Here is a 108461-nt window from a genome sequence, read left to right as displayed (position 1 = left end):
AGTCCGGCCTATCAAAATATATGAGAGTTTGGATGAAAACAAGATTGCTTCAGTGCAAACATTATATTGAGCAGATTAGTTGGAGTATGTAGAATACTCAGTAGTCTTTTGGGGGTCAACGCTCCCAGCATGCAATGCAGTCTTGAGGAAATGATTACTTTGCTACAGGGCAGTCATGGACATATCCGCTAGTTGGACTTAAAACCATTATAGAGTCATGAAATGGTCTGGTGTTCTAGGGCCAAGAGTTGACTCAATGGGGGGAAGCCCATTTTTGGAGTAAAAGTGGTGTTAAACTGGAGCAAAATACTCTCCTCCATATTCACAAACAGCAATCCGCCTAAATTCCGACTCATCCGCCACCTCTAGTTTAGCGAAAGACGGACAGTTTACCGACACTTTTATGAATTTGTCTTTCAAACCATATAAAAATAATGCAGAAAACGACATTTTAAACAACATTTTCTCTCGAAATTTTAAAAATGGAGTAAAGTTCATTATAACTCTTCCACACATGTCAGATCAATTCTGATATAATCTGCTTTTGTTTGGTTCAGCCAATATTCATTTCACACCTCCCCATTGAGGAATTATTAATAGGGATTAGCATTTTATACTGAGGGCACATGTTTCTGTCTGATAGGTGTAAAAGTATTAACAAAACAAGTAAAACGCTGATTAAAAAAAATAAGTGTATTTCATACAATTTGATATGTAAAAGGTTTTTTAACTCACACTTGCATTATTTTACTTTTAACTTAATGAATGAGGCAATATTAGCAATTTGAGTGAATATATTATCTAAAGGAACAAGGAAGTGTAAAGTCAGGATGCACCAAATCCACTATTTTGGATTCGTCCGAACCCCCGAATACTTCTTGAAAGATTCAGCCAAATTCCGAACTGAATCCGAATCCTAATTTGCATATGTAAATTAGGGGTGGAGAGGGGAAAACATTTTTTCATAAAAAGTTATGCGATTTCCCTCCCCGCCCCTAATTTGCTTATGCAAATTAGGATTCGGTTCGGCCAGGCAGAAGGATTCGGCCAAATCCGAATCCTGCTGAAAAAGGCAGAATCCTGGCCGAATCCCGAACCGAATCCTGGATTCGGTGCATCCCTAGTGTAAAGCCTTCCAGGCAATTTTTTAGTTTTAGCAGCAATTAGACACTTGACCTAAACTAATGTAACATGAATCTGGGCTATCCACACATACACTTTCCAGTTACATTTGGACTCACACTTCATGGTAGCTGTTCCTTGTTGTTGCAAATGCTGCCCCCTCGTTTATGGATGTCAAATTCCACTTGTGTTTGTCAATGTCATTAATCTGTATAATTATGCCTCTACTATTGCACAATGCCCAATACTCTTTGCTCACAGCCCGAACGGACAGAAAACCTGAACGGCATCATATTCTGCACAACCACCGTTCTATTGTCACCTGTGTTGGGGCTGGAAGGCAAAATGATCGGAGATGCAGGAACTAAAGATGAACTGTTTCCTGTTTATCACCCGCAGATGCACATGTGGGGAATAAAGACATTTTAGGGAGGCTTAAGTTACACTGCACGATGGTGGAGAGCTCAACCCAATCCAAAGAATAACACTTATTGAAAGTGCAGGGTGCTTACCCAGAAGACCCTTCCCTTGCATTAGGGTCGGTAGAGTATCAAGGCTTGATAAAGGGCCCGGAGGGGTCCGAAACGTTGCCCTTTTGTGATGTATATGGGCTTAATAAACCACACTCTAACAAAAAGGTGTGCATCCGGATTTTTTTGCAATTTCAGGGAGACTTGGCCTCCCCAGTCCCCAGTCACTCCTCGCAAACTCCCCCTTGACATTTTTCTAACCTGGATAAACTGATATTGATGGTAAAAAAATATATTGGTGGGGACCATCCACTCACATACCAAAAATCCTAGAAAAAGGTTTTTTTTTCTTATTTTATACCCTACCCCTTCATTTTTATTTCCATTTTCTTGCCACTATTGCTATATTTCCATATCCCTATCTCCTAATACCCCAACCCTATCTCTCCCCACTTCCATTCTAACCTCTCCCTGTACACCCCTCTTTATTTCACTCCCTATTCTCTCTCTCCCATCCTTCTTACTTAATATCCCCCAGTCTTCTCAACAATTTGCCGGCAATGGGCATTTCTGTAAATATCTGTCCTCTATCACCAGCCTCCACTTTCCCAGCAGATCCCAGCCATCTCTCCCCCAATGTTCCGATCCCACGTGTATTTATCCCTGTGCCTCGTCTCTGCTAATATCTGTGATATCTGAGCTACAAATGCAGAAACCCAGGGACACACACGCTTAGAAAGCAAATAATCACATAGATGAAAGACTTTCAGTTCATATCCCTCAGTTGCTGTGAATTGCTGCATTGATTTTTACGATATTTCAAAGAGTGGCCCATTAATTTTTAAACCAGTCGGCTGTCAGAACATAAAGAAACCTGCGTGATGAAATCAATAAGACACAATATATTGATCAGGTATCCTAGTTTCCATCTAGTCTCCCCAGGCAACCTGACTGCCAACACTATTCTATCTGTGTGATGTTTCTGCCTCACCCAAATGTCAGACGGATACTAATGAACTGCCTTCCATGTCCTATGTCTTATGGATTCATCACTTCAGTATGTCACGTCAGGTTTGATTTAATAAAAGTGGCAAATGAGTGGGGATTTTGTCATCATTATTTACAGTTCAGTTTTCTAGCCCCTCTATATTTGGGAGCACTATCATTCCCACCGTTCTACTTCTGTATCTCACAACAGTATGTCCTCTACTAACTGACCATAAGGGCAATGGAGCTTCAAAAAAGGTGCATTTCTATTGTCCACCCTTTCCATAAATACAACCCCTAAGTTCAGCTTAACAACAACAATCCAGAACACACTGCGCATGTGCAGTGCCACTGACACTGAAAAGATGCCTTACAATATCCAAGATGGCAGTGGACAACTTTCAAAGTCTAGGTCATAGCTGTTGAACCTCTGGGCTGGTAAATAGTAAGCATTTCTAGCCAGATTCCTTTAAGTATTGAGTTCTCCTTTATTAGCCACATAGTTAGAAGCAAAAGGGCCCACTGACACCTGGGCCCACCGGGAGTTTTCCTGGTTTAGGGGTGGGCCAGTCCGACACTGAACAATCCCTTCCCTATGCTGCAGGCTTTGAGAAAAGGAGCAGTTCATTATCAGGCCCAGATTTATGGAAAGGCCACCTAGGCCCGGGCCTAGGGTGGCAGGATTTTAGGGGGGCGGCATGCTGCCCAACCCCACCCACATTGGTTCAATAACACTGGGGATGCGCTGGAGATATTTTTTTAAATTTCCTGTGCACCAATCCCCATTGCTCCAGTCCAGGTGATGAAAATTTGCACGAATAATTAGGGAAGGTGGACAGGGGCGATGAACGGCAGTGGGCCTAGGGGTGCCCACTATGTAAATCCGGCCCTTCTCATTATACGTAGGGATTATCTATGAACTGGTCATTTCTTTTACTACTTACCAGGTCCGGACTGAGAATTAAAATATGCCCTGGCATTTAAGGTACACAGAGGCCCAAACAGCCCCCACCAGCCCACTAAATACTGACTTTCTATGGCACCTTATAGAAGCCCCTCTGGCATTTGCCAAAACCCACAGATTGCCAGTCCGGGACTGCTACTTACTCTTCTGCAAATAGTGACAGTCGGCAGAACCAGGAAGTTCTATAGGACATTAGAAAGTGAAAGCAGTTTCCTTGTTCAGTGCAAGAAATAACAAAAAAACAGATATATCTCCATTAAAGCAATAGGCAAAAATATGTTATGGGGTTATTCTCAACACTATTATATTGGAGGACATTGCAACTGTCTGAACTTTTAAGTTTAAGGGTCGGTATTTAGGGGAACTTGCCATGGGCTCTATAAATATCTCCTTGTGCCCCTGTCTTAAGGTATTATTATCCTTCATTTATACAGTGCCACCATATTCTGCAGAGCCAGGCCAAAAATAGGCATCCAAAGAAAATAGGGTTTGCCACCTCTTTGGTTTTGACCCAAACAGTTGGTTTTTCTAAGGTCTGATCGGGTCTCAACTTTCTGTTCAGTTTTCATCCTTGTGAAAACCGAACAATAATCTGGCCAATAATTAAAAAACATTTAAATGATAAAAGATACTCACCTTAACATGGTTTAGTTATTATCAATTACAGTTTTTATAAATTAGTATTTCTGTATTTCAGAGCTTTCTTGATAACTAGTGATGGGCGAATTTATTCGCCAGGCGCGAATTCGCGGCGAATTTGCGCGATTCGCCGCCAGCGAATAAATTCGCGAAACTCCCGCGAAAATTCGCGGAAAAAATTCAAAAACGCGCCGTTTCGCGAATTTCGCGCGAAATTCGCAAATTTTTCGGCGAAGCGAAACGGCGCAAATTCGCCCATCACTATTGATAACCGGTTTCTGTATAATAGATCCCATACCTGTAATTAGAGGTTTGGGCAGAATATAGATAGAGATAGGGTTGCCACCCCTGTGCTTTTGAACTGGACATCTCAGTTTTTCAAGGAGCTGTCTGTTCACAACTTTCTGTCCGGTTTCAAACATTCAGAAAACGGAACATAATGCAAACCATTTGCATCTAAGTGATGCACTAACCCCGCCCTGGCATCATAACTACACTGACATCATTGTGCCTTCCTCTGATGTCATCATGCCCACCCCAACATCACTGCCCCACCTCCAACACTATTTGCCCCTCCCCCTTTGTTTGGTTTTAGCTGCTGTCAAAGGTGGCAACCCTACTTCTTGGCCTGGCACCCTGCTAAAACCCATCTATACACTCAATTAAAACTCAGCCATTTGGTCTGCACAACAAAACCCCCTGGACCCTGGCACCAATTAGCGTTTAAGCCCCCCCAACAGTGCACCCCCTGCTCCTATTCACTAACTTGCTCCTGCTCCAATTGCTCCCCCGACCAACTGCATTCAAGGTGTATCAAATGTGCTTTACCTGCCTACCCCAAGTTCTGGCCTTGATGTTTGCACAGCATTTGAGTTTTGTCTTGAATATTAAGGGAAATTTAGGTTGTGCCAAATGGGACTCATATGATGCTTTGTATTCTCAATAAGTTCCCAAATTGCTACTATCAGTTGCACAGCCAATAATAGCCATTTTCTTTTTCTTGTTCCTATACCCAAGGTGGCTGCCATCTTGATTATGGAGCTACCGTCTTGCTCACTTAGTAGGCCTAGCAATGACTTGAACTTCCATGATTCATCACCATTATTGTGCTTTTGGGGCAAAAATAGCTCCATGTTAAAAATGGCAGGGAGCAATGCACACCAGGTTAGGATTCATGTATGGGGCTATTAATCCACTTTATTGGCAGCAAGGAAGGACAAGGTATAAGGAATAAGTAAGCCGCACATTTATTTCAGCTTTCTTTGTCCTTTAAAAGTTTCTTTAAGTGACCTGTAGGTTCTCCTATGGATGCCAATAAGATAAAGCCCGATGGACATGTTTCACTAGAGACCCAGGAGGGTGATGGTGGTTGGATCCCTGGGGAACTTTGATCCAGAGGGAACAAAGCAGCTGAAATATTGTGGGATGCACAGTTCTTCTAACACAGTCAGATGTTTACTTTCTACTGCTGTGCTATACCACAGCCACAATCCCTTCCCAGAGACCCATGTCCCCGTTGCTACTATAGGCACCATCTCTCCCTACTATACCTTCTATCCCACAGTCACACTCCCTTCCCAGAGACTATTATCCCACTGCTACTATAGACACCATCTCTCCCTACTATACCTGTTATCCCACAGTCACACTCCCTTCCCAGAGACTATTATCCACTGCTACTATAGGCACCATCTCTCCCTACTATACCTGCTATCCCACAGTCACACTCCCTTCCCAGAGACTATTATCCACTGCTACTATAGGCACCATCTCTCCCTACTATACCTGCTATCCCACAGTCACACTCCCTTCCCAGAGACTATTATCCACTGTTACTATAGGCACCATCTCTCCCTACTATACCTGCTATCCCACAGTCACACTCCCTTCCCAGAGACTATTATCCACTGTTACTATAGGCACCATCTCTCCCTACTATATCTGCAATCCCACAGTCACACTCCCTTCCCAGAGACTATTATCCACTGTTACTATACACACTATCTCTCCCCTACTATACCTGTTATCCCACAGTCACACTCCCTTCCCAGCGACTATTATCCACTGTTACTATAGACACCATCTCTCCCTACTATACTTGCTATCCCACAGTCACACTCCCTTCCCAGAGACTATTATCCACTGTTACTATAGGCACCATCTCTCCCTACTATACCTGCTATCCCACAGTCACACTCCCTTCCCAGAGACTATTGTCCCACTGTTACTATAGGCACCATCTCTCCCTACTATACCTGCTATCCCACAGTCACAGTCCCTTCCCAGAGACTATTATCCACTGTTACTATAGGCACCATCTCTCCCTACTATACCTGCTATCCCACAGTCACACTCCCTTCCCAGATACTATTATCCCACTGTTACTATAGACACCATCTCTCCCTACTATACCTGCTATCCCACAGTCACACTCCCTTCCCAGAGACTATTATCCCACTGTTACTATAGGCACCATCTCTCCCTACTATACCTGCTATCCCACAGCCACACTCCCTTCCCAGAGACTATTATCCCACTGTTACTATAGGCACCATCTCTCCCTACTATACCTGCTATCCCACAGTCACATTCCCTTCCCAGAGACTATTATCCACTGTTACTATAGGCACCATCTCTCCCTACTATACCTGCTATCCCACAGTCACACTCCCTTCCCAGAGACTATTATCCCACTGTTACTATAGACACCATCTCTCCCTACTATACCTGCTATCCCACAGTCACATTCCCTTCCCAGAGACTATTATCCACTGTTACTATAGGCACCATCTCTCCCTACTATACCTGCTATCCCACAGTCACATTCCCTTCCCAGAGACTATTATCCACTGTTACTATAGGCACCATCTCTCCCTACTATTCCTGCTATCCCACAGTCACACTCCCTTCCCAGAGACTATTATCCACTGTTACTATAGACACCATCTCTCCCTACTATACCTGCTATCCCACAGTCACATTCCCTTCCCAGAGACTATTATCCACTGTTACTATAGGCACCATCTCTCCCTACTATACCTGCTATCCCACAGTCACACTCCCTTCCAAGAGACTATTATCCACTGTTACTATTGGCACAATCTCTCCCTACTATACCTGCTATCCCACAGTCACACTCCCTTCCCAGAGACTATTATCCCACTGTTACTATAGACACCATCTCTCCCTACTATACCTGCTATCCCACAGTCACACTCCCTTCCCAGAGACTATTATCCCACTGTTACTATAGACACCATCTCTCCCTACTATACCTGCTATCCCACAGTCACACTCCCTTCCCAGAGACTATTATCCCACTGTTACTATAGACACCATCTCTCCCTACTATACCTGCTATCCCACATTCCCTTCCCAGAGACTATTATCCACTGTTACTATAGGCACCATCTCTCCCTACTATACCTGCTATCCCACAGTCACATTCCCTTCCCAGAGACTATTATCCACTGTTACTATAGGCACCATCTCTCCCTACTATACCTGCTATCCCACAGTCACACTCCCTTCCCAGAGACTATTATCCCACTGTTACTATAGACACCATCTCTCCCTACTATACCTGCTATCCCACATTCCCTTCCCAGAGACTATTATCCACTGTTACTATAGGCACCATCTCTCCCTACTATACCTGCTATCCCACAGTCACACTCCCTTCCAAGAGACTATTATCCACTGTTACTATTGGCACCATCTCTCCCTACTATACCTGTTATCCCACAGTCACACTCCCTTCCCAGAGACTATTATCCCACTGTTACTATAGACACCATCTCTCCCTACTATACCTGCTATCCCACAGTCACATTCCCTTCCCAGAGACTATTATCCACTGTTACTATAGGCACCATCTCTCCCTACTATACCTGCTATCCCACAGTCACACTCCCTTCCCAGAGACTATTATCCCACTGTTACTATAGACACCATCTCTCCCTACTATACCTGCTATCCCACAGTCACACTCCCTTCCCAGAGACTATTATCCCACTGTTACTATAGACACCATCTCTCCCTACTATACCTGCTATCCCACAGTCACACTCCCTTCCCAGAGACTATTATCCTACTGTTACTATAGACACCATCTCTCCCTACTATACCTGCTATCCCACAGTCACACTCCCTTCCCAGAGACTATTATCCCACTGTTACTATAGACACCATCTCTCCCTACTATACCTGCTATCCCACAGTCACACTCCCTTCCCAGAGACTATTAACCCACTGTTACTATAGACATCATCTCTCCCTACTATACCTGCTATTCCACAGTCACACTCCCTTCCCAGAGACTATTATCCACTGTTACTATAGACACCATCTCTCCCTACTATACCTGCTATCCCACATTCCCTTCCCAGAGACTATTATCCACTGTTACTATAGGCACCATCTCTCCCTACTATACCTGCTATCCCACAGTCACACTCCCTTCCCAGAGACTATTAACCCACTGTTACTATAGGTCCCCATTTTTGTAGGGCCCAGAGCAGGTTTGTCTTTTGACATTTGAACTCGTTTTATTTATTAAAAAAGACTTTCATCATTATTAAGTTATTGCACATGATACACAGTTAAATATTGATACCGGTTCCACAGCTCTATACTATACGTCTTGCCTCCCATACTGTATCCTTCTCATACTAAATAGAATCCTCTAGAAGGTCATTCCTTCTGCTCTGGGAAGAAGTTAACCAGTTTATCGCTGAGTGTTCTCTGATCCCAATCAGCATTCATTAACGTGATCATTTAATTAAATACTTAATCATCTCTGCACCTTTATCAGTTTACTCTGTTTCATACCTATAGCACTCACATCCAATTAGCCAGCCTGTCATCTCATCCAACATGTTATTATTATATGGAGTGAGCGTCATTCTGTTCTCTCTGCGTGAACCTGCCGCCTCCTTCATTATATCCTCAAAAAAAGCCAGCGAGTTACAAAATAACCATTCCCCCCTGCCCTGGGGGGTTTCAGAGGAATCAGATGGCCCAGTGGAGCCACAGAAGGGGATTTAGGTTCTTCACAAAGAAAAAGTGTTTTTTCATTACAGGGTGTGTAATATTGTGTGCTGATTGTGTAATAACATTTATAGGTATTTTTAGAAGAAAAAAGTATTCGATTAGTTTACACGTGTTCATTTTATATGGCTGCTTCCATGCATGCAGGATCGGACTGGGGGGCCCGGGGCCCACCAGGACTGCTGACCAGGGCCCCCTTCCGGCCTCCCCGCCCCTCTACTGTAACCCGTTGTTCCGCGCACATACGCACATGGCGCCCCCTCAGCACACTTGCGCACACGGCATCGGGATGTGCACCGAGCATCGGGAGAAAGGGTCTGGCCCGGCGGGGGCCCATGAGGGTCGGGCCCACCAAGTTTTTTCCGGTGTCCCGACGGGCCAGTCCAACACTGGCGTTTTGGGACTACAGACGATTTCAAATAGCATTGTGTGTGTAGTAGCTGGCAATTTTTCTCTATGGCAAGACAAAACGAACGAAAAGAAACTCACTTTGGCGGGCAACAAATCTCTCCATGTGTCACTGCCCTAATGTAAGGTTGAACCATTCAATATCTGATCATGCTTCCATTGTTCAGATAAGCCAAAAGCTGGGCAGCAAGTAGTTCTTACCTAGTTCCATAGCCTTCCTATTGGCAGGGTCGGACTGGGGGGCCCCCCTGTCGCACGTGTGTTCATGTGCAAAAGCGCATGCATGCGCATTTTGTTATGAATGGCAGACATTAAGAGGCGCTTTAGCAAAATCGCACTTATGCGCACTGTTTTTATGCGATCGGGAGGAATGGGAAAAGACATATGGGATGAATGGCGCAGGGTGTGGATCTGGGCCACAAGAGCCGTGGGCTGACCTGGTTTTTTCCCGGTGTCCCGCCGGCCCAGTCCGACCCTGCATGTATGTATCTTGCAGAATGGGCAGGTTACATGTGTTCTGACTAATTGCAGCCTGCCTTCAGTAGAAGAATGTTTATGCCCTGGAACTATAGCAGGGTGACTGTTACCCCAATGTTTCTTTATATCTGTAACCTTGTTATGAGCTAAGGGGCCCAGCATGAAGGCCAGTTAGGATGAGATTTGGGGCTTATTTGTGCCCGGGGACCCCATGGCCTGAATAGGGGCAACAGGGTCTTGACGGGGCATTAGGAGTGCAGCTATCCCCGCCCCTCCCCCTTCTTCTGTTACAGGTGCGCTGATTGGCTGGTGAGTCCCGGGCGAAGGAGCAGAGGAAGGAACAGCGGTAATACTTACCATTCGGCGCCAGGACGTGGAGAAAGAAGGAGGCAGCATCCCACCCTCCCTCCCTGTAATATGTGTGTTAGTTGCAGTTGCAGAGGGTATCTTTGCAAGGACCCCCAGGGAAAGTTAAAAGGGGGTATTTCATAGTCAGTGGAAGTAGCCTGGTAGGCCTGGGTCCTCATAGAATGGTATGCAGCCCGGCTTAGGGTTAGGAGAATGGAACAGGAACCTATCTTGGCAGTTTGGGTACAGACACCCCACCCCCATTCCCTCCTCCCCGAGTGGGGGAATAATATGTTAAAGGTTAAAAAGTTTGTTATACAAACAGTTGTTAAAAGGTTAAAAATGTTATACATGACTATTACTTTATTATTGTGTTTAAATAAACAACTGCGGCCATCTCTTTCCAAACCAGTGGTGTGTATGTATTATTTGGGGTAGGAGAATTGTGGTGTGGGGGGAGGTAGAGGGATAGGTGCAGAATCGAAGCTGCATCCGTCATGGGTACCCCTGGAACTATATCAGGGTGACTGTTACCCCAATGTTTCTATACATCTGTAACCTTGTTATGAGCTAAGGGGGCCCAGCCTGAAGGCCAGTTAGGGGGAGATTTGGGGTGAGTGTTTATTTGTGCCCTGGATACCCCTGGAACTATAGCAGGGTGACTGTTACCCCAATGTTTCTATATATCTGTAACCTTGTTATGAGCTAAGGGGCCCAGCCTGAAGGTCAATTAGGATGAGATTTGGGGTGAGTGCTTATTTGTGCCCTGAGTACCCCTGGAACTATAGCAGGGTGACTGTTACTAGGGATGTAGCGAACGTCGGAAAAAAAGTTCGCGAACATATTCGCGAACTTGCGCAAAAATGCGAGCGGTTCGCGAACGGTTCGCGAACCCCATAGACTTCAATGGGAAGGCGAACTTTAACATCTAGAAAAGACATTTCTGGCCAGAAAAATGATTTTAAAAGTTGTTTAAAGGGTGCAACGACCTGGACAGTGGCATGCCAGAGGGGGATCAAGGGCAAAAATGTATCTGAAAAATCTGCCTGTGTGTGCTTGGAAGAGATAGTGTAGGGGGAGAGCTGTTAGTGATTTCAGGGACAGATGATAGTAAGCTTGCTGGCTAGTAATCTGCTTGATACTGCTCTGTATTGGAGGGACAGAAGTCTGCAGGGATTTGAGGGACATTTTAGCTTAGGTAGCTTTGCTGGCTAGTAATCTACTGTTCTCTTTAAACAACTGCCATAACGTTGACCTTGTAGGCATTGTTTGCCCAGTTTTTTTGGACGCAGCCACTGAAGCACAGTTGCCAGAAAAAATATGCCATATAAATGCTGAAAATAGTAATTTTTCGCCATACGTTGACCTTGTAGACATTGTTTGCCCAGTTTTTTTGGACGCAGCCACTGAAGCACAGTTGCCAGAAAAATTATGCCATATAAATGCTGAAAATATAAATTTTTTTGGTTGCAGCCACTGAAGCACAGAGGCCAGAAAAATTATGCCATATAAATGCAGAAAATATGCATTTTTTTGGTCGCAGCCACTGAAGCACAGTTGCCAGAATAATTATGCCATATAAATGCTGAAAATATAAATTTTTTTGGTTGCAGCCACTGAAGCACAGAGGCCAGAAAAATTATGCCATATAAATGCAGAAAATATGCATTTTTTTGGTCGCAGCCACTGAAGCACAGTTGCCAGAAAAAATATGCCATATAAATGCTGAAAATAGTCATTTTTTGCCATATACGTTGAGTCAACGTATGGCAAAAAATTACTATTTTCAGCATTTATATGGCATATTTTTTCTGGCCTCTGTGCTTCAGTGGCTGCGGCCAAAAAAACTGGGCAAACAATGCCTACAAGGTCAACGTCGTTGACCTTGTAGGCATTGTTTGCCCAGTTTTTTTGGCCGCAGCCACTGAAGCACAGAGGCCAGAAAAAATATGCCATATAAATGCTGAAAATAGTAATTTTTTGGTCGCAGCCACTGAAGCACAGTTGCCAGAAAAATTATGCCATATAAATGCTGAAAATATAAATTTTTTTGGTTGCAGCCACTGAAGCACAGAGGCCAGAAAAATTATGCCATATAAATGCTGAAAATATAAATTTTTTTGGTTGCAGCCACTGAAGCACAGAGGCCAGAAAAATTATGCCATATAAATGCAGAAAATATGCATTTTTTTGGTCGCAGCCACTGAAGCACAGTTGCCAGAAAAATTATGCCATATAAATGCAGAAAATATGCATTTTTTTGGACGCAGCCACTGAAGCACAGTTGCCAGAAAAAATATGCCATATAAATGCTGAAAATAGTCATTTTTTGCCATACGTTGACCTTGTAGACATTGTTTGCCCAGTTTTTTTGGTTGCAGCCACTGAAGCACAGAGGCCAGAAAAAATTAAACCAGTAGGGTTTGCACCCTAGTTTGTAACGGTGGCGGAGGGAGGAGGAGGACGCTAAAGGACAGCTGTGTGTGGAGTCATGAGGCTTGAAGAGAAGGACAGCTGCATAGAAGTCAGAACAAGTCTTCCGGCGTGCAGTAACCCTCCGAGATCCACCCCTCATTCATTTTAATAAAGGTCAGGTAATCGACACTTTTGTGACCTAGGCGAGTTCTCTTCTCAGTTACAATCCCTCCTGCTGCACTGAAGGTCCTTTCTGAGAGCACACTTGAGGCTGGGCAAGACAAGAGGTTCATGGCAAATTGTGACAGCTCTGGCCACAGATCAAGCCTGCGCACCCAGTAGTCCAGGGGTTCATCGCTCCTCAGAGTGTCGATATCTGCAGTTAATGCCAGGTAGTCCGCTACCTGCCGGTCGAGGCGTTCTTTGAGGGTGGATCCAGAAGGGTTGTGGCGCTGCCTTGGACAGAAAAACATTTGCATGTCTGACGTTACAGACTGGCCAAAGGGCTTTGTCCTTGCAGGTGTGCTCGTGGCAGGATTACTGGCACCTCTGCCCCTGGAATGTTGATGAGTTCCTGAAGTGACATCACCCTTAAAAGCATTGTACAACATGTTTTGCAGGCTGGTTTGTAAATGCCGCATCTTTTCGGACTTGTGGTATGTTGGTAACATTTCTGACACTTTATGCTTGTACCGAGGGTCTAGTAGCGTTGCGACCCAGTACAGGTCCTTCTCCTTAAGCCTCTTGATACGGGGGTCCTTCAACAGGCATGACAGCATGAAAGACCCCATTCTCACAAGGTTGGATGCAGAGCTATCCATCTCCGCTTCCTCATTATCAAGGACTGCATCATCCACGGTCTCCTCCCCCCAGCCACGTACAAGACCAGGGGTCCCCAAAAGGTCACCACTAGCCCCCTGGGAAGCCTGCTCCTGTTGGTCCTCCTCCTCCTCCTCCACAAAGCCACCTTCCTCCTCTGACTCCACTTCTGGCACCTCTCCCTGCGTTGCAGCAGGTGCCTGGGTTCGTTCTGGTGATTCCGACCAGAAATCGTGCGCTTCCAGCTCCTCGTCACGCTGGTCTACAGCCTCATCTGTCACTCGTCGCACGGCACGCTCCAGGAAGAAAGCGAAGGGTATTAGGTCGCTGATGGTGCCTTCGGTGCGACTGACCATATTTGTCACCTCTTCAAAAGGTCGCATGAGCCTGCAGGCATCGCGCATAAGCACCCAGTAACGGGGGAAAAAAATCCCCAGCTGTGCAGATCCAGTCCTACCACCCAGTTCAAAAAGGTACTCGTTGACGGCCCTTTGTTGTTGCAGCAGACGTTCCAACATAAGGAGCGTTGAATTCCAGCGAGTCTGGCTGTCAGAAATCAAACGCCTGACTGGCATGTTGTAGCGCTGCTGAATGTCAGCAAGGCGTGCCATGGCTGTGTAGGAACGTCTGAAATGGGCCGACACCTTTCTGGACTGGGTGAGAACGTCCTGGAATCCTGGGTACTTGGAGACAAAACGTTGGACTATTAAATTTAACACATGTGCCATGCAGGGCACATGTGTTAAATTGCCTAGTCTCAACGCTGCCAACAGATTGCTTCCATTGTCACACACCACTTTTCCGATCTGCAGTTGGTGTGGGGTCAGCCACCGATCGGCCTGTGACTGCAGAGATGACAGGAGTACAGATCCGGTATGGTTTTTGCTTTCCAGGCACGTCATCCCCAAGACAGCGTGACAACGGCGTACCTGGCACGTCGAATAGCCTAGGGGGAGCTGGGGGTGCACAGGTGTGGAGGAGGAGAAGGAGGACCCAGCAGCAGAGTAAGAAGAAGAAGAAGACGAGGTAGAGAGCGATGGAGGAGTAGAGGTGGTGGCAGAACCGCGTGCAATCCGTGGCGGTGACACCAACTCCACTGTTGTTGTTGAGCTACCCATTCCCTGCTTCCCAGCCATTACCAAGTTCACCCAGTGGGCAGTGTAGGTGACATACCTGCCCTGACCATGCTTGGAGGACCATGCGTCAGTAGTCATATGGACCTTTGGCCCAACACTAAGTGACAGAGATGCGGTAACTTGGCTCTGCACATGTTGGTACAGGTGTGGTATTCCCTTTTTAGAAAAAAAATTGCGGCTGGGTACCTTCCACTGCGGTGTCCCAATTGCTACAAATTTGCGGAAGGCCTCAGAGTCCACCAGCTGGTATGGTAAAAGCTGGCGGGCTAAGAGTGCAGACAAGCCAGCTGTCAGACGCCGGGCAAGGGGGTGACAGTCAGACATTGGCTTCTTACGCTCAAACATGGCCTTCACAGAAACTTGGCTGGTGGCAGATGACTGGGAATGGGAACAGGTGGTCAAGGTGGAAGGCGGAGTGGAGGGTGGTTCAGACGGGTCAAGGAGAGCAGAGGTAGAGCAGTAAGATGCTGGACCAGAAGGAGTGTGGCTTTTAGTTTGCCTGTTGCCTTTGAGGTGTTGCTCCCAAAGTGCTTTGTGCTTGCCGCTCATGTGCCTTCGCATAGAAGTTGTACCTATGTGGCTGTTGGGCTTACCAAGGCTCAGTTTCTGACTGCACTCATTGCAAATTACAATGCTTTTGTCAGAGGCACACACATTAAAAAAATCCCACACTGCTGACTTTTTGGAAGTGTGCGATCTGGCGGTAACAGTAGAAGTTGGCGGAGTTGGCGGTATTGGCGGCAATGGCGGGTGCGTTGGCCGGCTGAACACAGGTGCCGATACATGTTGTTGCCCTGCTGATCCCTGCGGGCTGTCCTCCCTGCTTCTTCTAAGTCTTATTCTCCTACTGCCTCTCTGACTCTCCGTCTCTCCATCTGAACTACCCTCCTCTTGCTCTCTTCTACTAGGCACCCACAAAACATCAATCTCCTCATCATCATTCTCCTCAGATGCATCAATTTCTTCTGACACATCACAGAAGGAAGCAGCAGCGGGGACCTCCTCCTCATCACTCATTATGTCCATCTCTATCGTGTTCTCTGCCAGAATTAAATCTGGTGTAAGGTCCTCATCTCCTTCATCTTCTTCTGGCAATAATGGTTGCGCATTACTCAGTTCAAGAAACTCATTGGAAAATAACTCCTCTGACCCCAGTGAAGAAGGGGCACCGGTGGTGGAGGAAGTGTTACGTGGGGTGGCCATAGCAGTGGAGGATGAGGAGGATGTTGTGGTAAAGTTAGAAACGGTAGAGGATGGGGTGTGCTGTGTAAGCCAGTCAACTACCTCTTCAGCATTTTGGGAGTTCAGGGTCATTGGCTTTTTAAAACTGGGAAATTTGCTAGGGCCACAGGATTGCATAGCAGCACGGCCCCTAGCACGGCCTCTGCGTGGCGGCCTGCCTTTGCCTGGCATTATTTTTAAAAAAACAACAACAACAACAAAAACTCAGTTGGTTTTTCTGGAAACGATAATACACACAGCTAGATGGCGGGTTGAAGAAAACACTGTGCAAATAATGCCTACAAAGTCAACGTATACACTACTACAGCGGTGGATACGGATTACGTAAAATATATGAATGCTGCTTGAAAAAAAGTAACTCAAGTGGTTTTTCTAGAGACGATAATATTATCAATATTTAGACAAAATGTGAACAAGGTCACACAGCTCGATGGCGGGTTGAAGAAAACAGTGTGCAAATAATGCCTACAAGGTCAACGTATACACTACTACAGCGGTGGATACGGATTACGTAAAATATATGAATGCTGCTTGAAAAAAAGTAACTCAAGTGGTTTTTCTAGAGACGATAATATTATCAATATTTAGACAAAATGTGAACAAGCTCACACAGCTCGATGGCGGGTTGAAGAAAACAGTGTGTAAATAATGCCTACAAGGTCAACGTATACACTACTACAGCGGTGGATACGGATTACGTAAAATATATGAATGCTGCTTGAAAAAAAGTAACTCAAGTGGTTTTTCTAGAGACGATAATATTATCAATATTTAGACAAAATGTGAACAAGCTCACACAGCTCGATGGCGGGTTGAAGAAAACACTGTGCAAATAATGCCTACAAGGTCAACGTATACACTACTACAGCGGTGGATACGGATTACGTAAAATATATGAATGCTGCTTGAAAAAAAGTAACTCAAGTGGTTTTTCTAGAGACGATAATATTATCAATATTTAGACAAAATGTGAACAAGCTCACACAGCTCGATGGCGGGTTGAAGAAAACAGTGTGCAAATAATGCCTACAAGGTCAACGTATACACTACTACAGCGGTGGATACGGATTACGTAAAATATATGAATGCTGCTTGAAAAAAAGTAACTCAAGTGGTTTTTCTAGAGACGATAATATTATCAATATTTAGACAAAATGTGAACAAGCTCACACAGCTCGATGGCGGGTTGAAGAAAACAGTGTGCAAATAATGCCTACAAGGTCAACGTATACACTACTACAGCGGTGGATACGGATTACGTAAAATATATGAATGCTGCTTGAAAAAAAGTAACTCAAGTGGTTTTTCTAGAGACGATAATATTATCAATATTTAGACAAAATGTGAACAAGCTCACACAGCTCGATGGCGGGTTGAAGAAAACAGTGTGCAAATAATGCCTACAAGGTCAACGTATACACTACTACAGCGGTGGATACGGATTACGTAAAATATATGAATGCTGCTTGAAAAAAAGTAACTCAAGTGGTTTTTCTAGAGACGATAATATTATCAATATTTAGACAAAATGTGAACAAGCTCACACAGCTCGATGGCGGGTTGAAGAAAACACTGTGCAAATAATGCCTACAAGGCCAACGTATACACTACTACAGCGGTGGATACGGATTACGTAAAATATATGAATGCTGCTTGAAAAAAGTGACTCCGGTGTTTTTTCTGGAGACGGTAATATTATGGATATTTAGACAGAATGGGAACAAGGTCACACAGCTCGATGGCGGGTTGAAGAAAACAGTGTGCAAATAATGCCTACAAGGCCAACGTATACACTACTACAGCGGTGGATACGGATTACGTAAAATATATGAATGCTGCTTGAAAAAAGTGACTCCGGTGTTTTTTCTGGAGACGGTAATATTATGGATATTTAGACAGAATGGGAACAAGGTCACACAGCTCGATGGCGGGTTGAAGAAAACAGTGTGCAAATAATGCCTACAAGGCCAACGTATACACTACTACAGCGGTGGATACGGATTACGTAAAATATATGAATGCTGCTTGAAAAAAGTGACTCCGGTGTTTTTTCTGGAGACGGTAATATTATGGATATTTAGACAGAATGGGAACAAGGTCACACAGCTCGATGGCGGGTTGAAGAAAACAGTGTGCAAATAATGCCTACAAGGCCAACGTATACACTACTACAGCGGTGGATACGGATTACGTAAAATATATTATGGCTGCTTGAAAAAAGTGACTCCGGTGTTTTTTCTGGAGACGGTAATATTATGGATATTTAGACAGAATGTGAACAAGGTCACACAGCTCGATGGCGGGTTGAAGAAAACAGTGTGCAAATAATGCCTACAGGGCAAATAATGCCTAAAAGGTCAACTTATACACTACTACAGCGGTAGTAAAATAAAAAAAGTAAAATAAAAAAAAAATGAATATTAAAAAAAAAAAATTAAAGTTGGTGCTGCTGAACTACTAGGAGCAGCAGATTAGCACACCAGTCCCACTCCCCAACACTGCTAGACTAATAGCACTGGGCTCTTATAGTAGTAGTAGTAGTAGTAGTAGTAAAACAACAAAAAAATAAATAAAAGCAGTCCTTACAAGGACTACTGTTATTGCAGCAGTCAGCAGATGAGATCAGAAGCAGGACAGCTGCCCACTGCAGCTACATACAGAGCACTGCAGTAGAAGGTAGATTACTAGCCAGCAAAGCTACCTAAGCTTAAATGTCCCTCAAACCCCTGCAGACTTCTGTCCCTCCAATAACAGAGCAGTATCAAAACGATTACTAGCCAGCAAACTTTCAACTGTCCCTGAAATCACTAACAGGCAGCAGCTCTCTCCCTACACTATCTCTTCAGCACACACAGGCAGAGTGAAAAAACGCTGCAGGGCTTCGGTTTTTATAGGGAAGGGGAGTGGTCCAGGGGAGAGCTTCCTGATTGGCTGCCATGTACCTGCTGGTCTGGGGTGAGAGGGCAAAAAAAAGCGCCAACAATGGCGAACCCAAAATGGCGAACGTCGCGCGACGTTCGCGAACTTCCGGCGAGCGCGAACACCCGATGTTCGCGCGAACAAGTTCGCCGGCGAACAGTTCGCGACATCTCTAACTGTTACCCCAATGTTTCTATACATCTGTAACCTTGTTATGAGCTAAGGGGCCCAGTCTGAAGACCAGTTATTAAATTAAAGCTAAATAAATACTTGAAAATGGCATATTCCCCTTGAAGTCTGAAGGAGAGTAGAAGTGTGGGGTGTTGCACGGAATGAAAGAGTTATTGCTGACATAATGCCCAGTGCCAGCTCCCAGCTATTTATCTTAAGGGCAATAGAAGAGAAATGCTGAATCCATCACAACTGTCACCCAGGACTCACTGCTGTGCTGCTGTGTGTTATCAGAGTAGGTACCAGTTACATTAGCAACACATGGGGGTTACATAGTTAAATTTGTGGGGGTGTCGTTGGGGAGGGATAAGGGGACCGTTTGCGGTTTCATTCTCCTTTCATGTTATGAGTAAATGTAACTGCTACTGAAAGCTGCATCTGTCTTTCCCTCTGCACTGCTGGTTCTGACTCTGAAAACAATGTAGCAGAAGCCAACCTTGTTCACAGGTCTGTGAATCCACTGGCTTCTGCCACATTGCTTCAAGAGTCAGAACCAGCGGCGCAGAGAATAAACTTTTGAACATTTGTAAGGAATGTCAATTGGGGAAGTTGCTTTGAATGATATTTTCTTTCATTAGGCAAAATTATATTTTTGGGTTTACCTTCCCTTTAACCATTGCACTGATGGAAAAAGGTGATTTAGTGAATCCCAGTTATAATGGACCCGCCAATGTGTATGGGCTTATTTAAAAGAGACGCGGGGATCTCATAAAGCATTTTGTCAGCAAAACTTTGTTTTTAATGAGTTTTTGGGAAGTCGCCTGATTAATCCCGCGCGGTGAAGCCACCGTGAACTTAATTTATTCTCCCCCTCTCTTTTTTTCCCTTCTTCACCTGACTGCTCCTGCTTGATACGGTTTGTATTTATTGCTATCAGCCGCATTGAGCTAATCTCCGGCAATGGGAAGGGCTGCGTATGTGCAGCAAATCCACCACTGCAAAAAAATGAGTTGCATTGTCTGTGATTTCAGCCTTAGGCCTCCAGTCCTGCAGTCCTATCATTAAGGCCTATGGCATACCTCCCAACTGTCCCTTTTTCGGAGGGACAGTCCCTCTTTTGACAGCTCAACCCGCAGTCCCTCATTTGTACTGGAAAGTCCCTCTTTTCTCTGCACTGAACAGCCAGAAAAAGAAACAAAGTTTCTCACTTATTTGGCTTTTGGCAGAGAGCCCAGAACAGCCACAGGTGCAAATAAGATACTTTGTAACAATTTTGAGACACAAAAACACAGTTTAGATAAGGAGAAATATTTTCAAACTTTCATAACCTGCCAAATTTTGTAAAACAAACATGGTAATTAGGGGGTGTGGCTACAGAAAGGGGTGTGTCAAAAAATTTGCTGCGCTACGTGCGGAAAAATATTTTTTGTCCCTCTTTTTACTTCCAAAATGTTGGGAGGTATTCTATGGAGCTCCGAATTACAGAAAGATCCTTAACCTGGAAATCGGTTATGCATTCCGCAGAATAGATCCTACGGATTGATTGAGATTCTACAGATGGGCAGGTACATTTTGCGGATCCAAAACTAATGACGGAAATGCACAAGGCAATTAAAAAAGTTAATTTTAATTTATGCATTAGGCTGATGGCCTGGTACCAAGTAGTTTTTAGCAGATCTCCAGGCAGCCAATCAGTAGTTTTCTTTTAAACAAGTAATGCTGCCTGCTGATTGGTTGCTGCTGTTGGATGGTTAAAGGGGTGGTTCACCTTTACTTTTATTAACTTCTATTAACTTTACTATGTTATAGAATGGCCTACTCTAAGCAACTTTTCAATTGGCCTTAATTTTTAATTCCTTACAGTTTTTGAATTATTTACCTTCTTCTTCTGACTCTTTCAAGCTTTCAAATGGGGTCACTGACCCTATCTGAAAATAAATGCTTTGCAAGGCTATAAATGTATTGCTACTTTTTATTACTCAAACCCTAGGGGCAGTTAAAGGGGTGGTTCACCTCTAATTTACATTTTAGTATGTATTAATACCCAGGCCGCCATCAGGGGGGCACAGGGGGCAGGGTCGGACTGGGCTGGTGGGATACCGGGAAAAAACCTAGGGCTCTAGTGGGTCCCGCCGACCCAGATCTGAACCCTGGTTTTCTTTCTTCCCTGGTTATGGCAATAAGCAGTAGGTGCGCTGACGCAAGTGTGCGTGGTTACGCGCATGCGCGAGCGCATTAGCGTGCTTGCTCACATGCGCGGCTGGGGTTGATGCCAGACAGAAGGCCCTGAGGCAGCAGCCCCGGTGGGGCCTGAAGGGGGCAGGCCCAGATTTGTGGTAAGGCCACAAAGGCCAGGCTTAGGGCAGCAAAATTTTAGGGGCGGCATGCTGCCCTGCCGCATCGTAAGGGGTATTTAAGAGCGCAATCGCACAGGGGCCGGCGATAGGTCTGTGCAGCTGGTGCTACGGCCACAGGAGGGGGCGCACATGTGAAGCTTCCACACTGGCCTCGGGCCGCGCTTGAATAAATCCGGCACTGGAAGGAGGGCCCGGCAGTGCTGAACTTTTCTAAAGGGCTGCGTCCCCCTTGACAACGAAGCCGAAGCCGTGCCACCCTTCAGAAGTCCCAAACCGCCAAAAAAGCCGAACAGCCGAAGTCCCGAAAGGAGGCGACACTGAAGTCCTGAAGCCACGAGTTCAATTCTACTGAACACCAATGTGTGGTTTTTTTAATCCCCTGGCCACCAATGTATTAGGTTAATACTCTATAGGCCCCTGCCACCAATGTTTTTTTTTTTTTAAAGAAAAATATTCTCTGGGGCCCCAACTTTCTTTTACTTGTAAGGGGGGCCCTAGCACCAATGTTTTTTATTTAACTTATAGGGGGGTCCTGGTCACCAATGTTTTTTTCTAACTTGTAGGGGGGCCCCTGACCACCCATTTTTTAAAAAAATGTTTATGGGGGGCCCTGACCATCAATAGCTTTTTATGGAGGGGTTACCTTATTTAGCGCTGATGTCTGTGTGGTCTTTTAACTGTGAAGTGGAGTGGGCAGGATCTGGGGTGGGACTTAGGGGTCGGGTGGGGTTTAGAAAATGTTGCAGTACACGGGCCCCGTGATTCCTAATGGCGGCCCTCATTAATACTAATTCTTATACAGATTATTATTATAGAATGGACAATTCTAAGCAGCTTTTCAATTGGTTGTTTTTTAGTTTTTAAATGATTTGCCTTTTTCTTCTCACGCTTTCCAGCTCCCAAAATGTGGATCACTGACCCCATTTAAAAACAAATGCCTCTTTAAGGCAATACATTTATTGTTATTGCTACTCTTTCTACTCCGGCCTCTCCTATTCATATTCCAGTCTCTTAGTCAAATCAGTGCATGGTTGCTAGGGGAATTTGGACCCTAGCAACTGGGTGGCTGAAACTGCAAACTGGAGAGCTGCTGAATAAAAAGCTAAATAACTCAAAAACCACAAATAATAAAAAATTAAACTAATTGTAAATTGTCACAGAATATGACCCACAGCAAGTCTACAATCACCCCAACACCGCACCCCTGATTGTCTCCTCTGTAGTTAAGTGTCTAGCAACCCCCTATCATTGGACCCTTCTGTCTCCCCCTAGTTCCAGCTCTGTTATTAACACTATACAAGTTCAGTAGGGGGGTCCAGATATGTTAAGTAACGTCACTGGCTGGCAGGTATATAGCTGGGGCACAACAAACTCCCCCCTGACTCTCCTGCATTTGAAGGGATCCAGGTTGGTAGCTTCAATAAGGCAAAGCAAGTGTATTCTAAGAGGGAACAGTGACACCTACTGGCTGCTCTTCCTCATTGTTCCATCATTCTAAATGATGTTGAATTGGATTTGATTTTGTCATCCCTTATAGTGTCTTCACTGGCAGGTCCTTATGTACTCAAGAGTATGGGGATAACCAGAATGCAGCAGGCAAACCTGACAGCCGCATATTGTAATTCTATTATATGATATTTCACTGAAATCACTATTGAAAATAGTTTCTCTTGTTCTCTGATTTCCTGCACTGCTGGTTCCTACTACACATATTCCTGAAGCAACCTTGCAGTACTCAGCTCTCCTCCTGCTGTCCTGACTTCCATTCCCACAATGCCTTGCGTGTTCTGCGCCCCTCTGATAAAGAATGGAGGCATCATGGTAACTGGCCTCTGCTGGAAGCGAGCAAATTATGTTTCAGTGGTAGTAGTAGTCAGGACAAGCAGTGCAGAGAAAAGTTTCTTACTTTCACCTTTCAGTTAACTTTAAGTATGATGTAGAGAGGGATATTCTGAGACAATTTGCAATTGGTTTTCATTTTTTCGTTTTTGTGGTTTTTGAGTTATTTAGCTTTTTATTCAGCAGCTCTCCAGTTTGCAATTTCAGCCATCTGGTTGCTAGGGTACAAATCACCCGAGCAACCATGCACTGATTTGAATAAGAGACTGGAATATGAATAGGAGAGGCCTGAATAGAAAGACAATAGAAAAGCAATAACAATAAATTTTTAGCCTTACAGAGCCTTTGTTTTAGATGGGGTCAGTGACCCCCCATTTTGAAAACTAAAAAGAGTCAGATTATAATTATCTTTTAAATATTATATATATAGATATAGATATAGATATATATAGATATATAGAGAGAGAGAGAGAGAGAGAGAGAGAGAGATAGAGATAGATATATATATAGAGATAGATTATAGATAGATAGATAGATAGATAGATAGATAGATAGATAGATAGATAGATAGATATAGATATAGAGATATATATATAGATATATATAGCTATATATATATTAGAATTTAAAAAGTAGAATTTGTCATTGTGTAACATACTAAAGATGAACCATCTGTTTTCTATTGAATCACAATGAGTAATTACATAAAGGAACCACAAGGTGTCACTGTTGTTCAATCTAACTTTCCCCATGGGGCGGAGCGCCCAGATCCTAAAGCGTTCCATGATTGGCTCACTGCAAGGATCGCACTTTTGAGCAATAAAGACACGCATCGCCTTCCGTAGCTTGTTGCCAAGACCGCCAGCGTCTCTTAGCAACAGTCCCTGCGCCTTCCTTTCGCTCTTCTCCGTTGATTTGCGTTGTATCGGCTGTGTTATGGCCTCAGGGCCCAGCGTTTTCCTCCTCAACGTGAGCGGACAGATAGAGAGCGCCGAGGTGAGGCCTTTTGTTGGAGCCCTAGACTCATGGGGCCTGTTGGTGACACATAGTTATGCTTCAAAGGCTGTAACCTCACCTGTGTGCTTCTAAATGATGCCAGTGACGTCATGAGATACAGTTGCTACTGACAGTGACGTCACATGACTTTTCCCTATAGTAATAAACAGGGGGGGCGGATATTCCATTGATAACATTTACTAATAGCCCAATACTATGGGCCTCAAGCTCCCCCTATGGAAGTCAATGAAACAGGCTTTTATTATTGTTTTGGGGGGTCCCCAGTAACAATATATGTTGTTTTCTGATGTCATAACATTTCATTGTTTTTTTTTTATTCTTCCAGTTTCCAGAGTTTGACGATCTCTACTGCAAGTACAGCTTTGTGTATGGACACGACTGGGCCCCCACCTCTGTAAGTCCTGTGTGTGTCTTGTTTGAGATATATTTATATATATATATATATATATATATATATATAGTGAATAAAGTACCCCCTCTTGTAAATTATAAGGATATTATAAATCATTATGATCATGATCATATAAAAACACGAGGCTGAAGGCTATGGAACTCTGAGGTTACTTCTAATATCCTCATGTTTTCCAACAAGCCAAACTTTATTTATTACACATCACTAAACTCCGTTTATAACTGATGACATCACTAAGAGTAGTATATATATAGTGAATAAAGTACCCACTATTGTAAAGTATAAGGATATTATAAGTTACCAAGGAGTTCCATGAGCATATAATAATAGCCTCATATTTTTCAACAAGGGGTACTTATTTATTATAATACAAAAGTTTTCAGAGTCACGTGACAGAAATGACATCACTAGTCACCGTTTATAACTGATGACATCACTAGTCACCGTTTATAAATGATGACATCACTAGTCACCCTTTATAAGGTTATAATTTAAAGGATTTTTATGGCTTTTGTGTATTATATCCGTATAAACGGTGAGTTCTGATGTCATCATTTATAAACGGTGAGTTCTGATGTCATTTCTGTCACATGACTCACTGAAATTTGTGTATTATAATAAATAAAGTACATGGGTTGGTGGGCAAAAATGAACGTCTTTGGAGATAGCAACCCTTTCAGCGACTGTATTGTATGGTACGGTCGCTATATAGACGATTTAATATTTATTTGGCGTGGATCCCCTACCGAGCTTACAATGTTTTTGGATTATTTTAATACTAATTCTTTTAATTTTGATATTTACCTTGAACAAAAATCCCACTCATATTGAATTTTTGGATACTTTGCTAATTGGTTCATCCGATACAGGCAAAATTGAATCTAAAGTCTACATTAAACCCACAGCGGGGAATACCATTCTGAGGGCGGATAGTTGTCACCCTCATCATACCAAGACAAGTATTCCATTTAGTCAATTTTTGCACTTCAGACGAAACTGCTCTTCATTAGAGTTTTATGATGAACAGTCTGTCACCCTAAAAAAATAAGCTTATAGATAGAGGCTATTCTCCGGATTTGGTAGAGTCGGCCTATCAACGGGCTAGAACAAGGGAGAGACATAATCTTTTACATAAAAATAAGGAAAGAAGGCACGAGGGTAGAAATACTTTGCCATCTAACAGTAATGATAAAACCATTATTTTTTTCAGTACACAATACAGTATGGAATTTAATGATATTTGTAAAATAGTACGTAAACATATCCCAGTTTTATATAATGATCCAATAATGAAAAAAATATTGCTAGATAGTGAATTAAAAACAATTTCAAGACGATCTCCTACTTTAGGAACCAAACTTTCGCCGAGCATGGTTTCCAGTCGAGGTTCTCTTTCATCTAACACTTGGCTGGCCGACGAAGGGCACTTATAAATGTGGGAAATTTCCATGTAAAACATGTACTGTCATTTCGATTAGTACAGACTTCAAATCAAATGTTACAGGAAAAACATACAACAACCGTACATATAATAATTGCTGTAGTAGTAGGGTTGTGTACTTACTTGAATGTAACTGCTGTATGACGCAATATGTTGGACGCACAATTCGTTCCCTTAAAGATAGAGTAAGAGAACATTTACTTGCAATAGAAAAAGGTGATACTAAATCCCCTATTGGCAAGCATTTCAAATCCTGTAGCAAACGTGGCATTCAGGATCTAGGAGTTAAAATAATTGAAAAAGTATTTACCCCCATAAGGGGAGGCGATCCACTCCTTTCTCTAAATAATCGTGAAGCCTTTTGGATTCTAACTTTACACACACGCAATCCAGATGGGTTAAATACCAGATTTGATATTTCACATTTTATTTGAATGAATTAAGTGGCTAATCATAATGTACCAATTGTCTAACTGATTTGTGACAACTTTATATTATTTTTTTGGTCTTAACTGTAACTGATTTGTATCTTTATGTATTACTATAGATACCTTTTAAATTTTTGTAACTAAAAAAATTTTGTAACTTAATACCTATTCCTGACCATTGGAGGTCACTATAGGGATTAGCTATTTAAACTGTTACCCTTGCTATTCTCTCTTATGCTTATGATTAAAGGGATACTGTCATGGGAAAAACATTTTTTTTCAAAATGAATCAGTTAATAGTGCTGCTCCAGCAGAATTCTGCACTGAAATCCGTTTCTCAAAAGAGCAAACAGATTTTTTTTATATTCAATTTTGAAATCTGACATGGGGCTAGACATTTTGTCAATTTCCCAGCTGCCCCAAGTCATGTGACTTGTGCTCTGATAAACTTCAATCACTCTTTACTGCTGTACTGCAAGTTGGAATGATATCACCTCCCTCCCTTTCCCCCCCCCCCAGCAGCCAAACAAAAGAACAATGGGAAGGTAACCAGATAACAGCTCCTTAACACAAGATAACAGCTGCCTAGTAGATCTAAGAACAGCACTCAATAGTAAAAACCCATGTCCCACTGAGACACATTCAGTTACATTGAGAAGGAAAAACAGCAGCCTGCCAGAAAGCATTTCTCTCCTAAAGTGCAGGCACAAGTCACATGACTTGGGGCAGCTGGGAAATTGACAAAATGTCTAGCCCCATGTCAGATTTCAAAATTGAATATAAAAAAATCTGTTTGCTCTTTTGAGAAATGGATTTCAGTGCAGAATTCTGCTGGAGTAGCACTATTAACTGATTCATTTTGGGGAAAAAAAATTTCCGATGACAGTATCCCTTTAAGGGCAGCTGAGCCCGAAACGCATCAAACAGCGTGTGTTTTAACATGGTCGAATAAAGATGGTGATTTTTAACTGACGATCTGGTGTGCGGAATTTACCTTCCTTCTCATTTCTGCTTGTATATGGCGTGGGACGCCGAAGTTCCTGCACCTGGACTTATGCAATAATTTGCCGGCTTTTGAATTTACAAAATCTGCGTTTCTGTCATTTAAACTTATGGCTTAATGTGCCCAATTGCATCCCATACAGTCAGAGTACAGCAGTTTACAAGTCCACACAAGGGGCAAAATAAATGCTTGCTGCACTTTGCACTTTCATACAGGTAATACTTGTCTGGGATGTTTGACCGGAAGCTAAATAAAAGTCCCGTCCTTTTTCCGCTCTTTGCAAAATGTTGTCAGATAAACTGTTAACTTTGCCTTTATTTTCTTGGCATATGAACATGTTCTCAAATCCACCACTAGGTGTCGCACTCCTATCACATTGCTCTGCATCTCACGCTGCCATTGCTTGCTGTATGGATTGAAGGCTACATGTTTATTCGAGGGGGGTTGTGGAAGCACTCTGAAGGCTAAATCAAAGTATATTTAAGTATAATGAAAGTGCTACTTACAATGCAGTGAAGTGCATTGTAAGTAGCACTTCCATTATACTTAAATATACTTTGATAGCCTGTGCTTTGATCCTGTGCTTGAATGGCTGCCCCCATTGCTACAGAGCAACTTGTTTATATAAACTATAGTAGTACTTATCTGTTATATATAGTAGTACTTATCTGTTATCTACTGTGTATCCTGTGCTTGAATGGCTGTCCCCATGGCTACACAGCAGCTTGTTTATATAAACTATAGTAGTACTTATCTGTTATCTACTGTGTATCCTGTGCTTGAATGGCTGCCCCCATGGCTACACAGCAGCTTGTTTATATAAACTATAGTAGTACTTATCTGTTATCTACTGTGTATCCTGTGCTTGAATGGCTGCCCCCATGGCTACACAGCAGCTTGTTTATATAAACTATAGTAGTACTTATCTGTTATCTACTGTGTATCCTGTGCTTGAATGGGTGCCCCCATGACTACACAGCAGCTTGTTTATATAAACTATAGTAGTACTTATCTGTTATCTACTGTGTATCCTGTGCTTGAATGGCTGCCCCATGGCTACACAGCAGCTTGTTTATATAAACTATAGTAGTACTTATCTGTTATCTACTGTGTATCCTGTGCTTGAATGGCTGCCCCCATGGCTACACAGCAGCTTGTTTATATAAACTATAGTAGTACTTATCTCTGCTATCTACTGTGTATCCTGTGCTTGAATGGCTGCCCCCATGGCTACACAGCAGCTTGTTTATATAAACTATAGTAGTACTTATCTGTTATCTACTGTGTATCCTGTGCTTGAATGGCTGCCCCCATGGCTACACAGCAGCTTGTTTATATAAACTATAGTAGTACTTATCTCTGTTATCTACTGTGTATCCTGTGCTTGAATGGCTGCCCCCATGGCTACACAGCAGCTTGTTTATATAAACTATAGTAGTACTTATCTCTGTTATCTACTGTGTATCCTGTGCTTGAATGGCTGCCCCCATGGCTACACAGCAGCTTGTTTATATAAACTATAGTAGTGTTTCTGAAGCAAACACAGCAGTTTTACCAGTGCAGGGCATGAATACATTATATTGTCATTACTTTTAAAGACTTTAATTTGTTGTTGTTTACTGTTCCTTTAAGTGACAATCTTTACAGCTTCTGCCTTGCACAGGAATAATCCAAACAAGTGTTTGTGATTTTTTTCCCTAACCAGTAGATATTTTTATACATTTCAGGGGGTAGAAGAAGGGATTTCACAGATCACATCGAAGAGTCAAGATGGCAAACAGGCTCTGGTGTGGAATTTCCCTGTTGAAATTACATTCAAAAGTACCAACCCACACAGCTGTAAGTATGACAAATGCATTTGCTGAATTTGCCTGTATATTTGAATAAAATCATTTTGATTGAAAAATTTCTGGAGTGCTGGTCCATTTTGAAGGCTGTATACTATATTTGACCAGAGCGCCCACCTTGGATTGTGAAAGGAAGAGTGCAGGTACTCTCAGAACAAATATATATATATATAGACAAATACAAGAGTCCCCTGCACTCAACCCATTATCAATATATTTAAGACAGAGACATTTTGTGCATACTGCTACTAAAAAATGCCTTACCCTTTAAACAAAACAGGGATTGTTTGTCCATATATTGCAATATATTTAAGCTGGCCAACTACGTCATTCATCCCATATCTGGCCAGTCCTACGCTTAATTTTCATCTGATTCATTAAGAATTCTATTGCTTCATTATACATTTTACACAGGGACTAAGTTTTACCTGCAACTTACTAGCTGCTTTCAAAGTAAAACTCCCAGATAATAATAATAATAATGGGTTGAGTGCAGAGGACTCTTTTATTTGTCTATATGTATTTTGTGGTCACACCCTCATTGCACCCCTGCCTAATGGTTTTAAAAACTAGTGGTGAGCACACACAACTTTCCCTTGTTTACTCTAAAATCAGATTTTTTAGTGATGGGAAAAGTCCGAACCCGAAAACCTGGCATCTCAGATCTGCCGAGGTTGCGTCCCGAAGATATCCTGACCTGCGCTGGGTTTCATGCAAAAATCAGAAAATTTTGTGGTTTTTCGGGCAAAAAAAAAATTCTGCACTGAAATGCGTTTCTCAAAAGAGCAAACAGATTTTTTTTTATATTTAATTTTGAAATCTGACATGAGGTTAAACATATTGTCAGTTTCCCAGCTGCCCCAAGTCATGTGACTTGTGCTCTGATAAACTTCAGTCACTCTTTACTGCTGTACTGCAAGTTGGACTGATATCACCTCCCTCCCTTCCCCTCCAGCAGCCTAACAACAGAACAATGGGAAGGTAACCAGATAACAGCTCCCTAACACAAGATAACAGCTGCCTGGTAGATCTAAGAACAACACTCAATAGTAAAACCCAGGTCCCACTGAGACACATTCAGTTACATTGAGTAGTAGAAACAACAGCCTGCCAGAAAGCAGTTCCATCCTAAAGTGCTGGCTCTTTCTGAAATCACATGACCAGGCAAAATGACCTGAGATGCATCTACACACCAATATTACAACTAAAAAAAATACACTTGTTGGTTCAGGAATTAAATTTTATGTTGTAGAGTGAATTATTTGCAGTGTAAACATTGTAATTTAGAAATAAAAACGACATCATAAAAATTATGACAGAATCCCTTTAAATTAAACGCTTATCAAAAAATATAGTCAATATAGTCTCTAAGCACTAAAAATGTGGTTTTGCCTTATTACTCTCCTCGGGGGGTATTGTCGGAAAGAACACACATCCTGGGGTGCAGCACTTAAACTGTTATTTCTCGGGAGGCAGTTTAATTAAAGCTGAAATGGCACGCAGCATATTTCCATTGAACCTGTGCCGAATGCATCACGAGAAGTCGGATCTTCCACCCGCAGCTTCTCTTTCATGTGTTAACATTATTTTCTCTCTAGCAGCTTTATCTGCATCGGGCTGATTATATTGCCTTGAACCTATTCCTGTATAAATCCCCCTTTATAAATGGTTTCCTCTCACCTGCACCTCAGATCCCATGTCCTGCTGGGGCTTTTCCACTCCTGCTGCCCTTATTGTCCTCTACAAATTAGAACCAATGCTGGAAACCTTCAGAGAAAAGAGCTGCACATCACATCTCTGCTTTTCCACAGTCCTTTAGCAGTAAAGATCTGTGTCTCCAAAGATGCCCCAGTAGCTCCCCATCTTCTTTTCTGCTGATTCACTGCACATGCTCTGTGCTGCTGTCACTTACTGAGCTTAGGGACCCACTCACAATATACAGTACACATAGAATAGAAATGTCACAATATAAGGCTGATTAGTAATTAATACACATAATTACTACATGGCAGCACAGAAACCAGTGCAATTAGCATCAGAATTTAATAATCAGCAAACCTGTAGCATCAGCTTATATTACAGGGGAACCTCATTTTCTGCTGGATAATTAGTGACGAGCCCTAAGCTTAGCTTCTCAACAGCCAATCAGAGCCCACTGAGCATGTGAGTGTCACAGACACTTTCCAAGATGGTGACCCCCTGTGATAAGTTTGAAGTCCTGGATCATTGCTGCTATTGACAAGCTAAAACTTTAGGCTGGTGCAATATGTGCAGTATATAAAATATGGCTTTTTGTCCAAATACATTTTTAGGGTTTAGTTCTCCTTTAAGGCCCATTAGGGAACATGATATGCAGGGACCACTCGCACAACATTTAGGGCTGAGCTCCACGGCCGGATAGGCGCTCGGCAACGAAACGCAGACGGCAGTTCGGAATGTAGTCGCATGCTTCAAAATATAATGGGACTTAATGAAAAGTACATGTGAAAACTGGTACAAACAGGTAAAATCGACATGGTTAGACTGTCAGATGAAGATGCTGCTTTCTGCATTCACATCCAACTAGGGTTGGACTGGGGGGCCCCCCGGGCTGATGCCTTAGGGGCCCCCTGAGCCCCGACTCTGCGGCAAATCCCCCTCTGGCCCTGTCCGCAGTCACCTTCGGCATGCCCACCCCTGTGCGCATATGTGTGTGTGCGTGCGCATACCTCGTTTTGCCACGACCGGAGCCGGAGACAGAGATCACAGCAGCAAGTGCAGGGAGCATGTCTGGGCCGGCAGGGCCGATGAGAGCTGGAGGCCCACCGGGTTTTTACCTGGCGCCCCGCTTGCCCAATCCGAACCTGCAACAGACTGTTGTGCCGTGTCGGATGTAATGTAGTTTTTACCTGCGACTTTTCGTTCAGTCCAATTTGTTAGTGAAGATTCTCATTCATCCAGGTCATGGTAGAAAATAAGTAAAATCAACTCGTGCTGTGTTTTTTTTTTCCTTGAAGATGTGTCATCCAACCGGCTTTCTCAATTCAGAATAACTTGTAAATAGGTACTTTTATACTCTGGTATGTTGCTTCAATCAGCATAATCTGGTTTTTGAACCAGTCACTCTCCCAGTCTAGAATCTGGACTTTTGTCTTTTAGGTGTAGGCACATGGAGTCCTGACCTGAGGAGCTGGCTCTTCTGTGCTGCACCATATGCTGGTGTAACTGTTGTTTGGTTTCCCCTACATTCAAATCAGAGCACTCCTCACTGCACTTTACCGCATACACAATGTTACTCTTCTTGTGCTTTGGGGTTGGGTGTTTTGGATGAACTAGTTGCTGCCTCAGTGTGTTGCTGGGTTTAAAGCAGATAGGGATGTGGTGTTTATTTAAAATCCTTCTAAGTTTTTCCAATGCCCCAGCTACACATGGGAGGACCAAGTTTTTCTCCTGTCCCGTTTTCCACCTTCACCTTGGTGTTATTGCTTCTCTTTATACCGGTTTTCACAAAGGCCCAATCTGGATACCCACACGTCTTCAAGGCCCCACTGAGAAGTTCCATCTCTTTCAACTTAGCCTTTGTGCTGGTGGGGATCTTGTCTGCTATGTGATGTAGAGTTTTGATGACCCCCAGTTTGTGATCTAGTGGATGGTGAGAGTCAAACAGCAGGTACTGGTCTATGTGGGTCGGTTTCCTGTAGACCTCTGTTTCCAGTTTTCCACCCTCTCTGACTCTTGCCAAACAGTCCACAAAAAGCCAGTGCGCTATCTTTTTATATTTTCCCGTCCGAGTTTTGTTGCCGTGCACCGATTAGGGCAGAACTCCGCGAGCACTTTTGTAGGATGGTGTTGGATCAACAAAATGCATCCTACAAGTCAGATGTTGCCTCATGGGTTAAAATATAATGGGACTGATGCAAAAATTAGATGCATAAACTACATGTGAAATTTTCCATCCGACACAACACGTCTGTCTGATGTGAACGCTGCATGCTGGGTCTTCATCCAACAAGATAAAAACAGATGGAGTTGGAAAGACTTTTTCTTCTCGTTGAAATATATTGACTGTTGGATGAAAACGCATAAACAAAAGACTTCTTCTGACTTATCTGATCTGACTTTACATTGTAGCCTAGGGGCATCAGATTTTGTAGCGTCCTACAAAAGCGCGTGGTGTTGCATGGCATGATCAGACAAAATCTGACCCACGAAATCTGATCAAAATCTCCCGTGTAGTTCTACCCTTTGGTAGAAACAGTCCCATATGGTCTACAGCAGTGACCCCCAACCAGTAGCTCGTGAGCAACATCCAACCCCCTTGGATGTTGCTCTCTGTGTCTTCAAAGCAGGTGCTTATTTTTGAATTCCAGGCTTGTAAGCAAGTTTTAATTGCATAAAAATTAAGTATAGTGTTAAGTAGAGCCTCTTGTAGGCTGCCAGTCCACATAGGGGTTACCGAACGGCCAATCACAGCCCTTATTTGGCACCCCAAGGTACTTTTTCATGCTTGTGTTGCTCCCCAACTCTTTTTACATTTGAATGTGGCTCACGGGTAAAAACGGTTGGGGACCCCTGGTCTACAGAATTATATGCAAGTATGGGATCTGTTATCTGGGAACCGGTTATTTAGAAAGCTCAGAATTATGGAAAAGCCGTCTCCTGTAGGTGCCATTTTATCCAAATTTTTAAAAAATTTCCTTTTTCTCTGTAATAATAAAACAGAACATTGTACTTAATCCCAACTAAGATTTAATTAATCTTTATTAGAAGCAAAACCAGGCTATTTAATGATTTACTAGTAGACTAGAAGGTATGAAGATCCGAACAATGGAAAGGTCCGTTACCCGGAAAACCCCAGGTCCTGAGCATTCTGAATAACTGATCCCATATGTATAGGCTTAAATAATAAAGTTCTATTTCCCACAGTTTGGTTATGGGATTCTTTTTACTGGAAACTAAATAGGGTTGCACTGAATCCAGGATTCGGTTCTGGATTCGGCCTTTTTCAGCATTCAAATCCAAATCCTAATTTGCATATGCAAATTAGAGACAGGAGGGCAAATCGTGTTAATTGTTGTCACAAAAACAAGGATGTAAAAAATGTTTTCCCCTTCCCACCTCTAATTTGCATATGCAAATTCAGTTTTGGTTCGGTATTCCCCCAAATCTTTTGCAAAATAGTGGATTCGGTGCATCCCTAAAACCAATTATCCAAGAAGCTCTGAATTAGAGGACACTCATAGAGTAAATTTTACGCAAATAATTAAAATTTTTAAAATTGATTTATTTTTTCTGTAATAATAAAATTGTATCTTGTACTTGACCCTAAATAAACTGTATAAAATCATACTGACGGCAAAACAATTGGGTTTGTTTTAAATGCATTTTTATATTATTTTTAGCAGCCTTAAGGTAGGGTGATCCAAATTACGGAAAGATTCCTTATCCTGAACCCCCCAGGCATTCCAGGTAATATTTGGGATCTGGGTTTACACTTGTGTGCTGTTCTCCTGGGTCTCACAAAAATCATTTACACCAGGCCCCACATTGCTCCTTATGCTTATAGCCAATGATCAGCAGCAGTAAAAGGGGTATAGTACTAGTTGGGACTGTTGAAGGAGGCAAAATTGAGTTCACAGATTATGTAAACTGTCCCCTCAAATCTTCAAATGTAGGGTTCATATTTGGTTCAGAATTTCAGGATTTAAAGGAGAAGGAAAGGCTAAAACTAAGTAAGCTTTATCAGAAAGGTCTATATAAATACACCAGTAAACCCTCAAAGTAATGCTGCTCTGAGTCCTCTGTCAAAAAAAACACCACATTTCTTTCCTTCTATTCTGTATACATGGGCTCCTGTATCAGACTTCCTGTTTCGGCATAAACCTCGAGGGCAGGGCTTGAGCATGCTCAGTTTGCTCCTCTCCCCCTCCCAGAGCTATGAGTGAGCAGGGAGAGACTCAGGTAGGAAGTGATGTCACACCAAGCTTTTATGGCAGCTTCTATCCTAAACAAACAGAGACAGTGTCTAGAGCTGTTTACTCAGGTATCGTTAAGCATTCTGCAGAATAAATATAGCATTCTAGCTTGCACTATTGTGGCTAATCTGTTGACAATAAACAGTCTTGGAGCTTTCCTTCTCCTTTAATTTGTCCCTAATGGTTTTGCCCAAGAGAATTTAGTCATCATGTCATGTTTGTCTGTGCCTTATTTACACATATATGAACCATTCATCACTTGTAGGGCCGCAAATTGTTATCAGTGTCTATGGCCCTGACGCCTTCGGGAATGACGTAGTGAGGGGCTACGGAGCAGTTCATCTCCCTTTCACTCCTGGGAGGTAAGTACTTATAAGTGGAAATGTACCTAATAGTAATGTGTGGGCTGACCTGAAGCCAGTGGGTTGGGCGGGTTTGGATCAATTGACACACAAAGTTTGCTGGACACACTTCTTTTTATATACACACGTGGTGGCGTGCCCCTCCCCCTTCCATAAGTTGTGCGGACACGGGTATATAAATAGGAGTCCACTGCATGTTATGGCTGTGTGCGCGTTCTTGGGGGTTTTTGTAATTTACATTCATTATTTATTTTGGTTTTTTTCCAAGATATTAAGGGATACATGTACTGTTAATATAAATGAATTTTGTTACAACGGCACCACCTGCTGGTCATTTTCCCACCAGTCTGACCACAAAGTTGTCAGGAGAAGGAAAGACGCTGCTCTGATGTTCTTTCTTCTGTTTAGGACAGATGTGAGAAAGGTTTCTATTTTTTATTCCCTAAGCAGAAGAACATCAGAGCAGCCTCTTTCCTTCTCCTGACAACTTCCTTGACTACTTGGTGGTCAGACTGGTGGGAAACTGACCAGCAGGTGGCGCTGTTGTAACAAAATTCATTCATATTAACAGTACATGTATCCCTTAATATCTTAGAATTAAAACAAAATAAATAATGAATTTACATTACAAAGTTCTTAGAATAGCACATTTATTAATGTTACATTCACTTATTTTAAAGGTTTATTTATCTTTTAAAATTGTGTTTTCTCTAATATAAAAGGCATGTGGTGTAGACATAGTTTCCCCGCAGTCATTTGCACATGGGACCACTTGTATCAAGGTACTTTCATCAGAATGTGCTCCTTGCACTTGCTGTATAGTAGGATTTCATTCCCAATTGGGTGCACAGAGAACCCGGGAGCAAGCGCCACCTCCTGACCAGACAATAGAATTAGGTTTCATGCAGCGCCCAGCATTAAAGGATAAGTAAACCTTTAAAATAAGTAAATGTAAAATTGATGAGGGTGCTATTCTTAGCACTTTTGCTATTTATTTTGTTTTTATTCCAAGATATTAATGGATACATGTACTGTTAAAATGAATGAATTTTATTACAACGGCGCCAAATGCTGGTCAGTTTCCCACCAGTCTGACCACCAAGTAGTCAAGGAAGTTGTGAGGAGAAAAAAAGAGGCTGCTCTGATGTTCTTCTGCTTAGGAAATATTTGAGAAAGGTTTCTAATTTATTTCCTAAGCAGAAGAACATCAGAGCAGCCTCTTTGTTTCTACTGACAGCTTCCTTGACTACCTGGTCAGACTGGTTGGAAACTGTAACAAAATACATTCATTTGTATTTCATATGCATGTATATGTATCCCTTAATATCTTGGAGCAAAAACAAAATAAATAATGAATGTACATAGCAAAAGTGCTTAGAACAGCCCCCTCATCATTTTATATTGACTTATTTTAAAGGTTTACTTATCCTTTAATAAGCGCATCACACTTGAGCAGAAAGAATCAGGCACAGACGTCACATGGAGATTGGGCTTGAAATGACACTTTGCTTACTGCACTTGCAGACGTACACGTGCCCCTTGGTAAATTATACAGTGACATATCTATGACCCGACTGGAGTTATTTATACAGCATTACAGATAAACTCATTATTTCCATATCACGATGTTCCAGTCACTCGCGGCTTTGTTATAGTCTGACCTGCCTGACCACTGTGCTGGCACCTTATCGGCAGTCTTTGTCTCTGCTACAAAATAAGGGCTCACTTTCCCCTCAGCAGCGAAATTACCCCTTGCATTTGCTACACGATACCTGTAGTATGCCACGTGTAGTTTTGTATTAAAACCCACTTGTACAACTCTGACAAGGAGAGCTGACTCTAATTCTAATTCTTTCATTTGTAGAACATTAACTGCCATTTCTGAAATCTCCATAGTGACTACCATTAAGGCCCAATTATGTGTCTATGCTGTATTTTTAAAGGGAAACTATCTCAAAAATGAAAATGTAATATAAGCTTCATCATACTAAAATAAGTAACTTTGTAAATACAACCAATTAAATATTATGCATCATTTCTGAAATAATCAAGTTTATATTCACTATTCCCAGTGTCGGGCTGGGATGCCAGGGGCCCACTAGAAAACCTAACACTGAGGGCCCACTTTCCAAACTACTATACCTCCTCTCCTCAAACAAACGCTTTTATCTCTACATACTATACTCTATTCTTCCATTATTAAGACCCTTAAAGAAATACAGAAATGACCATGAAACAGGCCAAATGGTTAGAAGCAGGAGGGCCCACTGACACCTGGGCCCACCGGGAGTTTTCCTGGTATCCTGGTGGGCCAGTCCAACACTGACTATCCCTCTCTCAGCATCTGTTTCTCCTCATTTTGTCTTCATTCAGCAGTTGGTTGTCAGATATTCATTGACAGTTAGATCCAATGTATCTTATAGGGGGGCTTCCTTTCCTAGAAGATGTATTAGAGCTCACTCAAATAACTGATTCCAGTACAAACAAAATCTAACAAAATAACTGCCTTTTGCACAAATTCTGCACGTAGGGAGACATGATGTCTGGTGATTTTAATAGACTGAGCTCTAATACATCTGCTAGGAAAGGAGCCCCCCTATAAGATATATTGGATCTAACTGTCAATGAATATCTGACACCCAACTCCTGAATGAAGAGAAACAGATGCTGAGAGAGGAATAGTGAAGATAAACTTGATTATTTCACAAAGAGTACAGCATTTTTAATTGATTGTATTTAGAAAGTTTCTTATTTCAGTATGCTGAAGCTTATATTAAAGGGATCCTGTCATCGGAAAACATGTTTTTTTCAAAACGCATCAGTTAATAGTGCTACTCCAGCAGAATTCTGCACTGAAATCCATTTCTCAAAAGAACAAACAGATTTTTTTATATTCAATTTTGAAATCTGACATGGGGCTAGACATTTTGTCAATTTCCCAGCTGCCCCCAGTCATGTGACTTGTGCCTGCACTTTAGGAGAGAAATGCTTTCTGGCAGGCTGCTGTTTTTCCTTCTCAATGTAACTGAATGTGTCTTAGTGGGACATGGGTTTTTACTATTGAGTGTTCTTAGATCTACCAGGCAGTTGTTATCTTGTGTTAGGGAGCTGCTATCTGGTTACCTTCCCATTGTTCTTTTGTTTGGCTGCTGGGGGGGGAAGGGAGGGTGATATCACTCTAACTTGCAGTACAGCAGTAAAGAGTGATTGAAGTTTATCAGAGCACAAGTCACATGACTTGGGGCAGCTGGGAAATTGATAATATGTCTAGCCCCATGTCAGATTTCAAAATTGAATATAAAAAAATCTGTTTGCTCTTTTGAGAAATGGATTTCAGTGCAGAATTCTGCTGGAGCAGCACTATTAACTGATTCATTTTTTTTAAAAAAAATGTTCCCATGACAGTATCCCTTTAAATTATATTAAAAGCGCAAATCGCATTTAAAGGAGAACTCAACCCCCCAATTAAGAAAAGCCCCTACCTACTAACCTAGACAGTCCCCCCACCCTGCTTCCCCACCCCCCGCATATTTCAATAACCCTGAAAATGTCCCCGGAAAGATGGCGCCCACAAGCTCCGCTGCACTTACTCTGCACTGATAGGTGAGAAATATTTAAGGGACATTTACAGGTTAGGTCTAGGTCAGTAGGTAGGGTCTTTTCTTAATTGGGGGGGGTTAAGTTCTCCTTTAAAGTGGACCTGTCACCCAGACATAAAAAAAAGTATAATAAAAGTAATTTTCAAATTAAACATAAAATGTAAATTTTATTTTCTATTAAAGCATTCATATCTGTTGTAAGCTCATTTAAAAATCTCCGCTGTCAATCAAATATTGCCTGCCCCTCCTCTATGCCTTGGGCAGACAATTACTTTCACTTTCCATTCAGCACTTCCTAGATGTCACTGCTCTCCCCACATTCCCCTGTTCTCTTAAACATTTAATTGTGTAACCAGGGCATGGGGATGGACATCAGGTCCCCCATTCTGGTGCACAAACAAGATTCTGAGATGAGATGATGTTAGGCTTGTCTTAATAACAATGTCCACAAATTGGCTCCTGCCTACTTCCTATAATTAGGACATCCTAGACTGAAGAAAACCAAAAGTCAAATAATTTATACAAAGTTCATTTTGCTTGACTAACGTGATAAAATAGGATTTGGATTCTTTTTTTGGGGTGACGGGTCCCCTTTAAGTGCACCTATTACATAACTTGCCATAAATGCTCTGTTACACTACAGTGCCAGTTGAACAAGGCCACAGTGCTAACCAGCTGGCTTATATATGGCTGTTGCGGGAGTTGTAACTCCTTCAGAAGAAGGGGGTGCCACCAGTTAGACGTCATATTAATTGTAAGGTAGAGAAGTAGCCCTTTTGTGGAAGCGATAAAGTCGAGCAGTTACGGGGCCACAGGTTGAACATCAACCAATGTGTAGAGGTCAATGTGAAACCCATTTCTACCTGTTGCTACTGACACTTGCTAGCCCCCCCCCCAGGTCTGATTATTCTTTGAAACCCAATAATGTATTTTCTATTCATTTTTGATGCCCTTCATCCACAGTTGAATTTATCAAGGAGAAGTAAGGACTCTTGTCCTATAAATCCTTGCACAGTGCAACAGAGTGCAGGCTGTAGAGGGTCATTGCAAAGCTTCTCAGTCTAACATTTCATACCGTTCAGTACCAAAGGAATATGTTCTGTCTGGACGCAGCCCGAGGATCCGAGGCTATAACCACTTATGTGTACCATGGCACCTGCACTTGTCATAGACACACTCCATTTGAAACATTGCCAGTACTAATGTGCTGAGTACAATGTGACGGAAGTAGCTGCTTCTTGTTTAATGTTTCTGGTGGGGGGGTACTTAGTCTATTATATCCCCTCAGGGAACAATGACGTCTATCCCTAATCAACGGCATCAAGAAATCTCCCTCTGTGCGACACAAGCCTGAGCAGCAAAGGCAAAGCATCATCCGTTTATCTGACGATTGTTTACTTTTCTATGGGATAAAGTAGCTTTAGCATCTAAGATTATGTGTTTGTTCATGACATTTTACGTTGCATGATGAGATCCACCTCTCACGGCTGCCATTCAAGTCTAGGCAAAGCAGCCCGAAACGCCACAGGCCATTCCTCGACAGTTGTTTTTCATAGACTGTATTGTGATCCTAAGGGGTTTCTCCAGTGGCGTAACTAGTTGTTACTGGGCCCCATAGCAAATTCAATTTAGGGCCCCAAAATATTTATAAATTGGCCTATTTTACCAAGATATATTAAAATTGCTAATTAATTAGGGTCTCACTGGGCCCCCTACACTCCTGGGCCCCCCTGCAACCGCAGGGTCTGCTTCCTCTATAGTTACGCCCCTGGGTTTCTCTTTTCTTATGTGGTTGTTTTATTCTCTCAGACATACAAGAACCATTCCAATGTTTGTCCCAGAGTCATCGTCCAGACTGCAGAGATTCACCAGGTACAGTACCAGTATGAGAACATGGATTCACCATTATACTTTCCCGGGAATAGGCACTAATGTATCATGACATAAAGCACTTGAATCGAAGGAGCTGCTTGGATGGGGGGGTGAGGGTTTTACAGATTGTCCAGCAAGGCCAGTTGCTTTTGCATATCAAGCCTTACAGTTCTAAACACCACACAGAGCAGTTATTATAGGGGAACTATTGCGAAAATTAAAATGTAATATTTGCTTCAGCATAGTGAAATAAGAAACTATCTAAATACAATCAATTAAAAAATCTGTACTGTTTCTGAAATACTCAAATTTCTTAGCATCTATTAGCATCTCTTAGCATCTATTTCTCTTCATTCTGCCTTCATTCAGGAGTTGGGTGTCAGATATTCATTGACAGTTAGATCCAATATATCTTATAGGGGGGGGTCCTTTTGCCTAGAAGATGTATTAGAGCTCACTCTATTAAAATCACCAGAAATCCTGTCTCTCTACATGCAGAATTTGTGCAAAAGGCAGTTGTTTTGTTAGATTTTGTTGTTGTATCATGACATACAGTAAAGCACTTGAATCGAAGGAGCTGCTTGGGTGGGGGGTGAGGGTTTTACAGCTTACCCAGCAAAGCCAGTTGCTTTTGCGTATCAAGCCTTACAGTTCTAGACACCATAAAGAGCAGTCATTAAAGGGGTAATATCGCGAAAATGAAAATTTAATATACGCTTCAGAATACTGAAATAAGAAACTTTCTAAATACAATCAATAAAAAATTCTGTACCGCTTCTGAAATAATCACGTTTATCTTCACTATTCCTCTCTCAGCATCTGTTTCTCCTCATTCTGTCTTCATTCAGGAGTTGGGTGTCAGATGAATGATTCAATATATCTTATAGGGGGGCTCCTTTTCCTGTAAGATGTATTAGAGCTCACTATAAAATTCACCAGACATCATGTCTCTCTACGTGCAGAATTTGTGCAAAAGGCAGTTATTTTGTTAGTTTTTGTTGTACTGGAATCAGTTATTTGAGTGAGCTCTAATACATCTGCTAGGAAAGGGAGCCCCGCCCCCCCTATAAGATATATTGGATCATTCATCTGACGCAAAACTGCTGCATGAAGACAGAATGAAGAGAAACAGATGCTGAGCGAGGAATAATGAATATAAACTTGATTATTTCAGAAAAGATTCAGAATTTTTAATTGATTGTTTATAGAAAGCTTCTTACTTCTGTATGTGGAAGCATATATTAACTTTTGATTTTCACTATAGTTCCCCTTTAAACATGTCAGAAAATGAGTGTCATTGTATTCTATATGTGGGCTATTACAGAAGAGATTTTTACAGCATGGAGGAGGCTCAGACAGCCCTGTCCTTATTGCCTGCCATAGGGCAGTTGGTAAGAACTGGGCCTCATTGCAGTTTGTATATCCTACTGCTCACTGACTTGCATGTCTGAATGATGTTCTAATAAGGGGACAGGTAAGGAGAGAAATATGGGATGCCTAGTTGCTACCCCTGCCTATCTTAAAGGACAAGGAAAGGTAAACTAAAGAAGTAGGCTAAAAATGTTGTACATTATGTTTTGAGCTTCTGTACCAGCCCAATGCAACCACAGCCCTTTAGCAGTAAAGATCTGTGTCTCTAAAGATGCCCCAGTAGATCCCCATCTTTTCTGCTGATTCACTGCACATGCTCTGTGCTGCTGTCACTTACTGAGCTTAGGGACCCACTCACAATATAGAGTACACATAGAATAGAAATGTCACAATATAAGGCTGATTAGTAATTAATACAGATAATTACTACATGGCAGCACAGAAACCAGTGCAATTAGCATCAGAATTTAATAATCAGAAAACCTGTAGCATCAGCTTATATTACAGGGGAAGCTCATTTTCTGCTGGATAATTAGTGACGAGCCCTAAGCTTAGCTTCTCAACAGCCAATCAGAGCCCACTGAGCATGTGAGTGTCACAGACACTTTCCAAGATGGTGACCCCCTGTGACAAGTTTGAAGTCCTGGATCATTGCTGCTATTGACAAGCTGAAACTTTAGCCTTGTGCAATAAGTTCAGTATATAATACATGGCGTTTTTAGCCACATTCATTTTCATGGTTTAGTTCTCCATTAAATAAAGCAGTGTCTAGAGCAGGCAGCGCTGTACTCAAGGGGCCATTCTGTGGCCATTCTTCAAGACACTTATTAAAAAACTAGATGGCAGACTGACAAATTAACTAATGACCCCCTAACATACTCTGCCCTGTATAGTCTATGTGAAGTCCTTGGAAGACATGTCCTTAAAGGACAACTCAGTGACTATGTAATGTATAGACCCGTTGCTTCCTAAAACAACAGGGTCCCTCCCAGGAGTTCACATTCCTATAAGATCACTCTATAGGGCCAATGAGAATGAGATCTGCAAGGGACCACTTGTGAAAACATATAGTCAGGTGCTTCTGTTGAGGCGTGTTAGGAGGCGATGGCCTTGCTTAAACTGAGGTTGAACTTGTCTGTAGAAATAAGTTGTGTTGGTAGCCACCACTGAGTCTTTTTCAACCCCCCTCAAAATCTTTGATTTAGGAGTCATTTAGGTTCCACTGTACAACCCCCATGCAAATACTAAGTCTGCTTCTCTCTGCCCAATCACATGAATTTCATGTGTCTACTTTATTGTGGCTCATTTTTGGCTTCTCTCAAAATCTTGATTTTGTTGCATCCCATTACAAATTAGATCACTACGGTAAGTGTCCGTGCCTTGGAAATCAAAGATAATAACCAGAAGCCTCTTAAAATACCCAGAACAGTAGTAAATGGGGAAAATCTGTAAATGTGAAAGCCCACATACCCCCTGCTAGGGAGAAAGCAATACACGAGGGCCTCCATATATCGTCTATGGCTTTACAGTGTATTATTACGAATCACTCGTTCCTAATAAGCCACCATCCCACTATTGTCATGGTGAGATCTTTAAAAAGCAAACCTATAAGAGCCTCATTATGTCCCATTGTGTTTTATTACTAATCACTCATTCCTAATAAGCCACCTTCCTACTACTGTAATAAGGAGATCCTTTATATCTGGCATCTGAATGGCTTTTTAGAGCAGTGAACAGTACAGCAAATTTGACAATAGAGTAGAATAAAGGAGAATGCTTTTCTCTATACCCCTATCCATCAGCCTGCCGGGAACCTGTCATGGGAAATAACAAAAACACCTCATTTGAATTAGTTAAAGGAGAAACTATAAATTTATAGTTTAAAACCCTTAAATAATTATGTTTTTTAAAAGGTAGCATAAAGGTTGCATTTTGATTTTTTCTTGCTTATTCAGCTGCAGTTTTTCATCTACATAATGAAGAATCAGCAACCATTTTGTATTGGGGCAACAGTATTAACTTGAGCCCCAACAACATGCTCCAACTTTCACGTGACATAAAGCTGACCACATCCAAGTATTACAAAGTAATAAGCAGCCACTTCTTCCTAAGCACTTTGATCTAAGTGAGGAGTTGGGCCCCATTTCAGTATGGCATTATATAGAAATGAAATGTAATCCTGTAATGTTTCTAACTGGGGTATTGAACTATGACTGATATCTGAATAGTTATTAACATATTCTACTTTTTGACACTAGATGGCGCAATTAGTGAGAACTGAAAGCAAAGAGATAACTCTCTGGAAATATGGAATTGTTGCAAAGGCTCCATAAATCATTGAAACAAGCTCCCTTAGCATTGTTTTCCATCCCCTCTTATTAAAGGAGAAGAAACTTGTTTAGCACTTGGGGGTGCCAAATGTTAGGCACCCCCAAGTGAATGTATTTACCCTGGGCTGGTGCTCCCATCAGCAGAAAACTGCACTGGTCCGGGGTTATTCCAGCGAACTATAACAAACAAGGGAAAGTTGTGCTCACCACTAATTTTTAAAACCATTAGGCGGGGGTGCAATGAGGCTGTGACCACAAAATACATATAGTCAAATACAAGAGGTCCTCTGCACTCAACCCATTATCAATATATTTAAGACAGAGACATTTTGTGCATACTGCTACTGAAAAATGCCTTACCCTTTAAACAACACAGGGATTGTTTGTCCATATATTGCAATATATTTAAGCTGGCCAACTACGTCACAGTCATCCCATATCTGGCCAGTCCTACGCTCAATTTTCATCTGATTCATTAAGAATTCTATTGCTTCATTATACATTTTACACAGGGACTAAGTTTTACCTGCAGCCTACTAGCTACAACATGGAGCTGGTCACTGCTCCTGTATAACTATAACAAACTCTTTTATTTGTCTATTTGTATTTTGTGGTCACAGCCTCATTGCACCCCCGCCTAATGGTTTTAAAAATTAGTGGTGAGCACAACTTTCCCTTGTTTGTTATAGTTATACAGGAGCAGTGACCAGCTCCATGTTGTAGCTCCCACCCTTCCCAGCTATAGTCAGGTGATCCCACTGGTGTCTAATAAAAGGGCAGCCAAGTTTGGGAGTTTTACTTTGAAAGCAGCAAGTAAGTTGCAGGTAAAATTTAGTCCCTTTGTAAAATGTATAATGAAGCAATAGAATTCTTAAAGAGTCAGATGAAAATTGACTGTTTGAAAACAATCCCTGTTTTGTTTAAAGGGTAAGGCATTTTTCAGTAGCAGTATGCACAAAATATCTGTGTCTTAAATATATTGATAATGGGTTGAGTGCAGAGGACTCTTGTATTTGTTTATTCCAGCGAACGCCACAGAGCGATCCTCTTCTGGCGGTCAAATTGCGGGCCGCATCAATGAACAGATGCAGTCAGTGATCCAATGGGATTTTTACCCCTGCCCAATCGATATCTGCCTGACTCTGTCAGAGGGCCCAATACATGGGCCCATAAACTGCCGACTCAGTCAGTCGGCAGCTTGTATTGGCCCGTGTACGGCCACCTTTATACGCATGCGTCCACTAGCGATGTACAATTTACAGCAAGCTGCAAGCGCAATTGACACAAAGGCCGCAATTAGGTCAGACGCAATGGTTGTAAGGTTTCAGATGTAATTAAGAACTTGTAGGTTTTTGTTCTCCCTGTGCTTGGATGGGTTTCTTTCCACACTGCAGTATCTTTCAGGGATTAAATTGGCCGTAGTGTATAAATGCGATAGGGATTGTGAGCTCCACTGGGGCAGGAGCTGAAATGCAAGATGTATAACATTGTTATAAAGTGTTCCTACCTCTATATCACCCTGCAGTCTCTATAATATACCCCACTCTTCCTTACCCACAGCTGTTGCTCTGTCAGATGCCGCTATATGTCTGGCCCTTTGGCATTGGCACGTTTGCAGCTCCTGAAGATACAGTAGGTTCGCTATCAAGCACACAACTTATTGTATATTTCTCAGCATTGTAATGGAAGTGGTAGAAAGAGAAACTTGCAGTCATGTTATTAACAATACCAAATTGGTTTCCTTGCTGTGTTACTATTGACTGTTCTGAATACTCCTCAGCCTTCCGGGTTTAATAAGTCTCATTAATAATTCCACTTTCATTTACACTGAGCAGCTCCAAAAGCCTCAGGAACATCATTAATAACATCATTCTCTAGATTTCCTTCCCAGCACATTTGTATCTAGCGGAAAACATCTGATTTCCTAATATATTTCACTCGGCTGTAGATTATAAGTAATAGCGCAGCCAGGCAGTAGCATTACTCGCAGTTACATGTGAAGTGAGAGATCCAGTGGTTGGGACAGAGCATGACAAAAGGATAATAGAACATATTCAGAGATCTAAAAGCTCTACAATTCAATATATAGTGAATAAAGTACCCCCTATTGTAAATTATAAGGATATTATAAGTTACCGAGGAGTTTCGTGACCATATAAAAACACAAGGCCGAGTGTTTTTATACAGGTCATGGAACTCCAGAGGTAACTTCAAATATCCTCATATTTTGCAACTAGAGGTACTTTATTTATTATAATACACAAGTTTCAGAGTCTGATGACATCAGAACTCATGATTTATAAGGATATATAATTTTGTGTATTATATATATATATATATATATATATATATATATATAAGTCCAACCGTACCCGCACTCTTATTCCATTATTCAATGTTGGGTGCATGGTCAAAGAAGCATAATGGACCAGCACTCCAATAATCTTCAAACATAAATAAAGGTCCCAATGAGGGCCGAAACGTTGTTTATACAAGTGATGACTCAATAAAAACATTTGTTTGAAGATTATTGGAGTGCTGGTCCATTTTGAATTATATATATATATATATATATGATTTGGAATTCTCTATTAGTATTTTTGAACTGTTTTCCCATTAAGGGCTCGTGCACTTTTCCCTGCACTTCCCTGAGGCTGACCGCATTTAAACTGAAGGCAGGGGAGCGCAGGGAAAAGTGAAGGTACGAAGGCTATTATTTTAAAGGGGCACATACTGACACAGGAGCATGTAAACGTTGAACACAGGTGGAATACAACATGCCTGCGTTCGCTGCTTACATGCGCCTATGTCAGTAGGGGGGCCATAAGGAAGAATTGACTGTGTTACTTTCTGCGCTTCCCTGCTGCTGAACGCATTTAAACTGAATTCAGGGAAGTGCAGGGAAACGCGCTTGTCAGTGCGAGCCCTAAAAGTCCATGCCCCCCACTTAAGTGCAATTAATATATGATTATTTAACATTTGGATTATTTAACATTTGGTGCTTGTGTGAGTTTGGGCTCATTGAAAAGAATAGAATGCATTTCTTGCTGTCGTTGAACGAATTGAAAGTGACCGCAGGGGAACGGAGCAAGAAACACTCATTTGTAAGAGCCCTAAAGCTAATGCCCCTTTAGTTTTAATCTAAACTGGACATTCAAGGCCCACATGTATTCTGATCAGCTATTGGAAGGTACCTTATCAATGCAGCCCTTGTCTGATGGTATTTTCAATCCTGGCTGATAGATATTTGCAGATTTTTAGCCTCGTATTTGTCAGCCAGGGCTGAGGACCCAAGAAGCTGCCAACTCAGTCTGAGGGATGTTCTGGGGCAAAATGTACCTTCCATTACAATTACTTTTATATAATAATAATCTCATCAGCACTATAACAATAAAAACATAGCTGTAGCAGTCACTCTGCTGTAGTTGTCACTCTGCTGTAGTTCCAGGGGTACCCAGGGCACAAATAAGCACTCACCCCAAATCTCACCCTAACTGACCTTCAGGCTGGGTGGGCCCCCTTAGCTCATAACAAGGTTACAGATATATAGAAACATTGGGGTAACAGTCACCCTGCTATAGATCCAGGGGTACCCAGGGCACAAATAAGCACTCACCCAAATCTCCCCCTAACTGACCTTCAGGCTGGGCCCCTTAGCTCATAACAAGGTTACAGATATATAGAAACATTGGGGTAACAGTCACCCTGCTATAGTTCCAGGGGTACCCAGGGTACAAATAAGCACTCACCCAAAATCTCCCCCTAACTGGCCTTCAGGCTGGGCCCCCTTAGCTCATAACAAGGTTACAGATATATAGAAACATTGGGGTAACAGTCACCCTGCTATAGTTCCAGGGGTATCCAGGGTACAAATAAGCACTCACCCAAAATCTCCCCCTAACTGGCCTTAGAGCTAAGAGAACATCCCAAATTTCTCCTGAACTGGCCTATAACAGGGGAGTAGCGTTTGCTTTAAGAAACACAATAATGGAAACTAGTGCATTATCTAGCTAAAGCTGGCCATAGATGTTGAGATTTTCAAAAGATCAGATCCTGATCGTGAGACCACGATCTTCTCAGAACGATCGTACGAATTAACCATCAACTAAAAAGACCAATTTGCCAGGAAAGCAAAGGGGAGCTGCCTGCTTGGCCCTGCAAACATAGATACATTGCACTGGGACCAACAAAGATTTTTTGACCTGGCCAATCAATTTCCTGACAGATGTCGGATGAAAAATCGAAACCCGCTAACAGCACGATAATTTCGAAGGATTGGTCGGACTTCCCTAAAATCGGTTGTTCGGCAAGAAGAATCGTCGCGTCTATGGGGAGCTTAAGCCTGACCTAAGGTAACTGCAGTTGGCCTTTTTTTACCTGCTTTGTTGAGCTGTGCCCCCATTTTTCTCTGTTTACATGCTGTTGCTGAAGAGTTTGTTTACCCTGAGTCATCTAAATAAATGATTATGTGATTCATCCGTGCCTGTGCAATCAACAGCATCAGTACCAGCGACAGCACCGGCTCCACTTCATTATGCACATATCTGCTCCACATCTGTATTCTGGCTGCGCTCGTGGCCCTTTTAACGTCTTGAACGCTTTTTTTCATTTCTTTAAGTCTCATTTCAGATGAAGGAAATTTCTCCTTTGATATAAAACTGAGATGAGAGCTTGTTTTCATAGTGAGTTTATTGGATAATTTGGACTAGCTGATCTGGGCGGCACCGCAGGTGTAACAGCATAGGAAATGCTATGGGGGGCGAGCTTTAATCCTCTGTTTGTAAATACCAGTCTAGGGCAGTCGTCCGTCACATTCCAAACGCTTTAGTTCCGCTGTTTTTTAAATAAAAGTCCAGAGATAATAGGGCTAATTCACCAATGCAATTGCCATTTTAGATGCAATTGCTGCATTTTTGCACTTGCATGTTTTGACGAATCACAGACAATTGTGCTTGGGGTGTACCATTCCCAGCATGCATTTGCTTCAAGGTGGCAGTAGCTCTAGGAATCCCCTATGTCAGTAGGTGCGGCTATAGATGATTCATCCAAACTGAATACGCACAAGTACAGGGAGCTTTATAGAATAGCATCAGTGTGACCGTGTCCCCCTTTTTTGCATGATCGCAACTGCCGCTGTAATGTGCTCTAATTGCAATAATAAACGTTTACCGTTATCGTTTAAGAAAATGTAAATCTAAGAAACTCACTGATATCGTTTCATTGCAAATTTTGAGTTGTTGCCAAATTATTTGTAAACGGATTTGCTACTGTGAGCAGTGCACAAAATTCCAATCTCTCAAATTCCTCATCGATCATTTATATACTCTCGCCTTCCCCCTCTGGTGATCAGAGATGGGGTGGGGAGGGTATATGAAGAGCTGCAACTCAGTGGGTTAGGTATGGGTGCAGGTCGACCCCGTAGTTGATACATTTTTAAAAGCAGCAGCTTCAGCTCTACTGAGCATGCTCCCTGAGCTTTATTAGAACCACTAGTGGTTCAGAAACCTGTGGCTTGGTTGGGTTCAAGCCAAAAAAGGGCCACCAGCCGCTGTACATATAAGGGGTCAGGAGAAAGAAAGAGCCTGCTCTGATGTTCTTCTGGATAGGAAAAAACATTAGAAACCTTTCTCAAATCTTTCCTAAGCAGAAGAACATCAGATTAGCCTCTTTTTTTCTCCTGACAACTTCCTTGACTACTTGGTGGTCAGACAGGTTGGAAAATGACCAGAAGGTGGAGCTGTTGTTACAAAATTCATTCATATTAACAGTACATGTATCCCTTAATATCTTGGAATAAAAACAAAATAAATAATTAATGTACATTGCAAAGTGTCTTACAACAGCACCACCATAAATTTTACATTCACTTATTTTAAAGGATTACTTACCCGATATGGGCTGCACCTCCTGACGCTCCCTGACTTGCACATGAAAATGACACCCAAGTTAGGGGAGGGGTGGGGGGACTAATGTGAAGCCTATGGCCATTCGTCAGATGCCCACTCAGTTTACAAAGTGCAAAAAAAAAAATGACCACTTGAACCCTTTTTTTGCACACAGCATGGGGCATTATAGATGATCTTTATAACTTTTCCTTTGTGCACTTTGACTGGGCTCTAGATCGAAAGGCTCTTAGTTGGTTAATGTTTCTGCAGCCTGCTCTTTCTTATATCTCCTCTAAAGTCAGTTAATGGGGCAGGACCGGCTCGGGTCTTCAATACCCTACTTAACCCCAACTGAAATTGGTACCAAAGAGAATTGGTGACTTAGGGTGGATGAACATTTTAGAGAGTCAGCAACTGCTACCGTGAAGCCCCAGAGGGAGGAAAAGAAGCAAAAATCAAAAAATAATAGTTAAAATAAAATAGTTAAAAAGAAAAGTTAATTACAGTTTACCGTTTCACCATAGATTAACTAAAAAGTGTTTGAAAGGTGATGTGCCCCTTTAACTAAAATGACTTGAGCATTTAAACAGGGTTTTCTAGGATTCCATATCCCAGAGCACACTAAGCATGTGCAGTGCCACTGACACACAAAAGATGACCTAACAAAATCCAAGATGGGGGCAGTTTTAAAGGTCTGGATCTACTGTTACAGCTGCTGAAACCCTGGGCTGGTACAGTAAGTTCAGTATACAAAAAGCATCTATTTTAATAATTGTATTTTTTAGTCTTTAGATAATCTTTAATATTATGTAACTGTTGAAAACTTTACAGTATGTGAGAGCAGGTAATTTCTCATGTAAATATTAATAAATGGATGTATTGGGTGTATCTATGTAGAAAGAAATAATTGCTCAGCAGTATTTATTTTGGGATCAAAGGCTGGAGCTCTTAGTAGTCAAACCTTTCCATGGCTGTAGGGAATACTGATTAAAAAGAAATATAAATGAATCCTGGTACATTATTTATCCTCTGCTTAGCTCTCTAATGCATTTAGACACAACAAAGGATTCCTGGGGGCAGCAGAAATAATTCAGATTAGGGAAAGGCTGGCTGGAGACTTCACCATTAATCATATTTAGATTGCGTGGGACAGGCAAGACATTTTGTAGAAAGCTCAGCTAAGTACCTGTAGCAGATATAAGGGATGTATATAAGTGTGTATAACTTAATAGAGCTTTAGTTGTACATGCATGGATACACTGCAACAATAGCATGTGTTAAAGGGGTTGTTCACCTTTGAATTAACTTTTAGTATGATGTAGGGAGTGATATTCTGAGACAATTTGCAATTGGTTTTCATTTTTTATTATATGTTGTTTTTGAGTTATTTAGCTTTTTATTCAGCTGCTCTCCAGTTTTTAATTTCAGCAATCAGGTTGCTAGGGTCCAAATTACCCTAGCAACCACGCACTGATTTAAATAAGAGACTGGAATATGAATAGGAGAGGTCTGAATAGAAAGATGAGTAAAATTAAACTATAACAATACATTTGCAAGCTGGAAAGAGTCAGAAGTAGGCAAATAACAAAAACAAATAATGAAGACAAATTGAAAAGTTGCTTAATTGGTCACTCATTATCATACGAAAAGTTAACTTGAAGGTGAACCACCCCTTTAAAGGAGAATTCAACCCTAACTTTAAAAAACCCTACATAGACCCTCCTCCCCCCTGCCTAAGTGTTACCCCGGGCAAATGCCCTAACGTTTTACTTACCCCGCAGTGCAGATTCAGGCATCAGAGTTCAAGGACGCCGTCTTCAGCCGCTTTGGTAAACTTTGGAATTTTCGTGAGATGCTCGTTGTCGCAAAACAGAGAATTGCTCCAACTGCGAATGCGCCTCCACGCAGGTCTCATTCCAAAGAGAAGAATATGGTGTCTGTGAACTCTGATGCCTGAATCTACACCGAGGGGTAAGTAAAACGTTAGGGGCATTTGCCCGGGGTAACACTTAGGCTGGGGGGAGGGGGGTCTCTGAAGGGTATGGGGGTCTATATAGGGTAGGGGTTTTTTAACGTTAGGGTTGAATTCTTCTTTAAGAGACACATGAGAATGGGGGTTAAGGTCACCATAGACATTGAGATTTTTCTCTCCCCAACAAGAAAAACTCCCCGGCATGTTGGGTAAATTGTCCATCATTTTGGGAAATATCTGAAATGTGCAGGACAAATAATGAATAAAATGTAGGAGACCCCTTCCTCTGCAGTCCAAATCATTCCTGTGTACGGGTGCATTTCACTTTGTTGCATCTGAAAAGTTAATGCCCCTTTGTATGATCTGATCATATGGGTGGTCAATTTGGGCCCAGATCTGCTTTTCTCATGACTCGCCCAATGAGTAGTTCTGTTAGTGCCTGGCCACTTTTAGACTCTCCAGCTTGATGAAGGTGGTCATACACAACCATATTAAGGCTGCAGCATTTCAAATCAGGCAGATATCTATTAAACTGGTTTAAAAAGTCAGTTGGGCACGTCGCAGCGTATATGCCCATATATATGGGTCCTCTCCAGTGGCCTATTCAATAGATATCTGAGCAATTATCTATTGGACATCTTTAAATTTCCTGATGGCCTGTATAGGTACCTACTTTGATTTGATCGCTTGCTCCTTGCCTGGTATCAGCCAGCACAAAGTAGGCAATTTGGACAAAGATCTGCTTGCTTAGGACATTGCCAAACGAGTGGCTTACAAGAACCATCTTCCCATGTCTTTCCCAGTCCCACTGCCTATCCTGAGCTTGCTTTCCCCAAGTAATCCTCCCTCATCTCCTGCTTCTGCTGGACTTCACTTATACACCACATTCATACAGTGGTTGGTTGTGCCGAAGATGCACGCTCTATGGATTGATGCCTTAACTATGGATTGGCCCTAAACAAGTCTTTTCCATACTTTCTTGCATTTATCTTCTCTTTTCCATCCAAAGTCTATCTCTGCCTCCCCTACAAGTGTTTGCTCACCTTCCCTTCCTTTTTCCCCTTGGTCTGATTCTCCCTCTGTATGTCTATTTCTCCCTACCTTAAAGGAGTAGTACACCCCCTTTTTAACATTAGCTCAATGAATAGGGTTTGTTTTTAACATAGATCATGCCTGTTGTTTTAATTGAGAAATATCTATAATTTTTTTTCTTGCATTAAAAAAAGGATCAAAGGCTTTCTAACTGTCTGAAAATAAACGACTTCCTGGTTCTGCCAAGCCACTGTTTGAGTAAAGGTGGCCATACACAGGCCAATATGTAGCGTTCACCTCAATGGCCTGTATCCCCGTCCCCATGCTGGGGAAATATACGCCATTGTAAAATTACCAGTCCACAGATAAACTCCCAGTATAATGAACTGTTCCTCATCTCAAATCCAAACAAAAGCTTAGGGAAGGGAGGGGAGTATTTAATCAGAGCTCCTTTAAGCCGTATCTAGAAAGGACTTGGGTTAGTGAGTGGGTGAGGGACTATAGTGCAAAACAAAACCATTTTCCATTGGTGCTTTGTAATAGCAAAACATTAGGGAATATTTTCTTGTCTTTGTATAATTACTCATCAAAGTTGCTGAAAATGGCATATGTTATATACAGAACTTACTATACTAACTCAGATTTTCAGCCGCCCTATAACAGTAATGGCCCAGGCCTTTAAAGATGTCTACAGGAGCTCCCCATCTTGGATCTTGTTAGGCCATCCTTTGAGTGTCAGTGGCACTGCACATGCTCAGTGTGCTCTGGGCTGCTGCTGAGAAGCTAAATTATCAAGCAGAAATTAGGGTTGTCCAAGAAACAATGTGCAGCATTTTAGCCTAATTCTTTGTTAAGCTTTACTTCTCTGTGTCTGCTTTTTCCTCCTCAGGAGAATTTCTCATTCATTCCTGCTACATATGTCTTTCTCCCTTCGTCTATTTCTCTGCTTTTTTTACACGATTTCTCCCTACCCACAATTTCTCGCATCTATCATGTGCCACCCAACACCCGGCTCTATTTTCTATCAATCAAGGCTCAAGGCAGCTATAGGCACAAAGATATAGTCGTACAAATCTAATCGTACGATTTTCTGACCGTGTATGGATTGTCACAATATTTTTCGTAGAAGCCGATCGGTCATTTAGTCGATCGAACAGGTTAAAAGATTTCTGTCGGCTAACGATAATTTGACAATATTACTGGGTGACTGTCACTTCTTTTTGTCAGACATAACTTTCCTACGATTGATGTCACAGCCAGAACATCGTCTGATTTGTTCTTTTTATACTTTATTTAATCTGAATGGTTAGTGGTAGGCCGCACGATCATTCCTCCGATATTCGTCCGATATCTGCATGTCTTAAAAGAGCAGCTGACAAGTGTCTCATTCATTGCTTGTTTACCCTCTAGCCCAGTGATCCCCAACCAGTATCTCATGAGTAACATGTTGCTTTTCAACCCTTTGGATGTCGCTCCAAGTGGCTTAAAAGCAGGTGCTTTATTTTGAATTCCTGGCTTTGAGGCAAGTTTTGGTTGTATAAAAACCAGCTGTATTGCCAACATAGGCTGGACATCACACTACATTTAGCTTGTGCTATGTATATCAGTTGAGATGCCCTAGGCTACTTCAGGTCTACATATACCCCAGTTATGATCTGTTTGTTGGAAATGTTGGATCAAACTATTGGGATCAGGCCTACCCGTCTGGCCAAATTGGACAAAGATGTTTTTGTGTATTGCCAGCTGAAATGTTTATTGCTTAGTATTGGTGAGCAAGCCTTCCACCATGTATCCTTAGACTTGCCTCATCTTGTCTTGTTTGGCAAGATAGAGATCAACGTGTAACCCAGAAACAGAAATTCTATGCCGTCAGGTCCCTGACAGCCATTCTATAGCAAGCAGTTAAATCCACATAAAACACTTATTTTTTTGGATAATTTGGCCAAAGCACAATGTTACATTGCCCTGACCCGTGCTATTAGTGACTATTTTACAATGCAGAAAGATGGACTGAGTGTTATATACTGTTATATTGCCCCTCCTATACGTTCTATAATCCTTCTTAAAGAAATAACTTGTGATTTTTTTCCCTTCAGCTGGTTTATGGGACGGCGCCCTGAATTCACAGATGCCAAAGTTGTGGCCCAAGGCGAAGGAAGAGAAGGTAATGGAGATCAGCATGGAGTAGACTGGTCTCTCACACTTAGTATTGTATCAATAATGTAAAATAGCAGCAAAGGTCAATTAATCCTTTCACCTACCTGCAATGATATCACACAGCTGTAATCTCATTATCTCTTCCACCTGCCTATAATGATATCACATATAAATGTAGTTTTTTTACACAAACACCCCTGACTCCATAGATTGTTACTCATACAAACCATTTCCCACTGTGAAGTGATGGATTCTGGAAAGAGAAATCTCTCTTTTCCTAGTGGGTAGTGCATAGATTCTCTGAAAGACAGGATCCCAGTCCCAGAATGCATCACTCCACAATGGAATAACTGAATCCACTTTACTGAATTCATATTTTCTGGATTTGGACAAATACAGAATCCTCCACATAAGATCCTTCCCAAGTTAATAATACTGCATTAGCAACATGTCTGCCATAACACGTCAGCAGGTCACCTTGGCCAACATGATGATCCATGAATGCCAACCTGCTATTGTATCCTCCAATGTAGCACAGCTTGGAGCCCTGTTATTGTCAAGAATGAAGAATAAAATGTGTTTAATTGCAAATGAAAAGCCATTTCCTTTATATTCTATCAGCTGCTGGTGAGTAATTAGGAACTTGGGCTCCCCTGCAGATGGGAAAAGAGGGAAGGAGTGAATCCTCTCTAGCAACCTTCTGGACAATCTTAGAGTAGAAAATATATGGGAGGCTAGTCACACAAAGGCAACACAGTGCAGCCACACTGCTTTCACTTACCAATAAATGTCATGCTGTCATTATAGCTGCTTATTTACTCATCATTTTCATTCTGCTTATTCACAAATAATTGGGTCTGATTGTTTTCTGTATGGAGAGATGGTGCCTATAGTAACAGTGGGATAATAATCTCTGGGAAGGGAGTGTGACTGTGGGATAGCAGGTATAGTAGGGAGAGATGGTGCCTATAGTAACAGTGGATAATAGTCTCTGGGAAGGGATTGTGACTGTGGGATAGCAGGTATAGTAGAGAGAGATGGTGCCTATAGTTACAGTGGATAATAGTCTCTGGGAAGGGAGTGTGACTGTGGGATAGCAGTTATAGTAGGGAGAGATGGTGTCTATAGTAACAGTGGGATAATATTCTCTGGGAAGGGAGTGTGACTGTGGGATAGCAGGTATAGTAGGGAGAGATGGTGCCTATAGTAACAGTGGGATAATAGTCTCTGGGAAGGGAGTGTGACTGTGGGATAGCAGGTATAGTAGGGAGAGATGGTGTCTATAGTAACAGTGGGATAATAGTCTCTGGGAAGGGAGTGTGACTGTGGGATAGCAGGTATAGTAGGGAGAGATGGTGTCTATAGTAACAGTGGGATAATAGTCTCTGGGAAGGGAGTGTGACTGTGGGATAGCAGGTATAGTAGGGAGAGATGGTGCCAATAGTAACAGTGGATAATAGTCTCTGGGAAGGGAGTGTGACTGTGGGATAGCAGGTATAGTAGAGAGAGATGGTGCATATATTAACAGTGGATAATAGTCTCTGGGAAGGGAGTGTGACTGTGGGATAACAGGTATAGTAGGGAGAGATGGTGCCTATAGTAACAGTGGGATAATAATCTCTGGGAAGGGAGTGTGACTGTGGGATAGCAGGTATAGTAGGGAGAGATGGTGCCTATAGTTACAGTGGATAATAGTCTCTGGGAAGGGAGTGTGACTGTGGGATAGCAGGTATAGTAGGGAGAGATGGTGTCTATAGTAACAGTGGGATAATATTCTCTGGGAAGGGAGTGTGACTGTGGGATAGCAGGTATAGTAGGGAGAGATGGTGCCTATAGTAACAGTGGGATAATAGTCTCTGGGAAGGGAGTGTGACTGTGGGATAGCAGGTATAGTAGGGAGAGATGGTGTCTATAGTAACAGTGGGATAATAGTCTCTGGGAAGGGAGTGTGACTGTGGGATAGCAGGTATAGTAGGGAGAGATGGTGTCTATAGTAACAGTGGGATAATAGTCTCTGGGAAGGGAGTGTGACTGTGGGATAGCAGGTATAGTAGGGAGAGATGGTGCCAATAGTAACAGTGGATAATAGTCTCTGGGAAGGGAGTGTGACTGTGGGATAGCAGGTATAGTAGAGAGAGATGGTGCATATATTAACAGTGGATAATAGTCTCTGGGAAGGGAGTGTGACTGTGGGATAACAGGTATAGTAGGGAGAGATGGTGCCTATAGTAACAGTGGGATAATAGTCTCTGGGAAGGGAGTGTGACTGTGGGATAGCAGGTATAGTAGGGAGAGATGGTGCCTATAGTAACAATGGATAATAGTCTCTGGGAAGGGAGTGTGACTGTGGGATAGCAGGTATAGTAGGGAGAGATGGTGCCTATAGTAACAGTGTATAATAGTCTCTGGGAAGTGAGTGTGACTGTGAGATAGCAGGTATAGTAGGGAGAGATGTGTCTATAGTAACAGTTGATAATAGTCTCTCGGAAGGGAGTGTGAATGTGGGATAGCAGGTATAGTAGAGAGAGATGGTGCCTATAGTAACAGTGGGATAATAGTCTCTGGGAAGGGAGTGTGACTGTGGGATAGCAGGTATAGTAGGGAGAGATGGTGCCTATAGTAACAGTGGGATAATAGTCTCTGGGAAGGGAGTGTGACTGTGGGATAGCAGGTATAGTAGGGAGAGATGGTGCCTATAGTAACAGTGGATAATAGTCTCTGGGAAGTGAGTGTGACTGTGAGATAGCAGGTATAGTAGGGAGAGATGTGTCTATAGTAACAGTTGATAATAGTCTCTCGGAAGGGAGTGTGACTGTGGGATAGCAGGTATAGTAGGGAGAGATGGTGCCTATAGTAACAGTGGGATAATAGTCTCTGGGAAGGGAGTGTGACTGTGGGATAGCAGGTATAGTAGGGAGAGATGGTGCCTATAGTAACAGTGGATAATAGTCTCTGGGAAGGGAGTGTGACTGTGGGATAGCAGGTATAGTAGGGAGAGATGGTGTCTATAGTAACAGTGGATAATAGTCTCTGGGAAGGGAGTGTGACTGTGGGATAGCAGGTATAGTAGGGAGAGATGGTGCCTTATTAATTCATAACATATTTATCACTATTTTTACATAATTACCTAAAATTTCCACTGAATACTAATTTTAAACTCATCACTGCACTTATTATTTATAAAGATCTGATTTGGAGTGCTATTTTCAGTGGATATATAGCATGTAAGCCTTCTCCTTAATGCCATACTGATATTCTCCTGTATGGATCTGTACATTTGGTACCCAGCGGGTGACAGTGAGAGACTGGCGTCATTCTCACTTATAATTATATTCAGACACACAAAAAAGAGCAGACGAGTCCCTATTTATCACTTAAGTGTTGCCTTTTAGAAAGGAAATGAAATGCGACTCAGAGAAGCTGACGCTCGCTAAACACGAGGGAATATGAAGCTCCGTCACAGCAAATGTTATCAGCATTTTTCCAGGGGGCCCTAACTGCCAGAAAGGCTGTCGCTAAGAGAATGAATGCAACCCCCGACATTTTCCTTTTAAAGGAGAAATAAAGCTCAACAAAGAATTAGGCTACAAATCCAACACATTCCGTTTTGGGCTTCTGCACCAGCCCAAGGCCACTACAGCCCTTTAGCAGCTGACTATATATACCATATAACATTCACAATACAAGGATGATGAGTCACATGACATGGCAGCATAGAAACCAGTGCATTCTGCATCAGAATTGATTAATAATCAGCCCTGCAGCATCAGCTTCTATGACAGATGAACTTCACTTTTTTTTTATTTCCCTAAACTTAGTTTGTCAGCAGCAGCCCAGAACGCACTGAGCATGTGCAGTGCCACTGACACACAAAAGATGGCCTAATAAGACCCACATTGGGGAGCTGCCGCACACAACTTTAAAAGACTAAGGAGATCTAATATCAGATTACATGCTACTGCTGATGTAACTGGTGGTGGCCCCTCCCCTTCTATGATGTCACCAGCAGGCTCAGGTATATATACCAAGATAGATGGTGATTTGGGTTCAGTTGAGTGCAGGTTTTTAAAGAAAGGGCAAGTCATTTTTCTGACACTTTCATCACTCCTACCTACTGCCTCCTGTTGTTACTTAAAGGAGAACTATCTTGAAAATGACAATTTGGGGGCCCATTTACTTAGTTCGAGTGAAGGAATAGAGGAAAAATAGTTCGAATTTTCAAATGGTCGAATATGGCTACTTCGACCATCGAATGGGCTCCTTCGACTATGACCTTTGACTTTGACTTTGAATCGAACGGTTCGAACTAAAAATCGTTCGACCATACGATAGTCGAAGTACTGTCTCTTTAAAAAATTCTTCGACCCCCTAGTTCGCCACCTAAAACCTATTTCCCGATCGAAGGAATATCCTTCGATCGATGGAATAAAATCCTTTGAATCGCTCGATTCGAAGGATCTAATCGTTCGATCGAACGATTATTCCTTTGATCATTCGATCGTAGGAATAGCAAAAATCCTTCAACTTCGATTTTCAAAGTTGAAGGATTTTACTTCAACGGTCGAATATCGAGCGTTAATTAACCCTCGATATTCGACCCTAGGTAAATGGGCCCCTTAATGTAAGCTTCAGCATACTGAAATAAGAAACTCTCTAAATACAATCAATTAAATATTCTGTACTGTTTCTGAAATAATCAAGTTTATCTAAACTATTCCTCTCTCAGTATCTGTTTCTCTTCCTCCTGTCTTCTTGCAGCAGTTGGGTGTCAGATAGTCGTTTAAAGTTAGATCCAATGGGGTCATTTATCAACACTGGGCAAATTTGCCCGTGAGCAGTTACCTATAGCAACCGATCAGTGATTAGCTTTTAAAAGCCTGAAAATATCACGCCCGTAAACTGAAATGTGAGGTGCTAATCCATAGGAGGCTCCCAATGAGGGTCTCCAAAACTAACATATAAATAACCGAGAACGGATTGCACACTCAATTTACAAAAAATATAATGTATTTATTACATAAGAAAAAAGGGGAGTTACAAAAATGACAAAAATAATTGGTGAGCCCAACGCGTTTCGAACATAGTGGTCTTCCTCAGGGGCACAAATAATAAATAATCAAAAAGAAAAGGCAAACATTTTTGTAACCCCCCCCCTTTTTATGTAATAAATACATTTTATTTTTTTGTAAATTGAGTGTGCAATCTGTTCTTGGTTATTTATAGCTTTTTAAAGCCAGCTACAAGTAGAACAATTAATGCAGCAATCTGGTTGCCATGGGTTACCGCCCATGGGCAAATTTGCCCTATTTTGATAAATGACCCCCAATATGTCTTATAGGGGGGCTCCTTTCCTAGCAGATATTAGAGCTCACTCAAATAACTGATTCCAATACAAACAAAATCTAACAAAATAACTGACTTTAGCACAAATCCTGCATGTAGAGAGACATGATGTCTGGTGAATTTAATAGAGTGAGCTTTAATACATCTTCTAGGCAAAAGAAGCCCCCCTATAAGATATATTGGATCATTCATCTGACACCCAACTGCTGCATGAAGACAGAATGAAGAGAAACAGATGCTGAGAGAGGAATAGTGAAGATAAACTTGATTATTTCAGAAATGGTACAGAATATTTAATTGATTGTATTTACAAAGTTTCTTATTTCAGTATATTAGATTTTCGTGATTGTTCCCCTACAGGCAATATGGCAGTTATGAAATAGGTAGAAGATGGAATTTTCCTGGGTTAGTTCTGCAGGAACAGCCCTCTATGGTTGTTTATAGCCTGTACAGAGAGGTAGAATAAAGCCAGCCTAGGAATCCCATTCTACTGAGCACAATTCTGCAGGAACAGCCCTCTATGGTTGTTTATAGCCTGTACAGAGAGGTAGAATAAAGCCAGCCTAGGAATCCCATTCTACTGAGCACAATTCTGCAGGAACAGCCCTCTATGGTTGTTTATAGCCTGTACAGAGAGGTAGAATAAAGCCAGCCTAGGAATCCCATTCTACTGAGCACAATTCTGCAGGAACAGCCCTCTATGGTTGTTTATAGCCTGTACAGAGAGGTAGAATAAAGCCAGCCTAGGAATCCCATTCTACTGAGCACAATTCTGCAGGAACAGCCCTCTATGGTTGTTTATAGCCTGTACAGAGAGGTGGAATAAAGCCAGCCTAGGAATCCCATTCTACTGAGCACAATTCAGCAGGAATGACTAGAATGCCCCCCCCCCATGCTGGAAATAACACAGCAGCAAAAGGTGACTAATACAATTTTCAGATCTGAGCAGCCTTTGCACTTGACCTACAAGCCCAAGAAAGCGCTGTTGTTATGTACAGTATATGTCTTGGATAGAAATACAATCTATGAACCTGCACATGGGACCTGTTGGCCTTGATATTTATTAGAATAGCTGATACATGAGAGCTCACCATAAACTCGCAACATGGGACGTTCCCTGTGCTAGGGCCCATCAGCCTGCCATATACTGTATATATATATATATATATATATATATATATATATATATATATATATATATATAAAATACACAAAAGCCATGAATATCTTGTAAATTATATCCTTATAAACTGTGAGTAGTGATGTCATCAGTTATAAACCGTGAGTAGTGATGTAATTTCTGTCACATGACTCACTAAAATTTGTGTATTATAATTAATAAAGTACCCCCAGTTGTAAAATATGAGGATATCATAAGTTACCGAGGAGTTCCTTCGGCCTCGTGTTTTTATATAACTTACAATATCCTTATATTTTACAAGAGGGGGTACTTTATTCTCTCTCTCTCGCTCTCTCTCTCTTTCTCTCTCTCTCTCTCTCTATATATACATATATATGTAATACACAAAAGCCATGAATATCTTTTAACTTATATCCTTGTAAACGGTAAGTAGTGATGTCATTTTTGTCACATGACTCACTAAAACTTCTGTATTATAATCAAAAAGTACCCCTTTATTAGAATATTTGAGGATATTAAAAGTAACCTCGGAGTTCCATGACCTGTATAAAAGCCGAAGGTCATCAAGCTCCTCTGTGACATATAATATCCTTATATTTTACAATAGGGGGTACTTTATTCACTATATATCTAATTCTCCTATACAGACAACATTTTCATCCTCAGTTGGGCAAGGTACTAGAACCAGGGCAGTAGGGCCTTTTTCTTCTGACTCTTTCCAGCGTTCAGATGGGCGTCGCTGACCCCATCTAAAAAGCAAATTCTTTGTAAGGCAACACACTTCTTATTACTGCAACTTTTTATTGCTCGTCTTTCTAGTAAGGTCCTCTCCTATTCATATTCCAGTCTCTTATTCAAATCAATGCATGGTTGCTAGGGGAATTTGGACCCTAGCTACCAGCTTGTTTATAATGCATTTTGAAGAGCTGCTGAATAAATAATAATAAATAACTATAAAATAACTCAAAAACCTTAAATAATAAAAAATGAAACCCAATTACAAATTGTCTCAGAATATCACTCTCTACGTCATATTAAAAGTTAACTCAAAGGTGAATAACCCCTTAAAGGGATGGTTCACCATTTAGTTAACTTTTAGTAATAAGAATTACTAATTCTAAGCAACCTTTCAGTTGGTCTTCATTATTGATAGTTTTTGAACTATTATCCTTCTTCTTCTGACTCTTTCCAGATTTCACACAGATGGTCACTGACCCCCATTTAAAAACAAATGCTCTGTAAGGCTACAAATGTATTGTTATTGCTACTTTTTATTACTTATCTTTCTATACAGACCCACTCCTATTCATATTCCAGTCTCTTATTCAAATCAATGCATGGTTACTAGGGTAATTTGGACCCTAGCTACCAGATTGTTTATAATGCATTTTGAAGAGTTGCTGAATAAAAAGCTAAAATTACTCAAAAATCTTAAATTAAATCTTAAATCTTCATATTCCAGTCTCTTATTCAAATCAATGCATGGTTGTTAGGGTAATTTGGACCCTAGCAACCAGATGGATAAAATTGCAATTGAATTAAGTTGAATAAAAAGCTAAATAACTCATAAAACACAAATAATAAAACATGAAAAATAATTGCAAATTGTCTCAGAATATCACACTTTACATCATACTTAAAGTTAATTGAAAGATGAACAACCCCTTTATAAGCACCTCTGGTTTCTTGTAGGGTTGTTTGCCATCTCTCTAACTGATCATGTGAATACACTCAAGCAATCGGAGTTATACTGGGGCCCCCATATGTGTATATGGGAAAGGAAGAGAAGGTGCCCGATTGACCCACATTGGTGATATTTCCAATTTCTCTTCCAGTTACCAGAGTCAGATCCCAGGGGTGTGTGACTGTCTCCTTCAATGTGGTCACCAAGGACCTGAAGAAACTGGGCTACAACACCGGCAATGGCGACTTCCACAAAGCCCACATAATGAGCCCAAGCATTGGATTGGTGGGCCCTTAATGATTAACTGTTAACAAGTTTTTGGAGACTTAAAGGGATTCTGTCATGATTTTTATGATTTAGTTTTTATTTCTAAATTACATTGTTTACACTGAAAATATAAAGTTGAATTCCTGAACCAGCAACTATTTTTTTAGGTGTAATATTGGTGTGTAGGTGCATCTCAGGTCATTTTGCCTGGTCATGTGATTTCAGAAAGAGCCAGCACTTTAGGATGGAACTGCTTTCTGGCAGGCTGTTGTTTCTCCTACTCAATGTAACTGAATGTGTCTCAGTGGACCTGGATTTTACTATTGAGTGTTGTTCTTAGATCTACCAGGCAGCTGTTATCTTGTGTTAGGGAGCTGCTATCTGGTTACCTTCCCATTGTTCTGTTGTTTGGCTGCTGGGGGAGGGGGGAAGGGAGGGGTGATATCACTCCAACTTGCAGTACAGCAGTAAAGAGTGACTGAAGTTTATCAGAGCACAAGTCACATGACTGGGGGCAGCTGGGAAACTGACAATATGTCTAGCCCTGTGTCAGATTTCAAAATTAAATATAAAAAAATCTGTTTGCTCTTTTAAGAAACAAATTTCAGCGCAGAATTCTGCTGGAGCAGCACTATTAACTGATGTGTTTTGAAAAAATAATTTCCCATGACAGTATCCCTTTAAAGAGCCTGTTTGTGGCAATACTGTTCGTTACTGACACGTTCAGGCAGTGGATCTCTCTACAGCTCCTGCAGGTTTCTCTTGAAACTAAAAATGCTGTGTTTTTTTATGCTATTTATGCTGTAAATCATTTTTTTAAACATATTTTTTTTATTACCTTTTTACAGTGTTTTTAATAATATATTGTGTAATGGGCTGGTTTTGTTAGGGGCAGTTGGGATTCCTGTGCTGCAGACTGTGATGGAATCCTGGTGTGCTTCATTCATGGCTGGCTGCTTGGAGTGCTGGGTCCGCACATTTCCCACTAGTGTCCTCTTTATTCTAATGTAATAGGAAAGCCTGAACACTTGTGGGATATGCACACAAACATACGCCAGTTGCAGTATGGCAGTGTCAGGCTAAGTGCATCAGTGGGGGAGGGGCAGTCGGTCAGTATCTATCAATGTATGATGAATTGAGCAATGGTGGGTTCATGCGGATCTACTGGATTAACTTTTATATTCTGTATATATCATTTGTAAACCAAAATTTTAATGATTAAAATGGCTGCTTTTATATCGTTCAGGACATTTTTTTTTTTTTTTGTTCCATGTGTGCCATCTTTTCCATGTATAGGGGAACGACGCCGGCAACTGTAACATGTTAACATTTAATTAAAGGGGAACTATCGCAAAAATGAACATTTAATTAATATAAGCTTCCTCATACTGAATTAAGAAACTTTGTAAATACAATCAATTAAATATTCTGTAGTTTATCTTCACTATTCCTCTGTCAGCATTTGTTTCTCTTCATTCTGTCTTCATGCAGCAGTTGGGTGTCAGATATTCATTGATAGTTAGATCTAATATGTCTTATAGGGGGCAGATGAATTAGAGCTCACTCAAATAACTGATTCCAGTACAAACAAAACCCAACAAAATAACTGCCTTTTGCACCAATTCTGCATGTAGAGAGACATGATGGTGAATTCAATAGAGTGACCTCTAATAAATCTTCTAGGCAAAAGGAGCCCCCCTATAAGATATATTGGATCATTTATCTGACACCCAACCAGGTCTGGACTGAGAATTAAAATAGGCCCTGGCATTTCAGGTACACAGAGGCCCAATAACACAGAGGCCCAAACAGCCCCCACCAGCCCACTAAATACTGACTTTCTATGGCACTTTATAGCAGCCCCTCTGGCATTTGCCAGAACTCACAGATTGCCAGTCAGATGCTGAGAGAGGGCTAGTGAAGATAAACTTGATTATTTCAGAAACAGTACAGAATTTTTCATTGATTATATTTAGCAAACTTCTTATTTCAGTATGCTGAAGCTTCTATTAAATTTCCATTTTCGCGATCATTCCCCTTTAAGCTTATCCAATGATTTCAAAGTTGTACCTGTCGTTGCTATTGAAAGCAGGATCTCTCTGGCCTTTCCATTCACCCTCACAATGCCCTGATAATTTGGATTTCCTGCCTAAATCCTTACAGTAAGTGATATAATTGACTCAAGTTGTACAGCCTGTAAAAGGAAAACTATACCCCCCAAACAATGTAGGTCTCTATAAAAAGATATTGCATAAAACAGCTCATGTAAAATCCTGCTTCATGTAAATAAACCATTTTCATAATAATATACTTTTCTAGTAGTATGTGCCATTGGGTAATCATAAATAGAAAATTGCCATTTTAAAAAATAAGGGCCGCCCCCTGGGATCGTAGGATTCACTGTACTCACAAACATACCAACAAACCATACATGTTAGGTCACATGAGCCAATTAACAGACAGAGTTGTGTCTTTTGCTTCCAGACTTCTTCCTGTTACAGTTAGAGCTGCAGTATTTCTGGTCAGGTGATCTCTGAGGCAGCACACAGACCATCACTAAATGATGGTTCAAGGCAGGAGATGTAAAAGGGCAATATTTACTTAAATATATATTCCAGTTTGGTCAGATTCTTTAATATGCAACTTAATATGATATGAACTATCTGTTCCTTAAGTGTTCATTTTGAGGGTATAGTTTTCCTTTAATTATGTATGAATCCATAGGGATTTTGTGCCACTTTCATTATACATTAGCAGAAATCGGGGTAATACTGAGCCTTTTTGGGCCCATTAGAGAACCTGACATCCATAGTCCACTCTTGCAACAACAACACAGTGCCAAATAGACGTTATAGAAGTTTATGGTGGAAATAAGAAATGGCTGATGAGACTGTTTTCAGACTGGGGTCCATCAGCGGATCCTCGGGTACGGTGGAAGGAAAGTCCGACCCTAAGAAGATTATTGCACTCCCTTACCCTATGGCTTCTTGTTGATTGTTTGCTTTTTTTTCCATGTGCCATTAGCAAAGCACCTTTTTCTAGTGGCCTGTATGTGGCTCACCCTCCAGTTATGGCAGTAACATCACCAAGATGGAGGCCGTCAGAAAGGGCAAGTTCTAGAAGAGAGTTTGTGTGAGTGTGTCCTTTAAAAACAGAAAATGTCATGTACTGTTCTTTTATTTACCATTGTACTTTTATTTGATCAATAATGCATGTGCTTGTATGTTCCGGCTTCTTTTTATTTTCAAAACTACAAACAATTACAGTAGGGGAAAAAAACACAGAAGGAAGGAAAGAAAGAAGAAGCAACGGAGGAAAGGAAATGAGGAAAGGTAACATGACATATATTATATTTGGCTTAATTATTCTGTAAATCAAGCCATGTACCCCATATAGCATCAAAGTTCTCAGGGAAACCTCTAGCTAAGTAGGTGAGTTTCTGGGCCTTGTGGCATTATATTAATTCTCTTAACTTTATTAAGGTTCCCTGGACATTTGTTTTAAAAAGTGGAATTTATAAGTATTTTCACCAACATTTAACATAGAGACGTCCATACAACTTTAAATTACCCACCCTATGCAAATTGAGCTAAGCTCAAGATCACTAGCAAATTTTCGAACGCTAGCGCATCTTCGCTTTGAAATGCTCGCACTGCCGAAATAACGCTGGTGAAAAGTCACCAGCGTGCGGCGCCCAGGACAAAACTCTGCATATCAGTGAATTGGTGTAGTCTGAGCACATTTGCGCCTGGCGAAGTGTTGCGATGAGTGCGAATCGGTCGCTGACGAAAATCCGCCGGTTACTGAATCTATAGTGTTTTTGGTTACTCAGTGTGGGGGTACCTTTGGGTTTGTTGCACCTCATGTAACAGTTCCACATATTTGTCTGTGATTGGGGTGCCCTCTATGTATTTTTGTTAGCCTGGCCGGTAAAAATGACGGTTGATCCCAATGTTATTAATAGGGAAAAAAGATAAAAATATAGGAAGGCCGGTGTTTTTTTCCAGAAAAGGTGGCAACCCTACTCCCAGGAACTAAAAGGTACATGGAGGCCTTTGTTGTGATTTCAGGTACCAACTTACCTGGGGAATTAATATATTTTCCCCAACAATATGCACAGCTGTTGTGATTGGAATGAGGGTAGGAGACCTGGGGGATAGGGGCCACCAAGATAGCCCTCCAGCATTCCAGAACATTCAAAAATCTGCTCCCTTCCACACGTCACCATCTTTGTTTGGGGCAGGGGCAAAACAACCTTTACAGGAATCCCATAATTTCTGTAGAGCTAACATGCTTGCTTTTGAAACATAACTGCTTCCCCCTACAGAGACTGCCCTCTACACGCAGGTTATTGCCTCTTCTGTTGTCAGAGGGATTCTGGGAGTTGTACCCAGGGCCACCATCGGGAGGTACAAGTGTTCAGGGCCCAGGCCTGAAGGGGGGACCAGCAGTGCTGAACTTTTCGAAAGAGCCAGGTCCCCTTTGACAGCGCCAAAGCCGTGCTGTCCTGTCAAAGTCCCGAACAGCAGAAAAGCCGAAGTCCCGAAGCGGCAAAAAGACCTGAAGCCACGAAAATAGCCGAAGTCACGAATCGGCGAAAAGACCCGAAGCCACGAAAATAGCCGAAGTCCCAAAGCGCTGAAAAGACCCGAAGCCACAAAAATAGCCAAAGTCCTGAAGCGCCGAAAAGACCCAAAGTCACGAAAGGAGGTGAAGTCCTGAAGTCACGAGTTCAATTCTACTGAACACCTAAGTGTGTTTTTTTATTTTTTTTTAATCCCCTGGCCACCAGTGTATTATTTTAATAATCTATAGGCCCCTGCCGCCAATGTTTTTTTTAAAAAAAACTTTTATGGGGGACCCTGGTGCCAATGTTTTTTTTTTTAACTTACAGAGGGGCCCTGGTCACCAGTTGTTTTTTTTAACTTGTAAGTGGGCCTTGACCACCAATGTTTGAAAAAATAATTTTATGGGGGGCCCTGGTACCACAGTTTTTTTTAACTTATAAGGGGGCCCTGACCATCAATAGCTTTTTATAACTTGTGTGTGTGGTGGGGGGTTATCTTTTTTAGTGCTGATGTCTGTGTGGTCTTTTTACTGTTGTGTGGGTGGGATATTGGGTGGGCTCAGGGGACCCAGAAAATGTTGTTGTACGGGGCCCCGTGATTTCTAATGGCGGCCCTGGTTGTACCTCAGCGCAAGGGTAGCAAGAGGGTTTCATAACCAGTTCTCCAATCTTCCTTTTTGATCAGGAGGAGAGGGGTGAACTATCATTAGTACAGACTCTGCATTGTGTAATAGAAATATCTACAGTATATATATCTCTCTATACTATATGTATATAATTGTGTGTGTATATAAAAGCTGCTTCATCTCCTGTAAAGTGCACATAAACTTTGCATCTCGTGCCATCTTTAATAAAGTACCGTATTAATGATTTCCACTGCTAATCACCTCCTTCCCTCTCAGTGGATAATCGTATTATTTTCCAGTAGAAATGTAGAAATCACATTACCTTTAGGATCCATTCCTAGGCAGTTTGACATAAACTGTCAGTGATATTTCGAAAAGGGCATTTGTAATTAAGTATTCCTGCTAATATCCCAGTTGTGCGTCAGAACAGCAGAATTTTGCCTGGCCCAGATCTCCCCTTTACCATTAAATGATTTTAAATCTTTAATGTTATTTGTAAATGTAGTTGCTTTTCTGCCTGTCCCTTTCTTCACTGCCGGTTCTGTCTCTTGAAATAATGTAGCGTTCTTCTTCCCAGGTCTGTTAATTAGCCGGCTTCTGTTTCATTGTTTCAAAAGTCAGAACAGCATCACTGGATACGCCGTGTGCTCAGTTTGGCAAATGCGATGGAATCCGGCCCATGTCAGAGCGGAGACACACGGCTGCTGGTGTAACTACACGTGGGAACAGCAATGATTCCCTTGTATTAAAGGAACACAAATCAAAGTGGTGGCGCTCCAGCATCAAATAATCATCAGCATGACTACAAGTAACATAAAAGTGTCCCTCTGAGCGTAATGAGTTATCTTTCCCTGCAGGCTTAAACTCGGCAATGGAGTCACACCCGCTCAGCCAGCAGGAAAACCCTTCTGAAATTTTGTCTCATCAGAGGATAATTACTATGGAAAATATATACACTTAAGGTTTATTTCCCCTTGAATAGCATGGGCCTTAGTGTGCATTTAATTATATGAACAGGAGCTGCCGTGTTGGTTTAACAATCCATGATCAACTTATACTAAATGTGCATAAACTGCCCTATGTATGCATTTATTGTATAGTAAAAAATGTACCCCCTACTGTAAATGATAAGGATGTTAGAAGTCACTAAGGGGTTCTGTGACCATATAAAGGCTGAGTTATACAGGGAACTCTGAGTATCACTCATGTATTATAAGGGATAATAATGTACCCCTTACTGTAAATGATAAGGATATTAGAAGTCACTGAGGGGTTGTTCTGTGACCATATAAAGACACAAGGCTGCAGGCTGAGTTATACAGGGAACTCTTAGTATCACTCATGTATTAAAAGGGATAATGTACCCCCTACTGTAAATGATAAGGATATTAGAAGTCACTGAGGGGTTGTTCTGTGACCATATAAAGGCACAAGGCTGCAGACTGAGTTATACAGGGAACTCTGAGTATCACTCATGTATTATAAGGGATAATGTACCCCCTACTGTAAATGATAAGGATATCAGAAGTCACTAAGTGACCTGTGACCTGTAAAGACTTTCATTTTCATTGCTTTTTTGTGTTATGTAAACTTCTGTGGAAGTATTAAGAGGCTGAGAAGTTTGCATGTGTCAATATTGCAAAGCACTGAATTAAATAGACTAGTTATATTTTACCCTTTCCAGCGCCCCCGTATAATGAAGATATCATCCGTGACATGAAAGGAGATCTAATGAGAGGAAGCCTTATCCGTTGCAATAAAGCTCAGCACAATAGCTGTTCCCTTGAACAGGTCACCCCCGAGCATGCTGGGAGGAAATTATTAAAGAGGGAGTTAATGGTGCCATCTTTCCTATTGTCTTCCATGAACAAAAACTGTTTACTCTGATTATTCCAATGTGAATTCAGAATCATTCAGTTGTGTGCGATGACAATGACTAACTGAGCGGCGCGTTCAAGCCTAGGGAACAAACAGGAAACAGATGACTTTTAGTTCGGGGAGGTTTAATTCTATATATAAAATCTGAAAAATACAGTTAGAGCTTGAGAAGTTGAAACTTTCTCTTTTGGGTTGGCAGAAAGTGCTAACAGGTGCAGGTCACATGAAGATTGAAGTTTGAGCCAACTGTTATGAATCTGGTACTGAATCTTTTGTCTCCCAATAGTTATATAGTTAAATCGTGTTGAAAAAAGACAAAGTCCATCAAGTTCAACCCCTCCAAATGAAAACCCAGCATCCATACACACATCCCTCCCTACTGTCACATAAATTCTATATACTCATATCTATACTAACTATAGAGTTTAGTATCACAATAGCCTTTGATATTATGTCTGTCCAAGAAATCATCCAAGCCATTCTTATAGTCATTAACTGAATCAGCATCACAACATCACCCGGCAGTGCATTCCACAACCTCACTGTCCTGACTGTGAAGAATCCCCTACGTTGCTTCAAATGAAAGTTCTTTTCTTCTAGTCTGAACGGGAGGCCTCTGGTACGTGATCCACTTTATGGGTAAAAAGGTCCCCTGCTATTTGTCTATAATGTCCTCTAATGTACTTGTAAAGTCTAATCATGTCCCCTCGCAAGCGCCTTTTTTCCAGAGAAAACAACCCCAATCTTGACAGTCTCCCTCATAATTTAAGTCTTCCGTCCCTCTAACCAGTTTAGTTGCACTTAGTCTCTGCACTCTCTCCAGCTCATTTATATCCCTCTTAAGGACTGGAGCCCAAAACTGCCCCCATACTCCAGATGAGGCCTCACCAGGGACCTATAAAGAGGCAGAATTATGTTTCATCCCTTGAGTTAATGCCCTTTTTTATGCAAGACAGAACTTTATTTGCTTTAGTAGCCACAGAATGACACTGCCCAGAATTAGACAACGTGTTATCTACAAAGACCCCTAGATCCTTCTCATTTAAGGAAACTCCCAACACACTGCCATTTAGTGTATAACTTGCATTTATATTATTTTTGCCAAAGTGCATAACCTGCATTTATCAACATTGAACCTCATTTTCCAGTTTGCTGCCCAGTTTTCCAGTTTAGACAAATCACTGTGCAAAGTGGCAGCATCCTGCATGGAACCTATAGTTCTGCACAATTCAGTATCATCTGCAAAAATAGAAACAGTACTTTCAATGCCCACCTCCAGGTCATTAATAAACAAGTTGAAAAGCAAGGGACCTAGTACAGAGCCCTGCGGTACTCCACTGACAACACTGGTCCAATTAGAAAATGTTCCATTTACCACCACTCTTTGTAGTCTATCTTTTAGCCAGTTCTCTATCCAGGTACAAATACTATATTCCAGGCCAACATTCCTTAACCAGTAACCTTTTGTGTGGCACTGTATCAAATGCTTTAGCAAAGTCTAAGTAAATCACATCCACTGCCATCCCAGAATCTGTAGTAAAAACAACTTACCCTGGTGGTCCAGTGGTGCAGCTGGGACGTCCGCCGCTCCGCTTCGGTCGCCATCTTGGATCCTTAAGAATGCGCGCACACGCCTCTTCGCAATTTAAAGGCGCTGGTGTGATGACGCCAGCGCGCAATGGCGCCTAATTTGAATGCATAACAGGCTTATTAAAGCCACAGGACCTTGCCCATGATAGGATCTGATTTCCTGTGGTTCCTGAACTTAAAGCTATTTGTTTATCTGTCTGATTCCTGTTTTGACCCCTGCCTGGCTAATTACTATTATGAACTCCTGATTCCTGACTACCTCTTCCTCTGAATCCCTTCTGATTGATTACCCAGTTTGACCCCTGCCTGCCTGACTATGCTAGTTCTCTGCCTGACCCAACCCGGCCTGATCTGACTGATTTTGTCTCACACCTTGTACTGTGACCTTCAGCCCAAAGACTCTTGCCTTACAGGTGTGCCCCTCTGCTTGTTTAGAACCCCTCGCCTTGCACCTCTCGTTTTAAGACCTGGCTGCATCTGAGTAGCTGAGGGCTCCTCCCGAAGGAAAAGGCAGCTGCTACTGGCAGAAGCATGAGCATTGGTTCTAGATTTAGGGTGCCAACCGTTACAGAATCAAGGTCCCTGCTCACCTTCTCATAAAAAGAAATTAAGTTAGTCTGGCAAGATCTATTACACATAAAACCATGCTGGCATACACTCATAGTATTATGATTTGCTATAAAGTCCAATATCTTATCCTTTATTAACCCTTCGAAAAGCTTTCCTACCACTGACGTCAGACTAACTGGCCTATAGTTTTGAGGCTGAGAACGGGATCCTTTTTTGAATAGAGACACCACATTAGCAATTCGCCAGTCTCTCTGCACTATGCCAGATCTCAATGAATCCTGAAAAATTAAGTAAAGAGGTTTAGCAATAACAGAGCTAAGCTCGCTGAGCTGGGATGAATACCATCTGGCCCCGGACCTTTGTTAATCTTAATCTTAATATGTTCTCTTTTGAATTTCCTCTTGTGCGAACCATGCATCATTAGTTGTATTACTAGAATCAGGACTATTAAGAAGGAAACCTTCATGAACTGGTAACCAATAAACTTGGTTGAGTTAATATATCTGGCAATCTCCTCCATATCAGAAGCAATTAGGATTGCTTTGCAGATTTCTTGGCCATACAATATATGTTCTGCTTGTTTGGCAATCTTTTCCCCAATTTCCTCACCTTGGCCCTAGGGACAAATGATCAGATTACAATGGTGGGAATAGAAACCATTGAAACATGGATCAATTAGCTTATGTTCTCCTTGATCCAACAGGAAAATCAAGCCTATCCGAACAACATCGGGGTGATTTTCAGACAGATATTGGCCAGGGCCCTATACACGGGCAGATAAGCTGCTTAATCGTCTAAAGGGCCCAAATCAACAGTTTCAATCTGCAGTATAACCTTAAGTAGCAATTGGTTGGGAATTGGCCCACAGATTTCACTTCTAGAGCTCCACCAAGAATGCAGCTGGTACACTCAGGCTGGGGAAGAGGTGCCTGTGATCTGATTTGAGGGTGCATTTTGCATGATGGCAGAAAGTCTAAAAAATTGAATCCTTTTATTGTGGAACAGCAGTTTGGGCATAGAGGAAAAGAGGGATGTGCAAATAGGGCCTATGGAGTATATTTTTAGGTAGGTGGAGAGGGTGATATTATTATAACAGGATGGCAGTATAGATGGTGACAGTGAGGAGTAACAGTCAAGAGAGGAGTGTGACAATTTTTGCTTGGGGAGGCTGCAGATAAAAGGCTTCAGTGGAGGGTTTACAATTTTAACTAAAAATACTGCAGTTGCTTTCTTTTTTGGGAAGTGTCTGACTATGGTAAAACCTCTGACCCTTCGGATGTTGTTTAAGAACAGCAAAAAGCTCCCACCATCAAAAAAGCAGAGATAGGTGTAACTTTAATCCTGCGGAGAATGAGGACCTGGGACAGGACTACACTACCATCTTGATAAGTCAACCCCTTACTCATCAGATTCTGCCCTATGATATTGAGTAGCACTTATATACTGTATAACAATTTCAGCCAGTGGTTGTCAGATGTTTGCCATTCAAGCCCCTTTTGAAGGTCTGACCTTTGTCTATGGTCCTCCTTGAAGGTTCAACATTTGGTTAGTGCCCCCCTTAGCTCATGAAATGTCTACCAATATAGCGGCCATAGTTCCAAGATTTTGCCCAAATTTACCTTCAAGTGAGGTTTTCAGGAGTATCTAGGAGAGCAAGTGCCCTGCAGGCCACTTTTTGGTTACATTTTTGTTCTCAGTCCCCAAAAAACACACTTTTCTGAATTTTAAAATGGTTTCCTTTAATTAATTTAAAGAAACATACATCTCTTGACCGCCATGTTGTGTAAAAGACAAACATTCAACTGCCTCGGTGATGGATACTAATTCAAGAACAATCAGACTGGATGACGACCCATTGGAACATTAAGGCTGCTTATAACGAGGCGAGTAATTAGCACTCACTGTGACTGTGCACGCATGTACAATACTTTATGGAGGTAATTATTCTATGTCCATACTTTTTAATTGCAATAGAACTGCAAACAAATTCAGAGTAACATATTGACACAATATATATATATATAGAGAGAGAGAGTAAGTCCTGGATGCAGCAATTGTACATTGTAATTTCAGTAGATTTATTGTTCATGATCCACAGTGTTTATCTGGCATGATGATTGTGCCCTTCAGGGGCTCTAGGTTTTGCTCAAGTCCTGTTTGTTAGCGTGTCAGGTAACGTGTTTACTTATGCTTACTAATATTATGTGGCCAGGATATTTTTCCTTCCATGGTGCTCATGTAAACAACTTTGTTTCCTGAAATTCCACTCATTCTTGTCTCGATTTATGGCAGGGTTTAACAGTGTCGGACTGGCCCACCAGGATACCAGGAAAATTGCCGGTGAGCCCAGGTGTCAGTGGGCCTCTTGTTTGTAACCATTTGGCCTATTTGATGGTCATTCTCTATTTCTTTAAGTGGCTTAATAATGGAAGAATAGAGTATAGTATGTAGATATGAAAGATTAGAAGAATAATGAGGTTGAGTGAAGAAGGGAGGAATAAAAGTTTGGAAAGTGGGCCCACGGTCTAAGGTTTACTGGTGCGCCCCTGGTATCCCAGTCCGATATTAAATACAATAAATGTCGCACAGGAGACAAGGCAGGATCAAATCTATTTTTCTGAAAGGATTATTTATATTTACTGCCACAGCCCAGGGTTGCCATCTGTCCAGAGGACAACCCGATTATTCTAGGGGATGTCCTTTTCAAAACAGCTTGTCCGTGTTTCAATGGAAAAAAAACTGCTCACTCTCAACCCCCTGATGTCATTGTCCTGCATCGTCGTCGTTCTTGAAAATGTTTCACCACTCATCCGATCGTCAGGAGAACTGAAGAGGTTCTCCAGCTGCTCGGAGGAGTGGTGTAATTTTTGGAACTGAAGAAGCCACTCAGGTGAGTGGTGAAATGTTTTCAGGAAAACTCAGAAAAGTGCAGTTGCTTTAGACTTAATTCTACTAGATATAGCAGATACCCATAACAAAGAAACAGATCTTTTCTTTAATAGACTAAGCTGAGCCAATTGCTGATTGGATGCCGTGGGTAGCTGCAGTGGGCAATTTAGCCTGACCATTTGTTAATTAATGAACCCATCAGGCTCTAATACTCCACCTCCTTGTCAGCTCTTTATTTTTATGGCCCATGTCACGTAAATATGTCTTCCTACCCTTGCCATACACTCTCATTTCTCTCCACCCTCTAGTTGATGCAATGTTACTGAGAGCCAACTGATTGGAGGAAACTGTCTTCCTAAAGAAGGTTGCCATTGCAACAATATTGTTTTTCCAACTCCTCTCACCAACATTTTCAGTTTGTATTATTCATGGAACAGATACAGACAAAGAAATATAATTGTCAATGTTCTGGGAATACATCATACTTAAGGAAGTCTCTTGGGTTGGACCGGAACAGATTCTGACCGATGGGCTGACCTCACTGGCAGTGTGTCTGTCACTTCTTCGTACCTTCTGTGCTGGGCAAACTGCCTTAATCAGGTGCCTTTTGAAGGTGTCACTCAGCACAATGTATATGAAAGGGTTGATACAACTATTGGCGTAGCCAAGGCTGATGGCCACTTTGTAAGCATAGAAGAACACCACAGTTGGATTGGCCACTTTGAGGTGGACCAGCTGTAATATATAATATGGCGCCCAACAAATGAAGAAGGCAGAGCAAATTGTTACAGATGTTCTAGTGATCTTCTTGGACCGGGCTCTAAAGTTCCTCTGTGGCAGTGGGACCACCACACAAGAAATATGCTTCTGGATCTTGATATAAACAACGCAGATTATTACAAGAGGTATGACAAAGGCCAAGAAAAACTGGTAGAGAGTGTACCAGTAGATATCAATGGAGAAATTGGGCAGGATGATTCCACAACCAGCATTGCCATCGGGATGCTCAATCAGCTGCGTGTACATGAAGACGGGGATTATTGTAATAAGGGAACACAGACACAACAACAAAATCACAAGAGCTGCTGCACACGTGGTCCTCATATAGGAAGAACGAATGGGGTGGACTGTTGCAAGGTAACGGTCCACGGACATGGCCGTCAGGATGTAGGTACTGGCAAACTGGCTGTTGGCATCCAGCGCTGTGATGACAGTGCACATGGTGGCACCAAAATGCCATACACCATTCCCTAGTAACTGGTGAATCAAAAAGGGCATTCCAAGTAAGAAAAGCAGGTCGGTCACAGAGAGGCTCACTATGAAGATATCAGCAATGTTGTGGTTACCCTTGGGTTTTTTGTTAATGGTGTAGATGACAATGCAGTTTCCAATGATTCCCACCAAACATATGATCCCAAAGATGACAGGAAGGACAACGCTGCTGTGGTCTTGACGCCCACTGAAAACTATAAAGGGAACAAGAGAAACATGTCAGTATTTACTGTTCTACAAGCCTATGGAAGATCCCACCAAAAAACTGCTCCTACATAAATACAAACTTGCCTGCTGGTGTATAACTGGTCTGGCAAAATAGTATAATCAGAGTAAGTACAGAGTATGGTTCCTTTGTGCTGGAGCTTACGGATCCTTGTCCCCCTATTTTACCAAAGACCCTCTGTTCTTTCATTTTGCCCTAGATCAAAGCTCAACCCCCCCCCCCCAGAACATCACTTCTGATGTATCCTCTAAACTCTTGTACTATTAAGTCTCCTACTCATAATTACAGTGGACAGAACAGTCTTTGGAGGCATGTAGATAGAGGCAAATGCCTAAGGCCCTGAGAAGCACAAATTGTAGTTAGGATGATAGCTGTTACAGATCATGGTCTTTAGAGAAGGGCAAGATGGAGACAGGAGGACAGATGGAGACAACAGCTAAAGCAGGGTCCCAGAGCCTTGGTGGGCTTCAGACAAGGACAGTTTCCATCAGCCTTTTTCAGCTCTAGGTTTATATGCTATTACATTGATCACTGTCTCCATCTTATTTATGTGAGAATGGACCCTCAATGTCTGGTTCTCTGGTGGACTGTATACCATATCATCAATAATCCTACTTGTCTGGGCACTCCTGAAGTCTCCTTTTCCCCTGAAACCTGGCAAACTTCAGATGGCATAGTTTGTATCAAGGAGACTCAAAGCTGAGTTGCCTTCTCTAGCAGCAGACGGTGATTATCCCAAAGAATCTACACCCTGTGTTGTTAATTGAGAAATGCTACATGCACCGACATCAAAACGGCAAATTATCTTTAAGGAACATTCATCTTGCCTGCAAGATGGGGAATCAATAAAACCAACCCAAGATCACATCTCATCATCTACCTTAGGTATTATACAGCTTATATTTTATATCATGGTTTCATCTTCATGGGGGGAAAAAATCGATGAGCAAAAAAAGCTTGTGTGTGTTGCTGCATAAAACATGATTAAGAGATGTATGAAAGACAGCTTTTATCAAAATCCCCAATTCTCCCTAGGGACACCGTTGTTGCAAACACATACAGAGGGGAGTCTTTAAGGTTGGCGACCTCTGATTTATCTGCCTCAGCAAGAGCTTGGGTTGTTTGCAAGCGCTTTCCCTTTGTTGGAGAAGCAATTCAATATTGATACATTTATTAAAGACAGAAAAAAGGTACATATGTGAGCGTGCACACGCAAGGGAGAGACGAATGAGGGGTGGGTGAATGGGCTGGAGGCAGGGGCTGGGGTCACAGAGGGGACTTTGCACCAGGGGTGGGGGGCCGGAGGGGGGCCTCTGAGTCAGCAGCCCGGCCCAGGCCGATCCTGTCAACATCTGGCAGATTTTTGGCCAGATAATAGCCGAGTGGCCCTGTCGGAGACTGTTCCACTTCCCTTGCTTAACCCTAATACCTCCTTTCTGCTCTTTCCTTTCTTCATGCTTTAAAGCAGGCTTAGGCTAATGGCACACAGGTAGATCCACTAGGAAGAATGCAGTGGTCAGATGTCTGTATTTGCAGTTCCTGGTATTGGAAAATGGAAAGCCCCCTGGCTAGCGCACATAGAGAGGAGGCACTCGTACCTCCACCCATAACATGTTCTTGAGCCTTTTTGCATAGGGGTGTATAGTAACATTGCTAAGGGTGGATGTGGCCAGACAGCATGTTAACAATGAAAATTTACACAAGTGTATAAATGCAGTCAAGGTATACTGTATAACACCACACCGTAGATGCTAGTTTAAGCAAGTATTATGATATTTTCCATCATCATATTTAGTGATTACGTAAGTCAAATCTTTCTTTCAGGTGTCTTTAGCTAAGCTGAATCCTAATGAATTGTAGTTGTATGTAGGATAATTGTGTGGGACTGTGGGATAGTAGGTATAGTAGGGAGAGATGGTGCCTATAGTAACAGTGGGATAATAGTCTCTGGGAAGGGAGTGTGACTGTGGGATAGCAGGTATAGTAGGGAGAGATGGTGTCTATAGTAACAGTGGGGATAATAGTCTCTGGGAAGGGAGTGTGACTGTGGGATAGCAGGTATAGTAGGGAGAGATGGTGCCTATAGTAACAGTGGATAATAGTCTCTGGGAAGGGAGTGTGACTGTGGGATAGCAGGTATAGTAGGGAGAGATGGTGCCTATAGTAACAGTGGATAATAGTCTCTGGGAAGGGAGTGTGACTGTGGGATAGCAGGTATAGTAGGGAGAGATGGTGTCTATAGTAACAGTGGATAATAGTCTCTGGGAAGGGAGTGTGACTGTGGGATAGCAGGTATAGTAGGGAGAGATGGTGCCTATAGTAACAGTGGATAATAGTCTCTGGGAAGGGAGTGTGACTGTGGGATAGCAGGTATAGTAGGGAGAGATGGTGTCTATAGTAACAGTGGATAATAGTCTCTGGGAAGGGAGTGTGACTGTGGGATAGCAGGTATAGTAGGGAGAGATGGTGCCTATAGTAACAGTGGGATAATAGTCTCTGGGAAGGGAGTGTGACTGTGGGATAGCAGGTATAGTAGGGAGAGATGGTGTCTATAGTAACCGTGGGATAATAGTCTCTGGGAAGGGAGTGTGACTGTGGGATAGCAGGTATAGTAGGGAGAGATGGTGTCTATAGTAACAGTGGGAAAATAGTCTCTGGGAAGGGAGTGTGACTGTGGGATAGCAGGTATAGTAGGGAGAGATGATGCCTATAGTAACAGTGGGATAATAGTCTCTGGGAAGGGAGTGTGACTGTGGGATAGCAGGTATAGTAGGGAGAGATGGTGTCTATAGTAACAGTGGGATAATAGTCTCTGGGAAGGGAGTGTGACTGTGGGATAGCAGGTATAGTAGGGAGAGATGATGCCTATAGTAACAGTGGGATAATAGTCTCTGGGAAGGGAGTGTGACTGTGGGATAGCAGGTATAGTAGGGAGAGATGGTGCCTATAGTAACAGTGGGAAAATAGTCTCTGGGCAGGGAGTGTGAATGATCAATAACATACAATAGGTTGATATGAGCTGATTGTGTGGGATGAACAATGTTATACAACAGCTAGTAATCGGTTTCCATTCTTCTTTTCTCTGCTCCATTGGACAAACCATCTGATGGTAATTTTGCAGTTGATTGACTGGTTATAATCATTCTGCCCATTGACTAATAGAGATAGAGATAATTGCATTTATTTGAATTGCATTTAATCTGAAGCCGAGACCTGTATAAATGTTGTTCACATAAATCCCATGTAAGGGACACAGAAGTGCAAGATAGCTTAAAATGATACTGGCAGCCCTTTCTTAAGGTAGCAGTAACACCAAAAAGCAGGATCCTGTAGTGCAGGGGTGCCCTGTGTGAACTGGTAGCCTACAGGAGGCTCTATTAAGCCATAAACCTGTTTTTTATACAACTAAAACTTGCCTCCAAGCCACTGGGAGCAACATCCAAGGGGTTGGTGAGTAACATTTTGCTCACGAGCCATTAGTTGGGGATCACTGCTGTAGTGGATAGAAGACCTGCCGTATAGAGTTCATGAGAGTTAGTGGAAGTAGACAGACTTTAATTTTTATGACTCCTGTGTCCAACTCTTGTCCTTTACTTGAGTCGGATTCCCACTCAGTTGCTGAGGCTTGAAACAAATTAGTGGAAGTAAGTACTTAATTAGCTGCTTTCTGCTACATTGTTTATGCAGTCGAAATAAGCAGTGCAGAGAAAATATTCAATCAGGCTGTCTCACAACATACTAAGCAGGATCATGTTAGGTTTTGGTAGCCGAGGATGAGTAGAGTATAACATTGCTTTATTAGCAGGCTCATGCAGCCATTACACAACAGTAAGCAACTCTAACACCACAAGCTGTATATAAAGAATGCACAGTATAAGTCTTGAGCACAGTGACATCTACAGGCCATTTGTATAAACACCACAGATCAGTTATCCTTTATTTCCCTTTACTGCTTTGCTGCTTGGAAAGGTCTATGACCGATGTAGCTTTGAGTGCGCAAGAGATAAGGAAACTTATATCTATACAAAGATAAGTTGAAATAGTAACAGTATCAAAGCTTGTGTTCACATGAAATGGATAGTGAGAATAAAGTGCTGACTGTGCATATTATATAACACTTATGCTCCATGGCACAGATGCCCCGTCCCTTTGCAAATGGAAAAGCCACAATCCCAAAAAAGTCAGGCCAGAATTCATTGGTTGTCATGGAAACTGGGACAGCATCAGCGACCGCATTTTAAAGACAGAAGTTATCCATTACAAGCCAGTTCAATTTGATGTAGAGATCCTGTCGCCCTGCTAAGTGACGGGTATAAAAATAACCATTTTTTTCTTTCTTTTTATGAACAATAAGAATGAAATTGGATTCTTCTTCGGCTCAGAGAGGAGGTAAAGAGGACAAAAGGCTAAAATGTGAGCAGAATTAAGTATATGCATTGCTATCCACATAGATACGTTCTCCAAGAAAGTTGCAGCAAGTGCCAGTGTGCCTTATATATATATATACAGTTATGGGACCTATTATCCAGAATGCTCGGGACCTGGGTTTTCCGGATAATGGATCTTTCCGTAATTTGGGTCTTCATGCCTTAAGTCTACTAAAAATTCATTTAAACATTAAATAAACCCAATAAGCTGGTTTTGCTTCCAATAAGGATTAATTATATCTTAGTTGGGATCAAGTACAAGATACTGTTTTATTATTACAGAGAAAAAGGAAATCATTTTTAAAAATTTGGATTATTTGGATAAAATGGAGTCTATGGGAGACAGCCATTCCGTAATTCGGAGCTTTCTGGATATCGGGTTTCCGGATAAGGGATCCTATACCTGTATGTATATATATATATACCTGTATGTATATATATATATATATATATATATATATATATATATATATATATACGCACTGACACAAGGGAACCGTGGATCCAGGGTTGGAACTAGGGGTAGGGAGAAGAGGCATGTGCTTTGGGTGCAGCAGTTGGGGGTGCTAGGCACATACCTCTTTTGTTGCCTACTCCTAGTCCGGGCCCTTGTTACTACTACAGTCCAGTTATTTTCCCACCCTTCGCCGGTAAACTCCTCCATCCCCACTAGTCAACGTGTAAATGTAAATGCATGCACACACGAGGGAAGGCATTGGCCGGATGGGTTGATTGGGACAACTGTGTAGCTTGGCCTGGTTCTTTGTAGACCTACCACCAGTTTCGATTTGCTGGTAATCTCAACTCCCAAAGTTCCCTTAGTGGGCTGTGTCAATAGCTCCCTTGCACCAAGTAAAATACTTGCTAATTCTGCTACTGACGAACGGGACGCCCCTTCCTCTAAAACATCCACTGTGACTTGCACACGGTTCAAAAAATTGGATGCTAATTTGCACCCACACATCGCTAACAAGTTGCAGTGGACAAAGCTTAGTAGGTGCCCATAATTACACCTGGGGAATGCTGCATTATGGGTATAAAATATGGCAGCCGTGAAAAAGGGCACTTTGCACTTGTGTTCATAAATTAGCCTTATTATCTAACTCAAGCAGGGCTGTTATCAGCTTTGGAGACCTGTGGCAGTAGAGCAGGTGTGCCCAAAATGTAGATGAGGATCTACCAGTAGACCTTTAGCTGGTGATCAGTAGATCTCAAGACACTGTCAACAAACAGCTTGTCTATATCACCCTCCTGTTTCATGCTTATACATGTTTAAGTATAGAAATATACATTTTGTCATTAATCAATTTAGGTAACATTTTACATGAAACAAAATGCTAATAATGCTTTTATGGATGTCGATCATAATGGGACAACATCAGTAAAAGTAGACCCCACATTAATAAAGTATGGGCACTTCTGCATTAGAGGGTCCGGCAGGCTTGCTGTGGGAGTTGGTGGAGTCTGGGCAGCTTATGGGTATGTTTGGGCACTACAGCGCAAGACTCAAAGGACGTGGGACAGCTGATTTGTGATCCTCCTGTTTTATTTTTTTAAATTGGAGCTCCAGTCTACTTTGTTGGCATGACCTATGGCTCCAAGTTATGGACTGTCAGTAGACACAAAGCCCAGGCTCTGCTAATTAATTAATATGGGGTCCGACAGGTTTTGCTTCCTCTGTAACTATGAAAGCACCAGTAACATCAAATTTTTTTTTAAAAAAAATTTGTTAGTATACATCGAAAAAAAACCACCAAGACAAATTGAACTTTAAAATCACATAGTCTTTATTAAGAAATAACTTACCGAAACTCTGCTTGCGCTCCCCTTCAGAAAGCGATCGGGCGATCCATCTTGCCGTGCTCGATTTCTCCTCTCTGCCTTCATTATAGGAGATAGCCAGGGAGGAGAAATCGAGCACCGCAGGATGGATCGTCACCTTTTCTGAAGAGGGGTGGAAGTGGAGTTTTGGTGAGTTATTTCTTAATAAAGGCTTTCAAGTTGAATTTGTCTTTGTGGTTTTTTTTTCTATGTATACTAACGAATTTTTTTTTAAATTTTTTTTGATGTTACTGGTCCTTTAAGTGCTGCATCTCCCCAGCCACGGATGCAGGCAGGCAGAAGACACCTAGGCCAGTGGGGATTGGGTGAGTGAGGCTGTCTGGTGTCTCCAAAGAGTTTTTCAGGGTGGGGGCACAGCCCACAGTAGTTATTCTATTGATTGTCTTTTTATTTCATTAAAATTTGTAATAATATCCATTCATCATTATTCATATTCTTTTATAACATATTTAACTTTTTTCACCAGGTACTAATTTCATGATTGGATGAAAGTGAGAAACCTTTGAGCCATGTGCAGGTACAAACAGTCTATATTGCACCAGCCTTTTTATGGTATTCTTATAGTTCCATCACTTGCATTGCTTATATAAGATAGGATAAGGTGATGCCCCCACCCCTGCTCTCCATGCTGGCATACAGCACCCTATAAATACAATTAGCCTGTTTATTTGTGTCTTTCATACAAACCCAGAGAAGCTCAAGTATTAAAATTGAATGCAAACTCAGATTCCACCTTCCAAGGTGCCTGCAGCAAATTACTCATAATGGAACTAAAAATGGGTATCTACTATTATAGCTTGTCTTCCCAGAAAGGCTCATATTTGGGCAGAGTCTGTAACGAGACAATATGAATGAATGTATAATTTGGCCTCTATTTGTCTTCAGTGCTCCGTCGCTCCTTGAAATAATTGTATGGACATTCTGAACGGATTCTAGTGGCTTATTTGGCCATTATTCAAGAGAGGGGGGACCTTCAGGCCCTTGAGTGAAGAGGGAGATAGAATTGAGTTATTTGCACTCCAGAGCTTCTCATAAAGTAGTAGTTACTAAACCTGAAGAAGGGCATGGAGCTGCAACTGGGGTGGGCTAGTCTAAACTTAGTTTAGGGGGGACCTCTTTTACATACCACTCAAGCTCAGCTTGAAGATCAATTAGGGTGAGCTTTGGAGCAAACTTGTATTTACTATGCTAGAGGATCTTTTGGACAATTTGTATACCTGTAACCCTGTTAAGAGTTAAGGGGGTCCCTGACCAAAGGTTGGACCTCCAAGAACTTTTTTTTTTTTTCAATATATTTCTTGATTGATTTTCAATTTTTTCACAATAGAGCAAATGCTCTATCACAAAAGTAATGAAACATACAATGAAATTAGAATAGAAAGATAGAGATATAGAGTTAAAGGGAGGGGGAGAGGGTATGTGTTCCTAGGCAACCATTAATAGGAGAATTAGTGGCTCAACTTTATACTATCTGGAAATCCACTTGTCCCAGTTTTTGTAAAATTTCCCCATGGTATTGGAGGTCAAGGCTGCCATTTTCTCATAACGGTAATGTAAGTCCAACTCCTGAGTAATTTGTTGTATTGACGGAGATTCTTCCGACTTCCATTTCCTCGCAATAAGTTGTCACCATTCCAAATGGTGTAGAATGGAATAAAACTCTTTAGGAACATTCGGATCAATGAGGCAGAGAATTATCATAACTGGAGTAATTTGAATTTGTAAGTTCCACTTATTTTTACAGAATGACTCCATTTGTGACCAAAGTCGCTGAAGTTTAGGGCACTCCCACGATATGTGGAACATATCACCTTTCTGGTGACATCCTCTCCAACATGTGTTAGGTATGTTCTTGTAAATGCGATGTAATTTGTGTGGGGTCATGTACCATCCATAAAAAATCTTCCTCGATGTCTCCAAGTGAGTAATGCATTTGGAGTATCTAGAAGGATTGGAGAACAGCCGGTAGACTTTTAATATCCAAAGTAGGTCTTAGCATTTTATACCATAGGGATATCCCTCCTTTAGTTGGTGTTAAATTAGTCAACCCTTTTTCCAGAAGTGTTGGCTCTCTAAGAGGGATAACATAATTAGCCCACAAAAAGTGACTTATTTGTAGGTATTGATAAAACACCATTTTAGGAAGGAGGTATCTTTGTTGTAGCTCCTCAGGACCTCCAAGAACTTTTAAAAGTCCTACAACTACCTCCAGAAAGGATCCATGATGTTTAGAGCATGTCATTGTGATGGCCATGCAAGGGGTTTGAGTTTGACTTCTACCTGGTGTGCATGCAGTAAGACCTGGGGGCAGGATCCTATTCCTGAATCCTAACTCCTGGACCACTTTAAGGTTTCTGCAATTGATAACTTCCCCTACTGGGCTGTTGCTCCTCTTTTTTAAAGAATCCACTGCCGGCCCAAGGTACTTTTATGCAGAGCACTCTGCTGCCATCTTCTTCAGTGATCCAAGGTTTGCTTCGCTCCAGTTCAATTTGGGCACACAATGCTGGAATCACCAAATAATATCTGTTTTGTTCATGAGCCCCTAGGGTGGTGCAGTTGGTACATGTGCACCATGAAGAACATGGCGGTGCCCTCTTCACCAAAATTCCCCGTTCCAGAGGAGCGATGGCCTAATGAAATTAGGACATCAGTGATTATAGTTACTGCCACTCCCTAAGCTGGGAAACCTTTAGGCACTGGGCCCCACAGAAAAATTATTGAAAGATCCACCTAAACTTTGGGAACAGGACTGGAACTAGGTGTAGGCAGAAGAGGCAGCTGCCTAGGGCGCAATGATAAGGGGGCGCTAGGGCAGCTACCTCTAAAATTGTCTATTGCCTACCCCTAGCCGTGTTTCCACCCCTTCCTTCCCTCTGTCACCCACCCTTCCATCGCTCTCCCCTCCCTCCTGTCACCCTCCGTGACTCTCTTCGCCGCACAGTATGTTGCACACGCAGGGGGGCGGGGTGTCCAGTCGTGTTGCCTAGGGTGCCCGGACGGCCTGGCTCAGCCCTGTTTGGGAAACAGACCTTTTTCATAAGCATATATTGAATCTTCTCATCAGTGAGTGATCCACTGGGCCTCTAATCTTCCTGGACGGTATATTTATTATATCATTCCATTCCAGGCTACAGAGGCAGCTCTGTAGGATGCAGTGGGGGGGGCAACCTGTGGGGAAGGAGCAGTTAGGGAAGGGGGGTGAGTTTGAATGACCATCCAGGGAAGAGGTAAGCAGCAGCAAGGGAAGTGGTGGTGGGATGGCCTTGGGTGCCAATACAAGTTGACCCAGCACTGGCCCCCATCATCCACCCCCATGTCACCTCTATCATCTCACCCTCATATTTCACTCTCGACCCCTACCACACGATGTTCTTTCTGGAATGGTGTCCTATGAGCCGCAGGTTCTTCCTCTATCATTATCCCACTGGAACCTAGTCTTTCAAAATGATGCTTGATCCCAAGGTTATTAATCGGAAAGAAAGATAAATATATAGGGTGGCCAGTATTTTTTGCAGAAAAGGTGGCAACCCTTATGGAAACCCCTCCTCCCCAGTGATTTCACCTTTCCTTCTCCTTTATGTTAATACAGACTGATTCTATTTTATAACCAGCTGCACAGATGCTATCAGCATCCCAGTTCCCTTGTCTGGATTATGCATTAGATACATTTTTGGACCATGGTCCCCTGAAAACCAGTGATTCAGGCAACATACCCTTACCTTTGTTAGGCCATACCCACCTGCTATCTTATTTTGAAACCACCACTTTTGATTCCCTTTCACCTAAATTTTCAGTGCTCCCATTACCTCACCTCCCCCCCCACTCTCCTTATTGAATGGCAAATGGCATGTCTGATGTGTAGAGTTTTCCTACTTACAGAGATAGAAAGCAGCGGTGCATCTAGTTCAGAGGAAGGCAGAGAAATCTCCTAAAGCTTTGATGGTCCGAGCTTGTGAAGCTCCCGGCCCCTGCAGCAGGTCTTATTAAGCACGCTTTGCCATGGTATAAGTACATTAGGAAAGCAGGAAAGCTCCTATGAACAGATATAAACTTTTTATCTCTCTGCGAATTTAATTATTTTAGAGCAGGCAGGTTCCTTAGAAGAGAGAGTCATCACTTTAGCCATTAACCAAGTGCTGATTGATCCAATAAATGGGATGCCACTCATTCATTAGTATTAGAAGATCAGCCAGAAGGACTACAAACCCCTAATTTAATGTTTAGCCAGATACAGATAAACGTCAGTGCTGATTCATGAAACAACATGTCTTTAATTAATGTCCAACAACAAGCGTAGGAAGGTTCCTTCATAATATATGTTTGTCTGAAATCCGTTGGTTCAAAGGGGCAGTGTATGGATGCTCAGTCGTTAGCGAGCCCATTAGTGACTTTAAGTTATGACTGCATGAAAGATGGACAGAAAGAGGAAAGATGGACTGGAATTATTCGCTGCAGGAAATACTCATCTCCACTACGGGGAATTGCTGGAAATCAGGACCATTAGTGGTGGCTGCAGAACAAGGTGAGGCTACAAGGTGAGATTTTATGTACATTGCATTGTTCTGTCTTCTAGAAGAAGTGCACATAATATTGAGATGATTGTGTAACCTTTTCACTTTTGTTTTTATTCTTAGTTTCTATGAACGTTTTCCTAATGCAGCAAACTGACATTAATTTGACTTGGCTGGCCATAACCTTCACCAATACCTGCTGTAGACAGTAGGAAATTCGTATGGGTTGGTTTGGGGCAAAAGTTTGGAGTAGTGGCTAAAGTAGAGTGGCTGATGTTAGTAGTAGTGATCTGGGGGTGGTCTGAAACCTGCGGGATCCACAGGTTGGGCAGGTTTGGGTCAACTTTTGCAGAAATGGGAGAGTTGGGAGTTATGCTATTTAGTGGACTGGTGGGTGATGTTTGGGAATCTGTGCACTTGGAATACCAGGGCCTATTTTGACTCCCACTCCATTCCTGAATACCTATGTGGTATACCTCTGTATAGGTTATGAATACATCCAGAGATGTGTTCCTATGGAGAGTCCCATTTACAACAGTGGAGGCACCACATGGTTCTGGTTTCTACACACTTACAGATTTAGAAAGTACTTCCTCAATAGATGAAAGCAATCTACTTGTACCTCTAACTCGTCCACCCTCTACAAAGTAGCTATTAGATATAGAGTGTCCCAAAAAGGTAGAGGTTTTTATATACACCCACACTCACTGGAAAAAAATTGTTGTTGGCTGGGACCTACTAGCTCCTAAGCCCACCAGGAAATTCTTTAGTATTCTGGTAGGACAGACTCTGGCCATGATGCGCCGTGGTATATGCAAGCAAAGTTTATGCAGGCAGCTGCTGATGTTAGTGCAGGTATTTTATTCCTATTCACCTAATTCTTTGCACATTTTATGAAACATTCCTAGAATTCTCCAACTCCAATAACATTCAGAAGCATAAATTAGGGCATCGCTGTCGAACTGAACTCTATGCCCTGCTCAGCCACTTGTTAAACAATGTAAACACTGTTTCACTGCAGCCAATTACAGCAGCCAGGATACTATACAGTTCATGCATGTTGGCTCTTGCCAAGATTTCCTACCTGGGGTTCTCTTTTTCATCTATTTTGCCCAGCAGTAGCTGAAATAACATGACAACCAGCCATTCATTCTCTGGCTTACTAACTAATCTTTTAAAATGAATAAATACTCATTTAACAGCCATTCTTGCTTCACTATTCCATTAAAGACATTCCTTTATTCATATTGATGCCTGGTAGAATTGTTTGTTGAAACAAAGATCCCTTAATGGTTGCCCCTGTTCCAGGATCATTATTCCTGGTTTCCGACAAGCAGATATCGGCACATATATCAGTTTAGACTGCATATCTGATTGGGTGTTATCTGAAAATGCTTCATTAGATATCAGCCAGGCTGCGGATCATGTTGTCCATAGGTATGTAGCTTTTGAAGGACATACTGATAGGACACCCTTTTTGGCCAGGTCATCAAACAAGGAGATATTTACCTGATTCAGCATCCAAATGCTTGACAGGTGACCAAAATATCAGCAAAAACTAGGTAGTTGGCTGAAATGACCAAAAGATGTGCTCATATGATGACCTGGCCAAACATTAGGATCTTTGCTTGAGTGGCCAGTGTGATTCTGCTAAAAATATCAATATAAAACTGTTGAGCCATATAAATAAAAAGTAGATCTAGTGTACACCATAGGAATATAGGTATATGCCAGACATTCCCAGGGCTGGATTTCACCCCGGGGGCACCCGGAGGCCAGCGTCCTCTAGCACCCCCTCTCATCCTTTCCGTTGGACTTTCACTCCAAGTCTCAAACTCTCAACCTAATTGACCTTCAAGCTGGGCTTTCAGCTATATCTATGAGAGAATTGTCCCAAAATTTCTTAAATGGACTTCAGGCTTAACCCCCCTCCGGCCATTACTCCTGGGAGAGCAGCCCCACAGTTTGGCATGCACTTCTTTATGGATGTGGGAGCATCTTAATGAAGATCCATAACTTTTTCAACCATGTTTTTTATGTTTCTGTGATTTTATTGGGAACCAAACACTGAATTACAAATGACGGGTTTGAAGTCAGTCTGAACACTGATGACCTACTTAAAGATTTTTTGGCTGTGGAGGGAAACCACAGTTCCAGTGTCGGTCTGGCCCACCGTGATACCTGGAAAACTCCCGGTGGGCCCAGGTGTCAGTGGGCCTTCTTGCTTTTAATTTGCTTGATAATGGAAGCCTATAATAAATAGAGATTAGGAGAATAAAGAGGTTGAGTGAAGAGAGGAGGAAAAGTATGTTGGAAAGTGGGCCCACGGTCTAAGGTTTTCTGGTGGGCCCCTGGCATTCCAGTCCGACACTGCACAGTTCCCAGGATAAACTCACATGGATACTGCCAAGAGCAGAAACTCCAGATCCCTGGGACTGAGACTGGACTGTAGAGGAATGGATTGTAGGGTCCCACCACTGCTTCTCCAGGTACCAAATTACACGTTTTCTATCAGACTGACAAATATTTATTCAAGGATTCTAATAATAATTCATGAATTACATATTATTCAGATTCCTAGAAAATGCAATCACATTCAGCTGATTCCGCCAAAATTGGTTCTTCCAAGTGTGCAGTAAGCAATAGGTCAAGTTAACTATCATCCCCCCCCCCCAATGCGTGCATGCAGGATCACTTATCTCCTCTCTTTAAAGAGATTAGGGCTCATTTATCAACACATACAGTATAGTGCAACATGCAATTTTTGGAAGCAAGTTAGCATCTTTTTTTCCCATAATGCAGTTGGCTTTTTGCCAGAAATCAGTGTTAAGCAACTGGCTAAATTGTGACCAATGCGCTAATATGCATGAAAATGCATATATGAATTTTTGTGTATCACTGGCGAGTGGTGTCACCTTCCCTTTTCACACTTGCAGTAATAATGTCAGTCATGCCTATTAACGCAACCCACCAATGGAACCATGTTCAGGCCAGTGATAATTCAAGGACTCCCTAGTTTCATCAGAAGAGGCTGGGAATTGGCACTTTTTTGCAAGTACTCACAAATGCAAGGCGTGTGTTTGGCTGCAACTGATTTCTTTTTGATGTGCTGGTCACATTGTGGCAGAGGAAAAAAAACTGGCAGTTGTGAATTCCAAACTGCTCAGTTTGATAGTTAGGAGAAATCCCTAACTAACCTATACACACCCACATCCGAACAAACAGCCGCTGGTTTCATCAACTGCCCCTGATCAGTCTGGCTCTCTCAGGGCTCTTACAGACGAGCGTTTTTACCTGCGCTCCCCTGCGTTCCGTTTTTCTGCCTTCAGCCGCAGGGGAGCGCAGGAATAGACGCATTACATTTTTTCCAATGGGGCTGTTTACTTACACAGGCGCTTGTAGGCGCCGAACGCAGGTTGAGACGCAACATGCTGCATTTTTCCTGCGTTCGTCGCCTACACGCGCCTGTGTAAGTAAACAGCCCCATTGGAAAAAATGTAATGCGTCTATTCCTGCGCTCCCCTGCGGCTGAAAGCAGAAAAAAGGAACGCAGGGGAGCGCAGGTAAGAACGCTCGTCTGTAAGAGCCCTTAGAATGCCTGAATTATTTGCAGCAGGAGAAAGTTAGGGGGTGCTCACTGATAAAAATAAAAGTAATCTCAATATTATAAATATAAAATCAGGGAAATGTTATAGGCATTATATGATGGTGGGACCACAAAAATGGTGTAAAATGAGGGGAAACCTAAAATCAGCGGAGGTAAAATTGAGGATTCACTGTGTACACTATTTTAAAGCTAAGTTATTATGTCTTCATCAGTTCCCTGTTAGGTACATTTTCTTTTAAAGAGAAACTGTACCCCCTTCTTCAACATCAGTTCAATAGATAGTGCTTGTGCTGATCTGTCAAAACAATCACAATAAAGGGGTGAAGGGAGGAGGTTGTTTATACAGAGCTCATAATCTCTGTCTAAACAAACATAACGTTTTATTTTTTTTTCTTATATATATATATATATATATATATATATATATATATATATATATATTTATATATATATATATATATATATATATATATATATATATATATATATATATATATATATATATATATATATATATATATATATATATAGCTCTGTTGTACTCCGTCTTGGCTCTATGTATCAGACATGGACAACGGAAAGCTAGGATATTATTTATTCATTTATGAATATTCGTATTTCTATTGTTCTGGTAGCATACGCAGAACTTCTAGCCTTGTAAATGCATTCATAGCACAGAAAGGGGGAAAGTGCAAGTGAATACGATAATAATAATTATGCATGTAATTAAATCAGGGATTAAGAGGAGCAGAAGGATGGAGGTCCCTGACCCAGAGAGCATTTCATCTAGATATTAAAAGACAAAGAAGATTTATAGGTCGTATTTACGAACTAAATCTCCAGTGAATATCACACATTACAGAATTTAATAAGCAGGAAAGGAGAGGATATTTACCTGCTGCTGGAGACCCAGTGCCACTCACGTTGGAACTGTTGAAATCAAATAGGGCCAGAGGTTTATCCCTCTCCATTTTCCTGAAACAAAAGAGTCAGAGTTGTTCAGCTTTATAAGGTCTTTCATTAAAAAACAGTTCTACAGATACTCCAGTAATGAGCTCACAGACAGTTCTACAGGTGGTCTGTGGTTGAGATAACATACGTGTCTATATATGTTTGCTCAGTGAGCTAGCACAATTTTATAATGTTAATGAATCAGCAGAAGCTTCTATAGCAGTGATCCCCAACCAGTTGTTTACCAACCCCTTGGATGTTTCTCCCATTGGCCTCAAAGCAGGTGCTTATTTTTCAACTCCTGATTTGGAGGCAAGTTTTGGTTGGATTACCTGCCAAACAGAACCTCCTGTCTGCTGCCAGTCCACATAAGGGCTACTGAATAGCCAACTACAGCCCTTTTGCAGCATCCCCAGGAACTTTATCATGCTTGTGTTGCTCCCTAACTCTTTTTACATTTGAATGTGGCTCACGGGTAAAAAGAGATTGGGGACCCATGTTCTATAGGGTGTTCCATAAATTAACTCACAAAAGATGATTTTCTGCTTATCAAGATTCTACAGATGTTCTGTTGATAAAGTAACAAGATTCTATAGGTGTTCCACAAGTGAGCTAGCAGGAAACTCAAAGAAATTCCATCAGTGACTAAGCAGTAGATGATATACATGTTGCATCAGTCAACAAACAAACAATCTATAAAGGAGCTACCAAATTACTCTCTAGGTGTTCCATCAATGAGCTACAAAGTATATTTAAAAGCATTCATCCAAAACCTACGAAAAGACTCTATATTACAGTCCAGCAGTGGGTTTGAGTACGGAATACCCGCAAAGCGTTCGGAATATCTTTCATGTCCCAACCATGCAGGCGGCCCAAAGGCACCCTTTAGATGTAGATGGGTAAATTGTAAAAAGCCATTTGGAAACAAAAAGTAAAATATTCTTTACTTCTCTGGAGAAAACACTCTGTCACGTGATGTCACTTTGGAATTCCATGCCGCTTACATCTGGGGTGGGTTTAACCTGGTGGAGGAAAGAATGCAGGTAAGTGGGTTTGAGTTGGAATACAGGCAAGGGAGTATGAGTTGGGTGCAGATCTTCAAAAACAGACCTGCGTAGGTCTTTATTCTGTAGCTGTTCCATCAATGAGCTACCAAAAGACTCAATAGGTGTTCCATTAATGAGCTACCAAAAGACTCAATAGGTGTTCCATCAATGAGCTACCAAAAGACTCTATAGGTGTTCCATCAATGAGCTACCAAAAGACTCTAAAGGGGTTCCATCAATGAGGTACCAAAATACTCTATAGGTGTTCCATCAATGAGCTACCAAAAGACTCTAAAGGGGTTCCATCAATGAGCTACCAAAATACACTATAGGTGTTCCATCAATGAGCTACCAAAAGACTTTGTAGGTGTTCCATCAATGAGTTACCAAATGGCTCTATAGGTGTTCCATCAATGAGCTACCAAAAGACTCTATAGGTGTTCCATCAATGAGCTACCAAAAGACTCTATAGGTGTTCCATCAATGAGCTACCAAATGGCTCTATAGGTGTTCCATCAATGAGCTACCAAAAGACTCTATAGGTGTTCCATCAATGAGCTACCAAAAGACTTTATAGGTGTTCCATCAATGAGCTACCAAAAGACTCTATAGGTGTTCCATCAATGAGCTACCAAAAGACTCTATAGGGGTTCCATCAATGAGCTACCAAAAGACTCTATAGGGGTTCCATCAATGAGCTACCAAAAGACTCTATAGGGGTTCCATCAATGAGCTACCAAAAGACTCTATAGCGATTCCATCAATGAGCTACCAAAAGACTCCATAGGGGTTCCATCAATGAGCTACCAAAAGAATTTTGACTAATTTTTGTTTACTAATGACACTGTGTTTTTTCCTTACTGCTGCATGGGTCATTTTCTGACTCCCAAAATGAGGAAACGTAGAGATGGTGCAATACTGTATATGTCTCACAATCTCCTTAGCATTGCTTCTACGTGTACAGCTCTGACTTGCATTGATTAGCAGCAAGTAATGATTGCCAACAGCAACATTGCCATATGTTGAATACCCCTTCACGTTATTGAACTGCCTCCCACACAAAATTCTCCTAGGTCAGAAGAGAAACTCTGATATATTTACTCGTCATATTTTTGCCTTGACTAGTGTAATCCTATTCTAGTTGGTCTTCTGCTCACAGAGATCTCAGTGCATAATGAGCAAACGTTCTGCTTGTTTATCTCACTTATCCCCTCTGTCAGTCATTACAGAGACATAACATTTCATGGTGTAACCAATTCAGCTCAATCCCGATATCTATGAACTGATTAATAATAGTTCCCCAAAGTGCCGGTTCCTTCTCTCTTCTTCTTTTTAAATACTTGCCACAACCAACCAATGGCACTGGTTCTGTGGTTATTGCCAAGAGATTGAAGGAAGAAACATGACTAAAGTGGCACCAGAAACCAATATACCCAACTACACTGAAGGCCTCACTACACCCTTACCCCCTGTCTGGAAGAGCTAGTGGTTGATTGGTGGAGTGAGACCTTAGTCTAATGATAAGCTACTCAAATACTGTATCTGTATTTATCTGGAATTGTTTCCTCCTTTAGGGCTAGTGGCACCTCTGCAAAGGAGCAAATAAACACCAATGAGACATTTAGCTCTAGTCCTGAAAAAAGAATAACAAGAAAGCATAACAAAGTTGTTCCCTCCTTCAGAGCTGACAACGGTACCCTTGCCATGGCCACGGACCATCCAGATCTTCTGCAGAGGTAGGAGGATTCTCTGTAAAACCCATGAATGGACTCTGCCTCTATGGCTAGGGTCACACGGGGGAAGAAAACCACTAGCTGAAACCGTCTGGCTTATTTCTGCTCTACTGCTGGTGGTAGTCTCCTCTCTCTTCCACACTGAATTGTTGGATTCTAGATCAAAATGCAGAGACTAGTGATCCTTTGCCGAAATCCGCATGTCTTTTTTGGCCAAGGCAATTTAGTGCGGAAGAGAGAGGAGGCTACTGCCTGCGGTAGGGCAGAAATCAGCCAGCGGATTTTGGCTAGCAGTTTTCTGCCCCTTGTGGCCCTTGCCTTACCTTTAATGGAACCATCAAACCTATTTATCAAGGCATTACTTTTTCGCAATTTTTATCATTGCTTTATAGCAAAGCTTTATATGTGAAAGTTTGTATCACAGAGCAGTGCAGATCCAATAACGAGAACAAATCCAGGGTTTATACAAAGGCATGCTTTATCCACTTATTCCATGCTCATTTCAGTCACAGAGCCAGTAATTATACTGGGATTATGCTGGGATTAAGGAAACACTGCATTATGAGCAAAACACATGATGTCTTGTATTTGTGCTAATTTCACTCTTGGTACTTCCATATAGTTGCACTCGGCATTGCTCAGTCATCCCTGCCTCCCATTTCAAATTGAGTGCAGTGGCACATATTGACACAGAGGTACCCCTGGACCTATTGCCACCTTTAGGCCAGTAGCTCCAGAGTTCCCTCAATGCGCTACATGAATAGGAGTAGCACACTTGTGTCTAAATGTAAAGCACATATCACTCTTGTGCCAAACACTGTGTGTAGATAGATAGATAGATAGATAGATAGATAGATAGATAGATAGATAGATAGATAGATAGATAGATAGATAGATAGATAATAGATAGATAATAGATAGATAGATAGATAGATAGATAGATAGATAGATAGATAGATAGATGACATATTGATGGATAGATATAGATAGATAGATAGATAGATAGATAGATAGATAGATAGATAGATAGATAGATAGATGACATATTAATGGATAGAGATAGATAGATAGATAGATAGATAGATAGATAGATAGATAGATAGATAGATAGATAGATAGATAGATGACATATTAATGGATAGAGATAGATAGATAGATAGATAGATAGATAGATGACAGATAGATGTATAGATAGATAGATAGATAGATAGATGACAGATAGATGTATAGATAGATAGATGATGGATGAATACATGTATAATACACAAGAGCCATGAATTTCCTGTAAATTATATCCTTATAAACGGTGAGTTCTGATGTCATCAGTTATAAATGGTGAGTTCTGATGTCATTTCTGTCACATGACTCACTGAAATTTGTGTATTATAATAAATAAAGTACCCCCAGTTGTAAAATATGAGGATATTATAAGTTACCTCGGAGTTCCATGACCCGTATAAAATATATGGTCATGAAACTCCTCGGTAACTTATAATATCCTTATATTTTACAAGAGGGGGTACTTTATTCACTATATACTGTATATGATAGGCAGATAAGATAGATGACAGAAGATAGATAGATAGATAGATAGATAGATAGATAGATAGATAGATAGATAGATAGATAGATAGATAGATGATAGATAACATTTATATATGACAGACAGAATAGATAGATAGATAGATCATAGTAGACAAATATTTGACAGATAGATAATAGATATGTTATAGACAAATGGTAATTAGTTGACAATAATAATAATATTACAGACAGGATAGATTTCCTAGCATTGGGTACAGTCCTTCCTTGGGAGCTGCTCTGAGCGAGTAGCAGAAACAGACTGCGAGGGCATTTCCATAAAAGGTATGAGTTTGACACTGTTCCATTCTAATTCTGCGGTTCTCTGCCGGGCAGATAAATGGCTTAGCTAAACGCCACCCAGACTGGTGCTCAGGTGCCCTTTCCCCAAAATACCTCTAATAGGAATACTGTAAATACATAATGGTCGGGGATACAGACGTGTCTCAAGTTCTCTGTTCTCCGGGTAAGTGTTTAACATTATCCCTGCACTCCCCAAGGTGAAAGGAAATGTTAAACTGTCAGTTATGCCCCATGAAATAAAATAGGATTATAAGCAACTCCCCCTTCTCTCTGTATACTAAGGTTATATGTTACTGATACATTGCTATTGCCAGCAGCATCTTGTTTATCATCGTTCCGTTCTCTGGGTTCTGAATCGTGAAACCGTGTAGCAGAATTGCCTTTTTCCTCCAGCTTCTGTGATCAGTTCTGCCTCATGGTTTCCGGAGTGAGAACCAGCAGTTCAGAGACTATCAACAGCCGGATGGACACCGCTTGAATGTTTATCCTGGAAAGCTGCATTATTTTTTTGTGTGTGTTTGTTGAAGCAAAAGGCAGTTTTTGGGGTAGAGATTCGCTTAGAAGTTAGAGTACTGGTACCCGAGACTCCGCAGACATCAAATGTAAACACAAACACCCCTCCGCCATGCAGACTTTGCCATTAATCTGCTTTACGCTCCACATGCAATGGCAAAGCCTGCCTATAGAATATTCACTTTTTCTAAATAATCGAACCCCTGGGTTGTTGCCTGTGCCAGTTTGGCAGCAATAGAGAGAAATTCTGCCTCTCAAGTTCATTCCTGGGCTCATCTGAGTCTCCTCTCTCTCAGCCTGAGCTACTATTGCAGAGGGGGGATTATAAAGGCTCCAGTAATCTCTATGATGATGAATGACCCCCAGCTTTGCATCTCATTTATCCCAAGTAAAGCCACGCAATAAATACCTTTGAAGCTGCTGCTGGTTCCTGTTTGCTGTATGCCTGTCGGTGTGAATGGATCTCCCAGCACTTGCACAATGCAGCTCACATTCACTGGTTTGTATGATCTTGGGCAATGTGAGGAGTAGGCAGCCAATGGGGGGGACACGGCCGCCCAGCACTCAAACACTAGAAAAAGAATCTCATCACACTCCTTGGTGCCAGCTGCAAAGTGACGTTGGCAGCCGTGGATGATGCAGAGACTAGTGCAGTAGTGGTTGCAGCAGGGATCCGTCTCCCGGCACCGTAGAGATGCAGAGAATAATGGGAACTGACCAGTATTTTAGTTTCTAGGAATCACCCTCATCAGAGAGGCATTGTTACATAATAGATGGCACTCCATTTAAACTAAAAAAAGAAAAGAAAGTTTGTTGCATTTAAAAGTGACTCCTTTTTTGGAGCTTGTTCTAGATCCTCTCTGGGTTATTAAACGATAAGTAAACGTTTAAAATAAGTGAATGTAAAATTGATGAGGCTGCTATTCTAAGCACTTTTGCCATTTGCATTCATCATTTATTTTCTTTTAATTCCAAGATATTAAGGGATACATGTACTGTTAATATGAATGAGTTTTGCTACAACAGCGCCACCTGCTGGTCAGTTTCCCACCAGTCTGACCACCAAGTAGTCAAGGAAATTGTCAGGAGAAAGAAAGAGGCTGCTCTGATGTTCTTCTGCTTAGGAAAGATTTGAGAGAGGTTTCTAATGTGTTTTCCTAAGCAGAAGAACATCAGAGCAGTCTCTTTCTTTCTCCTGACAACTTCCTTGACTAGTTGGTGGTCAGACTGGTGGGAAATGACCAGCAGGTGGCGCTGTTGTAACGAAATTCATTCATATTAACAGTACATGTATCCCCTAATATCTTGGAATTAAAAGAAAATAAATAATGAATGCAAATTGCAAAAGTGCTTAGAATAGCCCCCTCATCAATTTTACATTCACTTTAATGAGCGTTGCCCAAAAGGATATGAAGTACAGTAGGAAGGATGTTATTCATTTATATGTATTGCCAGGAATAATGTTCCCCCAGCACAAAGTGTATTTATTTACAGGGCAATTTTAAGTGCCAAAGTGAGAGTCCCAGCGTCAGACTTGCCCATTGGGTACTAAGAGAAATCTCTATGGACTCCAGTCCTATTGGGCCCTGCCACTCTCTCTGTGTAGCAGCAACAGGTATGTGTGTAGCAGTCAGGCCCCGACTGGCAATATGTGAGTTCTGGCAAATGCCAGATGGGCTGCTGTAAGATGCCATAGACAGTCACTGTGGGTTCGGCTGGTGGGGGGCTGTTTGGACCTCTGTGTACTTGTGATGCCAGGGCCTGATTTGAGTCCAAGTCCAGACCTGGTAGTAGGAGGGGGTTTGCAGCGGTGGGGGCAAGAGGTGCTCACAGGTGTGAACCTTGCAGAAAATTACAGAGTTGGATCGCACACTCTTATTCAGAAAAAATGATTTACGTACAAAAAAAGTTACAAAAGCACAGTCATTAGCCCTACACGTTTCGACCAACAAGCGGTCTTCATCAGGGGCATAAAATATCAAAAATCAAAAAGGCCTGCTCATTAACACTGATGGGATGGCGCGATATCTTTTGTGGGCAGTGTAGGGACATGAGCCTGGATTAGGAGTAGCTACATATGAGGTACAATACATTCTAGCACCCTCCAAACCTTGTGCCCTAGCCAATTGCCTATTCTGCCCTGCTGGAGGGTCCCACTAAGATGAGGACATGATATAGTTCTGCCCAGACTCCCAAGTTGCATCACAAGATGTACCACTAACACCTTTGCTAGAATCCAACAAAGTTGGGAGCTCTTTTTCCTTTTTGATCCAATATCACTTCTTCTGCTTACATCTTCATTTTGCATTTCAGTTAATTATTGATAATGTTTCCCTTTGCTCTCTAATATCTTATGCAGTTATTCATCTCATTTATACTCTTATTTATCCCTTTCTTCCTCTCTTTTCCTCACTCTGAGTCCTTAGACCTATACACGCTTGCCTTTTCATATACTATGAGGTCCCTCTCTGTCACCCTGCCATATAGGACTGGGTGCCTTTTATTAAAAAAAAGTTGTAACATTATGGGCATCACACAGGTAGGGCACATTCATATACTACCCCCAATTTTCTTCATGTTGTGAGCAGAATAAATTAGAGCACTAGTTCAGTAAGCAAAGCAGCTCTATTCTATAAGTCTTCTTTATAGATGGGGAATAATGAAGATTAAGGAAGGCCAAAGAGAAAGCAGCTCCTCTATTTTCCTATATAGTTATAAATTCTCCAACGCAAAGTCTTTTATTGTGAGCCACTTATTAACAGCCCTTCCTCTTCGCTCATAAACCAGTGGTCTATCTGTTTGGTCCATACATTCTTATAAATAAACTGGGGGCATTCTTTTTTTGCTCTTCACAGCCTCTTTAAGAGTTTTTTTTCTTTCTCCTTTCGTCTTTGAAAACAGCCCTGCTCCTTGTTTATTCCACTCTGCAACACTTTGCTTCATGCTGGGCACTGTGTCTGTGCAGTGTAAATGCTTGTAAATAAGAATTAAAGCTAATATTGTTTGCTCAGGATGCTATTTATAATCCTCCTCTCGCTGTGTGCTCCTGCACTAGACCCGAAAAGCCCCAAAACAAAGCAAAATGACTGTGATTTGATTCTGTGCGGGGGGTAATTAACCGTTCCGCTAAGCCGGCGAGGGGTTGGCAACACAGGGCTGACAATGTTGGGCCCACCTCAGCTCTGGTGCTGCTTTCTGCTCACGTTTAGCCTCTGCAGTGACTAATTTTCTGCCCGATTATAACGTGACTCACTGTGTGATCAAACACACGGGAGCCTCTGACTTGTGCCAAATTGCTTCTGACTGCGGCTTGAAGGTTTAACTCTCCAACTAAAAATAAGCTGAGATTTATCCTTAGTAATGGGAAAGAACAAAGCTCTGCAATGGCTGGAAATCCACTGGACCCAGAAGGTGGCACCAGGTTTACCTCTTGTTCTTCCATTTACAGAGAGAATTTCATGCTGTGTAATGTATTTACATTGATTCCCAACCAGTAGCCCGTGAGCAATATGTTGCTCACCAACCCCCTCGATGTTGCTCCCAGTAGCCTCAAAGCAGGTGCTTTATTTTAAATTCCCGGCTTGGAGGCAAGTTTTGGATGCACAAAAGCTAGTTTAGGGTAAACCTATTTTAGGGTTTACCAAATAGCCAATCACAGTCTTTATTTGTCACCCCAGAGACATTTTCGTTCTTGTGTTGCTCCCCAACTCTTTTTTTACATTTGAAAGTTGCTCACGGGTAAAAAAGGTTGGGGACCCCTGCCTTAGAGGGTGGGGGGAATCAAAGAAGATACTAGCCTGAACCTACCCAACTGCTGAAGACAGATATGGATTTCCATCATCAAAAGTGATCCTATACCTCTGAGCTAGGAGAGCTCGCCCTTCCTTTGTATGACATTGTTTATTGGTTAATGCTTTATCAGGTTTTAGTTGGCCTTTGGGCCAGAACACCAGAGACAGCTGAATCTACTGCCATAGACTAAAAGCCCAACTAACCTCCAACCACTTTAGGACAATTCCAAAGAGAGCTTCGTGCATACTGTACATTCTTTTGAGTTTGGATTTGATCTCCTTGGGCTGGGGCAACATTGAGTTGGTTGAATTTAAGGGGCAGGGGTCTACTGAGAAAGGAGTGCAATGGAAGACTGCATAACTATATAGTATTCTGGAGTTTTGAATTTATCAAGCCAGATGGAAAAGGGTGTGCAAGTCTTTTATAAAAGACTGCCCTACCTGCACGCTTAAGTATAGTCATGTAACTAATCTGTAAGTTACCTGACTGGGTAAGTTCGTTTGGGCACAGAGCATTTGACACCATGGTTCCCATATTGAGCCCTGCCTTGCCACTGCCTCAAGTGATACTACTGACACATTCCAAAATATATCAGTATCAAAGTGGGCAGACCCAGCAGAGGGTACCCAGGCTTTCCAATTTAATGGTCCTTAAGTCATCCACCTGGGCCACCAAGGCTCTAGTTCAACTGGCAATATAATCTGGAAATTAAAGTAAAATGCACCAAGGTGAGCTTTGAGGTCCAGGTGTACTTGCCTACAGATTAGGGAGTGGATATGTACCAAAATGTCAGGCAGGCATGTTGTTACTTGGTTAAGTAAATTCTAAAAAATGTATTTAGAAATTACATCTCATATGAAAAAAAAAACTAGCCTTATGCGTTTTGTGCCTAGGTATATACTGTACATTAATCATATAACCTATGATTAACTGCCCATTCCTAGGCACACCATTTGTAAGGCTATTGTTTCATATGAGATTCAATATAGAGCCCCTGCCTTGAAACAAAATGTGTAAAGCTATTCTTTCATAAGAGATGTGATTTGGCACACAATGCATAAGGCTATTCTTTCAAATATAATTTAGTGCCTACACTGATATTCTTTCATAGCGGGTGTAATTAGGTGTTCATACTTTGACAAGAAATGCATAAGGATATTCTTTCAAAGGAGATGTAATTTAGTGCCCATACCTTGGCATGAAACGTGTAAGGATATACTTTCATAGTAGATGTAATTTACTGCTCATACCTTGGTGCAAAACACATAAGGTCATTCTTTCATGTAATATGCCATTTAATGTCCATACCTAGGTGCGAAACGCGTTAGGCAATTCTTTCATATGAGATGCTATTTAGTGCCCATACCTAGGTGCAAAATGCGTAAGGCAATTTTTCCATATGAGATGCCATTCAGTGCCCATATCCAGTAAGGAAATGTGTAAAGGATATTCCTTCTTATGGAATGACATTTCTAAATACATTTTTCTGCATTCATTTTTTTCTAGTTGCCCGTTTCACTGAAATTTTGAGGATTTAAAAGGATCCCTAGTGTAACATGGCACGTATCACTACTACTTTACAGTAGGAATCTCAATGCTCCAAGTGGTGGGCTGAGAAAAAGTCATCTCCCTGAGCCACCAAACGAATGGTTTATTTGGCCCCTGGGACTCAAATAATTAAAAAAATAATTTATTATTCCAGCCTTGACTTTGTGCATCAGCTTTGCTTTCCCCCAATGCTGAAGTTCTATCTTTGCTCCAGAGCCCAGGAGCTGAACTGCTGTCGGCAGGGTGACGGCTCAGTAATAAAATGCCCATCACCTGGGGGGTCACGTAAACCGAGGCTTCGCTTTCATGCTGATGTTCCTATAATAGAACCGCTGGAATGTGTCGTTTATAAATAAGAGCTAAAGCTAAACAATTCCTATGTGCACAAAGCTCCTAGCAAATAGCACTTCTAGAGGTACAGTAAGATATGATAGGTATTAAAAACAGAGGATTAAAGGGGAAACTATAACACCGACCCAGAGCCAGTCCAAAAAAAACCCTGTGATAGAATATAAATGATCTCTTGGGTAAGTGTGTGTTTACGTATAGTTCTCCTTTAAATAAAAAAGTGATAATACAGGTATAGGACCTGTAATACAGAATGCTCGGGACCTGGGTGTTTCCGGATAAGGGGTCTTTCTGTAATTTGAATCACCATACCTTAAATCTGCTAAAAATATTATAAACATTAAATAAAGCCAATAATTTCGTAATTGGATAATGGGTTTCCGGATAACGGATCCGTATCACTGATATAAAGGTGATTATGCCCTTTAATTGTGCAGAATAAGAATAACTGCTACATTATTTTTCTTTCTTTTCCTTTTGAAGCTGCTGCTGCTGGTGGTTTGTTCAGAGTGACATGACAGTGACCCCAGTAGCTGGAAGCAGTTTCGGACTGGAACACCAGGGGCCACCAAAAAACCTTAGACCAGGGGCCCACTCTCAGTACTATATTCTTCCTCTCCTCACTCAACCTCTATTCTCTTAGTTTCTTTTGTTTACATACTATAATCTATTATTCCATCTATTTAGGCTCTTTGTTGTCATAGAATGGCCATGAAATAGGCCAACATTGAGCAGCGTGAGGGCCCACTGACACCTGGGCCCACCGGGAGTTTTCCTGGTATCCCAGTGGGCCAGTCCAACACTGGCTAGAAGTGACTTCAGGGACCTATTTAGCAGAATAAATGGTGTAAGCAATAAACAGCCATTGGAGCCTTGAAAACTTCTAGACATAAAGAAGGCAAGAAAGATCAAATTTGTTCAGAAACTCCGTCAGGAAAACAAAGAGCAAGCGAGACACTGAGCAATCTCTGCCCTATGGCTTTACACTTTATTACATTATTTTTTGTAGGATGAGGCTCAGAATAATCTTTCTGTGACTGGAAAGGCCAAGGGGGGGGGGGGTGAGAATCTTTGTGTAGATTGTGATCTGCTGTAACCTTCTCTTTCAAGAACTTCAATCATATGAAGAAGGACCTCATAGGATAAGTAAACCTTAAAAATAAGTGAATGTTAAATTGATGAGGGGGCTATTCTAAGCACTTTTGCTATGTACATTCATTATTTAATTAGTTTTTATTCCAAGATATTAAGGAATACAGGTACTGTTAATATGAATGAATTTTTTAACAACAGCACCACCTGCTGGTCAGTTTCCCACCAGTCTGACCACCAAGTAGTCAAGGAAGTTGTCAGGAGAAAGAAAGAGGCTGCTCTGATGTTCTTCTGCTTAGGAAAGATGTGAGAAAGGTTTCTAATTTTTTTCCTAAGCAGAAGAACATCAGAGCAGGTGGCGCTGTTGTAACAAAATTCATTTATGTTAACCTTTCATGTATCCTTTAATATCTTGGAATTTAAAAAAAATAAATAATTGCTCCGAATAGCCCCCTCATCAATTTTACATTCACTTATTTTTTAAGGTTTACTTATCTTTTAAGGGCAGAGACACATGCTCAGTAGGGATGTAGCGAACGGCGCGAACCCCATAGACTTCAATGGGAAGGCGAATTTTAAAAGCTAGAAAAGACATTTCTGGCCAGAAAAATGATTTTAAAGTTGTTTAAAGGGTGCAACGACCTGGACAGTGGCATGCCAGAGGGGGATCAAGGGCAAAAATGTATCTGAAAAATACATTGTTGACACAGCGCTGCGTTTTGTGCTGTAAAGGGCAGAAATCACACTACGTCACTCAGGTGATGTTTCTGGACACGGAATGTGAAAAAGCTCACACAGCTAGGTGGCACTTGGTTAAAGACTGGGCAAACAATGCCTGCAAGGTCAACGTATACACTACAGCAGTGGATACGGAATATATTATTGCTGCTTGGAAAACGTCACTCAGGTGGTGTTTCTGGAGACGGTATTATTATTGATATTTAGACAGAATGTGAAAAAGCTCACACAGCTAGGTGGCAGTTGTTTGAAGAACACACTGGGCAAACAATGCCTGCAAGGTCAACGTATACACTACAGCAGTGGATACGGAATATATTATTGCTGCTTGGAAAACATCACTCAGGTGGTGTTTCTGGAGACGGTATTATTATTGATATTTAGACAGAATGTGAAAAAGTTCACACAGCTAGGTGGCAGTTGTTTGAAGAACACACTGGGCAAACAATGCCTGCAAGGTCAACGTATACACTACAGCAGTGAATACGGAATATATTATTGCTGCTTGGAAAACGTCACTCAGGTGGTGTTTCTGGAGACGGTATTATTATTGATATTTAGACAGAATGTGAACAAGCTCACACAGCTAGGTGGCAGTTGTTTGAAGAACACACTGGGCAAACAATGCCTGCAAGTGCACTACTATTGGTGCACTACTATGAAGAACAGCAAACAGCACTGGACACGTTAAAGAACAGTAAGATAAGTAAAATAAAAATATATATATATATATGTATATTAAAAAAAAAAATTACTCTGGTTGGTGCTGAACTACTAGGAGCAGCACACCAGTCCCACTCCCCAACACAGCTAGACTAATAGCACTGGGCTCTTATAGTAGCAAAGTAAAAAAACAAAAAAGAAAATAAAAGCAGTCCTTACAAGGACTATTGGGTTATTACAGCAGTCAGCAGATGAGATCAGAAGCAGTGCCCACAGCAGCTACATACAGAGCACTGCAGTAGAAGGTAGATTACTAGCCAGCAAAGCTACCTAACCTAAAATGTCCCTCAAATCCCTGCAGAGTTCTGTCCCTACAATACAGAGCAGTATCAAGTAGATTACTAGCCAGCAAAGTTACTATCAACTGTCCCTCAAATCACTAAACAGCTCTCTCCCTACACTAGCTCTTCCAAGCACACACAGGCAGAATGAAAAAACGCTGCAGGGCTTCAGTTTATATATGGAAGGGGAGTGGTCCAGGGGGTGTGGGGGTGGTCCAGGAGGGAGAGCTTCCTGATTGGCTGCCATGTATCTGCTGGTCTGGGGTGAGAGGTCAAAAATAAGCGCCAGCTAAGGCGAACCCAAATTGGCGAACGTCGCGCGACGTTCGCGAACATTCGGCGGACGCGAACGGTCGATGTTCGCACGAATTAGTTCGCGGGCGAACAGTCCGCGACATCCCTAATGCTCAGATTCAGGGAACTGCCTCCCGCTGGCTAGAATGTAAATCGCCGGTGGGATGGCAATTGATGCACTTCGTTTTCCAAAGTCGCCTGAAGTTGTCTCGTGAGGAAACTTCAGATGACTTCGTAAAACAAATCGCTCTGAGTGCCATCTCGCCGGTGATTTACATTCTAGCCGGCGGGAGGTAGTTCAGGGAGACCCCCGATTTGACGTCTGCGCTTTTTTAAAGCAAGTTTTGCCTTGCCATAGAGAAAACTGTAATTTGCCAGCTACTTCACCTGTAGTCCCAAAACCCACAGAGACCCTTTTTGGAGCGATTTATCAGAAATAGCATGATTATTCTGAAGTAGTGAATATCTGCTCTAAACACATAAGGAGATTAGCAGCTGCGATAGTATGCAAATTCTGTTGTGTGCGGCATGTTGTAAGTACGTAACAAGGTAAAGACATAATCTCTAGGGCGTATTCTTTGTTCCAGCGACCACTAGGGTTGCCACCTTTTAAAAAAAAAATTACCGTATATACTCGAGTATAAGCCGACCCGAGTATAAGCCGAGGTACCTAATTTTACCTACGAAAACTGGGAAAACTTATTGACTCGAGTATAAGCCTAGGGTGAAAAATGACAGATCAACCTGTTCCGTTGCATACCTATACTATATACTTGCTATACAAAACTGTGCAGATTAAGCAACAAATAACTAGGTTGGTTGTTTTTATTTTAACCAGTGATTAAATCACCTTACTTTTGGTATACAAAAGCAGTGCAGTTCTGAGAACTCTTTGTGCCTTTATACATCATTGGCAACCAAGCTCATCTTACATTTGACAGTACAGCAGCCCAGCCTCACGTGACATTTTTCCCTATTACAGTAACACCACCCCTTCCTGTCCAATACCTAAGCTCAGCTCCTCCCACTGG

The 108461-nt window shown here is 41.7% G+C and overlaps 2 protein-coding genes across 3 annotated transcripts; one reads left to right on the top strand and one right to left on the bottom strand.

The window, feature by feature from the left end:
- Positions 1-24138: 24138 nt before the first annotated feature.
- LOC108702318 (B9 domain-containing protein 1) lies at positions 24139-64660 on the top strand. Of its 2 annotated transcripts, XM_041578715.1 has the most exons (8): positions 24139-24358; positions 24705-24773; positions 29391-29502; positions 29597-29653; positions 35730-35826; positions 41235-41297; positions 55984-56051; positions 64364-64660. In XM_041578715.1, the coding sequence occupies exons 1-8, from the start codon at positions 24299-24301 to the stop codon at positions 64507-64509; spliced, it is 672 nt and encodes a 223-aa protein (XP_041434649.1). In that variant the 5' UTR covers positions 24139-24298; the 3' UTR covers positions 64510-64660. The 2 variants fall into 2 exon arrangements, with proteins under 2 accessions (XP_041434649.1, XP_041434650.1); XM_041578716.1 differs by lacking the exon at positions 29597-29653 and having other exon boundaries at positions 24146-24358.
- An 11448-nt stretch (positions 64661-76108) lies between these two features.
- On the bottom strand, positions 76109-99556 carry LOC108702317 (melanin-concentrating hormone receptor 1-like). The gene is made up of 3 exons (XM_041578836.1): positions 99024-99556; positions 93383-93462; positions 76109-78065 (listed from the first exon to the last, which is right to left on the bottom strand). Exons 2-3 carry the CDS (start codon positions 93456-93458, stop codon positions 77026-77028), a joined length of 1116 nt encoding a protein of 371 aa, XP_041434770.1. The 5' UTR covers positions 93459-93462; positions 99024-99556; the 3' UTR covers positions 76109-77025.
- Positions 99557-108461: the final 8905 nt, after the last annotated feature.

Source organism: Xenopus laevis, chromosome 9_10S, assembly GCF_017654675.1.
Source record: "Xenopus laevis strain J_2021 chromosome 9_10S, Xenopus_laevis_v10.1, whole genome shotgun sequence".
Lineage (NCBI taxonomy): Eukaryota > Metazoa > Chordata > Amphibia > Anura > Pipidae > Xenopus > Xenopus laevis.
Note: the sequence above shows the minus strand (reverse complement) of the source record. Positions and strands in the feature narration are given on the sequence as shown.

Bases quoted from the DNA above. Each gene is read 5' to 3' on its own strand.
- LOC108702317 (XM_041578836.1), bottom strand. From the start codon at position 93,458: ATGGAGAGGGATAAACCTCTGGCCCTATTTGATTTCAACAGTTCCAAC. The intron at 78,066-93,382 runs GTAAATATCCTC...TTCCCTTTATAG, and splicing joins CACTGGGTCTCCAGCAGCAG to TTTTCAGTGGGCGTCAAGAC.
- LOC108702318 (XM_041578715.1), top strand. From the start codon at position 24,299: ATGGCCTCAGGGCCCAGCGTTTTCCTCCTCAACGTGAGCGGACAGATA. The intron at 24,774-29,390 runs GTAAGTCCTGTG...TATACATTTCAG, and splicing joins ACGACTGGGCCCCCACCTCT to GGGGTAGAAGAAGGGATTTC. The intron at 56,052-64,363 runs GTAATGGAGATC...TTTCTCTTCCAG, and splicing joins CCAAGGCGAAGGAAGAGAAG to TTACCAGAGTCAGATCCCAG.